Source organism: Manis pentadactyla, chromosome 9 (assembly GCF_030020395.1).
Source record: "Manis pentadactyla isolate mManPen7 chromosome 9, mManPen7.hap1, whole genome shotgun sequence".
In the NCBI taxonomy this organism is placed as follows: Eukaryota; Metazoa; Chordata; class Mammalia; order Pholidota; family Manidae; genus Manis; species Manis pentadactyla.
This window is the reverse complement of record NC_080027.1, coordinates 73266875-73411053: the sequence shown is the minus strand read 5'-3', so window position 1 is coordinate 73411053 and position 144179 is coordinate 73266875. Positions and strand designations below refer to the sequence as shown.

General features: G+C 37.5%; 3 protein-coding genes across 6 annotated transcripts in view; 1 reads left to right on the top strand and 2 right to left on the bottom strand.

Annotated features, from left to right (window-relative positions):
- The window catches only part of CSTF3 (cleavage stimulation factor subunit 3), an 80287-nt gene extending 23856 nt beyond the window's left edge, over window positions 1-56431 (top strand). For both annotated transcript variants that reach the window (XM_036891753.2, XM_036891752.2), the window contains 18 exons: window positions 19552-19584; window positions 20216-20313; window positions 21172-21238; window positions 21326-21360; window positions 21445-21571; window positions 24962-25039; window positions 25806-25968; window positions 28250-28359; window positions 28737-28853; window positions 29113-29187; window positions 30576-30719; window positions 31088-31190; window positions 50453-50522; window positions 51765-51960; window positions 54138-54291; window positions 55010-55104; window positions 55248-55308; window positions 55725-56431. In XM_036891753.2, coding sequence (XP_036747648.1) covers window positions 19552-19584; window positions 20216-20313; window positions 21172-21238; window positions 21326-21360; window positions 21445-21571; window positions 24962-25039; window positions 25806-25968; window positions 28250-28359; window positions 28737-28853; window positions 29113-29187; window positions 30576-30719; window positions 31088-31190; window positions 50453-50522; window positions 51765-51960; window positions 54138-54291; window positions 55010-55104; window positions 55248-55308; window positions 55725-55927 — 1929 coding nt within the window. In that variant the 3' untranslated portion in view covers window positions 55928-56431. The remainder of the gene's footprint in view (window positions 1-19551; window positions 19585-20215; window positions 20314-21171; window positions 21239-21325; window positions 21361-21444; window positions 21572-24961; window positions 25040-25805; window positions 25969-28249; window positions 28360-28736; window positions 28854-29112; window positions 29188-30575; window positions 30720-31087; window positions 31191-50452; window positions 50523-51764; window positions 51961-54137; window positions 54292-55009; window positions 55105-55247; window positions 55309-55724) is intronic.
- Window positions 56432-58948: 2517 nt separating this feature from the next.
- On the bottom strand, window positions 58949-114655 carry TCP11L1 (t-complex 11 like 1). Of its 3 annotated transcripts, XM_036891799.2 has the most exons (11): window positions 114380-114655; window positions 112120-112220; window positions 111015-111195; window positions 94778-94910; window positions 84291-84411; window positions 82710-82930; window positions 79538-79674; window positions 77328-77524; window positions 74047-74228; window positions 72825-72997; window positions 58949-62813 (listed from the first exon to the last, which is right to left on the bottom strand). In XM_036891799.2, the coding sequence occupies exons 3-11, from the start codon at window positions 111169-111171 to the stop codon at window positions 62611-62613; spliced, it is 1524 nt and encodes a 507-aa protein (XP_036747694.2). In that variant the 5' UTR covers window positions 111172-111195; window positions 112120-112220; window positions 114380-114655; the 3' UTR covers window positions 58949-62610. The 3 variants fall into 3 exon arrangements, with proteins under 3 accessions (XP_036747694.2, XP_036747695.2, XP_057363519.1); XM_036891800.2 differs by lacking the exon at window positions 112120-112220 and having other exon boundaries at window positions 114380-114654; XM_057507536.1 differs by lacking the exons at window positions 111015-111195; window positions 112120-112220 and having other exon boundaries at window positions 114380-114654.
- Window positions 114656-120560: 5905 nt separating this feature from the next.
- Window positions 120561-135178, bottom strand: DEPDC7 (DEP domain containing 7). The gene is made up of 9 exons (XM_036891871.2): window positions 135015-135178; window positions 127136-127526; window positions 125513-125640; window positions 124511-124700; window positions 122544-122755; window positions 121670-121812; window positions 121355-121480; window positions 121183-121261; window positions 120561-120882 (listed from the first exon to the last, which is right to left on the bottom strand). The coding sequence occupies exons 1-9, from the start codon at window positions 135085-135087 to the stop codon at window positions 120689-120691; spliced, it is 1536 nt and encodes a 511-aa protein (XP_036747766.1). The 5' UTR covers window positions 135088-135178; the 3' UTR covers window positions 120561-120688.
- Between the last annotated feature and the right edge of the window lie 9001 nt (window positions 135179-144179).

Sequence of the window (144179 nt, the reverse complement as noted above, 5' to 3'; positions counted from 1 at the left end):
CATAACTCTTCTTTGCTCAAGAGTTTCTTGCATTCTTATTTAGCTATTAGGATTTGGGGGTATAACTGAAAAAAATTAGTATGTGTAGCTACTTACAGCCATGTAAAATTGCTACAAATCTTAAAAGATGGCATGGTACAGTAACTTCCATGCAACCTCATCTTAATGGTTTATGTAAAATCTTACCCCTGAAATAATTCTTCGCTGTTCTGTGTAGTTTGACAGTTCATAGTTTAAACAATTTTTAGCCATGTGTAATTCGGTTTAATTCCAAATAGAGAAGAATTCTGCATGCAACAGTGGCAAGTAGTAATTATGCACTTTTAAGTTTATAAAGACAGATTCTTTACAGCTCCAAATGCTTATTTTCATCCAAAATAAATGTGAGAAGAATAAATGTACCTTCTATTTCCAGTTTAGCCATTAGGAGCTTTATTAGAAGTTTCTTAAATCAAGGCCAAAATTTACAGTATCTGTTCAGTAGACAGTTAACCTCCATACTTTTTATTCCATAAAAATGTAAAAGTCTTGCAAAGTAAGCTTTGTGATAGGACAGACTATTATGATTTTTTGGGTGGGGGTGGTCTTTAAAGTGTTTGGAATTATGAAGCAAAACTGAAAAAAGGAAAACGAAAGGTTGAAGTCAAGAATACCTAGCTCTCTTAAAAAAAGTTCTGTAAAGATTTTGACTAATTTTAATAGGAAAAGTCGTGTATTCACGGAAACTTTTGTAATTTGTTGTTTATCGAACAAATTTGAGAACTATTTTTTGAGCACATCTCCGACCTTACATCACTGAGTACTGAAATTTCATGTTGGTTCCTGATACTGCTCAATTGATGTTAAATAAACCGTATGACAAAATTCGTATCTCTTATAAGATGGTTTTGTGGTTCTGTTTCCTACAATTGAACTGCAGATTTATTCAGTGATGCTTATTCTAAGATACTTTTTGGATGGGAAGAAAAATATAAGCTGTAAAAGATTAGGAGGTTCTATGCAGATTAAAATAGGCAGAATTTTGTTAGGAAACGTTTTTAGCAAGTAATTTTATTTGTAAAGTCTAAAAGTCCCTTAAAACCAGGTGTTCAGCAGAATGAAGACTTACAGATGCCTGTTAATTTATTTGCCTGGGTTATATTCAGGGAAAATTGCCCAAAGTGTTATACTGTTTTTCAGTAGTAAATTATTCAATATATTATTAAAAAAAAGTCATCTGGTACATTTTCAGTCCCTATAACCTGCATATTTTTGTAGGTTTTTATGTGGCTATAAGCAAAAAAAGTACATGAAAATGTCTTTGTTTCAGGTTCTGGCCTTCATTTTTATGTATGGGGAGATGGGAGAGTTTGAAGTACCAACTGAGTAAACAACATGCTAGACACTTAGATGGTATGGACATCTCAGTGAACAAATTTACAGTTTGGTATAGGAGACTTACAATTTTGGGTGGTAAGTGCTTTCATAGAGAAAATACTGGGATAATATGTAAGGGTGAGTTAAGGAAATCCTCTGAAAGAACAAAACTTAAATATAGGCTTGAAATTAGCTCAGAATCCCTGGCAAAGAGGCTTTATTTGAGGAAATAAAACAAGTTGATAGTTACTAAGATGAATATTGCTGAACAAATTTTTGGGAAAATACACCTCCTAGTATTTGAAACAAATGACGTGTGACTTACATGGCAATTCTTAAAATTACAGAAACACAAGCTCGACAGTTAATGTAGAATTGGCAGCTAAGCTGTTAGGTAATTGAACTGAGGAAAAACAATATCTGAAATGATAATGGCTAGAATAATATGGTGAATGTAATTATGCTCTAGGAAAACCTTAAATGGAGATAACATAATTCTGGTCCCTTGTTTTAACTCAAATGCCTGCATAAGTTTAGAAGTTAACTGTGTGTAAGTTCCCATTTTGATTGTCAAAAATAGTGAATGTTAGAAGTTCTCTTGATTTTATTTTTGAGTCGTAAGACACTAATAGGATTAAGAAACTATGAGACCTTTTATTCCCTTTAATAATCTTCATATAGTTTCAAGGAAAAGTGATTAATTGATCAGACTTCATATTTTGGGAAGAAAAAAAGACTTTTCTAGGTAAGAAAATTATTTTTTTCTTGAGCAGTTGCTTCAAACAACTTGATTCCTAGAAAAATTTTCACTGAGTAAAATGTTTTTTTTATGAAATGTCCTAGGATACCACGTTGCCAATGTCTAATTCATCCAGTAGCATACTTTCTGGCTTGACTTTATAGTAAAGCTTTTGCTGATTTATTCTATGACAGGAACGGTTACACTGAAGGGGACAGATTAACAGCCAAGATTTTAAAATGCTACTTAGACTTTTATTGATTCTTTTGTCATAAATTGAAACTTAGTTTTGAATAAAACCCTGAAACAAATGTCCAATGTCTTTTGAATGTTTTTGGAATATATAGAGACTGGCTGAAATTAAAACAGCACAAGAACTGGTTTCCAAATATCTATTTGACAAAGTAGTTGGCAAATCTATTTCAGTCTTAAAACTTTACAAATTTCTGTAAAATCCAAAAATCAATTAGGGAGTACTATTTACTTATTACAATATGTTAATATGTAAAGGAAGTATTAAGGATTGTACTGATGGGATGATAATGTATACTTTTAGAAAGGTCGTGGTATTACATGAAATATAGTATTTTTATAGCAACAAGAGTAGAGGATTATGATCACTGAGCTGATTGGGTTTGGCTACTTTCTGTAATCTTCAAAAGCATTAGAATAACCAGGGTTCTATTCCAATTAGAAATTGGATGTAGTAAGAAAATTTCATATTATTAGTTAATATATGTGAAGACTAACATTTTTATGTTTAAGAAGCAGTTATTTCTTAGTCATAAATTCAGGTAGGTTTTGGTTAAATTTTTAATTAACACAAAATTTGTGTAAGGAGTAAACGGGGATACCAGCTAAATATAAACTTTTGTGCTTGATATCTGTATAGTAATTCACATAGTGAAGTCTCTTAAGTCACACTGGCTTGCTTAAACATTCTTGATAAATTCCCCACCTGAAGGCTTTTCTTTATTTTAGCTGTTTTATCTGCTTTCAAGATACTTATCCAGATAGCTGCCAGAGAAAATCCTTTGCTTTCTTCAAATCTTGGCAAAATTTTTATCAGTGAATTCTGTGGCCACCATATTTAAAATTTCCACCTCCATTCCCAACACTTGAGCACTCATTTTTTCCTCTGTCATTTCATCTGTAATACCCTGTCCTAATACATTGGACAATTTACTTAATACTTATAGTTTGTCTTTTGTACATTGATATGTTTCAGGAACCTAGAACAGTACTTGGCATATGGTGGTGCTCTAAATATTTGTTGAATGAAAACTCCACAGTGAGAAATAGAATTGAGCTTATATTTGAAAACTTGAATTTTGATTTCTAAGAATTATAGTGTGATACCAATTAATGTATTTTTCATAAAATTGTAAGTGGCCACTACCTTCCTTGTTGACATAGGTAAAATCTTTATTTATAAAGTTTCTAAAAATACAGAGTGTTCTTTTAAATTATCTAATAACCCCTGATATTTATCTTAGAATAAGTTTCATTGACATTTAGAATTGTATGATGTATGACATGAGAAAAGTACTTTTTTTTTTAAAGAAAAGTTGCTTGTGATTGTGATTTAAATGCTTTTGGATAAATCTTAAATATTGATTTAGAGGATAAATAATCTGGTTGCAGTAAAGTTTTAGGCTTATTGGAGTAAAATTTCTGAGACATTTGTATGCATATATATGAGATAAAAACTTGAGTTTTCACATTTTTCACAGGTTATTGTCAAATTGTAAAGTATAAACATCCTAACCCTTCTCCATCCCTTTTAACAATTTTGACTAAGGTATACGTGCAGTGCCAAAATCTGATTGATGATTAGAAATTGACATCAAGATACTTAAAATTATATAAGTTCCTGTTTTAATTTATCCATAAACTTTACATAAATGGCAATTTTAAAAACAAATATAAAAGATGAATTACTCTAGCTTTTGTGTTTTTTGAAAACTGTAGAATTCTGTATTATTATTTATCATTTTACTTTTTGTTGTAGCTTTCACCCAAACTTCACTTACTTATGCATAGCAAACATTAAAGGTAAACTCAACTGGCTGGATTCATAGTGTTTTAGAGAACTGAATCACACTTAATTTGGGAATTCTGTATTATAGGAAATATATTTGGTTAAATACTATAGCTTTTTTCAATCTGGAGTTTAGTGTTTCAATGAACATTAGCTTTTAAAGTTTTTGGTTGATTGTCAACAAATAGCTTGCATATACAGCTTTTTTTCCTAATGCTTTTGAAAGCCGAGGTGTCAGAACGTAATGAAGATTCATGTAATATGATGAGCTTGGTTACTCAGATCAGCTCTCACTGAAAGAAACTAAGGCTGCTGGACAGGATTTTAAAAACTTCTTTAAAGCATTGAAGAACTGACAGCATAGCAAGGAATTAGCAAGGAATTGGAAAACAAACACAAAAACCCAAAAAATTGGAACACTCGGAGATAAGCAAAGTACCTAAACTGTTGGCGCCTTGAAAGGCTTTGCCAAACAGAAACTGAGCTGCAGTTTTGAATGATTCTAGGAGCTCAGGCAGCAAAAGTCAAAGCCCAAGCCTGTCCAACAAGTTATTCTCCCTCTTTGAAGCTGTGTACAGGCAGTACTCAGGGTGATTGAACCAGAAATAAAACTATGTCACTTTCTTATCTTTAAGAGACTTAGGAAAGTTGCTGTGATCCTGAGCAGAGTGGAATGGGAAAGTCCTGGTACGTTACAATGAGTTGGCCTTTGCATGGATTTGTGGTCCAAATAAACACTTTAGTGGTTCAAAAAAAATTCAGAGCATGAATATGTAAGATGAACTCAGCCTGAAGTATGCATGTAGGTGCCTGATAAACTTACTCAAGCCTTCCCTGGAGGAATGTAGCTTCATCCTAAGCAACAAAATCTCAGATATTTTTCCAAAGAAAAGGAGTTGCTAAAAATAGCATTTAAGGAAATCACATACCAAAGAAATAGACCTCAAAAACCAGAAAGATCTAATTAGGTTAATAACATATTAGACAAGTGAAGAGAGAATTTGAGAATTGAAGAAATTTATATTGGAGCTTAAAGAAAGAAGAAAATATGAAAGATTAAAGAGCATGATGTATAGAGTGAATTTGTGTCTAGTTAAAGTTCCAAAAGAGGAGAGGTATTGGGCAGAAGCACAATTTGAAGAAGTACTAAGGATTTTCCAGAATTGATTAAAAAACTCAACAGATTTCAGGATGCTCAGTAAATCCCAAACAGGATTTAAAAATTATCCCACCTAGGACATAAGAATGAAATAGAGAACTGAAGGGAGAAAAAAAAAGCTGGATGCAAAAAGACAAATGACCTTCAAAGGAATAGCAGTTTGACAACTCCCAGCAACAACAGAAGCTAGAAGACGATGGAATTGCCTCTTCAGTTTGCTGAAACGAAGTAGCTGTCAGTTCTAAACCCAGGAAAGAAATCTTTAAGGGAATGAATAAAGACTTGAGCTAGGAAAGATTATTAATATTGTCAAGACACATGTATTTTTGGACATTTCCAATTATATAATTTTTGTGTGTGTGGTCTTTAAAGAATATTCATGTAGTTAATATCTATTAGGTTATTCTTAATACTTGTTCCTTAATAAGCTTTCTTTCCCAAAGTCATTCTGTTCTTACGAAAGTTGTAAATGAAAGGACTTCTATTAAAATTGTAATCAATGGTATACTTAAAGCTTTATTTCTTGAAGCAGAAAATGATTATGAATTTCATTTTTATGTTTATAAATTTGGTAAACCTTACTTGATTGCTTTAGTGCCAAAATTTTATGAAGTTTGTGACATCCAACAGTTTCTCAAAGAAAATGTTGACTTTCAAATTTTTACTTATGTATATCATTTCAATAATCTTATCATTAAATGTATAAATACTTTATAAAAAAAACACTTTAAATAATCTTGAATGACACCAGTGTCTTGTTCCAATAGTTATATACCTGTTTTTAGGTTTGACAATTGCCTGACTAAATGAGTTAGATTTTTATGGTAGTACTGCTGGATTTTACAAGTTTGTGTTAAGGTTAATTGCTGTCTTTTTAAAATGCTTAAATTCTAGCAGGTGTTTTGCAAGTTGCAAAAGTAATCCTTTGACTTAAAAATATTGTTAAATACTTTAACAATATTATATATCTAATTTCTGTGTGCATAATATCCTGTTTCTTTTGTATATTTTTAGAGTATGTTTTTTGGAATGTTTTGAGAATTGGTGGTGAAATACAGAAATGTGTTTAAACAGAAGCCAAAAAAAGGTTATATAAGACCAATAGGATTTAAAAATACATGTATTTTTAAAAATGTATATATGGTTCAAAAATCCATGATACAAAGGACCTACAGTGTGAATAGTCTTTTGTCCACCTATTCTTGAGCCACCCAGTTCTCCTCCCCAGTGGAAATGCTCAGCTTATTTTCTTCCCTCACCTCTGAACATGAATAATGACCTCTTATGCTCTAACACCTTGCTTTTTTTTTCTTAAACAAATTTTAGAGAGGCTGTTATTACAATTTTTTTGTAAGTATTTAGTATTCCAGTATCTTGTTTAGCCTGTATCCTGCTGAAGGATATTTAGGTTTTTCCAAACCCATCTTATTACAGTCATTACTGCATTGAATATCTCTATATATGTTATTTCCATTTGTGTGAATATATCTACAGATGAAATTTCTAGATGAAGAATTGCTACATCAAAGAGTAAGTGGGATTTTTTGAATTGTCTGTATCCAAATTGCCTTCCACAGACACTGTAACAATTTAAAATCCCATTGATAAAATCCTTAAAAGGCCCCACTTCCTTACATCCTCTTAATGCAATATACTATTACACCTTTTAATTTTCACCAGTATTGATAGATTAAAAGAACTATAATCTCAATGTGGTTTTGACTTGAATTTCTCTTACGAATGAGATTGAGCATGGTTTCATATGTTAAAGACTGTTTGGATTTCTTTTTCTGATACCTTTATGCCATTTTTTCTGTTTTGTTTTTTCTTATTGGCAAGAACACTAATTAAGGGAAACTTTAAACTTAAGCATGATTTGCTATTTAGAAGTTCAAGTAATTTTGATAAAACATTTGAATGTATGTTACCTTTATTGCTTTCATTTTAATGTCAGATAGGATAAATATCCTGAGATAAAAGAACAATACTTTTCTTTCAAATACATGTTTTGTGCTTAGATTTTCACTTAGCCAATCTATAATTTTCCATTTAAACCTTAACACTTACAAGTTATTTTTCTTGAGCTTTTTATATTCTTGCAACTCAGCATTGGACATGAGGATTTGGATATTTGTATGTTATGGTGATGGTTTTGAGTAGATTTTATAAGGGTGTGTTTGTTGTTGGTTGTGTATTTCCTTCCGTGAAGTTGATTCGACTATAAAACATGAAGAAAAATCTTGAATCACAGTACAGATTTTCTTGAGCTATTCAGTAAGGTCATTGAAAATAATAGGCATCAAAATCAGAAAAGATAAAGGCATCTTCAAGAATCAGATCCCTTTGAAGTGAGTTTTATGATAAAGATTATATTTGTATTGCTTAACATTAGTTTTAAGCTTGTTTTCCCAATGGTGAAGTAAACACTTAATAAAATGTGGTTTTCTAACGTGCACACCCTCTTATCCAACCATGTATCTCAACTGTAGCATTTTGAAAGGTATCTATAGGGTATTTTATGCCTTGTTTTGTGCATATGGTGAGATGATGAGGGAATGTGGGGAGGTGAACAGAATAATGGTCTTGTCCCCATCCTCCTGTCCTTCTTCAGGTTTAGGTAGTGATTGGGGAGAGGCTTTCTGGAGATTGGCTTCTTTGAGAAACTGAGCATTAGGAAGCAGTTTTTTTCCTATTACTTTTTTTTTTTTCTGGGTGGTTTAGAACATTGATTGTCTCATAGTTCTGGAGGCTAGAATTCCATGATCAAGGTATTGGAAGAACCATGCTCTCCCTGAAACCTGCAGGGAAATCCCACCTTGCTTCTTCCTAGTTTCTGGTAGTTGGCTCGCAGTCTGTGGTCCTTGTCTTGCAGCTGAATGACTCTATTCTCAGCTTTTATTGTCACACTGCCTTCTTCCTGTTTATTTTTTTTGAAATTTTTATTAAGGTATTATTGAGATACACTCTTCTGAAGATTTCACATGAAAAAACGTGGTTACTACATTTACTCAAGTCCCCACCCGTACCCCAGTGCAGTCACTGTCCATCAGTGTAGGAAGATGCCACAGAGTCACTATTTGCCTTCTCTGTGCTACACTGTTTTACCCGTGACCCCCCACAGCATGTGTACTAAACATAATGCCCTTCTCCCTCCCGACCTGCCCTCCCACACCCCTCCCCTTTGGTAACCATTAGTCCCTTGGAGTCTGTGAGTCTGCTGCTATTTTGTTCCTTCAGTTTTGCTTTGTTATACCCACAAATGAGGGAAATCTTTTGGCACTTGTCTTTCTCTGCCTGGCTTATTTCACTGAGCATAGTATCCTCCAGCTCCATCCATGTTGTTGCAAATGGTAGGATTTCTTTATTTCTTATGGCTGAATAGTATTCCATTGTGTATATGTACCACATCTTTATCCATTCATCTACTGATGGACACTTAGGTTGCTTCCATATCTTGGCTATTGTAAATAGTGCTGCAATAAAATAGGGGTGCATATGTCTTTTTGAGTCTGAGAAGTTGTATTCTTTAGTAAATTACAAGGAGTGGGATTTCCAGGTCAAATGGTATTTCTGATTTTAGTTTTTTGAGGAACCTCCATATTGCTTTCCACATGGTTGAATTAGCTTACATTCCCGCCAGCAGTGTAGGAGAATTCCCCTTTCTCCGCATCCTCACCAGCATTTGTTGTTCTTAGTCTTCGATGCTGGCCGTCCTTACTGATGTGATATCTCATTGTGGTTTTAATTTGCATTTCCCTGATTTTTCCTATTTTTACATGTCACAGCTTTTGATAATCTGACAGCTCCACTAATCTTATTACATAAATACTGGACAAAATTAGACCCATATATTAGAATCCACTAGAAAGAATGGTCATATGTTTATTAGATTCCAGGCCTTTCACCAGACTTAATTTATAGGCTCTAGTATCATCTTGACCCAGAGCTGCTTGCTCAGGGTTTTTCTCTTTCCATTTTCTCTACACTTCAGTGGCAGCACAGTGGGGACCTCTTTTTAGAGTAGGAATTTCAGTATAATATTTATTTCATTCTTGTCTACTATAACCTTAATACCAGTATTTCATATAGAATTTGAAGTTAATTCTTCTGGTGGTGTCTCTTTGGAAAATGTCATCTGATCTAAAGAGTAGTTAAATGGCATTGATAACAGTATTTTGTTTTAATCTGAGTAATGAACTGAAAGCTTTGTAGGATGGGGAAATGGATTTTTTCCACATTCATGAATTTGGTGGAGAAATACTGGAAGATCACGCAAGTTGCTCAAAAAGTAGAGAAGCATATGCCACAGAATTTGTATCCACTTCATTTTAGAAGCTTAATCTGGCTTCTGAAAAGTGGTTTTATGAAAAACTAGATGACATTACCATGATACTAGGTTTCTAGAATAAATGTTATACTTGATTCAGGGTATAAGTGTAGAATTAGATACAAAGAAATGAATAGAAAAATTTGTCATTTGATACCATTGAAAAATTAGGCAACCAAAATGGTATTCTGATAGGAATCTATCAAAATGGGAAGGAAACTATCTTGATTAGTGAAACTAGAATGATATACATAGAGAAGAGGTATGACTGACTGACTAAGGCTTTCGTCCAATGATAATTCAATTGTTAATTTCTTGAAAGTAGCCATTCTCAATTTGTATGCAGTGAGAAGTAATGAGAGATGAAAATTGTAGAGAGATTTAAGTAAATGGATTTTTACTCCAAGATTGCCCCATGCACACTTTAAAAAGTTGTGTTTGCAAATGGGAGATTAACTCAGTACATGAGATATTTTCAAAGGCAATATATAAAGTTCTTGTAGTAATCCTAGATAAATTCTATTGAATAATATTTTAAGTTTGCCTGGAAGGCTTTTCATTTTATTGAGAGAATAATTCATAAAAGCTGACTATTAAGATAGCAGGATAGAAAATACTAAATTAATGAAAGAAACTGATCCTGGACCTTTCAGGAAAGTGAGTCAACACATCTACTTGAGCACCACTCTGGCTGCACGGTACGGAACTGATAACCATTTTAAAAATCAGTGGCTTATAAACTTGGTTCTCTGACATTCATGGTAGCTTGAAAATCTCAAATAATTGTACACATTTCTTACTCTAGTTTTGATTTATTGCTGAAGATCTATGCCATGTATCAATTTTGAGAGTGATGGGGGAGGTGGCATAGTGGAACTAGAGTAGTAAAATCAATTAAGTAATGAAGATTGATTTATGACTTTTGCTATTTCAGACCAAATTACTCACTTTTCTCAAAAAGTAAAATATTCTGTTTTATTTCCAGTAATGTCCGGCATTGATAGTTTACTGGTAACTAAGAGTTTGGACATTTATATTAAGTAAAACAGGCTGAATCTATAGATACCAAGTGATTATTGTTGACAGATGCCCTGAAAATTGGGACAAAATCAAATCTATGTCAAAAATTTACCTTGTTTGACAGTCTTCTTTGAAATGACTTTTGCCTGATACCTAGCAATTATTTTAACTTTTTAGCTTCATAGGGCTAGCTGAGAATTTGAGAGCATTTATAAATTAATTTTAAATGGAGATTTTTATAGCAAGAGAAAAATTCCAATGAATTACTCAGAAGAATTTACTGCTTCAATTCAGCTATGATTGTCTTTGTCTTCTCTTAAAAAATAAGAAAGCTCTCTTTACTGCTGTGAAATTGCATTCTAGGATTGAAATGTGTTGTGGAAATACACAACTGAAACAAAAAGTATCTTAATTCTCCCAGTGGTAACAGATTTGGCTAACAATATTGTATTTCTCATTTCTGCTGTTTCTCTTGCATGATAGGTAGGTAGGTAGGTAGATAGATAGATATTAATAAGAGAAAGGGGCAGGGTGGGGAAGACAGGTAGATAGATAGGTAAACATACCAAATATGCATGTATTATCAAAATTCCACTTCTGAAGATAATATATAGTGAACATAATTTCATTCTCTATTACAGCTATACATCAGTGCTTTTAAAGTTTTTTGTAATATGCATAACCCATTCTGTCATTTATACAAAAGCATAATTTAGTTATTCTGCCTTTAATCATTTAGGGATCCAGGTTTTCTGTATTATAAGCACTCTTTAGTGAACATCATCATACACGTCTTGCTAAAGAGCAGTATAGTGTAGTGCCTAAGAGTATAGTTGTGCAATCTTAAGCAAATTAATAAACCTTCTTGTGCCTCAGTATTCTCAGTATGATAGTATAATAAAGTATAATATAGTATGGTATAATAAAGTAAATAATTACTTTAGTGTTCTAAGGATTGAATGAGTTAATACATAGAAATTCTTAGATGGATAACTTGAACTGCTGTGTTGCATACTTGAAACCAATATAAGATTATGTACATATCAACTACAAAAAAAATTCTTAGAGAAGTGCTTGCATAATTATTTAACAAATGCTATTAGTATGTGCAGTATTTTGTCATTGTTTTCAATTCTAAATGTAAATTTATAATAGATTAACAATAACTTAATTCTTAGAATTAAGAATTACATTTCTGTAATTCTTTTTACTAAAGATAGTAAATAACATTTACTGATGAAGGGGGAACATTTACTGATAAAGATCTACTAATCTTTTCTACATCTTATTCCTTTTGACCTGTGGCATACCCCATCGTCCAATAGCTCTTTCTTATAGTGTTGTCCTTTGACTTGTTAGAAATGATTTTATTTTTTTCTCTTAATTTCACGTATTCTTTAGGCTTCTCTTCCCTTTGTCTGCCTGGTAATGGATATGTTTGAGAAATTAGTATTGTCTGTATATTCTCTGAAACAGAGAAAACACTTAATTCCTTAGGTATTATATGCACTAGATACATATAAGAAACATTTTTTTAAACAAGTGATTCAAGTAAACATCTTTAATCACATTGTCTTATTTGAAAACCAATACCTTATCTCTTAACTTTAAGCAATTTTTACCTGACTTATATATGGTCATCTCATTAAACCTAATAAAAAAGTACCACAACTACCATACATTTTCCGTTTTTGTTCCCATGAAAAAAACTTGTATTGTTTCCCCTCTATATTACTGTTTTTCTCTCTGTTCCCTCTCCTGCAAGCCCAGGCCACTAATTTCCTACTGAAAGATGAAAGCAATAGCTTCTTGTCTATTTTTGAAGCTAGTGTCTACTTGCCTCATGCTGTGGCACTGCAAACCACTTCTCTTTCCCACCTTCCCCCGCCACCCCAGATGAGCCATAGTTTTTGTTATTGGGTGACAGTTCAGTTTTTTGTGTACCAGATTTAAATCCTGCTTAGCTTTTTAGGCACTATGTAATGGAACTCCACCACAATTAGCCAATCTATTTTTCTAATACATGTTTTTTCTTGTGTAAGTGTCTTTCTTCACTACAACACAGAAAACTTCAGAAACTCATGTTTTAAATGACTTACACAAATCTTTTTTCTAATTAATGGCCTGGATTCCACCTGCTCAGTCAACTTTCCTTGGTAATTCTAATTTTTATGGAACTCCCCTTCCTCTAAATTTTATAGGACATTGAACATAAAATACTTTAGTCCTGTGTTCTTTCCAACAATTTATGGATAGCTATTACTAGACATTAAGCTCTTTATTAGAAATCAGATTCATATTCTCATATCCACTTGGTAAATCTAAGCACACACTACAAATAGTTTTTAGTTGGTTCAGAAAAGTAGATTAGTTAACACCTAATTTAGTTAGTACAAAGAATCAAAGTAAATGTAAACTTAACGTATAACTGCAAATAGTTGTATTTTTGCTTAGCACATTTTAATTTTTATCATAGTGGAAATATAACAGTAGTCTGTACCTTTATTTAACAAATGTATTATTCCTGTAACACATTTGAAGTTTCTGGAAGAACTTAAAATTATGGGACATCAAGTCTAAATCTGTGTATATGTATATATATATATATAGTCATACATTTGTAACTACATTTAGTAGGAAAGTTATGAATTATAGAAGTAGTACACAATATTCTAGGAAAAAATAGGAAGTACAGATAAGCATTTAAAACTACCTAGTTTCTTTATCTAATTCCCTCACTGAAATATAACTCCCTGAGTTACAAAACTTAGTTTAATCCAGCACTGTACTTCCAGGGCTAGAAAGAGCCTGCCGCATAGGCACATCATTATTTTTTTTAATAAAAGTGAACTTATTTGCAGACACTCCTTTCCTGATATCTTTAAAACTGGCTCTGGGTGGTGGAAAGGATAGCTACTCCAACAACTTAAAAATCGGCTGATATTCTTAACATTCTTAAAGTTCCGTTCTTCAGTATTTCCCAAATTCTTTAAAACTACTTATACTCTGTAATCTTCCAAGACATATTTTTCAGTATATGAGAAATTGGGAAGTAGCAGAAAAATAGTGAAAAGACTAGTACATTAATAGAAGATGGGGTTTATATTTAGGATTCCATTTGCTCTCAGGTTTTAAAATTTGGGCTAAGCTTAAGCAGAATCCAGCAGCTTCTGCAGCTCTATAACCCAAAGTGATTGTCTTCAAACCCACAAAAGTGCATATGATGTTACACTTTAGAGTAGAAAATATGTAGGAAACAAATTAGGAATGTGAGTTTTGCAATTTATCACATTTATTGGAAGCAACTTGCATGTAAAATTACTTGAGATAAGCCCTAGCTGTGCCTCTGATGTGTTGTCCAGCAGTGTCAGAAAACAAATGCATTGACCTGTCCCAAATGGGTTATATGAAAATCTAAATATGTAGAGACTTTTTTCCTTTAGATTATTTCACTTGTTTACTTTCCTCTATAGAGTTATGTCAGTTGGGTTCCTTTGTCAAATGTGTTTTTGAACCATTTAAAATTAATTGTACAATTACTATTCTTATAATTGACAATTTAAAAAATAATATTAAAAATATTTTGATTTTGTGGGGTTTGCTTTTTTCCCCCAAGGTGTAAGAAAAAAAATTGAGGAAATCAGCCAAAATGCTGTTGACATGTGGAGGTTTATTTCTCCGATAAATAAAATGTTAGACCAATAATACCAATGTTTTATAAAATGTTCAGTGAAATACGAAAAACATTCATAACAGAGAAAGTTAATTTATTTTTCAACAGTTTATAGTGTGATTTCTATAGCTCTCCATAGAAAGATGTTGCAGTAAAAGGTATAGATAATCTGAACTGTTAATGGATGTTAACATAGCCTGTTAATTAACTAGACATTTTTTTCTTCTGGCAAGGTTTTTATTTTTCAAATTAAATAATCTCTTGTAAGTAATCACTAGTTCCAGTAATTGTCCAGAGGATAGTTTTAGTTCCAAAAGAAAATGTTGAGTTAATGCTTGTGGAAGTTAACAAAGCACTGGAAATAGGAAGTGTTCAAAAGTATCAGAAACAGATCTGTGTTTATTCAATATGTTATACTTGTTTCACTCTGCCCCAAATAACCACTCATTTGAATTTAAAGTTTAATCTTTATAGTATTCCAGTTATCTTCCCTCTTTATAAAACAAATAATTATTAGGAAGTTGACAACTTAAAATTTTTTATTCCTTTCCCTCCACAGCAACTTTTCATATCTTTGTAAGATTCATATGAATCATCAATAATAGTGCATTTGTATGACAAAGTTTTATTATAAACAGCATATTAAGATATAAGAAGGATAAATACTAAAAATTACCAAGTTTTTCTTATAATCATTTTTTAAATTACAAAAGTAATATAACCACATTTCTTATTAAAAAGCAAAAGTTCCTATTAAAAAATAAATCCACACTTTAACAGTCACCTCAAATGATTGCACATTAAAGTTTGAGAACCAAAGATTAAGATAATTTAAAAATTACATGACATTACTTTTATAGGTAAGATGAACAAGTTCTGGTAAGCTTTGCAAAATTACATGTATGTATAATGGGCTTTAAATAGGGGCACTTTCTATTGGTTAATGACAAAAATCTGAGAATCTGTGATGTCAAAATTCAAAGCAGTATCAATTTTATTTTAAAAAGTTAAGCCAATATTTGGTTATCAGGTAGATACAAATGTACATAAGTTTGCTAAATATATTTAAGAATATTTAAGTTATAGGTAAGATGTTTTCATATATATACTAGTGAATAATTCTTGAGCTAATAATCTTTAAGAGAAGAGAAATGGACTAGTAGTAGGATGACCAAAGGCAGGGTGTCACATGTTGTACTAGTTGCACCAATAATGGAATTTGAATGTGACCTGCAGCTTAACCTTTGCATTTCTCTCAAAATGGGGTCAATGATAGTAACATCGCTCTTTTTGACTATTTAGTTTACATACCCATGGTTAGAAAAGATATCACAAAGTTTATACTTCAGCTCTTATGTTTTTTGGTATGATTTATAAACACCTGGAATATCTAGATACTTTATTTTCTTTTCAATCCTTGGAAAACCTTTTGTAGCAGATGTTACCATTCCGTTTTATAAGTAGGAATATTAGATGCTGGGAGAGAGATTTAGTAGTTGATACCATGTGATCATGTTCTATTTATCACACTGCTTTTCCAAAGCAAGCTGTGTTTTTAAAAATTAAATGATGTTTAAGAATGAGATTATAGCAGCTTTTAATACTGCCAGTATAAGTTCTATAGAGGGGCTGTCAAAGAGTATTGGTTGAATTAATGAATGATAATCAATGGCCATGTATCAAGGCCAAGAGAGTCTTCCTATATTAGTTGAAAGTATCTTTCTCTATATGTATGTATTGAACTAATACTAAATGAAGCAGTAAATAATTGATGAATCCAAGATTGGACAAATTAGGATAAAGACAAAGTTTTTTTGGCCTATATTTTTTACACATGTGTAGACATAATTTTTAGTGAAATGCACAAATGAAATCATATATATGAAGTACAGTTTCTTCTCTCTGTTCCTCCCTGTACAAATAAAACTGTCCACCATGACATTAACAACTTTGTATGTATTCCATATTTTCTCCCTGCTCATAAAAATCATATACAAACTATACAAATATACAAATAAAATTTATTTTTGACTATCATTCTATAGAAATGGATTATATTATATACATTTAAAAAATCTTCCATTCAATAAAATCTTAAAGAAATTTCCCCAAATTACTGTTAGAACCCTGATTTGCTGTATATGGGTATATAGTCTTCCATGCATCATAATTTATTAAACCATTTCTCTGTTGGTGGACATTTGCTTTGTTAACTGTTTTTGCTGCTCTGAAGTTTGCAGTAAATAACTTTATACAAATAGCTTTATATCCTGGTGTTTTTATTTCTGTAGGGTAGATCCTTAGAATGAAATTTCTGGGTCAAAAGATGTTACTTTTTTATTTAAATAGCTCTTGCCAGTGGTTTTTCCATAAAGGCTGTAACAGTTCATATTTCCTTCAGCAATGTTATGAAATCCCTTTTCTTCATGCTTCAGTAGTGTTAATACCTTTTAAGCTTTTACAATTCTGATTGGTGTAAGTGACATCTTATTTTGTTTTCCCATTTTAAAATTGTACATGTTGTCATATTATTTTTAACTATTTGTATTCTCTTCTGTAAATTGTCTATTCATATTTGCCCATTTTCCCATTGAGTAGTTTTTGGTTTTCCTGGCCAGTTGTAAAAACTGTATGTATCTATCATCAGTATTTGGGAAACTGGTGACTTGAAATCATCTTACTTCACTCCCACTCTCAACTCAACATATTTACCTCTTTTGAGCCAAGCAGCTGGATGCAAGGAAACCTCAGGTTCTATGGCAGACTCAAAGAAGAAGGCTGCTGGAAAGCACAGGGCAAAGAGTAAGAAAGTGACCTATGGAAATACTTGGAATCCTTCACCTGACTTTCTGCCCCAGAGGAATGTTGGTATCATCTTGACTTCTAGGAATTAAAAAAGGAGCAGAATAGTCAGGCTGAGTCCTGCCTACTTTTGAGCAAAGATTTCTTTCCAGTTCTTTGTCAGAGGTCTACCAGCAGCCTATTTGCTGAAAACACAGCTGTCATGGTAGGGAAGGGATCTACTACAACTCCAAGACTGCCAACACTGACCTTCAGTGAACAGATAGAAAAAATAGCAAATAGCTGCATATGTAAAGATCCAGGATAAGAAAGGAATATGAACTAAAACTGTCAGGACAGGCAACCAACAAAACACCTGCTGGAGGAAAGCAACAACTTGAACAAAATTATAGGAGCACAGCAAGATTGAAAGCATAGCATTAAAAAAAAAACTCGGGCGTCAAAAACCATTTTTAATCAACTACGTCAATAGGTCAGATGGAGGAGAGCAGTAACATGGAGACAAATTAGTGGCTTGGAGAATCTAGTGGAAGAAATATTTTAAACTTAGAGCAAAAATTCAAAGAGTAAAAACAGATTTTGAAGATAAAACAGGGAGACCTAATATGCATAATAGGATCTCTAAGTGGAAAAGAACAGATGGGAGAGAGGCAATAACTTCAAAAATTCTTGAGCTGAAAAGGACCTGAGACTAGCTCCAAAGGGTTTTAGGCCAAATTTGTGGCAATAGTAACAAATTACAGCAACTACTCCCTCTTTCAGGCAGTGTTCTGATGGCTTCACATTTATTTAACTCATTGGGTCCTTAACGGCCCTACAAAACAGGTAGAATTATCCCCCTTATTCAGATGAGGGAAAAGGTTAAGTGGATAGAGAACCCAAAATGTCTGACTCCAGAGCCTTGAGTAAACTGCCTTGAAGAGCACAGACCCATATTTAGGCATATCCTGTTAAAATTTATGAACTCTGAGGATCAGGGGGAAATAGTACAAGTTCCATAGAGAAAAAGCAAGTTATCAACAGAAGAAAAAGACTGTCATCAAAAGTTCTCAGCTGTACACTATTTACAATAGCCAAGAAATGGAAGCAACCTAAGTGTCCATCAGTAGATGAATGGATAAAGAAGATGTGGTACATATACACAATGGAATATTATTCAGCCATAAGAAGAAAACAAATCCTACCATTTGCAACAACATGGATGGAGCTAGAGGGTATTATGCTCAGTGAAATAAACCAAGCGGAGAAAGACAAATACCAAATGATTTCACTCATCTGTGGAGTATAAGAACAAAGGAAAAACTGAAGGAACAAAACAGCAGCAGAATCACAGAACCCAAGAATGGACTAACAGTTATCAAAGGGAAAGAGACTGGGGAGGATGGGAGGGTAGGGAGGGATAAGGGCGGGGAAGAAAGGAGGTATTGTGATTAGCATGTATAATGTGGGGGGTGGGGGAAAGGGGAGGGCTGTGCAACACAGAGAAGACAAGTAGTTATTCTACAACATCTTACTATGCTGATGGGCAGTGACTGTAATGGGGTTTGTAGGGGAGAGCCTAGTAAACATAATGTTCTTCATGTAAAAAAAAAAAAAAGTTCTCAGCTGTAGGATCGTAAGCCAGAAAATGGGGGAAATTAAAGATTTCTTTAATCAAATTCATCTCAGGGTGAAACAGATTTGCTGATACATCACAATTAAGCAACTAATTCCACCTACCATCTGATGAAAACACTCAAAGAAAAGAAAGGGAAATGTAATAATACTTAACCTTGGTCTTTGCACATACTATTCCTCTTGCTTGGAATAACTTCCCTCTTCACCATGTAATACCTTTAACATCTTAACTTTTTCCAAGAAGTCTTCATATCTCTCCAAGTCTGGGTTTTTTGCTCATCCTAAATGATCCCATAGCACCCTGTCTTTTCCCCATCTTACTGTAAGTCCGTATAAGGACATGGGAAGACTGTACTGTGGTAGCCCTGGTGCCTAGCACAGTGCCTGAAAGATTGGAGGCGGACTTGAGTAATTAAAATTTATGTGCAGTCAAAATCAGCAAATCTTTTTTTGTTGCCCTATTCAGATTGTTCTAGTAGTAGCTATCAGGGAAAGAAAGCTTTAAGTAAAGTTTGTCTTCAATAGATACTTGTCCTAATCAAGTATGCCATGTATATATATATTTCCGTATTTGTCTTGTGACTAACACAATTTTACATTCACAAAATTCCAGTATAACTATGAAAATCTATCCATGTAGAATCAATTTACATAAGGCATACTTACAATGCATATTACCCATGTTGGGTTCAAACTTCTATTTGTTGTTTGTGAGAGCAGAAGCAGGAGGAAAGTTTGCCTGATTAGTTAAAAAACTCAGTGTTTTAATACTCTAAAAAGAGTGATATTAATCCTGTATTTTTCTGTTTCTCTTCAGATTAAAGCTAAAAATTATGACAAGGTTGAAAAGGTGAGTTCTCCTAAGCATACTTTGAATATTATGCTGAAGTTTAATTGAGGACTTACCATAGATAAGGCAAACAGTAAAATGTTAACAAAATTGTTGAGTCTAGGCAGTGATTATATAGGAGTTCTTTGTACTTGTTCAACTTTTTGTGTGCTTGAAAATGTTCATAATCAAAATTTTGAAAAAGAAAAAATTATACTGTACTGACCAAAATCATGAGAATGATTTTGATTAAACTGAAAATAGGAGTTGGTGGAGGGGTACCTGAGGGGCACAAAAATCTCAGTCATAATATAAGTTGGTCTTGGGGATAGAAGTACAGCATGGAGAATGTAGTCAGTGGTTCTGTAACATCTTCCTATGTTGACAGTAGTAACTGCACTTGTTGGGGTGAGGATTAAATGATATGGGTAACTGTTGAACCACTGTGTTGTATACTTGAAACCAGTATAATATTACATATTAACTATACTTCAATTAAAAAACACTTAAAAAATAAACTGAAAGCAAGATTTGTTATTTGACATTTATTTGTAAGATAAATTTATGAAAGCTAAATTTTTTTTAATGTTCCATTTCACCCATGTATATGTGAAATTAACTGGATTCTGATAATATTTTCTTGTATTTACAGCTATTTCAGAGATGCCTTATGAAGGTTTTGCACATTGATTTATGGAAGTGTTATCTTTCATATGTCCGAGAAACCAAGGGTAAACTACCAAGTTACAAGTAAGTTCAATCAGGATTTTAAGAATCCAGGTAATCTCCAGGGACACAGTCAATCCCACATAAATTCACACCTTCTCTTAATTCCAGGAAGAAAGAGACTTAAGAATTTGAGAAGTCATGGTTCTCTGAGAAGAAAAAGTGCTTCAAAGAAAGCCACTGACATTAGTCTTATTCTGGAAAATTGACTCATCTATGCCCTTCTTCTATATTGAAACACACTGTACATTTGCAACACCAAATCACTTTGTTCACAGGCTTGTTGTCAGAACTAATAACAAGCATTTTATTAGTTGTCAGCCATCATTCTTGTGAGGTTACAATGCATTGACCTACTTAAGTACTCCAAGGCATCTTTGGCTGTTCTATTGTTGTGTATGACCTCCCCATATGACTTATACCCACATATCCATTTTCAATGAATCTAAATGAAGGATCTTCTCAAATGCTACTTATATACTGAACAGGCCATTATTTCTGTAACTAGAATTCTGTATTTTCTTTTCCTCATTATCCTTTATTGTCTTACATTGAAGAGGAAGTTCTTTCTCCCTAAATTTTACTTCAGAGTTGTAGATCTTCAGATATAACTTGCCTCCTAATTAGAGAACTAGATATTTCCACATTTTAATGTGCTACATGGAAATTTGGCAGTTATATAGAGATAAGTGAAACATGGACCTTATCTTTGATAAGATCACAATGGAAACAAGGCATATAAATTTAATAACAAGCTAAACACAATGCAACTATATACTTGCAAAGATGTCTATATTTCTGTTTATACAAAAAAGATGTTTCAGTTGGATATTTTAATAATGTACAATTTTTTTTTAAACATATCCTTCACATTTATTTCAGAGAAAAAATGGCTCAAGCATATGACTTTGCACTGGATAAAATTGGAATGGAAATTATGTCTTATCAGGTAGAGTTAACATTTTTTAATATACAGTATATAACAAATTTGAAATAAATATCAAGAAAGATACCAATATTTTATTTTATTTCTTAGATTTGGGTGGATTACATCAATTTCTTAAAAGGCGTGTAAGTATTTTTAGTTTAGCTTGTTTTGTGTGAACAGTTGATTTAGTTGTAGTGTAATTGATGGCATTTCTTATCCAATACCAGAGAAGCTGTTGGATCTTATGCAGAAAATCAGAGAATAACAGCTGTCCGAAGAGTTTATCAGCGAGGTTGTGTTAATCCAATGATCAACATTGAACAGCTCTGGAGAGACTATAACAAGTATGAAGAGGTAAATAAGGCCAGACTAGTTTACTATTATAATCCAGCCATTTAAATCTGTATGCATTGTGGATCTGTGGTTTCTAGCCTTTCTAGTATCAGGTACCTGGATATCAGTGCTGCACATGTCTATTTTCATATTGATTGTAATACAAGAACGACTCCTAATGTTTTTGCAAGGTTTTGAGTCTCAGTACTTATTTACTTTTTAGAGAATACTCTGGGAGAATTATAATTCCTACAGAACCATTTTTATTGACTGCTAAACCATATCCACACAATCATAGTGCACACATAGCTCTTGATCTCTTATGAAATGGTACCTTTTTAGTTTTTTTTTTCTTATTAAGGTATTATTGATATACACTCACACTCTTATGAAGGTTTCACATGAAAAAACAATGTGGTTATTGCATTCACCCATATTATCATGTCAGCCTCCATATCCCACTGCAGTCACTGTCCATCAGTGTAGTAAGATGCCACAGAGTCACTATTTCCCTTCTCTGTGCTACACTGTCTTCCCCATGATCCCCCCCACACCATGTGTGCCAATCATAATACCCTTCAATCCCCCCTTCTCCCTCCCTGCCCACCTGCCCCCCCCAACCCTCCCTTTGGTAATCGCTAGTCCCTTCTTGGAGTCTGTGAGTCTGCTGCTGTTTTGTTCCTTCAGTTTTGCTTCGTTGTTATTCTCCACAAATGAGGGAAATCATTTGGTACTTGTCTTTCTCTGCCTGGCTTATTTCACTGAGCATAATATCCTCCAGCTCCATCCATGTTGTTGCAAATGGTAGAATTTGTTTCTTTCTTATGGCTGAATAGTATTCCATTGTGTATATGACCACATCTTTTTTATCCATTCATTTACTGATGGACAATTAGGTTGCTTCCATATTTTGGCTATTGTGAATAGTTTTGCAATAAACATAGGGGTGCATATGTCTTTTGAATCTGAGAAATTATATTCTTTGGGTTAATTCCTAGGAGTGGAATTCCCGAGTCAAATGGTATTTCTATTTTTAGTTTTTTGAGGAACCTCCTATTGCTTTCCACAATTGTTGAATTAGCTTACATTCCCACCAGCAGTGTAGGAGGGTTCCCCTTTCTCTGCATCCTCACCAACATTTGTTGTTCTTAGTCTTTTCGATACTGGCCATCCTAACTGGTGTGAAGTGATATCTCATTGTGGTTTTTATTTGCATTTCCCTGATAGTGATGTGGAGCATCTTTTCAATTGCATATTGGCCATCTGAATTTCTTCTTTGGAGAATTGTCTGTTCAAATCCTCCATCCATTTTTTAAATAGGGTTATTTGCTTTTTGGGTGGTGAGGCGTGTGAGTTCTTTATATATTTTGGATGTTAGCCCCTCCCCTTGTCGGATATGTCATTTACAAACATATTCTCCCATACTGTAGGATGCCTTTTTGTTCTGTTGATGGTGTCCTTTGCTATACAGAAGCTTTTTAGTTTGATGTAATGCAATGTGTTTATTTTTGCTTCTGTTTCTCTTGCTCAAGGAGATGTGTTCAAGAAGAAGTTGCTCATGTTTATATTCAGGAGATTTTTTGCCTATGTCGTCTTCTAAGAGTTTTATGGTTTCATGACTTAAATTCAGGTATTTGGTCCATTTCGAATTTACTTTTGTGTATGGAGATAGACAATAATCCAGTTTCATTCTCTTGCGTGTAGCTGTCCAGTTTGCCAGCACCAGTTGTTGAAGAGGCTGTCATTTCCCCATTGTATATCCATGGCTCCTTTATCGTATATTAATTGACCATATATGCTTGGGTTTATATCTGGGCTCTCTAGTCTGTTCCATTGGTCTATGGGTCTGTTCTTGTGCCAGTACCAAATTGTCTTGATTACTGTGGCTTTGTAGTAGAGCTTGAAGTTGGGGAGCATAATCCCCCCAGCTTTATTCTTCCTTCTCAGGATTGCTTTGGCTATTCGGGGTCTTTTGTGGTTCCATATGAATTTTAGGACTATTTGCTGTAGTTCACTGAAGGATGCTGTTGGTATTTCGACAGGAATTGCATTGAATCTGTAGATTGCTTTAGGCACAATGGCCATTTTGACAATATTAATTCTTCCTATCCATGGGCTTGGTATGTGTTTCCATTTATTGGTGTCTTCTCTAATTTCTCTCACAAGTGTCTTGTAGTTTTCAGGGTATAGGTCTCTGACTTCCTTGGTTAGGTTTATTCCTAGGTATTTTATTCTTTTTGTTGCAATTGTGAAACAGTACCTTTTTAGAATAGTTTTTCTAGTAGGAATATCATTTGCAATGTACCTCTTTCACATAGTTACAGTGATGTGATCATTGGCTTACATTTCTGAGATGTAGGGCTACAGTCCATGTTCTTTGTTCCATTGGCATATTTTTTTAACCAGTTGAGCTTATCAGCCTATATATGTAAACATACATGTCAAATAAGCTCTGTCATTAAAAGAAAGTTTCTAGTAGTATCCGCTGGGTTTTGAAGAACTACATAAGGTATGGAAACTATTCTTTCATAAGTATGAAAAGTGGTTGTCAAACTTCCTGGTGTTGGCATTTTAAAAATTATTGAAGACTACAAAGAACTTTTAGTTTTAATGTGGCTTTTATCTATCAATATTTATATATTAAGGTTAAAACTGAGAAAATTTCAAGATATTTATTTACTCATTTAAAGTTTACAATAATGAACTCCATATATTTTAACATAAATAGCATTAAAACAAACTATTTTTCAAAACAAGAAAAACTTTAGAAGAGCAGATGTTATTTATTTTTGCAAATCTCTTTGATATCTAACTTAACAGAAGACTAGATTTTCATATCTGCTTCCCAATTCAATCTGTTATGATATTGAATGTCATGTAATCTCTGAAAATCTGTATGTTTATGAAAGAGGCAAATAATGTCTTAGCATTGTATGAAATTTGTTTTGGTCTCATGGGCCCCTGAAAGAGTCTTGGGGACCAGGAATCCTTGGACTACTCTTTGAGAACGCTAGGTATGAGTGATAATGTTCATAGCTCCTTGCTACCTCTGTATTTATTTTAAACTTATGCAGAACTAGTTAGAAAAGTGCTTTCAGAGATAAAGTATGGCTATTTTCTCAGATGAATCTATATATCACTCTTAATTAGAACTTTATATGAAATAATTGACCCTTTTCAAATCATTTATCTTTAGAAATACCTAATATTTAGAAACATACTGTCAGCTCATAACAGACATTAACAGATCCTCCCTTGATCTCTGAAGCATAGAATGTAATTGAGCCTTTATTTTACTAACCAAAAACATTTAAAAAAATAATTTAAAGTACTTAGTAAGTGAATAAATTAACTGTATTGTGCTAATGTTAAAATATATTTAATTTTCAAATATGTTTCTTTTTTTCTTAGGGTATCAATATTCATTTAGCTAAAAAAATGATTGAAGATCGGAGCAGAGATTACATGAATGCTAGGCGTGTAGCAAAGGTATGGAATTCCAATAGGCCACTTATTTTTAATCATTTTTATGAGTATGTTTACACAAGAACTTTCCCTGTCTGTATCACTCTTGATTTTTCAATCATTAGCAATCTTAACTAGTAACAATTAATTGCATTGTCTGAGCAGATGATAAATGAAATGAAATACCTCTTTACAGTACAAAATAAAATAAATTGAGTTTGGAAATTATTTTTTTAAATACAGAAACAGGTCATAGAGACAAGGTTCTATCTAGAATTGATGAAGTGATTCCCATCCTTCCCTCCAATCTGCTTGTACATATTTGAGTACTATACTACTCTCTGGTCTAGGAACAGCTTTTAGGGATAGTTATGTCTTGTGTACATACCTTCCCATTCATTGAGACTGTTAGAAGTTAGGGAAAATAACTTAGTAATATAAACTACTGAAATTTAAAAAGACAGTTTCTCCAAAGATGGCCGTGATAGTGCCACCAGATCATCAGTCTTATTGGTCTGTCAAGGCCTCTGTCCTGGAGAGTGACCTCCTGGATCACGTGCAGAGAGGACCTAAGGGTGTTCTGTTTACCCATTCCTGGGAACCTGTTCTTGAATAGGAAATCGTCTGTTATCTTTCTTCCTGCTCTTAAGTAGTTTTTAGATTATATTAGCAAAGTGGTGTTTGGAAATAATGGCATTTTGAACACAGGTTAAAAAAAAAAATCAACTCCATTCCACATGTCTGAGTTGTTCCTAGGCTCACCACAGAATTCTGTATGCTTGTTGTCTAGGAGTATGAGACAGTAATGAAGGGTTTGGACCGCAACGCTCCATCAGTGCCTCCTCAGAATACTCCTCAGGAAGCTCAGCAGGTGGATATGTGGAAGAAGTACATACAGTGGGAAAAGAGCAACCCTCTTCGTACAGAAGATCAGACTCTTATAACAAAAAGAGGTAACAGCATTAACCCTCCTAGGACTCCAGTTAGATATGTTAAGCTCCTGAAATTATCCCATGGCTTACTGAGGCTGTTTTTTTTTTCTTTTAATTTTTTATTTTGGTATCATTAATCTAGAATTACAGAAAGAACATTATGTTTCCTAGGTTCCCCCCTTCACCAAGTCCCCCCCCCACACCCCTTCGCAGTCACTGTCCATCTGCGTAGTAAGATGCTGTAAAATCACTACTTGTCTTCTCTGTGTTGCGCAGCCCTCCCCGTGTCCCCCACACACTATACATGCTAATTGTAATGCCCCCTTTCTTTTTCCCCACCCTTATCCCTCCCTTCCCACCCATCCTTCCCAGTCCCTTTCCCTTTGGTAACTGTTAGTCCATTCTTGGGTTCTGTGATTCTGCTGCTGTTTTGTTCCTTCAGTTTTCCTTTGTTCTTATACTCCACATATGAGTGAAATCATTTGGTACTTGTCTTTCTCTGCCTGGCTTATTTCACTGAGCCTAATACCCTCTAGCTCCATCCATGTTGTTGTGAATGGTAGGATCTGTTTTTTTCTTATGGCTGAGTAATATTCCATTGTGTATATACTGAGGCTGTTTTTATCCCCTGCCCTTTTTTCTCTTATGTTCTTCAAATTTAGTAATTTCTATAGCTCTATCTCCATGTTCGGACCTTTGTTTTATCATGTGCAGTCTGCTGTTAAACCCATCTAGTAAATTCTTCATTTCAGATATACTTCTTGGTTCTATAAATTTCCTCTAGAAAATTTTGTATTTTCTTATAGTTTCCATTTCTCTCTTGAGAGTCCATATCCATTGCCATCTTTTTCTTTATGTCCTTGAACATATTTATAACAGTAGTGGTAAAGTCCTCACTTACTGATTCCCACATTTGGGCCATCATGGGGTCAGCTTCCTTTTCTCTTGTCTATGCATCACATGTTCCTATTTTGTCACAAGTCTTTTTGGACATTGTACCAAAGTACAGTGGTACAGTGTAATGACTGGATTCTGTTATCATCCTCTGAAGAATCTGAGTTTTATTTTAACAGGGAGTTAAATTACTGGTAGATCATTGGGACTTTGTGGAGGCTTGGTTTGACACTGTTTGGATGGGTCTGTTTTAGAGTTGCCCTTAATCTTGGTTAATCTTTTAGTCCTGAGACAGTCTTTACTCTTAAGGCATAATGGAAAGCTCAAGTGGTTTATCCAGACCCTCTAACTTGGTATGATTCAATTCCAAACGTGGTCTCCATTTCAGTGGGGAGCTGCTGAGATATCTTTTCAGTTCTTTCATCCTTCCGACTTTGTTTTCCGTTTGGGCTCTTTGTATTCTTTACTGTGTATGTATATTTTCGAGGTTAGCTAGAGATTTGAGGGCCTTTATGCTCAGATTTTCAGTTTCCACTGTCTGTGGCTCTCTCTTTTGGGTATATTCTCCCTTAGTTTCTAGCTGCTGCTCTTATACTCCAGAACTCTGTTAACTTACCTCAAGTCAGCAAGACTTAAGCATTTGACTGGAGTTCTAGCTATTCCATAACTGTATACACAGGGGTGTGCCCTTCAGGAGGAAATCCATGTTAAATATGGATCTCACCTAGTGTGGTTCCGATTTATTAAGAGCTGTTTTCTCTGGTTTCTGTTTCTTTTGGCCATTCACCAGACCTTTAAATTTGCTTTTTGTATTTTTTCAGCTTATGATTTTTATTTTCAGGTAAGTTAGTCTGATACAAACAACTCTACTACTGCCAGAACTAGAATTTGGTACTTTAAAAAAATTCCTCAATCTTTCTTTGCTTTCTCACCTATGGGCCTTTGCAAATATGGTTTCCATTACCTAAAACATTTTCATATCTACCTCTGTCCTTCCTATGCTCCACTTACTCTCATCTGCCCAGCTTCGCTCAGTTCTTCAGGTTTTGCTTTAGATGTCAGTCCTTAGTGAAGCCTTTCTTGAGGCGCTTATGTCAAGTCCTGCTTAATATCTATCTTCCCAATATACTGCAGACATCTTGAGTATAGGAAGTCTTATTTGCTGATGTATTCACGGTGACTTTCACATTCCCTGCACGTGGTTTGATGCTCAATAAATATTTAATAAATAATGAATTGTGGGGTTTGGATAGATGATGGTACCAGATATCACTAAAGCTTTTTATTTTTAATTATCTTTAATTATTGAGGGCCTTTTCTTAGCCTAATAATTTACCTGTAATGCTTATATTGACAGCTTTATAAGTAATACTTATTTTAATACAATGTTGTGAATGTCTTCCCTTAGTTATGTTTGCCTATGAACAGTGCCTACTTGTGCTGGGCCATCACCCTGATATTTGGTATGAAGCTGCCCAGTATCTTGAGCAGTCAAGTAAACTGCTAGCAGAGAAGGGGGTAAGTATTCCTTTTTCCATCCTTTTGGTGTTTTCATGGCCTTGATATAGCAATAATTTGCTAATTTTGGTAGTAAAGTGTAATTGTTGAAAATTTACACTAATTTCAGTATAGATTTTAGTGACATTCTTAGATGATTTTGACTACCTTAGTCAGAATTAAAATATAGTGGCTGATAATGTATTAAAGTGAGAAATCATTTAGAATACTTACTTGTATGATTCTTCTGTCTGTTCAAATAATGGAAGGAGTCTTTGGAATATTTTTAGGATCCAGAAACACATATGTGTCCATATGTATATACATGAGTGCATATTTGATTCTCTTTCAGCTATTTAAAATGGTTGAGAGTGAGCTTTCTTTTCCCCCTCTCCTAGGATATGAATAATGCCAAATTATTTAGTGATGAAGCTGCTAATATATATGAAAGGGCTATAAGCACTTTATTAAAGAAGAATATGCTTCTTTATTTTGCATATGCAGATTACGAAGAGGTAAGTAAGAATATTTAGAACTTTCTTATAATTGGAGCTTTTACTACAGCACAGAATTTTTTTTCTGGCTGCTTCTTTGCCAGCCAATTGCTTTTGGTAGAAAGAGATGATGTAAAATGAAGTTATTAGTCTTCAGCTCAATATATATTTATGCTCAAAGCAGGTACCATTGTGGGCTACAGTGTCTGGATTCCTCAGAGCTCAAATCCTGTTTGTTTATGAGTATATATTTATATCCACTTCTTCTGTATCACCTTAGAGTCGCATGAAGTATGAGAAGGTTCACAGTATATATAACAGACTTCTGGCAATTGAGGATATTGACCCCACCTTGGTGAGTAGCTACAAATCTATTTCCTCTGCTTTAACAACAATAATTTAATATACATATAATAAAATTCACTGTATTTTTGTATAGTTGTATGAATCTTGATCAATAACACTGAATCATGAGGCTACCATCACAATTAAGATACAGAACACTTTGGTCACTTCCCAAAAATTCCCATATGATCTCTTTGTCAACACTTCTCTCTTTCCCAGCTCCTGCCAATTACTGATCTGTTCTCTGCTTACATTTTTGTTGTTGTTGTTTAATGCAGCAATATGAAACGGCTATTGTGGGGCTTTCTCTAATGTTCATGGTTTGAAGCCATTTGTTTATGCCACAAAATTGTTGCTTAATAAATGTTTCTTTTTTAATAAATGGAGGCAGGAGAAACCACCATTCAGGGAAGGGATTGGACAGGAACAACACTTTATCCTGAATTCTGCTCTGTGATAGTGTTTTCAAAGCTCCAAGTTTCTGCAAAAGGACAATGGAACTCTTTCAGTGGGAGGGGAAGGGGACAGGCCAATGTGTGGGGCTCTATTGCCTCATATCAGCTATAGCTATTTTGTTTATACTGCTCTGATTGCTTGCATTTATTCATCATTTTGAAATTTATTTAGCAAACCACTCTATGATATGCACTATGCTAGATTCTAGCAGTATAATGACAAATTAGATAAAATTCCTTTCCTGAAGGAACTCATAGTTCATCCATCCATCCATCCATCTGTCAAAACTGGGCAAATCAACACGCTACTCATAGTCACCTTACTTATAGTCCAGAGATATTTTTGTTCATTGAACAAATATTGCATGCTCATCATGTATTGGACACTCTGTAGGTGCTGAGTATAAAATGGCTTATATATAGTTTATCAATAAAGTTGTATTTTATGGTCATTGGAAAATAAATTAGTGGAGTTTTAAAGCAATAAAGCAAGAAATATGAAGTTAAACAGGTATTGTTAAATATGCTTGTATTAGATGAAACCTTGAGGTTTCTAGTGAAGTGCCTTTTATTAGTTTCACTTTTTTTCCCTCCTTAAAATTTAATTTGCATATTCTGGAATTAGTGGTGATGTTGCACAACCAAGTGATACACTAAAAATCTTCAAATTATATACTTTTCAAGGGCAAATTTTGTGTGTAGTATGTGAATTATATCTCAATTTTTTAAAATTAACTTGTATGCATCTTTAATACCAGAAAAAATTTGCTTGTGGATTTAAATAGTGCAACATCTATAATCTTACTTTGTGGTTTATTGGGCATTCACAATTGCTTTATTATATAGGAAACATTAGTACACATTAAGGTGAGCCAGTGTTGGATGCTGCAGGGGTCACATTCTGCCTAAACTGTAAAGAAGAAATACTTTTCTTTTTGTACAGGTATATATCCAGTATATGAAATTTGCAAGGAGAGCAGAAGGTATCAAATCTGGGAGAATGATATTTAAAAAAGCTAGAGAAGATACCAGAACCCGCCACCATGTCTATGTTACTGCAGCACTCATGGAGTATTATTGTAGTAAGGTAAGTACTAAAATAAAATGTAAAGGTAAAATAATTTCCTTCATCTGAGATGCATTGATTGAAAGAAAAGTAGTTCTAGTTTCCATCATTAAGCTTTAATTGCTCTATATCATTAAGGAATTTTTAAGTATCTGTAAAATTACATGGAGCATCATCCAATCCCCATTGCCTGCTAATTTATGCCTTACTAAACTCCATGTTTCTGAATATAAAACCTCTTGAATAGCTTTAGCTCAGCAAATTCTGCTCAAAATGATTTAAGTTTCCATTTTAATTCCTAATGTATTGTGTCTGATTTAGATGTTATAGATTTAATATTCTTTTCAGTATCTTGTCTAACATTTCATATAAATCCTCCCTTCTTCTAGGACAAATCTGTTGCCTTTAAGATTTTTGAGCTTGGGCTAAAGAAATACGGAGATATTCCAGAATATGTCCTGGCTTATATTGACTATCTTTCTCACCTCAATGGTAAGTAATTCTAGATCTATAATGGTACTTAATATTAAACTGTATATGTCATTCTCTGAAATTATGTTGCTCTGAAATTATGTTTTATCCTTCTCCAATATGTTATAATTCTGCCATCACACTAGAATCAGGCACTTCATAGGCACTCAAGAAATATTTGTGGCCTCTCAACCATAAATTTATATTTATTGAATAATGGTAGATGACTTTGGATTCTGCAGAATGGTCTTCAATGCTTCATCAATAAAATCCCCATTGGTAACAGAGTAAAGTTACAAATTCAGAGTTGGGAGACACAGTGTTTATGCTCATTGCTGTTGACTGCTAGCAGATCATCTCTTGTTTGCTGGTAGGAGAGTGGGGGGACAGACAAAATAATCTCCAGACATCAAGATGCCCAAGTAATAAAGTAAAATGCTTTGAGGCTAGAGAGTTCTTCTTTGGGAAGAGATTTCAAAAACAAACATTATGTTGATTAGCATCCTTATTTTTATTTCCTTATTCTGTTGTAATAATAATGGCCATCCTTTATTGAGTTCCTACTTTATAGGCCCTGAGTAGGGGATTCATATATATATATCTCATTTAGCTAGTTTCTCAAAACCCAAGATATATACTTTCTTGGCTAAAAATGATCCAGTATAAAAATTTATTTCAGAAATATATGATTATGTGCTGTATAATTAGTTATAGAATTCGTTATCATAGGTATATATAAGTGGTTTTAATGATATTTCAGAAAAATATAGCATTCTGTATACGTAAATAATAGAAAATAACACCTGAATATGATTTTGAATTTCAGCTTAGTGATTCTATACTCTGGAAGAGGACTTAACTAAAAATGAGACAGTAGAGCATTTAACTAAAAAGAAATTTTCTTGTATGAAATTAATGTTCCTCACCAATTTATTTTGCTTGAATTTTTAGAATAGTTGCTAGTATGTATAATATTATTCAAAAAATGAGGATGATATCTCATGTCAGCATTATCTTCCCAAATTAGTGTCTTAGATAATTTGTTCATTTGTTCATTCATCCATTCGTCTAGCCATCATTTATTCAGTACCTTCTGGTTACTAGGGTCTGGAAGTACAAAGATGAATTAGACTCCATTGTTACCTAACCTTAGCATTCTTATGGGGGAATTAGATATGTAAACATAATTGATTCATCATTTGGTGCTTAATTGTAGCATGAGTTCAGGAGTTAGGTATGTAATCTTGTTTCAGATTTCTCATCTGCTGAATACTTTTCATTTTGTTGAGGATTGTTGAGAGGATTAAATGAGTTTTTGCATGTGTTTGACTTAGGTGGACTGTGGTAAGCATACTATAAATAGTAACTATGATGAAGGGCAATCATGAAAAAAATGTGCTAAATACTATAATAGAGCCTTGAGTAAAGTACTGTAGAAGTACAGAAAGGAGAGTGGAATAACTTCTAGAGCTGTGCTGTGCAGTTATGGTAGCCACTAGACTCCTAAGCATTCAGCACCTGAAATGTGGCCAGCCCAAATGAGAGATTTGTAAGTATAAAATCATACCAGATTTCAAAGAGTTATATGGAAAAAAAAATTTGCAACATCTTAATAAATTTTCATATTACATTAATTATATTGGGTTAAAGAAAATATATTAAAACTAATTTTACCTGTTTTTACTCTTCTGACAAAAAATTTAAATTACATAACTGGCTTGCATTATATTTTTATTAGACAGCACTGTTCTAAAGGGTGTCATAGAGGAGACATGAGATGGGTCTTAAAGGATGAGTAATAGTTTAGTCAAGTAAAGATACAGGAAAATGTATTATTCCACGTACAAAACACAGCAGGTAACCAGCAGAGGGAAAATTGTATAGAACAGTAAAAGGTGAGTCCAGAGCAAAACTTGGATGGAATAAAGCAAAAAGTATAAAGTGTAAGATTTACTTACCACTTTTTAAAGTGCAGTATGTTACATTTAACATGAAAGCCATGAATATGGTGCCATCTTCTTTGGCACCATCTTTGATACATGTAGTCTCTTGGTTTTATTTTGTGTATGGACATATAATAAAACTGAGACAAAAAAAAAAAATACTGAGACAATAAAAATGAATCACTGCTGGAGTTTTTAAAAATACATTATTGAGGTATAATTTATATATCATAAATGCACCCATTAAAAATGTACAATCAATGATGGTTAGTAATTTTACTGCTGGATTCTTAAATTTTAATAGCTCCCTTATAAGAGCTTAGCAAGAAGTGTCATATTCCCACCTACAGCTACAGAGGACCTTGCAAAATGTTTTTTTACTCAATTCTATACAAAATTTAAAGTAGTTATATAGAGAGTAGTCATGGTGCTGCAAATTAAGAAAATAAACTATGTAGGAGAGGCTCAAGATGGCGGAGTAGGAAGGCAAGATGGAGACCTCGTCCTACACACACACCATCGAAGCAACTATAGAAAATACAACTAAGCCTGAAAACGACCTGAAGACTGCAGAACAGACCACCCACACCTATGGAAGAAGAAAAGACCACACAGAAAAGGGTAAAGTGGCAAAGACAAAATCAAATGCAATGGGCCCTTGCCCCATCCCAACCCACAGGCAGGAGGAAGAAGAACAGAGTGCAGAGGGGTTAGGTGCCCAGGAACTCTGCACACCTGGCCCTGGAGATCTGCTCCAGGAACACAAGTCTACATTGCATTGGGTTCTGGTGATTAGCAGGACTGGACACCAGGGACAGTTGGAATGTTCTGGGAGGCTGGGACACCAGCTATCTATGGAGGACAGTTTTTGCATGTGTTTGACTTATGTGGACTTAAGTGGACTCTGCTGGTTCCACTGAGACCCAACATGGAGGGAGAGTTTGAAAGGCTTGCTGGCAGTGGTAGGTGAGACTAAGAGGTGAGGTTGGACAAAGCTATTCTGCAGGAGAAAGGGCAGGTGGATGATACCTCCCCAACCCAACATGTTGGGTACTCTTGGGAGTGCCAGATGCTCCATCGCCCTCACTGGTGGTTCAGCCCTGAGGCATTTTCTGCACACCAACAACACACCAACGCACTTTTCAAAGCAGCATTAGACTTTGCTGGCTGTCAGGCAGCGGGAGACTCTCCCAACTTTCATGGTCCTGTTTCAACCCAGCTAGAGAGGCTCCTGCAAGGAGACAGTTTCAAGAGCTCCTTCCTCACCATGGGAAGCCAAGCCCAGTGCCACACACCTGGCTACAGCTAGGGGGCACCCATCCCACTCACTTCAGCATCTGCGGTCCACTAGCTGCTTCCACGCACCAGCCTGGCCTCCCACCTACAACTCACTACTGCTGCCCGCTTCCTGCCCCCTCACAGGCCCTCCTACTGTGATAGTACATACACCCTTTCACTGCACGACTACTGTCTCTGGACATCCATGTACCCCCCAGCACATGACTCGAAGCAGCTACATACCTTGCTGCCACTGCTGGGTGCACCTTTCCACTGTGCAGCTCCTAGCCACTGCTGAGCACCCACTGACTTCACAACTGGGAGACTTGCTGAGCACCCACCGAACTCACAACTGGGAGATTTGCAACTACCTTGAGCCCGTGCACCCTGCCATTGTGCAACTCACTGTGAGACAGCCTCACCCATTCCATTAGCCCAGCAGCCATGCCATTGCTGCAGGGCAGGCTGAAGGTAGCCCTGCCCACAAATCTCAGCCAAAGTGCCACTGCTCTGGTCACAAAGGGCTGGCTGAGGCAAACTGCCAGCCTCAGCAGACTGAGATAAACCACTGCTGGAAAACAGAGAGAAAGGTAGCCGTGCCCACTGCCCATCAACTGGGCCTCCACAGCAAAGGAATACCAGGCATTGAAGAGGAAAGAGTCCTGAGATTCTGGGAATGGCTTTCTTCATAAAGCCGTTACTCTCTAGATCAGGAAGCATAGCAGATTCATGTAATCTAAAGGCAGAAACACAGAAACCCTAACAAAATGAGGCATAGGAATATGTTCCAAACAAAACTACAGGACAGGACACCATAAAGAGGGCTAAATGAAATGGAAATCACCAATCTTCTAGATGAAGATTTCAAAGTAACAGTCGTAAATATGCTTACTGATCTGTGGAAAAGTATTGAAATTCTCAGGGAGGACTTCAACAAAGAGACAGAACTGAAAAAAAGCCATTCAGAGCTCAAGAATACAGTAACTGAAGTGAAGCATACAGTGGAGGGGGTGAATTATGCTGCAAGTAGAGGAGATAACCAATGAGATAGAAATTAGAGAACAGGAAAACAATGAAGCTGAGGAACAGAGAGAAAGAAAAATCTCTAGAATCAAGAAGATTCTAAGAGAGCTATGTGACCAATTCAATCAAAACAATTCACATAATAGGGGTACTAGGAAAAGAGAGAGACAAAGGGATAAAAATTCTCTTTGAGGAAATGTTGAAAACTTACCCAACTTGGGGAAGGAAATAGACACTCAGTTCATGGAAGTACAGAGAGATCCTAACAAAAGGAACCCCAGGAAGATAACACCAAGATACATAATAATTAAAATAGTAAAGATTAGGGGTAAGGAGAGAGTATTGAAAGCAGCCAGAGAGAAAAAAAAGGTTCCCTTAAAGGGAAACCCCATCAGGCTATCAGCAGACTTCTCAGCAGAAACTTTACAGCCACAAGGGAGTGGCATGAAATACTTAATGTACTGAAACAGAAGGATCTTCAATCAAGAATCCTCTACCCAGCAAGATTATCATTCAAATTCAAAAGCATACCAAACATTTCCCAGCTAAACAAAGGCTCAAGGAGTTTATAACCACTAAGGCAGCATTGTAGGATATGTTAAAGGCACTGCTGTAGATGGAAATGTTCCTAAGGCTAAATAGTTTACACCAGTGAAAATAAACCCACAGGAAAGGTAGTAGACTAATTGCTTATCGTGCAAGTATGAAATTAGAACTAACTATATACAAAGTCTGTCAAGGAATACATAAAAAGTGCAGATTATGACATCTAATGTAAAGTGTGTAGAAGGAAAAAAGAAGTACTTTTAGATTGTGTTTGAAATAGAGCAATAATCAATTTAATGTAGACAATTTATATAGACAGGAAGCTATCCTTGAACCTATGGTAACCATAAACTTAAAACCTGTGATACACAAAAAATTTTAAAAGAGGAATCCAGTCACAACACTAAAGAAAACCATCAAATAACGAGTATAAGAGAGGAAGAACAGAAGAGAGAAGCTATAAGAACAATCAGAAAACAATAAAATGGCAATAAGTACATACCTATCAATAGTTACCTTAAATGTAAGTGGACTGAATACACTAATCAAAATCAGAGAGTGTCAGAATGGATGAAGAAACAAGATCCATCTATATGCTGCCTACAGGAGACTCACTTCAGACCTAAAAACATATACAGACTAAAAGTGAAGGGATGGGAAAAGATATTTCATGCAAACAATAGGGAGAAAAAAGCAGGAATAGCACTACTTAAACAAAATACATTGCAAAACAAAGTAATGAGACAAAGAAGGACATTACATAATGATAAAGGGGGTCAGTCCAACAAGAGTACATAACCATCGTAAATATCTATGCACTGAACATATGAGCACTTATATATGTAAAACAAATACTAACAGATTTCAAGGAGGAAATAGATTACACATTCATTGTAGGAGATTTGATTAAATTGATTATTGCTCTATTTCAATTCCACTCACATCAATAGATCAAGCGGACAGAAAATAAATAAGTAAACAGAAGCATTGAAAAATACATCAGATCACAAGGACTTAACACATAGCTACAGAGCACTCCACTCTAAAGCAGCAGGATACACATTTTTCTCAAGTGTACATGGAACATTCTCCAAATAGACCACATACTAGGACATAAGAAGAGCCTCAGTAAATTAAAAAACACTGAAATTGTATCAAGCAACTTCTCAAATCACAATGGTATGAAACTAGAAATAAATTACATACAGAAAACAAACAACCCTACAAACACATAGAAGCTAACCAAAATGCTTCTAAGTAATCAATGGATCAATGACCAAATTAAAACAAATTAAGCAATACATGGAGACAAATGAAACCAAAATAGTCCAATATTTGTGGGACAATAGTCCAATATTTGTGGGACACTGCAAAGGCCATTCTAAGAGGGAAGTGCCTAGCAATGCAGGCCTACCTCAAGAAACAAGAACAATCCCCAATAAAGTCTAAACTCACAATTAAAGAAACTAGAAAAAGAACAAAGGAAATCCAAAGTGAAATCAATAACATAGAGAGGAATAAAACAATAGGAATAATAAAACCAAGAGCTGATTCTTTGATAAAATAAACAAAATAGATAAACCCCCTAGCCAGATTTACCAAGAAAAAAGAATATACAAATCAACAAAATCAGAAACAAAGGAATAGTCAAAACAGATACCACAGAAATACAAAGAATTATTAGAGAATTCTATGAAAAATGATATGCCAAAAACTGGACAACCTATAAAAAATTCCTAGAAAATACAAATTCCTAGAAAAATATAACCTTCCAAGATTGACCTAGGATGAAACAAAATCTGAACAGACCAATCACAAACAATGAAATTGGTAATCAAAATCTTCAAAAAAAAAAAAAGAAAATTCCAAAACCTCATGGCTACACAGCTGAATTCTACCAAACATTTAAAGAAGAGCTAATGCCCATCCTTCTTAAAGTATTCCAAAAAGTAGAAGAGGATACAGTACTTCCACAGTCATTCTATGAGGCCAGCATCACTCTAATACCAAAACCAGACAAAGGCACTACAAAAAAAAAGATAATTATACACCAGAATCCCTGATGAACATATATGCAAAAATCCTCACGAGCAAATATTAGCAAACCGAATTCAAAAACACATCAAAAGGATCATCCATCATGACCAAGTGGGATTTGTTCCAGGGAGGCAGGGATGGTATAATATTTGTAATCAACATCATACACCACATTAACAAAAAGAAGGATAAAACCACATGATTATCTCAATAGACGCTAAGAAAGCATTTGACAAAATTCAACATACATTCATGATAAAAATTCTCAACAAAATGGGCAGAGAGGGTACATACCTCAACATAATATAGGCCATATATGACAAGGCCACAGCTAACATCATGCTTAATGGTGAAAAGCTGAAAGCTTTTCCTCTAAGATCAGGAACAAGACAAGGATGTCCACTCTAACCACTTTTATTCAGCACAGTACTGGAAGTCCCAACCATGGCAATCAGACAACACAAAGAGTTAAAGGCATCCAAACTGGTAAAGAAGAAGTTAAACTGTCACTACTTGCAGATGACATGATATTTAACATAGAAAATCCTAAAGACTCCACAAAAAAACTTTTAGAACTAATTACTGGTTTCACTAAAATTGCAGGATACAAAATTAATACACAGAAATATGTTGGGTTCCTGTATCTAACAACAAACTAGCAGAAAGAGAAATCAGGAAACCAGTTCCATTTACTTCCCGCTCACCGGCTGCTCGCTCCTGCCCCGCGCACTCCGACCGACTGCTCAGCCACCGCCGGCGTGTCGCTGCCCCACCAGACTCCTGGCGAGCTGCGAGGAGATCCTCCTCTTCTTTTCGGGCAATCTGTAGAAACAGTTGTGGAGATGGATTTTGTTCCCGTCCAAACGTGTACTTGTTCCAGCGGCCAGATATCACCAACGTGTGGATCAAAATCAATTCAGCAGTGCAGCGTTAGATGCATGAATGGGGGGACCTGTGCTGACGACCACTGCCAGGGCCAGAAGGGATATATTGGAACTTACTGTGGACAACTGGGATTTGCTGTGGATGTTGAAAGCTAAAAGCAACTGATAATAAAGAAAGCCTTAAAATCTTTAAGATATGGGAAAACTCTGAAGATCTCACCTGAGAATCAGGCTCATCTTTTGGCTCAGTGCAGAGCCCTTTCTCGAGCAACATTTTAGGAGTGCCAGTCTCTGCACTTTCTGTGTGGTGACTCCTGATTCTGCTAACAAATATAACCCAGTTTTGGGAAGGTTCCCCAGAGGCCTCCAGCTCCTTCCCTTTTCGATTTTCTCCATGTGTAGGATCAGGAATAACCTTTAATTGTTCACACAGGCACTCAGAAAACATCCCTTCATTGTGTCCAGAACATATTTCAGGACTGAACACAAACCATTGGGAGAGAAAATAAGTTAGCAGATGTAGTTTTAAAGAAAGGCCCATTGGTATACTCTTAGAGACTGTAGGGGAAGTGGTTGACTGCCTCTCTCCCAGTGCCTGCCCTGGGCAGAAAGGTCCACATCTGCGTCCTCAGGGTATTTCTTAACAGCCTCCACCTCAGCTAGCCATCCCCACCCTGAGGTGGGCTAAGCTCCCAGAAGGGGCAGTGACCCTCCCCAGGTGGCAGCGTGTGCCTGAGCCCAGGTGGCCTGACTCCTAGTCCTGAGCCCTTCTCACAGCCTCATGGCAGGCCCTGTGGAAGCAGTAATTTAAGGTCAGAGCAACAGCAGCTTTTTCAGCCAGTGTGGACATCCTCAGTGGATGGTGGATGCATAGGCAGGGGAAGACCTTAGCAGTAAGCAGAGCTGGGTTCACATGCCAGCTGTGACTCCCCAGCTGTGTAAGTGACCAGTTTTCCAAACCTCATTTTGCCCATCTGTTAAATGGAGATTGTAAGACTTGTCTCATAAGGGTTCTATGGGAATTAGACAAGTTTATATGCCCAAAGTGCTCAGCACATCCTAAAAATGGTCGTTCTTACTGGAATACTTTCTTTGATTGAATCCAGGAGGAATGTCTGTTTGCTAATTGAAGAGGAAGGAGGTTGGTGGTTACATGGCTGACCCTAAGATTCTTTTTTTTTTTTTTAATAGATAATTATTTTTTTATTGAAGGGTAGTTGACACACGGTATTACATTACATTAGTTTCAGGTGTACAACATAGTGATTCAACATTTATATACATGACAATTCTAGGTACCAGCTATCACAATACCAAGCTGTTACAATATCTTGACTATATTCATTACATCCCGGTTACTTATTATTTTACCATTGGAAGTGTATACTTTTTTTTTTTTTTTTTTGTGAGGGCATCTCTCATATTTATTGATCAAATGGTTGTTAACAACAATAAAATTCTGTATAGGGGAGTCAATGCTCAATGCACAATCATTAATCCACCCCAAGCCTAATTTTCGTCAATCTCCAATCTTCTGAGGCATAACAAGCAAGTTCTTACATGGAGAACAAATTCTTACATAGTGAATAAGTTCTTACATAGTGAACAGTACAAGGGCAGTCATCACAGAAACCTTCGGTTTTGCTCATGCATTATGAACTATAAACAGTCAGTTCAAATATGAATACTCATTTGATTTTTATACTTGATTTATATGTGGATACCACATTTCTCTCTTTATTATTATTATTTTTAATAAAATGCTGAAGTGATAGGTAGATACAAGATAAAGGTAGAAAACATAGTTTAGTGTTGTAAGAGAGCAAATGTAGACGATCAGGTGTGTGCCTGTAGAATATGTGTTAATCCAAGCTAGACCAGGGCAATAAAACATCCACGTATGCAGAAGATTTCTCTCAGAACAGGGGGGTGAGGTTCTAAGCCTCACCTCTGTTGATCCCCAATTTCTCACCTGATGACCCCCCTGCGACTGTGCCTGTCTTAGGTTGTTCCTCCCTTGAGGAATCTTACCCGTCTCTGGCTAACCAGTCATCTTCTGGGGCCATACAGGGAAATGTAAAGTTGGTAAGTGAGAGAGAAGCCTTATTGTTTGAAATGGTTAGCTTTTTATTTCTTTGCATATTTATGCCCTGTAGCTTCTATGCCCAGCATTTGTCTTGAGGTATCTTTACCACTTGGAAGAATTATGATACTTGGTAAATTTGATATGAGGCACAAATTCTATTTAAGGGTTGTAATTAGGAAGGAAGAAGAAAAGCTATAGAAGTAGCAGGTGGAAGAAAACATGAGAAGATTGATTATTTCTTTGACATATCTTCTTGTAGAGTAACTTCAGCATGAATAGGTTTTAAGCTACTACTTAAATTGCGCACACACATTAACATAATAGGAGTATAGTTACATAACCAAAGCATATCTGTAATTACCAGCCATCTCCAGTGAAACCAAGAAAACCAGTTAGGCACCTTAGGCATTTTTGAAAACTTATCTATGATATGGTGGATATTGTCCAACTGAACTTGAACAGTCTGAGAGAAATCAGACAAATTAAAACAACCCATTCCTGGGGAATGTTCACATCCCTTATGTTCTTTTAACAGTAAATAGTCTGTAGTTGTAAGATTTTGGAGCGCTACAATTTGCACTTCTCCAAATTCTTGTTTGAGTTCCAACAGTATAGATCCAGTCAAATTTGTTGTTTTACTGTATGCACAGGCCAGCTTAGATATCTCCTTCCTCATTCCCATGGCAAGTCCAGGAACTGGTGGGATGAGTGCATCTACAGCTGTAGCAGTGCGTGGATCTTTGTTGGGGTTTTTTGATGATCATCTTCTGGCATGAGTCTTCCAGAGAGTGCTGATGTTGGAAGTTCTTTTTCATATCGTATCTTAGTTCATTTTCGGGGTAGCCCAATTAGGCTTTGATCCTCTGTATAAACACAAACAGACCCTTTGCCTACACTTTTATATGCCCTTTATACTCTTGTGTAGAACTCATTGGAGGTTACCACACAGGAACTGCCCTTTTTTTTTTTTTTTTTGGTATCACTAATCTACACTTACACCTAAGATTATTTTAACACCAGGAATCCGCCATCCTGGCAAGGCCATACATCCAGTCTCTGAGGCAGTGACAAAGAGTGTGTTGGTTGTTGAAGAAAAGCAAAGACTGGCTTAGGTTTCATAACCCCACTTTTTCAGTTTCTCATTTGAGAAGAATGAGATTTTCCATTTAAGTTAAACAATTTCACATTTATGGCCAAAATAAAAATCTAATGATTCATGAAAATTATGTGGATTTTACATTGTGAAAGGGTACCCAAACACCTAATAAATTTGCTTTAATTAAAAAAAAAAAAAAGGAAAGAGAAATCAGGAAACCAGTTCCATTTTGCATCAAAAGAATAAAATACCTAGGAATAAATGTAACCAAGGAGGCAAAAGACCTATACTCTGAAAACTCTGAAACACTCATGAGAGAAATTAAAGAAAACACAAGTAAGTGAAAATCTATCCCATGCTCATGGGTAGGAAGAATTAATATTGTTAAAATGACCATCCTGCCCAAAGTAATTTATAGATTCATGCCATCCCTATCAAAATACCAACAGCATTTTTCAATGAACTAGAACAGATACTTCTAAAATTCATATAGAAAGCACAAGACCACAAATACCAAAGCAATACTGATGAAGAATAAAACTGGGAGTATTATGCTCCCTGACTTCAAGCTCTACTATAAAGCTATAATAATCAAAACAGTGTTACTGGCACAAGAACAGACTCATAGATCAATGGAACAGACTAGACAGCCCAGATTTAAACCCATGTATATATGGATTTAAATATATAATATATAATATATAATAAAGGAACCATGAATATACAGTGGGTAAAAGACAGACTCTTCAATAACTGGTGTTGGGAAAACTGGACAGCTACATGTAAGAGAATGAAACTGGATTACTAACTCCATACACAAAAGTAAACTTGAAATTGATCAAATACCTAAATGTAAGTCATGAAACCATAAAAGTCTTAGAAGAAAATGTAGTAAAAAATCTCTTGAACATAAATATGAGCAATTTTTTCCTGGACACATCTCAGGCAAGGGAAACAAAATAAAAAATGAGCATCTGGTGGAACAATGTCAAACTTAAAAGCTTCTGTAGAGCAAAGAACACTATAGCAGAACAAAAAGGCAGCCTACAGTATGGGACAATATATTTGTAAACAACTTACCTGATAAAGGGTTAACATCCAAAATATATAATGAGCTCATATGCCTCAACACCAAAAAAGAAAATAGCCCAATTAAAAAATGGGCAGAGGATCTGAACAAACATTTCTCCAAAGAAGAAATCAGATGGCCAACAGGCCAATGAAAATATGCTGTACATCATTAATCATCAAAGAAATGCAAATCAAAACCACAATGAGCTATTACCTCACACCAGTTAGAATGGCCATTATCCAAATGGCAAGAAATAACAAGTGTTGGTGAGGATGTGGAAAAAAAGGTACCTTCCTACACTGTTGGTAGGAATGTCAATTGGTGCAGACACTGTGGACAGCAGTATGGAGGTTCCTCAAAAAACTTAAAATAGAAATACCATATAACCCAGTAATTCCACCTCTAGGAATTTACCCAAAGAAAACAAAATCCCTGATTCAAAAAGATATATGTACCCCTATATTTATTTCTGCTTACTTACAATAGCCAAGATATGGAAGCAACCTAACTGTCTATCAATTGATGAATGGATAAAGATGTGGTACATATACACAATGGAATATTCAGCAATAAATGAAATTCTGCCATTTGCAACAACATGGATGGACCTAGAGGATATTCTCAGTGAAATAAGCCAGGCAGAGAAAAACAAATACCTCATGATCTCACTTACTTTTGTAATATAAATACAGAGCAAACAAAATGAACAAAATAGTGGTAGATTAATAGATGCTGAGAAGTGACTCGTGGTTACCATGGGGAAGAAGTTGGGGTTGGTGGGTGGGACGTTGAAGGGGATGAAGAGCATAAAAATTCTCAATTATAACATAGATTGGTCACGGGGACGGTAGTAAACATAGAGAATATAGCCAATGATTCTGTAACATCTTCCTATATTGACAGATAGTAGCTCTATTAGATACGGGGGAGGATTTAATAATATGGGTAACTGTAGAGCCAATCTTCTGAGTGGATGAAGATACTTCCATATCTTGGCTATTGTAAATAGTGCTGCAATAAACAGGGGTGCATATGTCTTTTGAATCTGAGAAATTATATTCTTTGGGTAAATTCCTAGGAGTGGAATCCCGGGTCAAATGCTATTTCTATTTTTAGTTTTTTGAGGAACCTCCATATTGCTTTCCACAATGGTTGAACTAGCTTACATTCCCACCAGAAGTGTAGGAGGGTTCCCCCTTCTCCACATCCTTGCCAGCATTTGTTGTCCTTCGTCTTTTCGATACTGGCCATCCTACCTAGTGTGACATGATATCTCATTGCGATTTTAATTGCATGTCTCTGATGATTAGCAATGTAGAGCATCTTTTCCTGTGCCTGTTAGCTGTCTGAACTTCTTTTTTGGAGAAGTTTCTGTTCATATCCTCCACCCATTTTTTAATAGGGCTATTTGCTTTTTGGGTGTTGAGGTGTGTGAGTTCTTTATATATTTTGCATGTTAACCCCTTGTCAGATATGTCATTTATAAATATATTCTCCCATACTGTAGGATCCCTTTTTGTTCTGTTGATGGTCTCCTTTGCTGTAGAGAAGCTTTTACATTTGATAGAGTCCAATGTGTTCATTTTTGCTTTTGTTTTCCTTGCTCAAGGAGATGCATTCAGAAAAAAGTTGCTCATGTTTATATTCAGGAGATTTTTGCCTATGTTATCTTCTAAGAGTTTTATGGTTTCATGACTTACATTCAGGTCTTTAATCCATTTCAGGTTTAGTTTTGTGTATGAGGATAGACAATAATCCAATTTCATTCTCTTGCATCTGGCTGTCCAGTTTTGCCAACACCAGTTGTTGAAGAGGCTGTCATTTCCCCATTGTATGTCCATGGCTCCTTTATCGCATATTAATTGACCATATATGCTTCGGTTTATATCTGGTCTTTCTAGCCTGTTCCATTGGTCTATGGGTCTGTTCTTGTGCCAGTACCAAATTGTTTTGATTACTGTGGCTTTGTAGTAGAGCTTGAAGTCAGGGAGCATAATCCCCCCAGCTTTATTTTTCCTTCTCAGGATTGCTTTGGCTATTTGGGGTCGTTTGTGGTTGCATATGAATTTTAGAATTATTTTCTCTAGTTCGTTGAGGAATGCTGTTGGTATTTTGATAGGGATTGCATTGAATCTGTAGACTGTTTTAGGCAGGATGGCCATTTTGACAATATTACTTCTTATCCATGAGCAGGGATGTGTGTCCATTTATTGGTATCTTCTTTAATTTCTCTCATGAGTGTCTTGTAGTTTTCAGTGTATAGGTCTTTCACTTCCTTGGTTAGGTTTATTCCTAGGCATTTTATTATTTTTGATGCAATTGTGAATGGAATTGTTTTCCTGATTTCTTTTTCTGTTAGTTCATTATTAAGAGTATAGGAGTGCAACAGACTTCTGTGTATTAATTTTGTATCCCGCAACTTTGCTCAATTCAGATATTAGTTGTAGTAGATTTGGAATGGATTCTTTAGGGGTTTTATGTACAATATCATGTCATCTGCAAACTGTGACAGTTTAAGACTTCTTTCTTACCAATATGGATGCCTTTTCTTTGTGTTGTCTGATTGCCATGGCTAGGACCTCCAGTACTATGTTCAATAAAAGTGGGGAGAGTGGGCATCCTTGTCTTGTACCTGATCTTACAGGAAAAGCTTTCAGCTTTTCACTGTTAAGTATTATATTGGCTGTGGTTTTGTCATATATGGCCTTTATTATGTTGAGGTACTTGCCCTCTGTACCCATTTTGTTGAGAGTTTTTATCATGAATGGGTGTTGAACTTTGTCAAATGCTTTTTCAGCATCTATAGATGATTATGTGACTTTTGTCCTTCTTTTTATTGATATAGTGGATTATGTTGAATTTTCAAATGTACCATCCTTGCATTTCTGGGATCAATCCCACTTGATCATGATGTATGATCCTCTTGATGTGTTTTTGAGTTCAGTTTGCTAATATTTGAATATTTTTGCATCTATGTTCATCAGGGATATTGGTCTGTAATTTTCTTTTTTTGTGGTGCCTTTGCCTGGTTTTGTAATTAGAATGAGTTTGGAAGTATTCCCTCCTCTTCTATTTTTTGGAAAACTTAAAGGAGAATGGGTATTATATCTTCTATAAATGTATGATAAAATTCATCAGTGGTCCAGGGATTTTGATCTTGGGTAGTTTTTTGATTACTGATTCAATGTCATTGCTGGTAACTGGTCTGTTCAGATTTTCTGTTTCTTCCTTGGTCTGTTTTGGAAGGTTGTATTTTTCTAGAAAGTCATCCCTTTCTTCTAGGTTATCCAGTTTGTTAGCACATAATTTTTCATAGTATTCTGTAGTAATTCTTTGTATTTCTGTGGTGTCCATAGTGATTTTTTTCCTTCTCGTTTATGAGTCTGTTTATGTGTGTAGACTCTCTTTTTTTCTTGATAAGTCTGGCTAGAGGTTTATCAATTTTGTTTATTTTCTCAAAGAACAAGCTCTTGGTTTCATTAATTTTTTTCTATTGTTTTATTCTTCTCAGACTTATTTATTTCTGCGCTGATCTTTATTATGTCCTTCCCTCTACTGACTTTGGGCCCCATTTGTTCTTCTTGTTCCATTTTCAGTAATTTTGAGTTTAGACTGTTCATTTGGGATTGTTCTTCCTCCCTTAGGTAGGCCTGGATTGCTATATACTTTCCTCTTAGAACTGCCTTTGCTGTGTCCCACAGGTTTTGGGCTATTGAGTTGTTGGTTTCATTTGTCTCTGTATATTCTTGATCTCTGTTCTAATTTGGTCATTGATCCAATTATTATTTAGGAGCATACTGTTAAGCTTCCATGTGTTTGTGAGCCTTTTTGGTTTTTTTGGTACAATTTATTTCTCGTTTCATACCTTTGTGATCTGAGAAGTTAGTTGGTACAGTTTCAATCTTTTTAAAAAATTTGCTGAGGCTCTTTTTGTGGCCTAGTATGTGGTCTATTCTGTTAAATGTTCCATGTGCACTTGAGAAGAATGTGTATCCTGCTGCTTTTGGGTGGAGTGTTCCATAGATGTCTGTTAGGTCCATCTGGTCTAATGTGTTGTTCAGTGCCTCCATCTCCTTACTATTTTCTATCTGGTTGATCTGTCCTTGTCCTTTGGAGTGAGTGAAGTGTTGATGTCTCCTAAAATGAATGCATTGCATTCTATTTCCCCCTTTAATTCTGTTAGTATTTGTTTCACATATGTAGGTGCTCCTGTGATGGGTGCATAGATATTTATAATGGTTATATCCTCTTGTTGGACTGACACCTTTGTCACTATGTAATGTCCTTGTCTCTTGTTACTTTCTTTGTTTAGAAGTCTATTTTGTTTGATGCTAGTACTGCAACACCTGCTTTTTTCTCCTATTTTTTGCATGAAATATCTTTTTCCATCCCTTCACTTTTAGTCTGTGTATGTCTTTGGGTTTAAAGTGAGTCTCTTGTAGGCAGCATGTATATTGGTCTTGCTTTTTTATCCTTTCCATAACTCTGTGTCTTTTGGTTGGTGCATTCAGTCCATTTATATTTAGGGTGATTATCAGTAGATATGTACTTATTGCCATTGCAGGCTTTGGATCTGTGGTTACCAAAGTTTCACGGGCAGTTTCTTTACTATCTAGCAATGTACCTTAACTCACTTATTATGCTATTATAAACACAGTCTGAAGATTCTTTTTTCTCTCCCTTCTTTTTCTTCCTCCTCCACTTTATATGTTAGGTTTCATATTCTGTATTCTTTGTGTATCCCTTGACTGACTTTGTGGGTAGCTGATTTAATTTTGCATTTGCTTAGTATGTAGTTGGTCTGCTTCCCTTGCTGTGGTTTTATTTTCTCTGGTGACAGCTATTTAGCCTTAGGCACACTTCCATCTAGAGTATTCCCTTTCAAATACACTGTAGAGATGGTTTGTGGGAGGTAAATTCTCTCAACTTTTGCTTATCTGGCAATTGTTTAATCCCTCCTTCAAATTTAAATGATAATCTTCTGGGTAAAGTATTCTTGGTTTGAGGCCCTTCTGTTTCATTGCATTGAATATATCATTCCACATCCTTCTGGCCTGTAAGGTTTCTGTTGAAAAGTCTGATGATAGCCTGATAGATTTTCCTTTGTAGGTGATCTTTTTTTCTCTCTCTGGCTGCTTTTAGTACTCTGTCCTTGTCCTTGATATTTGCTATTTTAATTATTATATGTCTTATTGTTGGGGAAGTTTTCAGCAATTATTTCTTCAAAGACACTTCCTATCCCTTTTTCTAACTCTTCTTCTTCTGGTACCCCTATAATACAAATATTGTTCCATTTGGATTGGTCACACAGTTCTCTTAATATTCTTTCATTCCTAGAGATCCTTTGTTCTCTCTCTGCCTGAGCTTCTCTGTATTCCTGTTCTCTAATTTCCATTTCATTTACTGTCTCCTCTACCTCATCTAATCTTTTAAATCCCTCCATTGTTTGTTTCATTTCAGTTCTCTCCCTCCTGAATCCATCCCTTAGCTCTTGAAGATTTTTCTGTAGCTCTATTAGCATGCTTATGACTATTATTTTGAAGTCTTTTCAGGAAGATTGGTGATTTCAGTCTCACCGAGCCCTCTTTCTGGTTTTTGAGGGAATTTGGATTGAACCAGGTTCTCCTGCCTTTTCATAGTCCTGAAGCGATGACAGTGGTCACAGGCGAGTGGTATGGGTGTCAGCTGGGAGGACAAAGTCCCTCCCTTCTTGCTGGTCGCAGTGCCTGTCTCCACTGTGTGGGCCCGTTAGCCATGTGCAGGGAGAACCTCTGCATTAAGCTGTGTAGTTGCTGTAGGCAGGGCTGGCCTTCGGCTTGTCTAGCAATGGCAGGGCCAGCAAGTGCATGCAGGTGCTAGCGGGGAGGAAGGAGCGGCAGGCTGCTTATCATGGTGAGGGGCCCTGAGGCTGCATTGCCACCCAGGGGGATAGGTGCCTGAAGTGCCTGAAGCTCCTGTAAGTTCCCAACCTGCTGGGCTGAGTGTGCCAGGATGATTTTTTTCCACCTGTTCCTTCTCCTAAACCCTTGCCCCTTTAGCCACCTTCTATTGAGAAGTCTTTTAAAGTGCCTGATTTTGTTTTGTCCCAGAGCATCCGGTTGTGGGAACCTGTTTACAGTCTTAGTCTCTGACTGGTTTTCAGCCCCTCTAATCTCCAGAGCACCGTGCAATGTGGGTTTGTACTCCCAGGGTAGATTTTTAGGGCTGGGTATTTAGCAGTCCTATGCTTCCACTCCCTCCCCATTCTGATTCTCTTCCTCCCACCTGTGAGCTGGGGTGGAGGGAATGCTTGTGTCCCACTGGGTTGTGGCTTTTTACTTTACCATTTTCCATGAGATATTGACTTCTTCCAGATGTAGACTGGTTGGTGTACAGTTACTTCTGGTCACTCTTTTAGGAATAGTTGTATTTGCTGTATTTTCAAAATATATGTGGTTTGGGGAGGAGATTTCTGCTACACTTCTCATGCCACTATCTTTTCTCCTCCCAACTATGTATAAATTTGAGCTTGCCCCAGGCGGAGAAAGACAAGTACCAAATGATTTCACTCATTTGTGGAGTATAACAACAAAGCAAAGCTGAAGGAACAAAACAGCCACAGACTCACAGACTCCGAGAAGCGATTAGTGGCTACCAAAGGGAGAGGGAGTGGGGAGGGTGGGTTGGGATGGAAGGAGAAGAGGATTAGGGGCATTATGATTAGTACACATAATGTAGGGGTATCACGGGGAAGGCAGTATAGCACAGAGAAGACAAGTAGTGACTCTATAGCATCTTACTATACTGATAGACAGTGACTGCAATGGGGTGGGGAGGGACTTGATAATATGGGTGAATATATTAACCACAATGTTGCTCATGTGAAACCTTCATAAGATTGTGTATCAATGATACCATAAGAAAAGAAAATTGAGCTTGCCATCCTTCACAATTTATTTTTAAAATACCAACAGTCTGACACTTTATAATCAGAAGATATGTAATTTTCATCATTTTTAAAAGGCAAATGAGATATCTGGTTCAGATATCACATTGTTACAAATTATTTGACTTTTCAACTGCAGTATATGCTATAGGAGGGCTCAACCACAGGTAAAAACACCTGGCTTCTAGTCACAACTCTATTACTCAACAACAGCAAGCCAGATCTATTCACTTAAGCTTTTCAAACTCAAGTTGTCTATAAAAGTTCACTGTGATAATAGTTACTTTCTACATAGGATTTTTGTGAGGATTAAATGAGATAGTGCATGTGCAAATACACTATTGAATTGTAAAACTGAACTTTTTAAATAATTAAAATCTTTTATTATCCCAGAGGACAATAATACTCGAGTTTTGTTTGAACGAGTATTAACATCTGGAAGCCTCCCTCCTGAGAAGTCCGGGTAAGCCACTGTGAAAACTTGGTCAGTTTCTACTGGCAGCTTTAATACTTGAATTGTGATCTATGGGATGAAAACCTGCTTGTTAAGTATAAGTTTCAGGAGAAATTTTTTTTCTCTCTTGAAGCTGGATTTACATATGGCCTGCCTTTAATACTTTCATACTTAAGAGTGTTTTAAATATTGCAGAACAAGACAAAACAAAATTCTGCATACTGATTAGAATTGTCTGGAGAAATGTCTTAGTTTGTTACTAAATATTTTAATATATATTTTTAGTTTACTACATGCCTGGATGTTGATATGAACAGATTAGAGTTCTGAAATTTTTACCTCCCTTACTCAAAAGCAAAGACTTCTGCATATTGAAAGTTTAACACATTATATTTCTGAGTTACGGTTTTGATTCTGTCAGTATTACAGAAGAACATGGTACAGTAGTAGTAGTAAGGCTGCGAGGTCTTAGATTTAAATTCTAGCTCTGCCAACTAGACCTTGGAAAAGATTTCATACCTTATCAATCCTTATTTTCTCACTGAGTAATAATAATGTCTACCAGGGTAGGAGTTTTGTGATAGTCCTATTCCTAGTATATAATAGGCACTCAATTACTGCAGAGGTGCTGAGTGACATTTAGATAGACTCTTAGTGAATTACATATTGGCTGCTAGAACAGTGCTGAGGTACAAATATGTCCCAAGTCTGTATTAATTGGAAAAAGAACAATCATGTTAGATTTCGAAATATATTTTTATTCATACCTGAGTGAAGAATATATTCTACATTATAATTCGTGCCATGAAGCAAAATGGCGAAGCCACATTATTTAAGGGAAATTGGACATCTATTTTAGGTTCCTTTTTCACCTCTTCTACCTGGAGTTTACCACAAATAAGGTCAATGTCTCTCTTACTGACCACAAATGATAGGATGGTATGCTAAATAAGTAAAAACTCAAAGAATGTCTTAAATACAGAATTATTTAGGGTAAAGTGTTATGGTGTCTATAATATACTTTTAAACACTGACGCAAAAACAAGATGAAGCAAATCTGGCAAAATATTAATGATTAAAAACTATGTAATATATAGGTGTTCATTATACTATCCTAATATTCTATAGTTTAGAATTCTTTATAATAAAAGAGCTTTTGATAATTTAAAAAAGGAAGGGAACTTAAAAGCTTTTTGTAAATGGACTCCCTGTCCCAAACCAGAAGTATTGACTATATTTATTGTCTTACAGAGAAATTTGGGCCCGGTTTCTAGCCTTTGAAAGTAATATTGGTGACCTAGCTAGTATACTCAAAGTGGAGAAAAGACGGTTTACAGCATTCAAAGAAGAGTATGAAGGCAAAGAAACAGCTTTATTGGTGGATAGATACAAGTTCATGGATTTATATCCTTGCTCTGCAAGTGAACTAAAAGCACTTGGTTATAAGGTATGTACTTAGGACCAAGATGTGTATAGTACCCCTACTTTTCCAATGTTTTATAATAGTTTATGAATAAAGTTGAAAGTAAATTTTGAAATACAAGTTCATCTAGCTTTAGAATACATTTGCAGAAAACAAGAAAAAAGATCAGGGATTTTCCTTGGGTTTATGAAATACTGAGTACCAAAAGTATCTAACAAAATTAAAATTAAAATAAGATTTAACATTTTCATTATTTCCCTGAAATTGTCAGTGCTTTATATCTTATGTCTGGTGGGCAGAAGGAAAACAAAAGAAAATCTGGATGTCATTTTAGGTATATTTTTTTCTAATAGTTCTTAAAACTGATGAATGTGTTTTGACAGATTTTAAATGAAATGTAGCTCCAGTTATGTATTTTCTAGGTGTAATGAAGAAATATTACAGCTTGTTAAACCCATAAAGTTCCTGGAGGGATTTGTATCTCAAAACATTACTCCTCTAGTGGGGCTCTTGAGGAAATGAGCTTATCAGTTACAGAGCTCCTTTACATAAACTAGAGAGTCATAAGGAAACTAATCTGGCACTTGAACCTATTCAAGCCAAGGGGAAAGATGAATGTTTATGCAGCCCCAGAAATAGCTCTTGCTGAGAAAACCATTATTCTATCACTTCTTCATCTTTCTGGGTCATGAGAGCAAATACCAAAATGGAAATCCCAGAGGGATGCTATAGCCATCAGAGACCTAGACTGCTTCCATTAAGCTAAGCAGCATTAAGACGATCCTGACCTGATCCACTGTTTCCTCACAGGCCAGTTTTGGCCTGGGTCTCACTAGTCTGGTGTCTGAACCAGATTAAAATGTTTGACAAAATACCCATAATTTAGCTTCAGACCTTTTCGTTAATGGAAGCCCCAAGTCTGCCAGTCCCAGATTCCTACAACTAAGGCGTGACTGCTCAGGGGTGATTAAGTTGTGCTTCTGGTTTAATTACTTTTTAATAAAAGGTCAAAGACATATTAAAACTACTATGTGGAACTATTAGAAAAAGCTGTTTCAACTTTGCCAAGATGAAAATGGAAATCAGTTAATGAAAATAAAGATTTTCAAGTATAATTAGTTCTTGAATATTGATTTTCCATCTTGTATTTCTGTTCCTACTTGTTTATTTGGTAAGGATTAATTTGCTTCTGTTTGTGTAACACATGTGAAAGGGAAAGAGAAAAAAGCAGTTCCCAGTGGGCCCACTGCCTTTGGATGTCACCGTCTGCATATGAACAAATTTAGAGAAAGTGAAGCAATGCTCTTATATCTTTTGATGGTGGCAAAAGGGGCTCTCTTGTCACCATCAAAAGACAGATCGCAGATCGGCCCCGTTGCCAGCAGCAGAGGAGCTTCCCTGGGGTAGTGCCTCCGCTGGCAGCTGGCTGCCCTGCGCCCTCTGATGTGTCTGGAGAGCTGTTCTCAGTCGCTAACACACTGCACAGCCGACTGCGGCTGGGCCTGCGCTCAGAGAGGCTGCGCTCCCAGTCTCCTACTTCTTAGCTGCATGACCTGGGAAATACCAGAACCGGTCTGAGCTTCATCCCTTCTACAAAATGGAGAGGTTACTATTTGCCTCATCACAAAGGGAATAAATGGCTAAAACTGACAAATAGTGGTTGTTCAAATGTTCCTTTTCCCCTGTAACAGTAGGCTGGGAATAATTTTTCATTAACAAAATCTTAGTAACCAGTGCAATTGATTTTTAAACTTTATTTTAGCTTTCAAGAATCAGTCACTTAACCCAGCTTCACTTATAGAAACTAATATAGATATTGTTCAATTCCAGTAGGAGATGTCAGAAACTTATCTAAAATTGCAAATTTTCTTGGAAATTACCCCACTCTCTGCCTGGTACCCAGTCTCAAGTATTTGCCCACAAAAGCTTGGATCTATCCTTCATATGTCCTACCTGGCAACATTCTGATTCTTAACTGGGGTTGGGGTAAGGTTATAAAACACCAACTCTTCAGAGCCTTTTGGCTTTCCTTACTGAGTATTTAACAATCTTACCATCACTGAGTTCCTGCTTACCCCTCTCCATTCTCTCTGTGGTTTTAACCCAATTACTCAGTGTTATCGTCAAGATTATAGAATTGCAGAGTTATATTCTGTAAGTCCCTTTTTCAGGTTTAGGATTCTTCTGTTCTGCATTTTCAGGATGTCTCCCGTGCTAAGCTAGCAGCTATAATTCCAGACCCAGTTGTAGCTCCTTCTATAGTGCCTGTTCTGAAAGATGAAGTGGATAGAAAACCAGAGTACCCCAAACCAGACACTCAGCAGATGATTCCATTTCAGCCACGACATTTAGCACGTAAGCCATGACTTTAGATCCAGTACTGAGACCTCAATTTGTTGATTTAAATCTAGAGGTGTGTCGGGGGAAGTAATGTGACCTTTCCGCTATAGGTTAATTATTAGACCAGGGGTCAGTCACAGTGACAAGGAAGTTGACTGTAATCTTGGAACCAAGATGAGTTAGGAATGTCTTTAACAATAAAAAGAAACCCCAGTGATGGGATTTCAGGAACCCATTTTGGCAGTGATACTTCATTTTCAGAAATGCTGCTGCGTCCAGATTACTTATACAACTGGAAGCTCATTTCAGTAATGCTATTTGGTATTATTTACACTTATTAATGGGTAGTAGCACCCAAGATCCTATTTGAACAAGGCCCTTATGGTTAAGTATGTTGTTAAAGAACTGACTTTTAACAGGATTGCTGAAAATAAATGCCTTGTGAGGCTTAGAAATGGTTTTTGACAAACTGACTTTAGTCCATCCCCTGGGTTTTCTTATGCAGTCACTTGTTTACTTTTCTGCCGCCTAGTGGCCAGTGGGGTGGAGACTACTCTCCGTGTGTCACCCACTTGAGTTTGGTCAAACATGTAAAAACTTTAAAAGCAATTAAAAATGTCCAGAACCAAGCAACATAGACGTAGAACATCTTTATGTACAATATATTTATTTTAGCTCTGACATACATAGAAATTCTTCCATCCCATTTGATTCCTACTTTCCTTTCTTACAGCTCCAGGCTTACATCCTGTCCCTGGCGGGGTATTCCCAGTACCACCCGCAGCAGTTGTGCTAATGAAACTTCTCCCTCCTCCTATCTGCTTCCAGGTTTGCTCACTTATTTTCATAATAGATAATCGCTGTGTGTGTGACAGTAGTTGCGTGCTGCTTCTTTTGCATCATGGGGAGTACAAAGTGGTGCTATTTTAACCTGTCAGTTTGGGGATTAAAATTTATTTGTGTCAAAATAGGGTCCTTTTGTTCAAGTGGATGAATTGATGGAAATTTTCCGAAGATGCAAGATACCTAATAGTAAGTGACGAAAGCTCCATTTTTAGGGTGGAATTCAGTTCTCTTAGGCAGGAGAGATTATTCTTTGCCACTGAGGTTTCTAAAACCTTGCAGAGAAGTACAGTGAAACCCAGGGTGATCTAAACCCTCTTTGGTACAAAGAGGTTTGCTCATATTCTAATTACACCAAGCAAAATGTCATAAAGGCTAATCTTTTCTAGTCATGGGAACATGCACTATTAGACTTGGCTTATGAAAATAATTTTGACAGCAGCTTTCACCTTTCCCTGTATTTCGTTCAGTAGTACTGTTGCATGCTTTGCTACTAGAAGCCTGTGAAATTAAGTATAATGTATCTGATGTAGTACATACACAGCCTTGCATGGTAGCATAATTTGAAACATCCACCTGCAATCCCTTCTGCTGTGTTGCTGTAGCCGTTGAGGAAGCCGTGAGGCTCATCACCGGCGGAGCCGCGGAGCTAGCTGTAGAAGGCAACGGCCCGGTGGAAAGTAACGCAGTGCTCACCAAGGCTGTCAAAAGGCCCAACGAGGATTCAGATGAGGATGAAGACAAGGGAGCTGTTGTCCCTCCTGTTCATGACATTTACCGAGCGCGGCAGCAGAAGCGCATTCGGTGAGGCAGGCTCAAAACCTGCCTCTGAAAGACTTATCCAGGATTCCCTTTTTGCCTAAGTCATATGTTTAAAAGAGACAATGCTTTGTTACAAGGTTCTTGGAAACAAAGTTGTATTGTCATTGGTGCCTCTATCATATGGTTCTTGGTAAAAAAAAACGAACCTGTGTGAATTTTAGAATATGGAACAGACCTGTGCTCTAAGCAAAATTAGGTTTTCAAAAATGTGACAACAGCACAAAATGGCAGAACCACATTTTGTTCCCTCTTCAAGGGTGTCTTGTATGTGCCACTTGAAGACTTGTGAGTTTTCAACAGTTTTATTTTAAAAACTGGATGGCTTATGATTGTAAAGCATTTTATCACATTTTCTGAAAACGTCGTTCTCGGTTTGCTTATGTAGAGTCCTGCCTTATTGTTTGTTTTTATTTATGGCAGAATGTATGGCATCTGTTTTGTAGTTTACAATTTTAGAACAATCCTTTAAAAAATAAAAGGATCTCAGAAATTATGCTTCCTGTTTCATTCAGATTTTACTTATGTTATTCAGCCAATACACTTTAAAATATTTAAATGTCAACAATACAAGGAAAAGTCATCTTGTATTTACTCTATGTACACTTCACTACATGTCCTTTCCTGGTCTTTTTTGGAACTCACTGAAAACATGAAGGATCCATTTTTAAGAGGCAAATTAAACATTTTGGAAATCCTCAAATATGAATGCCCTTTCCCCCCCAAATTAATAGGAGGCAGATTGAGATATTTTATCATTCATCTCTCTTAAAAGCAATGTATGGGAATTCCTTTAACTGCCATCTTGTTCTCACAATGCTCAAGAACATTTTTTCAAGAGCTAAACACAGCATTAAAGAAAACACAGCTAATTCACCATATCCTAATAACAAGGAGCAAAAGTTTATCATGTAAAGTCCAAAGAATTAGGTTTTGCTCTTTTTTAGTAATATTACGTCCTTCTGACAGAAAACTAGTTGAGTCTAAAGGTTATGATTCAGAACAAAAAGCTAAAAATCAGGAAGGAAAATAAGGGAGGGCAAGTATAATGGTTATAAAGAAGCTATTTTACATATTGGGTACACAATTTAGAATTTGAATTCAAAAATGAATATTAATTTTACATTTTAAAATCAGGATTAAATGTTTCTATAAAACTCCTACTTGTAATAGAAAAAAGGTTATATTGAACCATTTTCTTACATAAATTCTTATATTTACATAAGTTGATCAGGAGTGTGTCTCTTGTATATTCCTCTTATAGCTAAAATTGCCTCAGAACAGCTGGCTCTATCATATTTTATCCTCTTGAGTATCATTTTCAAGCTGGGTGGGTTTTTTTATATCATGGTTATCAACAAAACAATCTGAAAGGCACATAGTACCATATAAAGACTTTAAAATACAGTATGCTATGGAATCTTTCCTGAAGTGAAGCTATCTTTGGGTAGTGTTTTAAAGAAGATAGAAGTTGTTGTACATATCTGTAAGTCTGTAATAGTGCTCCCATAAATGACAAAGCCATGTGTATGTGCATAAAAATGTTTTTTAGCACTGCAGTAAAGAGAAAACACATACATCTTGGTGAAAAGTGCCATTAAACAATCTAAAGGCCATTATTTGTGTTACAATTTTCCTACTGCATTTATTTCTAATATTTCTTTTTAAAATTATCTGATTTTTAAACATAAAAATGAGTATTTCTTGTTAAATCATTTTCTAATATTCCGTTATAGATATTTGTGTGAATTTTTAGTTTTAAATATTGTTCTGAATATTTGGTATTTCCTTTCGTAAACTAGTTGAACAAGTAGCATGATGTTAGAAATCTGGACTTACTTCTGGAAATCTAATAGGCAGACTCTTAAGGTATAGCCAATCCTACAAATATCCAAGAGCTGTCATGTATCTGTTATTGCAGGACCCAGGGAAATTGCCAAAAGATAGTCATATTTTTCCTTTTATAAAAGCAATAACATTTTCTAGACAACTATAGAATGACAGTTCTAGAACAAAAAAACACTGGCCTTTAGCACAAAGTTTCAAACGAGGTTATATTTATGTTGCCACACATGGTAAAATAAAAGGTTATAGCTAGCTAGTAAATGTAAAACTGAACAACCAAATTGTACCACTGGAAAAGAATGAAAAAAGACATCACTTCTGTTAACATATTACCCTTGGTCAATAATTATGAATTTATTTGGTAATTTTATAACCCTCTATTGGCCTGTACTTAATATGTAAAACTAAGTCCATTTATATCATAGTAAAAAGTTTAATTACCATGTTCATAAATTTTGCTTTTTACATTTCAATTCTCAAAGTAAACATTATGTTGGTAGTTCTTCCTTGACTCTAACATTCAGCAAGTCAAGTTATATTTAATAAAAAATCATGTACCGTGTTACTGATGTAAGTAAAGTAAAATCTTAAATATTCAACAGAATTGTCAGCTCACCAAGCTTTGGGAATGAAAACAACTTAGCAGTTACCTAATTTTCTTCACTGTCTGAGCCCTGATTAAAGTTCTGCTTTGAGCATAAGGAAGACAGTAACTTAAAAAGCAGAGGTGATGTGAGTGAGGAAAAAAAAGCAACTTTCAGGTTGCTTTTACCAGGAGTTGCACTTAAAGGTTCTCAATGTTTAGTTCAAATAAACATAAAGATGGTGAAATCTGACTTGCAACTATCTCCAGACACATCTAGTTTCAAAATTAAATAAGTGACACTCCAACAACCAGGCTTACGCATTAGTTCTGGTTCTTAGATTCACAAGGCAATACAGTCACATATGATGGAAACCCACATAAGGCGAATTTTAAGTAAAATTCTGCCTGTTTAGGTCTCTGCTGCTTATTTTCTAGGATTCCAGTTATTTCTGAAAGTATAGAGCTTATTACACCTTACAGGTTTTCACCTTCCCCATTCCATGAAGCTGCTTTGAATACTATGAATAAAAAGGCCATCCATTAAAATACAAAATGCAATATAAGTACACAGTTGCAAACATCATTGTAGTTCTTTATTTAGATATGTCTTCAATGAGATAGTGCCATTAAATATGAATTTCACCACCCATCACCATCATTCATCCATTCATTTGTGCACTCATGCATTCATTTAGTTCAAATAACAGAGTTGGAGGTAGGGAGAAACCACTGGGGCCGAAGGAAATGTTGGGAGATAAGCAATTGCAGCTCTAGTCAGAAGAGATGATGAGAGAACAGTTTTGGGACAGAAGAAAAACCTTCCATATAGGTCTGTAAAACACATTTGACTGAAGGGAGGCTGGACAGCAAAAGTTGAATCTATCATCATAACAAACGTGCACCTACAGAGGGTTATATGCTCTCCTTTGTTGTTTATAAAGCAATTTATAGTCCCTTCCCATGTACAAAGCACTATATCCATTATCAAATTTAATCCTCACAAGAAGTGTGAGTTGGTAGTGTTCCCATTTTACAGATGAAAACAACTAAGGCCTGAGGGAGACTGGGCCAATATCATACAACCAGAAAAAGGCAACAGAAGAAAGGCTGTAGCCCAGATCTAAATCAGGAGCTCTGTGCACAATCCTTCTGCAGCCTCAAGTTATTCAAGTCAGGTTTAGCACAGAATATCAGAATCAGAAAGGAACTTAAAGGTCAAGTCCTTTCATTTCATAGGTGTTGGAAATAGGTCCTGATTTGTTCTGTACATGACAGAAATGAGATCAGAACTTTGGTTTCTTGAATGCTCTCAGTCTTTTCACTGTAACACCCTGCCTAAAGTGAAAAGAAATACAATTAAAAGAATATATATATATATATATATAAATCAGGCCATGCCAGAAGATCACTGGAAATTAAACAGTGAATAACTTATTCCCTCTGAAACTCAGCAGAAAAGTTCATGGCAGCAACACCTTTCTATTCCCAGGAATTTTAAGGCTTTGGGGAAACTAAAATAAGCACCTCCACAAAAACAAAACTGCTGAAGAATCCATGTAGAATTGTCAGCCAGTATGTGTACATTACATGCCTTATAATGTCAAACTTACTAATAACTTTTCTTCACAAAGAAATAGTTCTTATATACCTGTTTGCTACATTTAATCAGTAAAACATATCAGTGTGGTTCTTGCCTGAAATATATTTATAATTGGGTTATATGGTTACATAAACAATCACATTTTACAGCTGCTTTAAGAGTAATGACATTTTATAAAAATGCCTAGGCTGTGAATCCATGCACGCATCCACCCAACAGAGAGCTGACAGAGTAGCAGTTACTGCTGTCATTCATTCATTCATTCATTCAACTATCAAAGCTAACAGACTTGCTGCTACTGACCTTTCAAGGTATTCAATTCTATCCATGTGTAATGAAATTCTGCCAAATAAACTTAGCACTTTCATAAAAGAAACTTGTTTTCACAAACCTATTAGACAGGAAATCCTGTCAAATCCAATCAATATGCAGTACACAGAACCAATTCGATTCTACAGGATAATTTCTATGCCAAAGTATATTTTGTCTGGGAGGGAGAGCTGTAGTTGGGGAGTTATAAGTAGATGCTTAATAAACACTCCTGAGTGACTAAATGAACTAAATTAATTTTCCTGGCCCTTTGTGATAACCCTCTGAGATTCCAGGAAGAAAATCAGCTCATTTGTTTTTAAAGAGCAACAACAAAATGATTCAATATGAATATTGCGGTTCTGAACTTTGCCTCCTTCATTCTTGGCTTTTGCCACTTGCAGAACTCCATGAGCCGTCACTGAGGTAGTGGGGGGGCAGGGGGAGGGGCGGCCACAAGAGTCTGTGAAGCTCCCTGTTATATATGCAGCAAGATTTCAAACTGTCCAAACTTAACTGTCAATTTAGGGACCCATGAGGTGGAAAAAAAAAATCTTTCAAGAGTTAAGTCTTACAAAAGAAGGCAAAAAGAATGTATGCTGAGATTTAGGAAGAATGACTGCCAGAAGTGGTAATCCACCCTGTGTGTTTGGGGTAAAGCCCCTCTCCCTCATCCTTGGAGGGAAAAAATCCCTGAACTCTGCGGCTGAGGCAGGTGAGAGGGTGCTGCCCTAGGAGCTCTGGCTCCCCGTGTACTAATGACGTACAACCAATAAGCACAGCTGCCAGAGCGACCCGACCTCCAGAAACTATTCCAGAAGGGGCCTCACTGAATACATTACAAGAGATGTGGTTTTGTTCTTTAAAAGTTCTACTTACTAAACTTTTATTCCCTTCCAATGAAATGAGGGAAGATTTGTCCTTGAGTCTAAACTTTAATAATATGACTCTGACCACATAGTGCAGCATACATTTCTGACTGCAAGTAAAAAACACCATTAGAGAGAGCAGTTTGTAGCATGTATTTGGAGAAATCACATTCCCCCCCAATACAACCGGTCACTCCTTGGAAACCTGGTGTCACTAGACAGTCTGTGGGCTGAATGTTCCTCTGGCTGTCTCTAATCCCATCCCCACTCCAACCTAAGTCCCATCGGCTTTAATAAAGGAATTCCTTGCATTATTTCACCCCTTGCTGGCTGGTGGTTGAAGATCATTCCAAAAATTTCATGGCTCTGCTTCTAATGTAATGTCCCTGTCTAAAATACACACATGCATGTGCATGCATTTAATTTTTTTAACAGAACAGATCATCTGCGAGACCCAAGCTACCCTTCCAGTCACAGGATATTTCAGGAATTCTGGTCACTAAGGTGCCTCAAAAAACACTGCTTAAAAACCAGGTACTTTACTTATGTATTTATTTAAAAAACAACAAAACCAGGTACTTTATATGACTTCCTTATCCAATAAATAAGTGGGCTTACCCTACTTTATCTGAAAACACTTAAATCTAATTCTGGAATTCTAGTTCAACCAAAACATCTGTGGTATTGTATCAAAGTGGAATTTTTCAGCAAAAATTCCAGAATTCATCTTCTTTTATATTACACTAATATATATTTTTAAAAATATATGTATTTCCTCTTAGCTTTCAAGGCCTAGATGTCAATGGATTTCCTTTCTCTAGATCCCATAAGTAATAACTGTTATCATCCAATCTCAGGAGTAATTTTGTTTAAAAGAATAAGCTTATTTTTAAAATCAAGTAACTCTCCTCTAGAACAAAAGGTCTCTGGGGCTCTGGCTAGGCCAGGCAGGAAGAAAGCAATAAATAGAGGGGAAAAAGGCAGTAAAACTATATATAGCCCTTCCAAAAAATAGCTGGAGGGAGAGAAGTCGGGGGCTGTGACAGTGAATCCAGGCACAGTCATGGCTTAATTTCTTTTACTCTTAGGGGACTGTCAGATACTCCTGGGTATCTGAATGAAAAACTACCCAGATGACAGAAGAGAGGTCCCAGCCTCCTGGGAGAGACAGGCAGCTAAAATCATGATACAGTCAACCATTCAAAAGCTGAGTGCTACCTATGAAACACAAGATAACAAAAAGCTTTGATTTGTAAACTTTCACTCATAAATACAAACCCTCAAAATAGAATTCAGTACATTTTCAACAAGTCTTTTCAACAGTGATACATAATATTCTTCCTTTTGGAATCAGTGCTGTTAAATAGAAATGTACTAAACAGCCATTATCCAAAGGAACATTATAGTTGGGAACAGGTATTCTGAGTTGAGTGGGTAATACTGCTGCTGAGGGAACATACGTGTTAGGATCTGACAAGGATCTTACTGAGGATTTCATCATAGTAGGGACTGAAGACCATCTTGTTATAGTTGACCAGGCGAACGAATTTAATAGCAACTTCCTCCAGCTCATTTTGAACTGGACCCAATCCCCCAGGTACTGTGGGCAAAGGCTTCTGATGACCAGAGGCAAGGTAGGTTTCTAAGAAGACCAGGATGCGGGAACCTGTGATAGAAAAGAAAGCAGACGTTTCTTGTTCAGGGTGACTTTACAAACTTCTGATTATGCTTCAGTTTTTAGTTTAAACATCACCTTTTGGAAGGTCTTCCCTGACCACCCTCTGACCAGGTACCCATAGCACCTTGAACTTCTAAACATTTATCGCATTACTTCTTCCTCTTCCTTTACATGGTTAATTTCCTGAAGGTGAGAGACGTGTTTATCTTGTTCATCATTCTCGCCCAGCACCCAGCACAGGGCCTGGCATGAGATCTGGCCCCGAGCAAAACCTCACAATAAATTGGAAAGCAAGACTGAATGTGTAAATGAACAAAGGGAGACTAGAATGTTGACAGGTTCTGCTCTCAGAGGAACAAGACATACTGAAACCAACATTAGCCATTGTTGAAGATCACATAAAGCAGGAATTACAAGTTCAAAAAGGGAAAGAGAAAAAAGAAGATTCTCAGCCCTGTTGGTTTGTGATCTATCTTTTCCACATGAAAGCAGCTCATAAGCTTCCTTCTCTAATGCCTACAATGGAAGGCCATGCAGTCGTGAGCATCTGTGAGCCTGTCCCACCCTGAGGAATCATTTAGATGGATGCTTTTTAGCCCATTCCCATTACAATGCTTTTGTACTTTCCTCTGTATCCTCATCAGACAAAACAGATCTCCTGTATATCCTTAGCAGGTCACACTTCTTGAAGATTTTATTGTAAAAGCAATAGGGACATTTATATGGAACTGGATTTTTCAAACACATGCCCACCCCTGGTCCTGGGAACCCTCTCAAGTGCCAATGACTGACACCCTTGGGAATCTAATACCACACCGCCAGAGACTGTGGCCCGGCTGCGTCCTATCACCTCTGTTCCAAGGTTGACTTTGGCTGTTCCCAGAGTTGGAAGCCTCACCCAGAAGTGAAGATCCTCGTCTCATTCCTAAGTGAGGGCTGGCTTTTATCCCCATGTCTATACCTGGCTGTTACTAAACAACCATGATGGCAGGATAAGGAGCAGCTTGTTAGCCAGGGGTCTATTTATAGGTACTTTCCTGCATCTCTGCTGAGGTCTATAATATTAATCTCGATGATTCCAGGGCCCTGCAATACCTGCCAGAGGCTCCTCCCGAGTGACCCACAGATGGAACTGATGCCAATGCAGGGTTGGAAGGAAATATTTAATTTTCTAAAAACCACTCATCCACAAAACTCCTTTTTCAGAAAATATCACTTAACAATAAACAAAAAAGTCACTATTAGAAGCCATCCCGTGTCACTGGCCAAGACTTCTTCTCCAACCTGAAATCTGGTAACCACACATCACCCAGCTTTTTCCTGAAGCCTGATAATTTTTCACTATTTATGTTGAACACCTGGGTTAAAGACAAAGAAGGTGAGGAAAAAATTGTTAACACACACACAAACACACACACACAGCTCCCAGCTTTTTCCTGAAGCCTGATAATTTTTCAGTATTTATGTTGAACACCTGGGTTAAAGACAAAGAAGGTGAGGAAAAAATTATGTTAACACACACACAAACACACACACACACACACACACACACACACACACACCGAGGGAGCAAGTACAGTAAATAAACACACACACACACACACCCGAGGGAGCAAGTACAGTAAATACAACTAGACCTGATGAGGAAAAAATTATGTCACACACACACACACACACCCCCAAGGGAGCAACTACAGTGAATACAACTAGACCTGAAAACGACCTAAGGACTGCAGAATAGACTGCTTACATGTGAGGAAGAGAAGACCTCACAGAAAAGGATAAAGTGGCAGAGCTGTGGTAAAGCAGGACCTGAACCATTCCCTCATCCCAGCCCACAGGTGGGAGAAAGAGGAATGGAGCAGAGAGGAGGTAGGAGCCCAGGAACACTGCACACCTGGCCCTGGAGATCTGCTCTGGGAACACAAGTCCACACTGCATTGGGTTCTGGTGATTAGCAGAACTGGACACCAGGGACAGTTGGAATGTTCTGGGAGGCTGAGACACCAGCTGCCTATGGAAGACAGGTGTGCTTTGCTGGTCCCACTGAGACCCAACACAAGTGGCAGTTTGAAAGAGTTGCCAGCAGTGGGAGAGGTGCTATAGGGGTGAGAGCTGAACTGAGCTCTCTCCACAGGGGAAAGGGCAGGTGGAAAGCCCAGCCCTCCCTCAGTCCAACAGGAAGGGCACTCTCAGGAGCCCCTGACACTTCACCCACCTTGCCAGTGGCTCCATCCCAGTGCACCAACCTTCTCAGCCCAGCAGTGTCAGATACTGCTGCCTGGCAGGCTGAGGGAGGCTCTCCCAGCTTTCATGGCCCTCTCAACTGGGGAGGTGCCTGCAGGAGCCAGCCCTGAGTGCTCCTTCCTCCCAGCAGGTGGCCAAGCTTGGTGCTGCGCACCTTACTGCCACTAGGCAGCACCTGTGCAACTCACTGCCTCTGCACACCCTCCCACCATGGGGCTTCCTGCCTCACAACCGCATGCCCTGTGCCCTACCACTGTGCAACTTGCTGTGTGACTACCCCAATGACCCCATTGCCCTAGCAGCCCCACCCACAAGAATCCTAGCAGAGGTCACAGCTGATCACAAAAGGCCTGCTGAGGCAAACTGCCAGCCACAGGGGATGGCCAGCAGACAGACAGAAAAGCGGTCCCACAGACTGCCCACCAACAGCAACTGAGGCTCCACTGCAAAAGAGAACCAGGCACTGGAGAGAACAGTCCTGAGCTTTTGGGCACCACAGGATGCCTTCCTCATAAAGCCATTACTCTCCAGATCAGAAAGCATAGATCATCTAATACAAAGGAAGAAATACAGAAACCCTAACAAAATGAGGAGGCAGAGGAATAAGTTCCAAAAAAAACTACAGGACAAGACACCATAAAGAGGCCTAAATAAAATAGATATCACCAATCTTCCAGATAAAGATTTCAAAGTAACAGTCATAAATATGCTCACTGATCTGTGGAAAAGTATTGAAATTCTCAGGGAGGACTTCAACAAAGAGATACAAGAGATGAAAAAGAGCCACTCAGAGCTGAAGAATACAGTAACTGAAATGAAATATACAGTGGAGGGAATGAATAATAGATTGCTGTAAGTAGAGGAGACAATCAATGAGATGGAAATTAGAGAGCAGAAACACAAGAAGCTAAAGAACAGAGAGAAAAAAGGATCTCTAGGAATGAAAAAAATGGTAAGAGAGCTGTGTGACCAATCCAAATGAAACAATGATCACATATTAGGGGTATCAGAAGGAGAAGAGAGAGACAAAGGGATAGAAAGTCTCTTTGAGGAAGTAACTGTTGAAAACCTCCCCAGCCTGGGAAAGGAAATAGACACTCAGGTCATAGACCCACAGAGAGACCCTAACAAAAGGAACCCCAGGAAGACAACACTAAGACATATAATAATTAAAATGTCAAAGATTAAGGATAAGGAGTATTGAAAGAAGTCAGAGAGAAAAAGGATTACTTGTAAGGGAAACCCCATCAGTCTACCAGCAGATTTCTCAGCAGAAACTTTACAGGGCAAGAGGGAGTGGCATGAAATATTTAACGTACTGAAATAGAAGGACCTTCACCTAAGAATCTACTACCCAGGAAGATTATCATTCAAATTTGAAAAAGAGATTAAACATTTCCCAGATAAAAGGCTCAAGGAATTTATAACCATTAGTAAAAACATTAAGCCAGCATTACAGAATATTTTAAAGGGACTACTATAGATGGAAATGACCCTAAGGCTAAGTAATTTTCACTAGTGAAAATAAACCCACAGTAAAGATAGTAGACCAATTACTTACCAAGCAAGTATGAAATTAAAACAAAACAAAAACAACTATGCAAAAAAATCACTCAAGGAATACATAAAAAGTGCAGATTATAATGTCTAATACATAAATATAGAGGAGGAAGAAGAAAAAAAGAAGTACTTTAAGATTGTGTTTGAAATAGAGAAATCATAAACCTAATACAGACTGTTTATATAGTCAGGAAGCTATCCTTGAACCTTATGGTAACCACAAACCTAAAGCCTGTAATAAATACACAAAAATTTTAAAAAGAGGAATCCAATCACAACACTAAAGAAAACCATTAAATAACAAGAGAAGAGTATGAGAGAGGAAGAAAGGAACAGAGAGGAGCTATAACAACAACCAGAAAATAAAGTGTCAATAAGTACATGCTTATCAGTAATCACCTTAAATGAAAATAGACTGAATATACCAACCCAAAGACTCAGAGTGTCAGAATGGATGAAGAAACAAGACCCATCTATATGCTGCCTACAAGAGACTAATTTCAGACCCAAAGACATACACAGACTAAAAGTGAAGGGATGGAAAAAGATATTTCTTGCAAACAATAGGGAGAAAAAGCAGGAGTAGCAGTTCTTATATCAGACAAAACAGATTTCAAAACAAAGAAACAGGAGAAAAAGGACATTACATAATATCAGTCCAACAAGAGGATATAAGCATTATAAATATCTATGCACCCAACACCAGAGAACCTAAATATGTAAAACAATACTAAAAGAAGTAAAGCGGGAAACAGATTGCAACACATTAATTGTAGGAGACTTTAACACACCACTTACTTCAACAGATCAACAAGACAAGAAATAAATAAGGAAACAGAGACAATGAACAATACATTAGATCTACAGAACACTCCACCCAAAAGCAGCAGGTTACACACTTTTTTCAAGTGTACACGGGATATTCTCCAGAATAGATCACACACTAGGTCACAAAAAGCCTCAATAAATTCAAAAAGACTGAAACTGTATCAAGCAACTAATTATTCAGTCCAAATGGTATGAAAATAGAAGTAAATTACAACAAGAAAACAAAAAGGCCACAAATATATGGAGGCTAAACAACATTCTTCAAAATATCAATGGATCAATGAACAAATTAAAACAGAAATCAAGCATTACGTGGAGACAAATGAAAACAAAAATTCAACAGTACAAATCTGTGAGATGCTGCGAAAGCAGTTCTAAGTGGGAAGTACATAGGAATACAGGCCTACCTCAAGAAATAAGAATAATCCCAAATAAACAGTCTAAGCTCACAGGTAAAGAAACCAGAGAAAGAAGAACAAAGGAAACCTAAAGTTAGTAGAAGGAGGGATATAATAAAGATAAGAGCAGAAATAAATAATATAGAGAAGAATAAAACAATAGAAAAAAATCAATGAAACAAGAGCTGGTTCTTTGAGAAAACAAAATAAACCCCCAGCCAGACTTACCAAGAAAAACAAGAGCAAGTACACAAATAAACAAAATCAGAAACAAAGAAGGAATAGTCACAACAGATAACACAGAAATACAAAGAATTATTAGAGAATTCTATAAAAAATTATATGCCAACAGATTGGACAACCTAGAAGAAATGGACAAATTCCTAGAAAAATACAACTTTCAGAGACTGATGCAGGAAGAAACAGAAAATCTGAACAGACCAATTACTAGCAATGAAATTGAACCTGTAATAAAAAATTTCCCCAAAAACAAAGGTCCTGGTGATGGCTTCACAAATGATACATAAGAGCTAATACCCATCCTTAAAGCATTCCAAAAAGTAGAAGAGGAAGGAATACTGCCTAACTCATTCTATGAAGCCAGCATCACTTTAATACCAAAACCAGACAAAGACACCACACAAAAAGAAAATTACAGACCAATATCCCTGATGAACACAGATGCAAAAATCTTCAACAAAATATTAGGAAACCAAATTCAAAAATACATCAAAAAGATCATCTATCATGACCAAGTGAGATTTATTTCAGGGATGCAAGGGTGACATAGTATCTGTATATCAATATCATACACCACATTAACAAAAAGGATAAAGACTACATGATCATCTCAATAGATTCTGAGAAAGCATTTGACAAAATTCAACATTCACTCATGATAAAAACTCAACAAAATGGGTACACAGTGTACATATCTCAACATAATAAGGGCCATATATGATAAACCCACAGCTAACATCATACTCAATGGTGAAAAGCTAACAGCTTTTCCTCTAAGATCAGGAACAAGACAAGGATGTCCACTCTAACCACTTTTATTCAACATAGTACTGGAGGTCCTAGCCACAGCAATCAGACAACACAGAGAGATAAATGCATCCAATTTGGTAAGAAAGATGTTAAACTGTCACTATTTGCAGATAATAAGATTTACTTAGAAAACCCTAAAGACTCCACCAAAAAACTATTAGAGATAATCAATGGATTCAGCAAAGTTGCAAGAAACAAAATTAATGCACATAAATCTGTTATATTCCTATATACTAACAATGAACTTTATACTACATACTAACAAGCAGAAAGAAAAATGAAGAATCGAATTCCATTTACAATTGCATCAAAACGAACAAAATACCTAGGAATAAACCTAACCAAGGAGGTGAAAGACCTGTACTCTTACATGATACTCATGAGAGAAATTGAAGAAGATATAAATAAATGGAAATCTACCCCATGCTCATGGATGGGAAGAATATTGTCAAAATGCCCATCCTGCCCAAAGCAATTTACAAATTCACTGCAATCCTTGTCAAAATTCCAACAGCACTTTTCAATGAACTAGAATAGTTCTAAAAGTCACATGGAACTACAAAAGACCCCAAATAGTCAAAGCAATCCAGAGAAAGAAGAACAAAGCTGGGGGATTTAAACTCTCTGACTTTAAGCTATACTGCAAAGCTACAGTAATCAAACAGTGTGGTCCTGGCCTAAGAACAGACCCATAGAGGAAGACAGTGTAGCAGACAAGACAAAAAGGGACTCTGTGGCATCTTACTACACTGATGGTGAGTGATTGCAATGGAGTAAGGGGGGGACTCAATAATAAGGGTGAATGTAGTAACCACATTGTTTTTCTTGTGAAACTTTAGTAAGAGTGTATATCAATGATACCTTAATAAAAATAAATAAAGAAAGAAAGAACAGGCCCATAGATCAATGAAACAGAACAGAGCGCCCAGACATGAACCCACATATATATGGTCAATTAATCTACTATAAAGGAGCCATTAATACACCTTCGGGAAAAGACAGCCTCTTTATTAACTGGTGGTGTGAAAACTGGATAGCTACATGCAAGAGAATGAAACTGGATTACTGCCTAACTTCATACACAAAAGGGAACTTGAAATGGTCAAAGACCTGAAAATAAAACATGAAACCACAAAACTCTTGTAAGAAACATAGGCAAAAACATCTTGAATATAAGCATGAGCAATTTTTTCCTGGACATACCTCCTTGGGCAAGGGGAACAAAATAAAAAATGAGCAAGTGGGACTACATCAAAATAAAAAACTTTTGTATAGCAAAGGACACTATCAGCAGAACAAAAAGACAACCTATAGTATGGAAGAATATATTTGTAAACAATTCATCCGATGAGGGGCTAACACCCACAATATATAAAGAACTCATATGCCGCAACACCAAAAAACACAAATAACCCAATTAAAAAATGGGCAGAGAACCTGAACATAACGTTTCTCCAAAGAAGAAATCAGATGACCAACAGGCAAATGAAAAGATGCTTCACATCGCTAGTCATCAGATAAATGCAAATCAAAACTAGGATACGTCTCCTCACACCAGTCAGAATAACCACTATCCAAAAGACAAGAAATAACAAGTGTTGGTAGGATGTGGAGAAATGGGAATCCTTGTACACTGTTGGTGGGAATGTCAATTGTTACAACTGCTGTAGAACGCAATAAGGAGATTCCTCAAAAAAATAAAACCAGAAATACCATTTAACCAGCAATTCTACTTTTAGGAATTTACCTGAGGAAAACAAAATCCCAGACTCAAAAACATATATGCACCCCTATGTTTTTCACCACATCATTTACAATAGCCAAGATATGGAAGCAACCTAAGTGTCCTGTCCATCAGTAGATGAATGGATAAAGATGTGGTACATATACATAAAAATCATTTCTAGTCAACCATAAAAAAAGAAATCTTGCCATTTGCAGCAGCATGAATGGATCTAGAGGGTATTATGCTCAGTGAAATAAGTGAGGCAGAGAAAGTCAAATACCAGATGATTTAACCTATTTGTGGAATATAATTACAAAGCGAAACAGAAGGAACTAAACAGCAGTAGACTCACAGACACTGAGCAGTGACTGGTGGTTACCATGGGGGAGGTGCTGGGGTGGGTGAGTGTGGAGGTTGAGGTGGATAAAGGGGCACAAAACTTCTCAATCATAATATAAGTTGGTCACAGGGATGATAGTACAGCATAGAGGATATAGTCAGTGATTCTGTAACATCTTATGTTGACAGATAGTAACCACACTAATGGGGGTGAGGATTTAATAATATGGGTAAGTGTTGAATCACTGTGTTGTATATTTGAAACCAATATGAGATTGAATATCAAAGATACTTCAATAAAAAATTATGTGAAAGAAAAATGAGTTTTTAAAATTAGATAAACATTGTATTCCTTATCAATGAACAGAATTTTTCTTAATTCATACAATTCACAGTCACTGCTGTAATGATGAACATAATAGCTAGTAAAGCAATATTTTCAATAATTATAATAGTTTAAGAATAATTTAATTAATAATTTAATAATAACAACAATACGTTTTATTGAGTACTTAATATGTGCTGCCAGGTACTGTGGTGAACACCTGATATATGTTATCACCTGCCTTCCTCTCGGCAACCTTGTGAGGTTGCCGGTATTTATCCCCTTTTGTAGGGAGGAGAAAGCTCAGTGTCAAGGCACTTGGTTAAGCTCCATAGGAAGTATCTGTACAGAAAGCCTATGCCCCTAAACTAAACCAATGCTCCTCCTTTACTCTCACAGCTACCACACTCAGAACTATTCCAGCACATTGTTTGGGGGCTTCAGCACCAAGTGATTCTCTGGGACACCAGCTGGGGGTCCTATAATTTTACTCAATTTACCTGGAGATAGTGTCAGATCCCACAGGGCTCAGTCCCACAAGACTGCCCCCCCTCACTTCAGATGCCAATCCAAGTAGTTAGATCCCAGGTCACCCACAGCTTCTGTCCAACTTGGCTACAAAGCAGAGGTTCCCATGACCTCCTATCCCTTGAATTTTTGATTATTCTAATTATTTAATTAATTTTATTATTGCTAGAACCACTCACAGAACTCAGGGAAACACTTATGTTTACCGGCTTATTATATAATAAGGGATATGACAAAGGATATAAATGAACACTAGAAGAAGAGGTACATAGGGTGAGGTCTGGAAGAATCCTGAGGGAAAGGGTTCTGTCCCCAGGGAGTTGGGGTGCATCACCTGCCCAACACATGGATGTGTTCCCCAACCTGGAATCTCCAAACCCTGTACTTGATTTCTACAGAGGCTTCATCATTCAGGTACTTGCTCTATGGAGATGAAGAATAAAGCTGAAAATTCCAAGCTTCTCCCCATGGCCTGGTCTTTCTGGTGACCAGCCCCCATCCAAGTGTCCAGCAAAAGTCACTTCATTAGAACAAGACATCGCTCTCATCCAGGAAATCCCGAAGGATTTAGGAGCTCTGTCAAGACCAGGGTCAAAAACCAAGTATCAGAACAAAGATGCTCCTAGTGCTCTTATTACTTAGGAATCACAAGGGTTTAGGAGCCCACACCAGCAGCTGGGGGCAGAGACCCACAGGCATCACCTGCTATCACACACTGCTAGGGAAGGGTTTTGAACCAGGACCTGCAACCCCAAAGTCAAAGACCCAGAACAATGCTCTGTCCCTGTGGAGTTGAGGTGCACCCCCCCCCATGGGGGCTGCCTGGTCACTTGTCCAGGCCACTGGATCGTCCCCATTACACTGTTGTGATTAATCACTCTTTCCTCACTAATCGCCACTCACAATCCATCAAACCCTTCTAGTTTTCTTCCGAGTGGCCTGTCTGCCACCAGCCCATGTGAGGCACAGCCTTGCTACCTGTATTCCCCCAAACATACCCACAATCCTGCGGATGGTGTCATTGGGACTGGCCACAGCCTGGATCTGGCCCTTGAGCACCATCTCCTTGTCCGTGGTGAAGGGTGTGAGTCCACGCAGGGAAAGGCAGCAGCTCACCTCCACACAGACCTTCTCCCCAATGGTAGTCAGGGCATCCTTCAGATGGAAGGAGCTAGAAAAAGGAGGGAAAGGAGAAGCCAGGAAAGACAGGGCCTATGATCAAAGTGCACATCTACCCAGTTTGAGCAGCCCATGTCCTGGTAAGAGTCAAGATAAGCAATTCATGGGCAGACGTTTCCAAGGGAACACTTGTGACTCTCCCCTGCCCCTACCCTCTCAGGCTGCGTACACATGACTCAGGATTCTCTCTCTCTCTCTGCTAAAAAGGAGAGTGGGAAGGGGAGAGCTCAGACTACCAAACCAACAACTCAAAACCCAACTTCCTGCTAGCATCTGTGTGGTGAAACTAGCCTGGACCTGAGTCAGGACTATCTTAAATACCTCTGGAGCAATGTACAAGAAATCAGAATGTTGGTTTGTGTACATGCAACAGCAAAATTCCTCCAATTTGTAAGGATGAGAATGTTTGGGGACATTCCCCTTGCAGAATCCTCTGAACTGGACCTTGTCAGATACAGTGTTTATTTAGAACCATTCAAAAATATTCTATATGCTGCAAACCACAGAGCTCGTGAATCTTACTTCGGTGCAGGAGCCGTTACAGCAGCTAGCCTCACACAAGTGCGAATTAGCGCTGATCAAGAAAACCATCCATGTATACCCAGTACAAAATGTCCATGAGGAATGAGCAAAGGACAGGAAACTTTTATCCCATGCAACTTGGGAGGAATACAGCCTGTTTCTTATATGACCTTTCCCCAGGGCTGTGTTGTGAAATAAAAATAGAATAGAAATATCAGGATGTACTAAGCATGGTTAGGGTAAGTTGCACTTTGTGAAGTTTTTATTTCAGTTACATATGTCTAAATGTGTATTAGGTCACAACAGAAAATGAACTTCTTAGTATGGGTTCGGGTCACAAACATTTGAAAGTCACTATCGTAGAGCCTCGTGAACCCTAGGGTATGACCCTGAATAAATTCCACCCCATTCCTCTCAGCTCCTAGAGAGTGGCCCCCAATTCTGGCTTATGCTGGGAGAGACACATCCCAGGGTCACCTGCTGACCCCCATCCCTCCACTGAAGATCCGTGCCACTTACGGCAGATGCATATCTGTCAGCAGAATCTCCACAATCATCTTGAGTTTCTCAGCGAAGTCGGCCTGGCTGGAAATTCCAGGGGCTGCCATGCTGAACGTGACCAGCAACACAGCCCCCAGGATGGTCAGCTGCTCCAGCCGGAGCTGAAATTCTTGGAAGCGGGACTGGTCCATCAAAACTGTCTGCAATGAATACAATGGGAATCATCCCTGAGCGTAGATTCGGGCTGGCCAGCAGAGGGCAGTGGAGCCACAGCCCCACAAAAGCCTCCGAAGTTTCGCTCAGGACTTTTCTAGTCTTTCAGAGCCACAAGGGGTCAGGTGCGAATTATCCCTCCATCTCAGAGACCCTTCTTAGGCAGCAGCAGCACACGTATTAAGAACGTGAGGCCGACTGGGTGTGAACCAGACTCCAGCATTTAAGAGTGGCAGAGCCTCTCAGTGAAATAAGCCAGGTAGAGAAAAATATCATGATTTCACTTATTTGTGGAATACAAAAAACAAAGCGAAACAGAAGGAACAAAACAGCAGTAGACTCATAGACACTGAGAAGGGACTGAGAATAGACCACAGGGGAGGGAAGGTGAGGGTGATAAAGGGGCACAAAATTCTCAATCACAATGTAGGTTGGTCAAGGGGATAGTAGTACAACACAGAGGATAGAGCCAGGGATTCTGTAACATCTTTCTAAGTTGATAGATAGTAGCTATACTAGTGGGGGTGAGGATTTAATAATATGAGTAACTGTTGAACCACTGTGTTGTATACTTGAAAATAAAATAAGACCATGTATCAATAATAATAAAAAAAAAGAGTGGCATAGCCACATGCAAATTTCTTCAACTCTCTGAGCCCTACACAAAACAGGGATTCCTCCTTTATAGGACTGTTTTAAAAATGAAAAAAAGACCATGGGTATAAAGCGGCTGGCAGATCCAACACACAATAAATGGTTCTATCATTAGACAGGAAAGAGTAATGAGGTAGACAGCAGGGCTGACCATCTCACCCCAGTAATCGTTTTAAAACTGAAAACTCTCAAGCCCTGTGACCCCCACCACCACCCCCTGTCCTGTACAAGGCAGCCAGCCGCCTCTCCAGAGCACCAGAGGGAAGGAGGGGAGAAACTCCTTGCGGGCAGAACCTATGCTTATCCACCTGGGCATCCCGTCTGTCCCCGCAGAGGAGGTGCTCAAGAATCGGTAAGTGAATAAAGAAAGAGAAGCAGTACATAGAAAAGGCAGAGTGACAGAAACCACCCAGGCCGCCTAGAAAGCAATCCATGAGTGAATTTCTGTGACTGCTTTCCTCACGTTAAAGACACCCCGGCCCGACCAGGCCAAACGCCCCTGTGAGGGATGAGGAAAGAGCAGTAGGAAGGCTGTGGGGGTTATGACTTCTGATCTGAGTTTTTATAGGTGCATCAAATAAACTTTTAAGGACCAGTCTTGCTATAAGAAACTGCCACAACAAATCAAGACATTAACAATTTGGGGTCTTAGCCCAAAATTCTTCTGAGGAAGTATAAAAACCATCTTTGAAGATTCAGCTCCCCTATCTGAACAGAGATGCTTCAACAGACTTGTCATCAGCCTCTCTTTTTGCTTCACTTTGTTACACGGCAGAGTCCTCGCTTTCTGGCCTCCCACAGTAGGCAGCACTTGAGTTTAGGGTGCAAAAGATTTCCAAGGATCAATTCTGGGAGAAGACATCTGTCCTCAGCACCATCTTCCACACTTTTTTTTTTTAAAGAAATTCAGGATGAGAAATGCCCTCCAGGAAAAGACACACCACTACTCAGAAAGAAACTTCTCCCCACTCCGTAAATCAACACCTTCTTTAGAGCCTCTGCTGGCACAAAAAAAAGAACTCAGAGGCAAGAGCTGAAACCTTAGGCTTACAACATCTTGAAAGGAAAAATAAGGAGCTTAATGAGAAAGATACTTAGAGTGGCAGGATTTGAGGGTAAAGATAAGAAGCTGGAGTGCCCTCACAAAAGAGGGGCCAGTCTACACACCAAAGCAGCTCTTTGCAGACAGAACAGGGGAACCCCGTGTTAGTCATCTCCTTAAAGGGCTGCTGCAATTGGAAATGCTTACTGTGAAAAACACAGAAAGAAAAAAAAATATTGTTCCACATGGAAGGGGAAGAAGTTTAAATAAAACAGAAAAGCAACATCACTGTGATGGTTTCAATCAAGAGGAGTAAAAGCAGGAGAGCTCAGCAGCACAGACTGTAAACTCCATTCACTGCTGGTGGGATTGAAAAATGATGCAGCTGCTTTGGGACAGTTTGGTGGTTCGTCAAAATGTTAAACTTGGAGCCACCACATGACCCAGCAATTCTAATCCTAAATACATACCCAGGAGTACTGAAAACACACGTCCACACAAAAACCTGTACACAACCGTTTAGTGTAGCGTAATTCACAATAAGCCAAAAGTGGAAAGAACAGAAAGAACCAAATGTGCAACAATGGACAGATGAATATGTGGTATGGTCACTCAGTAAAACACTCTGCAGCCTGAAGAGGAAACGCTGAGCCACGCTGCAGACTGGATGAACCCTGAAGACACTCTACCAAGTGAAATAAGCCTGACACAAAGGACAGATGCTGTCATTCCACTCACATGAGGTCTTGAGAGTCAAATTCAGAGAGAGAGTGGAGTGGCGATTGCCAGAGGCGGGCGGGAGGGAGGAATGAGTTAGTGTTTAGAGGGTACAGAATTTCAATTTGTGAGGAAGAGAAGTTTTGGAGAGGGATGGTGGCGATGGCTACACAACGAAGTGAATGTGCTTACTACTACTGAACTGTACACTTAAAAATGGTAAATTTTATGTATTTTTTTTATTGTGGTAAAATATACAACTAAAAAAGAAAAGGAATGAAGTGCTGATACATGCCACAATGAATGAATATTATGCTTAGTGAAAGAAGTCAGACAAAAGGCCTCTACTGCATGATTCTATTTATATGAAATGTGCAGAACAGACAGATGCATGGATCCAGAGAGACAGAAGGTAGATCAGTAGTGACCAGGGGGTGGCATCAGGGAGGAAAGGGTGGCGACTGTTAATGGGTTTTGTGGTGATGAAAATGTTCTGAAATTAAATAGTTGTAATGGTTGTATTCCATTGTAAATATTCCAAAAACCACAGAATTGTACAATTTAAAAAGGGAAATTTTCTGGTACGTGTATTATATCATAACAAAACTATTACTGTTTAAAAGTTCAGCAGCACAAAAAGAAATGAGCAGTTCTACTGCTCTGGAGCACCTACTTCAGGGAAAGGTCTCCGGAGATGGTCCCATTTCAGAAGCTTCAGGTACGCATGATTCTGAACAGCAGCAGGACTCGGCACGGGACTGCCCGCACAGTCCGTGGCCTCTCCCCCAGCTGGCAGGGCATTTTTATACTTCTCTTTCATAAGGTCATCTGCTGCTTCTTCCAGCCACTGGGTGACGAAGTCCAGGGAATCTGTGAAAAACAAAGCTGCACAGATGGCTACCAGCACTCAGGAGGGAGGCCTCTCAGGCTCGGGGGAGACCACCCTGGAGGGGCGCCGCAGCACAGCGTATGGGCCTTGGAATCCAACAGAGCTCTGTTCAACTTACAGTACAGTAACACCAACTATCAACTGAGTGACCTGAGGAAGTCATAATCTCATCTGAATATCAGATTCCTAATTTAAAGAAATGTACATCATCACCTCACACATAGTTCTGAGGATTCGGCAAGACAGTTAAGATAAGCCACCTAGCCAGGCCTTTGCCACCTACCGATGTCCAACAAACCTTTGCTCTTCTCTCCTACCCTGACCGCTGCAGGAGCCATGGCTGGAAGCTCAGCTGCCTCCAGCACAGTGAGAGGCCAAGAACTAGTGCCCAGAGATGATGGGACAGGACGCTGGCTAGTTTCCCAGTGCAAGGTGTCCTCCACACTAAAGACCAAGCTTTTTCCTTCCCTACATCTTAGTCTCGTTTACTTTCGGCCTTGTAGGAGGTGACCCATCGCATGCTGGTGGTGTATTGTGCAGCTTCTGGAGCACTGTCAGGGCAACCTCAGTTATCTTTTCATCCACCATCATGCTCTCCCTACTTCTCTAAGCTCAGTATGGCCAGGGCCTCTGAGGGACATAAAACAAAGAAGCTGAAGTTCTTCTGTCCACATTATATGAGCAGTCAATCCCTCTGATGGGTCCTGGGGTCCTGGAACTAGCAGCCTTCCCAGTGGAGGCCACTTAAAGCCAAGTGGGCAGCCGAGGCCAAGGCAGGGCCCACTCTTTGCTGCTGCGAGAGGAAATGCTTCTGGGTCGTTAACATGCTGATTAGCCAAGCTCTTGGTTCTGAGCGTCACTGCCCCTTAGCCTCCTGCAGACAGCATTCTCTGTAGCCCACCAGCCTTGGAAACCTGGGCTTTAAGGCCGTAATCATGAGAACTGGATGCTGACTGGCTCAGGGACTGCTGCAAGGCTTCTCCTCCAGCAGTGTCTCCACTGGGCATGGCTGCCCACACCTGCCTCTCAGCTGATAAAACTGCAACCCTGAAGGTCTCCCGAGGGGTAGTGCAATGCTAGGTGAGAAAGGGGCTGTGTGGCCAATCAATTCTGTCAAAATCTCTCAAAACTGATTTCCACATCTGTGACATTGCCTACTTCAAAGGCTTCTGGTGTGAGGGCTGTATTTGATAATGCACATACACTGTTGGCACAAGCCGAGCATGTAGTAAACATCACCAATCTTTTAGCACTGCTATTTCTACTCTGCTCTTTTCTGACTCCTCCCAGCCGCCAGCACCATCCTGGACTCTGTCTAGGGCTGGGTGAACAACTACTCAGGGCACTGAATTAACCCTTCTGGTCATGCAACACATCCACCCAGACACTGCCATTTTCATCTTGTGACCAACAAAGTTAGAGGCTAAATAGAACTCATAATAAATGCGATCTGAAGGCTGCAGTTTACACAGAACATCAGTGGCCTGTGCAGAAACTCAAAAAAGCACCTAGAAATGCAACATGGTTTTGGTGTCTACGGTCATGTTTTTCTACAGTCATCTGAAAGATTCATAAAAATGAGTCTCTTTCTGGGTGTGAAATCAGAAATCTTTTATGCATATAGAACAGAAGCAAAGGAGATTTATTGATGTATCTCACAAGGAGAAAAGTGAACTAAACAGTCACAAGAACTCTGCCATGTTTTAAAATCAAGGCCAAGCACACAATTCACCTCAAACCGGTGTTTTCATTAAAAAACCTAGTTAACTCAGGACTTCTTCATTCTTTTAAATTTCTATTCTTATATCTACCGTATTTCTCTCACTTGTCAATTAAGTCTTTTCAAGTCCTAATGTCTTGTGTTTTTCCGTTTTCAAATTAGACTACTCTTACACTAAATATTAGTTTTGTTTTGAAAATATAATATGCAACAAGCCACAGCATTTAAAATGAAGAAAAAGACAATGAAAGAGTACCACAAACACTGAACATACTTGGTTGCTTCTCCAAGAGCCCTTGAAACTTCTTCCTTTCATATTCAACTGACTGCTGCATGAGATGTGGCCTAATGCTGCTGACAGCAAAGTTCGCCATGTCCACTTTCATTAGGTCCAACACAGAAAAAATTGCTCTGAAAGAAAAGAGATAAAAAGATTTTGAACTGGGCATTTGCAACATAAACATTGTTTCAAAGGAAGGGGTGAGTTGACTTGAGATAGGCTTTTCAAAATCTTAGCTTTCTAGCTAAGAGCAGCTAGAAGAATCATGAGAAACAAAAACAAATTTAGAAAACACAAAAACTTTAATGGTTTGAAAAGACTGCAAAATTTTTAACTGTTTCTATCCCCACCCTACCATCCCTTGCCCCCAGACAAATGGGGCTCCTTGCACTGCCCATCTACAGCAGAATGCATTTCCTGGTTCTGGCTCAGCCCTCAGTGTAGTCACAGGGGAAGGAAGGAGCCACAACTTGAGGTTAAGGGAAGAGAACTCATCACCCAGTGTCTTCTCTCACATAGGTTAATTCACTTCCTAGGAAAGAAAGAAAATTACCTCACTCATTTCTCCTTTCTTCTTACCCCAGTCACTCTTTGTATCAGGGTGTGTTTTATGATCAAGTTCTGGTAGTAAAAGGTACATTCACAGTCTGACTGTATCCAGTGGGCAGGCCTGACCCAGCGCCAAGGATGCCTTCCACCCTGCTTGTCACACTTACCATGACCACTCTCTCTAGAGGCAGGAGCTCCTACGTGACCTGTTTGCAGAAGGTGGTTAAGAACCCAAGCTACAGGTTTAGGTGTGGCCCTACACGTAAGCAGGAACAAGATCAAATGTCCTCCAAGTCCCTTGATGCCCCTTGGGATTGACTGAACATTATATGACACAATAAACTCACTTACATATAAGGTAATAATATGTGGGAAAGGATACATATTCTAAGGAACAGGGTCATGCTGTCCATCTCCCCAATACATGGGACACCCTACTTTCCTGGGGGACATTCTCCCCTCCATTGAGCATCCCCAACAGTTTCCAAAATCCACCTACAGAAAACAAGAGACTATTGGAAACTGCCAACTGGTGGCCACTGACTGGAGGTAACCCACAAACATGTTTTGTGTTCACAGTGTTTTTAAAAACCTGGATTTCCAGCTTCTCTCGAAAAATCTAAAGATCTGGCACGTGGACCAATGTTCCGTCATGGCCACAACTAGCTGGCACTAAGAGGCCATTGCTGCCTCCTTCTGATAGGGCATGTACTCCCACTTTCCCAGTCCCTTCTCTTTACTGAAGGATTAGAATTTAGGTTGAGTTTGCTACAAGCTATTTTCCCAGAATAATTCTTCCAAGGGATTTCTCATTTAACTTGGCTAGGTTATAAGCTCTTTTGACTATTTTATTTCCAATGTCTAGCACCATGTGTGTAGCACATGAGAGGTGCTTACTAAGAGCTTGTTGAATGAATGAACAAGTCAGTAACTATTTTCAGGAGGTCTTTTCAGTACTCTTTCTATACCCTGAGGTAACTTTGCAATGAAGGGCATTTTTGAATTTACTGAATATTGCTACCACAATGATAAAATGAAACTCGACTGAAAATGAAAGAACTTCTGGAAAGCAACTTGATAACATGCAATGAGAGTCTTATCCTCTGACACAGCAATCCCATTTTAAGAACCTATCTTCAGTAAAACTCTAAAATACAGAAAAAAGTTTTGTGTATAAAGATGTTCACTGTAGTGTTAAATAGTAAATAAGTATACATAATCTATCATAACAGAGAAATAATTAATTACATCTATGCAAATGAATGTTTTGCAACCATTGAAAATGCTTACAGGGAATTTTTCAAAAACAATATAAGCTATGAAAGGGCAATCAATGATCCTTGTGGTATTGGAACTGTTCAATATCTTGAATGTGATGGCAAATATGCAAACTTACACAAGTGTTAAAATGTATAAAAATCACATACACACACATACAAATGTTTTTAAGTAAAAGAGAAAATCTAAGCAAGATCAGTGGATTGTATTAATGTCAATATTCTGGTTGTGATACACTCCAGTTTTGTAAAATGTTACCATTGAGGAAAACTGGATAAAGTGTACTGTATTATTTCTTACACTTAGACAATGATCTCAATGACACTTTCAATGAGAAAATTAAGTGAAATGATTAGAGCATAATGTTAATTGAAAAAGTAAGGCTTGCAAAGGAAGTCAGACCAGGAGGCCTTCTTAAATTCAACTGAACATTCAGAGGTTTGGCATCATCTACTCACACACTTGCCTAGAGGGCAGCACCAAGAGTTACAGTATGAGCCACCCACAGACAACTCAGACACATGGTTTCAAATCCTCACATGCTGATGTGTTCTGTAATAATAGTATGGAATGGCTTCTTGGGTCTCCAGGAGCAGGCACGCCCAAATATAAGTTACCCACTAAAGAAGTCCAGAGTGTCATGTCCCATCCAGTATGTATAGTTCATTATCATTCCTTTCACTCCAGATGCAATTTAACAATCAGAGGTCATTTTCCCCACCAGCAGTGTTGCCAAGGAAGATTTTGATGCATAACACCTTTACCTGTTTACAGAAAAACAGATCTAAACAGTTACCAAAAGTCAAACTCTCAGGCAGCAGCATGTCAATCCTTTTCCCACATTAGCACTAAAACTGCAAAAACTTGATCACAAATCTATATATTTAAATAGAAACAGTTAAAAGACCAAAGGAAGTTACTGTGGACTACATGTTAATGGGATTATATTAATGTTAAATTTAATATCTCACCATATTTTGATTATGTAGAACATCAACATTCTGAGGAGATACTTGCTAAAATATTTAAAGGTGAAATGTCACAATGTTTGTCATTAACCCTGAGAAGGTTCAGGGGAAATAATATACACCCATGTGTACATTCTGACATATCATGTAAAAAGAAAGCAAACTGACAAAATGTTAAAAGCTTGTGAATCTACATAAAGGATATATGAGTGTTGATCATGCCATTTTCGCAACTGTTCTGCAGGTTTGGAATTTTTCAAAAAAAAAGTTGAGGGAAAGAAACTAAAAAGTATCTATACTTGAGGAGTCTAAATCTGAAAACAGGCTTTGTATTCTAGGTGGACTGAAGGTGATTAGCATGATTCCTGTACCTGAAAAGGGGCACTATTTCCTTAATGTCCTTTAGTTTCTTAACTTCCTCATCTCGAGCAGGTGCACAGAGTGTCCCCATCATGCCAGTAATGAATTCTGCCAGCTTGGAAATGTCTAGGGCCCCATTCTCTGCCTCCTGCTTTATCAGATCCAGATCCAAGACTTCTGTTATCTGGTTTCTCAGTCTAGTGTGACCAGGCAGCAAGAAAGATAAGAGAGTCTACAAGAGAGCACAGTCAAGTTTAATCAAAGTTTCTTAGTCAGACATCATTTTTTATTATATTAAGGGAATTTATAACTACTCAAATTAAGAGCTTATCAATTGTTTCTATAATGTTGCATATTATTTTAACCTCTTAGTCAACAAATCTACAGAAAAACATGTTTATAAATCATTTAGACTAGCTATTTAAGCTTCCTTTTAAACTCTGGGAAGCAATCAACTGGACAGAAGAGGAATAAACTGTTAAAAGTGAAAAAAGGAAAATACAATTAACAGAAGCCTGTGAGCTGACCATACACATCAATTTCCATAGACACCTGTCCTCTTTGATATTACCGCTAAAAGTGTTGCAAAAACACTCCAAACCTTCCATTTAATGTCTTCTCTATCCCACAGGCTGAATCACTTTTGGCCATTATAAATTGAATGTGTCCACACCTATTAAAAACTTTACATGTCACCTATATTTTGTAAAATAAGTTGTTTTCTTAAAGTACCTGTTTTTAAACTACGAACTTTTTCTTCGTTTACTGAAGTAATGCCTTCAGGTTATCATAGCTTCTTTGACATTAAAAAAAGGACATTAAGCCAAAAATTCTCTAAATGCACATCTTGGTAAGTATTTTAGCTTTTTGACCCTTTGGTCTCTTTCCTTTTTTTTTAAAATTAGGGTATCATTGATATACACTCTTATGAGGGTTTCACAAGAAAAATAATGTGGTTACAACATTCACCCTTATTACTGAGTCTCCCGCCATATCCCATTGCAGTGACAATCCATCAGTGTAGTAAGATGCCACAGAGCCCTACCTGTCTTCTCTGTGCTACACTGTCTTCCCCGTGACCCCATACACACCATGTGCACTAATCATGATACCCCACAATCCCCTTCTCTCTCCCTCCCCACCCGCCCTCCACTATCCCTCCCCTTTGGTAACCGGTAGTCCCTTCTTGGAGTCTGTGAGTCTGCTCCTATTTTTTTCCTTCAGTTTTGCTCTATTGTTATACTCCACAAATGATGGAAACCATTTGGTATTTGTCTTTCTCTACCTGACTTATTTCACTGAGCATAATACCCTTTAGCTCCAACCAAGTTGTTGCAAATGGTAGGATTGGTTTCTTTCTCATGGCTGAATAGTATTCCATTGTGTATATGTACCACATATTCTTTATCCATTCATCAACTGATGGACACTTAGGTTGCTTCCATATTTGGCTACTGTAAATAATGCTGCAATAAACATAGGGGTGCCTATGTCTTTTGATCCTTCCATTTCTTTAGTCTTCTGAAAAGTAACAGAGAGGTTGAATACTCCTAACACACCAGAAAAATACCACAGTTTGCTCTTTGCCTCACCTCTTTGATCTCTCCAACAAGCTTGATGGCATGGTCATATGTTGGGGGGTCTTCACTTAGCTGGACACTCAAACAATCCCAAAAAGCTTTATGTACAATCTCCTTTACTCTCTTTTCTAAGCTGAAGGCAAATGAAAAAAAAAAGAGGCAAAAACAGAATATTTGAGCCACAAATCACCTTTGTCCTTTCTTGGGTATCATTAATCTACAATTACATGAGGAACATTATGTTTACTAGACTCCCCCCATCACCAAGTACCCCCCACAAGCCCCATTATAGTCCCTGTCCATCAGCGTAGTAAGATGCTGTAGAATCACTACTTGTCTTCTCTGCGTTGTACAGCCCTCCCTGTGACCGCCCCGCACATTATACATGCTAATCATAATGTCCCCTTTCTTCCTGCTCCCCCTTATCCCTCTCTTTCCACCCATCCTCCCCAGTCCCTTTCTCTTTGGTAACTGTTGGTCCATTCTTGGGTTCTGTGATTCTGCTGCTGTTTTGTTCCTTCAGTTTTTTCTTTTTTCTTATACTCCACATATGAGTGAAATGATTTGGTATTTGTCTTTCTCTGTCTGGCTAATTTCACTGAGCATAATACCCTCTAACTCCATCCATGTTGTTGCAAATGGTAGGATTTTCTTCTTATGGCTGAATAATACCCTATTGTGTATACCCTATTGTGTATATGTACCACATCTTCTTCATTCATTCATCTACTAATGGACACTTAAGTTGCTTCCATTTCTTGGCTATGTAAATAGTGCTGCGATAAACATAGGGGTGCATCTGTCTTTTTCAAACTGGGCTGCTGCATTCTTAGGGTAAATTACTTAGAGTGGAATTCCTGGGTCAAATGCTATTTCTATTTTGAGCTTTCTGAGGAGCAGCCATACTGCTTTCCACAGTGGTTGAACTAGTTTACATTCCCACCAGCAGGGTAGGAGGGTACCCGTTTCTCCACAACCTCGCCAACATTTGTTGTTGTTTGTCTTTTGGATGGTAGCCATCCTTACTGATGTGAGGTGATATCTCATTATGGATTTAATTTGAATTTCTCTGATGACTAGTGATATGGAGCATCTTTTCATGTGCCTGTTGGCCATCTGAATTTCTTCTTTGGAGAAGTGTCTGTTCAGCTCCTCTGCCCATTTTTGAATTGGATTTTTTGCTTTTTGTTTGTTGAGGTGTGTGAGCTCTTTATGTATTTTGGATGTCAACCCTTTATCGGATCTGTCATTTATAAATATATTCTCCCATACTGTAGATGCCTTTATGTTCTCTTGGTGGTGCCCTTTGCTGTACAGAAGCTTTTCAGCTTGATATAGTCTCACTTGTTCATTGTCGCTTTTTTTTCCCCTTGCCTGGGGAGATATGTTCATGAAGAAGTTGCTCATGTTTATGTCTAAGAGATTTTTGCCTATGTTTTCCTCCAAGAGTTTTATGGTTTCATGACTTACATTCAGGTCTTTGATCCATTTCGAGTTTACTTTTGTGTATGGGGTTAGACAGTGATCCAGTTTCATTCTCTTACATGTAGCTGTCCAGTTTTCCCAACATCAGCTGTTGAAGAAGCTGTCATTTCCCCATTGTATGTCCATGGCTCCTTTATCATATATTAATTGACCATATATGTTTGGGTTAATGTCTGGAGTCTCTATTCTGTTCCACTGGTCTGTGGCTCTGTTTTTGTGCCAGTGCCAAATTGTCTCGATTACTGTTGCTTTGTAGTACAGCTGGATGTTGGGAAGCGAGATGGCCCCTGCTTTATTCTTCTTTCTCAGGATTGTTTTGGCTATTTGGGGTCTTTTGTGGTTCCATATGAATTTTAAGGCTATTTGTTCCAGTTCGCTGAAGAATGCTGTTGGTATTTTGATAGGGATTGCATTGAATCTGTAGATTGCTTTAGGCAGGATGGCCATTTTAACAATATAATTCTTCCTACCCAAGTGCATGGGATGAATTTCCATTTGTTAGTGTGCTCTTTAATTTCTCTCGAGTGTCTTGTAGTTTTCAGGGTATAGGTCTTTCACTTCCTTGGTTAAGTTTATTCCTAGGTATTCTATTCTTTTTGACGCAATTGTGAATGGAATTGTTTTCCTGATTTTTCTTTCTGTTAATTCATCGTTAGTGTATAGAAAAGCAACAAATTTCTGGGCATTAATTTTGTATCCTGCAACTTTGCTGAATTCAGATATTAGCTGTCGTAGTTTTGGAATGGAGTCTTTATGGTTTTTTATGTACAATATCATGTCATCTGCAAATAGTGACAGTTTGACTTCCTCTTTACCAATCTGGATGCCTTGTATTTCTTTGTTTTGCTGATTGCTGTGGCTAGGACCTCCAGTACTATATTGAATAACTGTGGGGAGAGTGGGCATCTCTGTCTTTTTCCCGATCTTAGCGGAAAAGTTTTCAGGTTCTCGCTGTTAAGTATGATGTTGGCTGTGGGTTTGTCATATATGGCCTTTATTATGTCGAGGTACTTGCCCTGTATACCCATTTTGTTGAGAGTTTTTATCATGAATGGATGTTGAATTTTGTCGAATGCTTTTTCAGCATCTATGGAAATGATCATGTGGTTTCTGTTCATCTTTTAGTTGATGTGGTGGATGATGTTGATGGACTTTCAAATGTACCATTCTTGCATCTCTGGGATGAATCCCACTTGATCATGGTGTATGATCCTCTTGATGTATTTTTGAATTCGGTTTGCTAATATTTTGTTGAGCATTTTTGCATCTATGTTCATCAGGAATATTGGTTTTTAATTTCCTTTTTTGGTGGGGTCTTTGCCTGGTTTTAGTATTGGAGGGATGCTGTCTTCATAGAATGAGTTTGGGAGTATTCCCTCCTCTTCTATTTTTTGGAAAACTTTAAGGAGAATGGGTATTATGTCTTGTCAACATGTCTGATAAAAGTCAGCAGTGAATCCATCTGGTCCAGGGATTTTGTTCTTAGGTACTTTTTTGATTACCTCTTCAATTTCTTTGCTGGTAATTGGTCTGTTTATATTTTCTGTTTCTTCCTTGGTCAGTCTTGGAAGGTTGTATTTTTCTAGGAAGTTGTCCGTTTCTTCTAGGTTTTGCAGCTTGTTAGCATATAGATTCTCATAGTATTCTCTAATAATTTTTTGTATTTCTTAATTGTATTCAGTCCGTCATGATTTTTGCTTTCTCATTTCTGATTCTGTTGATGTGTGTAGATTCTCTTTTTCTCTTAATAAGTCTGGCTAGGGGCTTATCTATTCTGTTTATTTTTTCAAAGAACCAGCTCTTGGGGTGATTTTTTTCTATTGTTTTATTCTCATTTTTATTTATTTCTTCTCTGATCTTGATTATGTCCCTCTTTCTGCTGACTTTGGGCCTCATTTGTTCTTCTTTTTCCAGTTTCAATAATTGTGAGATTAGACTATTCTTTGGGGATTGTTCTTCCTTCTTTAAATATGCCTGGATTGTTTTATACTTTCCTTTTAGAACTGCCTTCGCTGTGTCCCACAGAAGTTGGGGCTTTATGCTGTCAGTGTCATTTGTCCCCATATATTGCTAGATCTCTGTTTTAATTTGGTTATTGACCCATTGTTTATTTAGAAGCATGTTGTTAAGCCTCCATGTGTTTGTGAGCCTTTTTGTTTTCTTCATACAATTTATTTCTAGTTTCATGCCTTTGTGGTCTGAGAAGTTGGTTGGTAGAATTTCAATCTTTTTGAATTTACTTAGGCTCTTTTTGTGGCCAAGTATGTAATCTATTCTGGAGAATGTTCTGTGTGCACTTGAGAAGAATGTGTATCCTGCTGCTTTTGGGTGTAGGGTTCTGTAGATGTCTGCTAAGTCCATCTGTTCTAGTGTGTTGTTCAGTGCCTCTGTGTCCTTACTTATTTTCTGTCTGGTGGATCTGTCCTTTGGAGTAAGTATTGTGACTGAATTCTCCTAGAACAAATGCACTGCATTCTATATCCTCCTTTAATTCTGTTAGTATTTGTTTCACATATGTTGGTGCTCCTGTATTGGGTGCATATATATTTATAATGGTTATATCCTCGTCGGACTCATTATGTATCATTATGTAATATTCTTCTTTATCTCTTGTTACTTTCTTTGTTTTGAAGTCTATTTTGTCTGATACCAGTACTGCTACACCTGCTTTTTTCCCCCTATTGTTTGCATGAAATATCTTTTTCCATCCCTTGACTTTTAGTCTGTGTATTTCTTTGGGTTTGAGGTAAGTCTCTTGTAAGCAGCATACAGATGGGTCTCCCTTTTTTATCCATTCTGTTACTCTGTGTCTTTTGATTGATGCATTCAGTCCATTTACATTTAGCATGATTACTGAAGATATGTACTTATTGCCATTGCAGGCTTTACATTTGTGGTTACCAAAGGTTCAAGGTTAGCTTCCTTACTATCTAACAGTCTAACTTAACTCGCTTATTAAGGTATTGTAAGCAGTCTGATGATTCTTTCCCTCCCTTATTTCTCCTCCTCCAATCTTTACATGTTAGGTGTTTTATTCTGTGTTCTTTTGTGTTTCCTTTGACTCCTTTTGTGAGTTGCTGATTTTATTTTTTTGCCTTTAGTATTTGGTTTATCTGCTTTCTTTGCCGTGATTTTGTTTTCTCTGGTGACATCTATTTAGCTGTAGGAGTGCTTCTACCTAGAGCAGTCTCTATAAAATACCCTGTAGAGGTGGTTTGTGGGAGACAAATTCCCTTAACTTTTGCTTGTCTTGGAATTGTTTAATCCCTCCTTCATATTTTAATGATAATCATGCTGGATACAGTAATCTTGGTTCAAGGCCCTTCTGTTTCATTGCATTAAATATATCATGCCATTCTCTTCTTGCCTGTATGGTTTCTGTTGAGATATCTGACAATTGCCTGATGGGTTTTCCTTTGTAGGTGACCTTTTTTCTCTCTCTGGCGGCCTTTAATACTCTGTCCTTGTCCTTGATCTATGCCATTTTAATTATTATGTGTCTTGGTCTTGTCCTCCTTCAGTCCCTTGTATCGGGAGTTCTGTGGGCTTCCATGGTCTGAGAGTCTATTTCCTTCCCCAGTTTGGGGAAGTTTTCAGCAATTATTTCTTCAAATACACTTTCTATCCCTTTTTCTCTGTCTTCTTCTTCTGGTACCCCTATAATGTGAATATTGTTCTGTTTGGATTGATCACACAGTTCTCTTAATATTCTTTCATTCCTGGAAATACTTTCATCTCTCTCTGCCTCAACTTCTCTGTGTTCCTGTTCTCTGATTTCTATTCCGTTAACGGCCTCTTGCACCTCATCCAGTCTGCTCTTAAGTCCTTCCAGAGATTATTGTATTTATGTATTCTCCCTCTGTACTTACTCCTTTAGGTCTTGCATACTTCTCTGCAGATCCATCAGCATGGTTACGACCTTTATTTTGAATTCTATTTCAGGAAGATTGGTTAAATCTATCTCCTCAGATCCTCTCTCAGGGGTTGTCTGGGTACTTCTGGACTGGACCAAATTCTTCTGCCTTTTCATGGCGATAGAGGTAGCTGTAGGCAGGTAGCACATGTGTTAGCTGGGAGAACAAAGTCCTTTCCTATTTGCTGGTTGCCTTGCCCTTCTCCATTGCCTGTGTCAGTTACCTGCACTCCTGGAGCCACCTCCGGATTAATCCCCTAAGCTGCCTTGGGCGGGGTCACCATCAGGGTAGCCCAGAGCCCTGCAGGGAGTGCCAGGCACGCCAGGTGTGCTCTCCTGTGAGAGCAGTGTCCCTTTGCGCCTAGCCCCCATTTCTTCTGCCTGTGCCAGGCAGCTAAGCACTGGTGGCAGCCTTTGGGTCTGGCAAGGGCTGCTGCACACTGGGAGGAGATTCTGGGCTGCTGCTGGGGATGCAGCTGCTCCTTGGTTGCTCAGCTGCTGCTGCTGCGGGCACACACAACTGCTCTGGGGCCGCTCGGCCACCGCCGCTGCTGGCTTGCATGGCCACTCCCCACCGCAGGCATGCATGGCCGCTCTCTGGGCTGCTGTGTCGGGGGCTGCGCTGGCCGGGGGAACGACTGGCAGGCTGCTTATTGCTGTGAGGAGCTTCAGAGCTGTGCTGCTACCGAGGAGGTTAGGGTGCCTGTAGTTCCCCGGGATTCCCAGTTGCTGGACTGAGTGTGCCAGGACGATTGCATCTAGCTGTGAGGCCCCTGTCCCTTTAAGACTTTCAAAAAGCACTCGCTTTTCTTTGTTCCAGGAGAGCCGGTTGTGGGGATCCGCTTGCAGATTTTGCTTTTCCGTTTCTCTAATATCCAGCACACTGTGCAATGTGTGTCTGTGCTCCCAGTGAGGATTACTAGAGCTGGTTGTTTAGCAGTCCTGGGATTTCACCCCCTCCCCCCTCCAATTCTTTTCCTCCCTCCAGGGAGTTTGGATGGGGGGAGTGCTTGGGTCCCGCCAGGCCACGGCTTGTATCTTACCCCCTTCGTGAGATGCTGAGTTCTTGCAGGTGTAGATGTAGCCTGGCTGTTTTACTGAATCCACTGATCTCTCTTTTAGGAATAGTTGTATTTGTTGTATTTTCAAAAATATATATGGTTTTTGGAGGAGATTTCCGCTGCTCTACTCACGTGGCCATCTTGGCTCCTCCTCTCAAATCAGTTTTAAAAACACAAACTATGGGTCTAGGGTAAGAAATTTTAAAAATAACTTGAAGAAAAGATTTCCCATACATACTTAAATTAATTACATTCCATATTTTTAGTGATTTCACTAAGTACTTCATTGGAAAGAATGACTTTCAACTAATCTGACAGATGACAGTAGTCCAATTAATAACATATAACAGTGCCATGTGATAAAAGAATACTGAAGATTTCAGAGCTGTTAATTTTAGTTCCCTGACACCAGTAAGTTTCCTAAAACATTTATGATTAACAAGTTTAAGTTAACAATTTGGCATGTGCACAGGTTGAAGGACTTTATTTCCTAAAACTACCCTATTTGTATGTAATATATGAGAATAATTGCTTAAAGATACCATACAATAAAAACTAGCATATAATATCTCATTAAAAGTCTTTGTATCATGACAGCAAAACAATTCTTCATTATCAATGTAAAAAAGTACTATTTTTGCAGAACATATAAGAAATGTCTATTAAATCAGATTTAGAAGCCCCATGTAAGAGAGAAAATAGCTTGCCAACACAGCAGCCATTCCTCCTCCTTTGTGAAAAGAATCTCAGTATTTTTCATTGCACTTTGATAATTATAATGGGCAGTGATTCTTTTTTCCTATGGACAATATTTAAAAGATGCACTAGTTAATAGAGATTTGTTTTTGTTTGGATTTTTTTTCTTTCTTTTTTCAATTACTGAACTACAGTTGATATATATTATTATATTGGTTTCAGGTATATAACACAGTGGTTCAACAGTTACACACATCAATAAAGCCTCACCCCCAACTAGTGCAGTTACTATCTATCAACATAGAAAGATGTTACAGAACTATGGGCTATATTCTCCATGCAGCATTACCATCCCTATGACCAATTTATGACTGATATGTTTGTTCCCCTTTATGCCCCACACCCTGTTCACCCACCTACCCTTACCTCTCTCCCATGGTAACCACCAGTCACTTCTCAGTGTCTCTGAGTCTACTGCTGTGTTGTTCATTATGTTTTGTTTTAAATTCCAAATATAAATGAAATCATATGGTATTTGTCTTTCTCCATCTGGTTTATTTCACTGAGCATAATACCTCTAGGTCCATGAATATTGTTCTTAATGACCAGATTTCATTTGTTTTTATGGCTAATATTCCATTGTGTATATGTACCACACCTTCTTTATACATTCATCTATTGATGGACACTTACGTTGCTTCCATATCTTGGCTACTGCAAATAATGCAGTAATAACATTGGGGTACATATGTCTTTTTGAATCAGAGATTTTGTTTTCTTTGGGTAAATTCCTAGAAGCACAGTTGCTGGGTCGTATGGTATTTTCTATTTTTATTTTTTTGTGGGACCTCCATACTGCTTTCCACACTGGCTGCACCAATTTATACCACCAACAGTGTTAGAAGGGTTCCCCTTTCTCCACATCCTCTCCAACACTTGTTATTTCTTGTCTTTTGGATAGCAGCCATTCTCACTGTGGTTTTGATTTGCATTTCTCTGATGATTAGTGATGTGAACATCTTTTCATGTGCCTGTTAGCCATCTGTATTTCTTCTTTGGAGATATGTCTGCTCAGGTCTCCCACCCATTTCTTAATTGGGTTATTTGTTTTCCAGGTGTTGAAGCATATGAGTTCTTTATGTATTTTAGATGTTAACCCCTTATCAGATAAATAATTTATGAATACATTCTCCCGTACCGTAGGTTGCCTTCTTGTTCTGTTGATGGTGTCCTTTGCTCTACAGAAGTTTTTTAGTTTGATGTAGTCCCACTTGCTCATTTTTTATTTTGTTTCCCTTGCCCAAGGAAATGCGTCCAGAAAAAAATGCTCATGCTATGTTCAAGAGATTTTTGCCTCTGTTTTCTTCTAAGAGTTTTATGGTTTCATGTTTTACATTTTAAGTTTACTTTTGTGTATGGAGTTAGATAGTAATCCAGTTTCATTCTCTTGCATGTAGCTGTCCAGTTTTCCCAAGAACAGTTATTGAAGAAGCTGTCTTTTCCCCATTGTATATTCATGGCTCCTTTATCATGTACTAATTGAGCATATATGCATGGGTTTATATCTGGGCTCTCTATTCTGTTCCACTGATCTATGGGTCTTTAATTTTTTTTTATTAAGTTATCACTGACATACAATCTTATGAAGGTTTCACATGAGCAACATTGTGATTACAGCATTCACCCTATAGGTCTGTTCTTGTGCCAGTACCATACTATTTTGATTCCTATAGCTTTGTAGCACAGCTTGAAGTCAGGATGTGTAATCCCCCCAGCTTTGTTCTTCTTTCTCAGGATTCCTTTGGCTATTCAGGATCTTTTTTTGCCCCATATGAATTTTAGAACTGTGTTCCAGTTCATTGAAAAATGCTGTTGGTATTTTGATAGGGATTGCATTGAATCTGTAAATTGCTTTGGACAGGATAGCCATTTTGACAATATTAATTCTTCCTGTCAAATGACCATGGGATAGATTTCCATTTATTTGTGTCTTCTTTAATTTCTCTCATGAGTGTCTTATAGTTTTCAGAGTATAGGTCTTTCACCTCCTTAGTTAGGTTTATTCCTAGGTATTTTATTATTTCTGATGTAATTATAAATGGAGTTATTTTCCTGATTTCTCTTTCTGCTAGCTCATCATTAGTATATAAGAATGCAACAGATTTCTGTGTATGAATTCACTGCATCTGCAAATTGTGACAGTTTAACTTCTTCTTTACCAAACTGGATGACTTTATCTCTTTGTGTTGTCTGACTGCCATGGCTAGGACATGGTATTTGGTATTACGTTGAATAAAAGTGGGGAGAGTGGGCATCCTTGTCTTGTTCCAGATCTTAGAGGAAAAGCTTTTGTCTGTTCACCATTATGATGTTAACTGTGGATTTGTTGTATATGGCCTCTATTATGTTGAGGTACATTCCCTCTGTACCCATTTGTTGAGAGTTTTTATCATGAATGGATTTTGAATTTTGTCAAATGCTTTTCCAGTCTCTATTGAGATGATCATGTGGTTTTCATCCTTCTTTCTGTTAATGTGGTGTATGACACTGATTGATTTATGAATATTGTACCATCCTTGCATCCCTGTAATAAATCCCAGTTGGTCATGATGGATGATCCTTTTGATGTAATTTTGAATTCAGTTTGCTATACTTTGTTCAGGATTTTTGCATCTATGTTCCTCAGGGATATTGGTCTATAATTTTCTTTTTTTTTTGTAGTGTCTTTGTCTGGTTTTGGTATTAGTTGATACTGGTCTCAGTGAATTACTTTGGAAGTATTCCTCCTACTTTTTGGAGTACTTTAAGAAGGATGTGTATTAGCTCCTCTTTAAATGTTTGGTAGAATTCAGCCGTGAAGCCATCTGGTGCTGTACTTTTATTTGAGAGGCTTTTTAAAATTACCAACAATTAATGGAGTTTTAGATTCAATAGATATGCTCCAGGTGCTACATATATAGAGACTAATGTACAGTACTTGCCTTTATAGACTTTACAATATGGTGAAGAACATAAGTAAACAAATAAGTACAGTGCAATGTGGTTGTCATAAGAAATGAAACAATTCAATGAAAACACAAGATGTGGCAGCTAAGTCCTGTGGAGTAGTAGAAGCTGACATAACAGATTTCTGGGAGACATTTCCAGACCTTTTATTTACATTTTGAAGGATCAGTGGTCCTGAGATCTACTTTTAAAATTTCATAATTCTTAGTATAGGAATATTTTTTAGCAACAATATACAAAAGAATATTTGAATATGTTGGCATCAAGTAAAGAAAACATTTCCAGAAATGGAAAATACCAGTGTTCTATTAAACAAGATAACTCAGTAACTATCTTACCTGTCTTGCGGTAACTCAACTGGTTTAATCCGGAAGTCTCCATTTACTACAATTTCATGGGCTAGAGCCATATTAGTGACTCCTTTTGCTGTCTCTAGAAGTTCTTCTACTGTCACAAATCGAGGAGGACTAGCTGTAACAAAAAATCCAGTATAAGAGATTTGCTTCTCTAGCTTATAAATTCTATTAAAGTAAGGAGTAGGTAGTGGCCCTGGTATCAGCTAATAATTTCAGTTATGCCTCTATTTATGAAAATACTCTAGTAATAACAAACAAAAATAGAATTTCACCCATTTCATATTCATTTTTTTTAACCTAGAATCCTAAATGCAGAAATCATTTACAATCATCAAAACATCTGGTTTCTTACAACTGATCAATGGAAAATGAGTACAGGCATAACTTATTTTATTGAACTCTGCTTTACTGCACTTTGTAAATATTGTATTTTTAACAAAATAAAGGTTTGTGGCAATCCTATGCCAAAAAGCCTATCATGGTGCCAAAAGCACCATTTTTTCCAACCGCATTTGCTAACTTTATGTCTCTGTCGCATTCTGGAAATTCTTGCAGTATTTCAAACCTTATTATGTTTGTTATGGTGATATGTGATCAGTGATCCTTGATGTTAGTAATTATTGTGGGGTGCCAGGAACTGTTCCCATCTTAGACAACAAACAACTGATCAATGTGTGTGTTCTGACTGCCCCACTGACCAGCCATTCCCCCACTGCTCCCTCTCCTTGGGCCTCCCTGAGACACACAATATTGAAATTAGGCCAGTTAATAACCCTACAATGGCCTTCAAATGTTCAAGTTAAAGGAAGAGTCACATGTCTGTCATTTTAAATCAAAAGCTAGAAATTATTAAGCTTAGTGAGTAAGGCATGTCAAAAGCCAAGATAGGCTGAAATCTAGGCCTCTTGTGCCAAACAGAAATTAAAAGTGCTACTCCAGTGAACGTATGAATGATTAAAAAAAAAAAAGTTTTAGTAGTCTGGATAAATTACACCAACCAAGCATCCTCTTAGGCCAAAGCTAACTCTCTTCAATTCTATGAAGCCTGAGAGAGGTAAGAAAGCTGCAAAAGAAAAGTTGGAAGGTAGCAGAGGTTGGTTCATGAGGTTTAAGGAAAGAAGCCATCTCCATAACACAAAAGGGTAAGGTGAAGCAGCAAGTGCTGTTGTAGAAGCTGCAGCAAGTTATCTAGAAGATCTCGCTAAAATTATTAATGAAGGTGGCTACACTACACAACAGATTTTCAATGTAGATGAAACAGCCTTATTTTGGAAGATGTCACCTAGGACTTTTTGCAGCTAGCGAGAAGGCAATGCCTGGCTTTAAAGCTTCAAAGGACAGGCTGACTCTCTTCTTAGGGGCTAATGCAGCTGGTGTCCTTAAGTTGAAGCCAATGCTCATTCAACTTTCTGAAAATCCTAAGGCCATTAAAACTTATGTTAAATCTACTCTGCCTGTCCTCAATAAAAGCGGAACAAGGAAGCCAGATTAACAGCAAATCTGTTTCTGGCATGGTTTACTGAATATTTTAGGTCCGCTGTTGAGCTTTACTGCTCAGAAAAAGATTCCTTTCAAAATATTATTGCTCATTAACAATGCACCCAGTCACCTAAGAGCTCTGTTGGGAGATGTCCAAAGAGATTAATGTTGTTTACACACCTGCCAGAACAACATACATCCTGCAGCCCATGGATCAAGGAGTAATTTCAACTTTCAGGTCTTATTATTTAAGAAAGACATTTTGTAAGGCTATAGCTGCCATAGATAGTGTTTCCACTGATGGATCTGGGTAAAGGAAATTAGAAACCTTTTGGAAAGGATTCACCACTCTAAATGCTATTCAGAACATTCATGATTCATGGGAAAAGGTCAAACTATCAACATTAAGAGTTTGGAAGAAGTTGACTCCAACCCTCATGGATGACTTTGAGGGGTTCAAGACTTTAGGGGAGGACATAACTGTGGTGGAAATAGCAAGAGAACTAGAATTACAAGTGGAGTGTGAAGATGTGATGGAATTGCTCCAATCTCATGAAAAAATTTGAACAGATAAGGAGTTACTTCTGAGGGATGAGCAAAGAAAGTGAGTTCTTGAGATGGAATCTACTCCAGGTGAAGATGCTGTGAAGATTATTGAAATGACAAAGGATTTAGAATATTACATACACTTAGTTGATATAGTAGTGGCAGGGTTTGAGAGGAATGACTCCACTTTTGAAAGAAGTCCTACTGTAAGTAGAATGCTATCAAACGGCATTGCATGCTAGAGAAATCCTTTGTGAAAGGAAGAGTTAATCAATGCGGCAAACTTCATCACTGTCTTAACAAATTGCCACAGCCACCCCAGCCTTCAGCAGCCTCCACCCCAATCGGTCAGCAGCCCTCAACATGAGGCAAGCCCCTTCATCAGCAAAAAGATCACAACTCGCAGAAAGTTCAGATGATGGTTTTTTAGTAATAAATTCTTTCTTAATTAAGGTATACACTGTTTTTTTTTTAGATGGAATGCTATTGCACACTTAATAGACTACAGTATAGTGTAAACATAATTTCTATACACATGGAAACCAAAAAATTCATTTGACTTGCTTTAATGTGATATTTTCTTTATTACAGTGGTCTGGATCTGAACCCATAATATCTCCAAAGTATGCCTGTACAGTAAACGGAGACTTAGGAGAACTTTTTAAAGTTACAAGACTACCAATTTCCCAGGAAGCCAAGGGCTTATTTTCTAATCCCTTTGCCTCCTGCCTATCCTAAATGCGAAAAAAAAATAGGAGACACAAGATTTAAGATTTCCTCTTTTGCTCCCATTAGCAGTATACATTTTGCTCCACCACTAACCCTGTGTCATGAATGAATTTCTCCAAATTAAAATTGCGTGGAGTACTTCAGGGCCAGCTGCCATTTAAACACCATTAAAACACTAACTCTGTACAGGATACTAAGAATATGAGTATTCTGAAGCTGATGAATGAAAAAAACTCAGAGGGTATGTGACACAAGAATTTTGCAGAACTGTATCAAAACCTTGAGTTATTTCTAAGTTCTCCCTTTCCATTGTCCTGATATCAAGACCTGTAAATTTTACTGCTAAATTAACTGCTGCAATACCCTCATAATCAATTGCTGTACTATTTTCTTTTGATAAAGCTTGAAATTTACCTTCCAGGGTTTGAGCCAAGGAACAAAGGGTAATTCTTATTTTCAAAAAGTCAGTGGTTAAATTTATGCCTTTTTTGTGTGTATCAATTATACCTCAATAAAGCTGCTTTTAAAAACAGTCTATGATATAAAAGTCAAAGGAGGAAAAAGATACTTCATGCAAACAATAGGGAGAAAAAAGCAGGTATTGCAGTACTTGTAACAGACAAAATAGACTTCAAAACAAAGAAAGTAACGAGAGATAAAGAAGGATATTACATAATGATACATAATGAGTCCAACAAGAGGATATAACCATTATAAATATATATGCACCCAATACAGAAGCACCAACACATGCGAAACAAATACTAAAAGAATTAAAGTAGGAAATAGAATGCAATGCATTCATTCTAGGAGACTGCAACACACCAATCATTATAAAGGACAGATCCACCAGACAGAAAATAAGTAAGGACACAGAGGCACTGAACAACACACTAGAACAGATGGACTTAACAGACATCTACAGAACTCTACACCCAAAAGTAGCAAGACACACATTCTTCTCAAGTGCACATGGAACATTTTCCAGAATAGACCACATACTAGGCCACAAAAGGAGCTTCAGTAAATTAAAAAAGATTGAAATTCTACCAACCAACTTCTCACACCACAAAAGCATAAAACTAGAAATAAATTGTATAAAGAAAACAAAAAGGCTCACAAACACATGGAGGCTTAACAACATGCTCCTAAATAATCAATGGATCAATGAACAAATTAAAACACAGATCAAGGAATATAGGGAGACAAATGACAATGACAATATAAAGCCCCAACTTCTGTGGGACACAGCGAAGGCAGTTCTAAGAGGAAAGTATAAAACAATCCAGGCCTATTTAAAGAAGGAAGAACAATCCCAAATGAATAGCCTAACATCACAATTATTGGAACTGGAAAAAGAACAAATGAGGCCCAAAGTCAGCAGAAGGAGGGACATAATCAAGATCAGAGAAGAAATAAATAAAATTGAGAATAAAACAATAGAAAAAAATCAATGAAACCAAGAGCTGGTTCTTTGAAAAAAATAAACAGAATAGATAAGCCACTAGCCAGACTTATTAAGAGAAAAAGAGAATCTACACACATCAACAGAATCAGAAATGAGAAAGGAAAAATCACAGCAGACCCAACAGAAATACAAAAAATTATTAGAGAATACTATGAAAATCTATATGCTAACAAGTTGCAAAACCTAGAAGAAATGGACTTCCTAGAAAAATACAACCTCCCAAGATGGACCAAGAATGAAACAGAAAATCTAAACAGACCAATTACCAGCAAAGAAATTGAATCGGTAATAAAAAAACCCAAGAACAAAACCCCTGGACCAGATGGATTCATCGCTGAATTTTATGAGACATACAGAGAAGCCATAATACCCATTCTTCTTAAAGTTTTCCAAAAAATAGAAGAGGAGGGAATACTTCCAAACTCATTCTATTAAGCCAGCATCACTCCAATACCAAAACCAGGCAAAGACCCCACCAAAAAAGAAAATTACAGACGATGATTGAACATAGATGCAAAAATACTCAAAAAATATTAGCAAACCGAAATAAAAAATACATCAAGAGGATCATACACCGTGATCAAGTGGGATTCATCTCAGGGATGCAAGGATGGTACAACATTCAAAAATCCATCAACATAATCCACCACATCAACAAAAAGAAGGTCAGAAACCACATGATCATTTCCATAGATGCTGAAAAAGCATTCGACAAAACTCAACATCCATTCATGATAAAAACTCTCAACAAAATGGGTATACAGGGCAAGTACCTCAACATAATAAAGGTCATATACGACAAACCCACAGCCAACATCATACATAACAGCGAGAACCTGAAAGCTTTTCCTCTAAGATAGGGAACAAGACAGGGATGCCCACTCTCCCCATTGTTATTCAATATAGTACTGGAGTTCCTAGCCATGGCAATCAGCAAAACAAAGAAATACAAGGCATCCAGACTGGTGAAGAGGAAGTCAAACTGTCACTATTTGCAGATGACATGATATTGTATATAAAAAACCGTAAAGACTCCATTCCAAAACTACAACAGCTAATATCTGAATTCAGCAAAGTTGCAGGATACAAAATTAATACACAGAAATCTGTTGCCTTCCTTTACACTAACAATGAACTAACAGAAAGAGAAATCAGGAAAACAATTCCATTCACAATTGCATCAAAAAGAATAAAATACCTAGGAATAAACCTAATCAAGCAGCAAAAGACCTATACCCTGAAAAGTACAAGACACTCTTAAGAGAAATTAAAGGGGACACTAATGAGTGGAAACTCATTCCATTCTCTTGGTTAGGAAGAATTACTATTGTCAAAATGGCCAACCTGCCTAAAGCAATCTACAGATTCAATGCAATGCCTAACAAAATACCACCAACATTCTTCAACAAACTTGAACAAATAGTTTTAAAATTCATATGGAACCACAAAAGACCCCAAATAGCCAAAGCAATCCTGAGAAGGAAGAATAAAGCAGGGGGCACCTCGCTTCCAAACTTCAAGCTCTACTACAAAGCCACAGTAATCAAGACAATTAGGTACTGGCACAAGAACAGAGCCACAGACCAGTGGAACAGAATAGAGACTCCAGATATTAACCCAAACATATACAGTCAATTACTATATGATAAAGGAGCCATGGACATACAATGGGGAAATGACAGTCTCTTCAACAGATGGTGCTGGCAAAACTGGACAGCTACATGTAAGAGAATGAAACTGGATCACTGTCTAACCCCATACACAAAAGTAAATTTGAAATGGATCAAAGACCTGAATGTACGTCATGAAACCATAAAACTCTTAGAAAAAAACATAGGCAAAAATCTCTTGAACATAAACATGAGCAACTTCTTCATGAACATATCTCCCTGGGCAAGGGAAACAAAAGCAAAAATGAACAAGTGGGACTATATCAAGCTGAAAAGCTTCTGTACAGCAAAGGATACCACCAATAGAACAAAAAGGCATCCTACAGCATGGGAGAATATATTCATAAATTAAAGATCCGATCAAGGGTTGACATCCAAAATATATAAAGAGCTCATGCACCTCAACAAACAAAAAGCAAATAATCCAATTAAAAAATGGGTAGAGGAGCTGAATAGACAGTTCTCCAAAGAAGAAATTCAGATAGCCAACAGACCATGAAAAGATGCTCCACATTGCTAGTCATCAGAGAAATGCAAATTAAAACCACAATGAGGTATCACCTCACACCAGTAAGGATCGCCACCATCCAAAAGACAAACAACAAATGTTGGCGAGGTTGTGGAGAAAGGGGAACCCTCCTGCACTGCCAGTGGGAATGTAAATTAGTTCAACCATTATGGAAAGCAGTATGGAGGTTCCTCAAAAAGCTCAAAATAGAAATACCATTTGACCCAGGAATTCCACTTCTAGGAATTTACCCTAAGAATACAGCAGCCTAGTTTGAAAAAGACAGATGCACCCCTATGTTTATTGCAGCACTATTTACAATAACCAAGAAATGAAAGCAACCTAAGTGTCCATCAGTAGATGAATGGATAAAGAAGATGTGATACATATACGCAATGGAATATTATTCAGCCATAAGGAGAAAACAAATCTACCAGTTGCAACATGAATGGAGCTAGAGGGTATTATGCTCTGTGAAATAAGCCAGATGGATAAAGACAAGTACCAAGTGATTTCACTCATATGTGGAGTATAAAAACAAAGAAAAAACTGAAAGAACATAACAGCAGCAGAATCACACAACCCAAGAATGGACTAACAGTTACCAAAGGGAAAGGGACTGGCGAGGATGGGTGGGAAGGGAGGGATAACAGGGGTTGGGGGAAGAAAGGGAGTATTATGATTAGCATGTATAATGTGGAGGGTGGCTACTACAGCACACCCCCCACATTATACATGCTGTGCAGCACAGAGAAGACAAGTGGTGATTCTACAGCATCTTGCTGTGCTGATGGACAGTGACTGTAATGGGGTTTGTGGGGGGGACTTGGTAATGGGGGGAGTCTAGTAAACATAATGCTCTTCTTGTAATTGTAAATTAATGATACCAAAATAAAAATAATAAATAATTAATTAATTAATTAAAAACAAAAAAGTCTATGATATCAGTTCTTTAGCTCATATCCACATCAGGGAGTGGAGAGGCTGTGAAAAGAGACTGCTGGTCACCCACAGGGTTTCCTGATTTTGCAGGTATGGGGTGGTGCCAGAGAATCTGCATTTCTCACAAATCTCCAGCTGATACTGATGGTCCCAGAACAGTACTTTGAAAAGCACTGACCTTCAAGATGACTACATTAATTAACAGGATGGTGATAAGATCTGAGCTTAAGATGAGACAATGATGTCACTTGTTTGCACAGGATTTAATGTGTATAAAGATCTTCCTAGGTTAGTGGACTTATTTTTTTCTTCCTCTTTTACTATTTTCTCTTGCTCACCAAAAAAAGGAACCAAATCTAAGAGCTGGTCATATCCTGTCTGGTAAAAATCTTTATTTGGTCACATAAAGGCAAGTAAGAAAACTCAACAAAATTCTCAGCATTTCCAGAGAATATTAAATAAATAAATAAATAAATAATTTGCTTTATGGACATTGGTAAACTATAATAATAAAGCAAAGCCCAGATGGAAATTCTCATCATGATGTCTATTTCTGCCAAACTGATCTATTGATAAAATGCAATCCTAGTCAAAATCCCAGGATGCTTTTTTGTTGGAATTGTCAAATTAATTTGAAAATTTATATGGAAAAGCACTAGAAAAGCCAAAACTCTTTTGAAAAAGAATAAAGTTGAAGGACTTAGTCTAACTGATTTCAAGACTTACTATCAAGCTATAGTAATCAAGACATTGTGTTTTTGGCATGAGATATATTGGTCAATTGAACAGAACAAAGGATCTAGAAATAGACTGATACAAATGTGGTCAATAAGATTAACCTTTTTATCAAATGGCACTGAAACAATCAGATATCTATATGTAAAAGAATGACTTTCAATCCTTACCTCACATGATAAATAAAAACTAACTCAAAATGGAGCACAGACCAAATATAAGAGCGAAAACTACAGAATTTCTAAGAGAAAACATAGTTGAAATCTTATCTTGGGTTAGGCAAAATTTCTGTATGGGATACAAAAAGCCCAAAATGTAAGAAAAAACTGATAAATTGATCTTTGTCAAAATTTAAAACTTTTGTCCTGTGAAAACTATTAAGAAAACGAAAAGGCACGCCATAGATAGGAGAAAATATCTGCAAAACACATATCTGATTATAGGACTTGAATTCAGAATACATAAAGAACTCTTACAACTCAATAATAGAAGACAACTAATAAAAAATGGGCAGAAGACGTGAACAGACTCCGGTAGGAATACAAATGGCCAGTAAGTACATGAAAAGATGCTTAACATCACTAATTATCAGTGTGGAAAATAGAAAATATATATATTGATCTCTGATCCCAGTTCCTGGCACAAAGCTCCTAAAGCCCTTATAATTTCCTAAGTGATAAGAATACAAGCAACATTTCTTGTTCTAATATTTGGTCTTTGATCCCATCCCTGAAACAGGACTCCTAAAGCCCCTGTAAATTCCTAAGTGATAAGAGCACTAGGAGCATCTCTGTTCTACTGAGGCAACTCCGAGCGGGCTCCTGGCTGACTCCCAGATGAGGGCTGGGCACCAGAAAGGCCAAGCCACAGGTAGAAGCTTGGGACCCTCTTCAGTCTCATTCCCCTCCTACAGAGAGGGGAGAGGGGCTGAAAGTAAGTTAATAATTGATTAATAATCGTCTACATGAGGAATCCTCCATAAAGTCCCAATCACAGGAGGTTCAGATTGCTTCCAAGTTGGCACCATATCCACACCAGGATAATACACCAACGCCACAGGGACAGAAGCGCCTGTGCTTGGGACCCTCCCAGACCTTGTCCTATGTACCTCTTCATCTGGCTGTTCATCTTTATCCTTTAACATATCCTTTAATAAATTAGTAAATGTGTTTCCCTAAACAAATTAATCAAACCCAAAAAGGGGGTTTTGGGGATCTCTGATCCATAGCTGGTTGGTCAGAGAAGCACAGGGCTTGTGACTGGCATCTGAAGTGCAATGGGGCAGTCTTGTAGGACTGAGCCTTAACCTCTGAGAGCTGATGTTATCTCCAGGTAAACAGTGTCAGAATTTAGTTGGATTGTAGGATATCTAGCTTGCATCACAGAGGCAATTCTCTGTTGTCTCTGCTGGGAAGAAAAGAACACATATTTCATGCCCAGAATTGAAATGTTCTCTGTGATTAGTAAGGGAGACACATGAGAGAAAAACACCGGAGGAAGGACTGGATTTTCCCCACCATGTGTAAAACTGTAGGTTTTTTCTTTTATAATCAGAGAAATGCAAATTAAAACCATCCTGAGATACCACTACACACCTACTAGAATGGCCAAAATTAAAGGGACTGATCATACCAAGTACTGGCATAGTTGCAGAACATCTCGAATGCCCATACATAGTGGTAAGAATATAAAATGGTAGTCACTTTGGAAAACGGTCTTTTGGTTTCTTAGAAAATAAAACGTGCACTTACCACAAGATCCAGCAATCCCACTCCTAGTTCTTTACCCAAGAAAAATGAAAATACATGGCCATGTGAATACTTGTATTAAAATGTTTATAGCAGCTTTATTCAAATGTCCAAATGTTTATAAACTGCATAATGGATAAACAAATTGTAGTATTACTATGTAACAGATTATTACTCAGCAATAAAAAAAAACCCAAACTACTGATATGTACAAATACTGATGAATCTTAAGAGCATTATCCCATTTGAGTCAAATATAGAAGACTATGTATATATACACAGTATGATTTCATTTATATGAAATTATAAAAAGGGTAAAATTATAGTGACAGAAAGCAGATCAGTGGTTGCCGAGGGCTGGGGATAGGGGAAAATGATTCACTATCAAGGACACAAGAGAATTTGGGGAGGGGATGGAAATGTTTTCTAGCAGCTCATGATTGTGAAGGTAGTGACACAACTTTAAATGTATTTGTCAAAATTACAAATTACACACCTAAAATTGGTGTATTATAAACCATACTTCAATAGCTGATTAAAAATTATAAGGTACTTAGGGATTATATATATGTGTGTGTGTATATATATATATATATATACACACACACATACACATATATACTTATATATGTATATAAACACATATACATATATACTATATATACACATATATATACACACACATATGTACACACACTAATTATAATATTTCTTTAAGCTAGTATTTTCTGTTGCCACTTATCAGAAAATGGGACCTCCACTGTGGCATATTAATATCAGGCATCAGGAATTATTAGCTCTACTGAGTTCTTATCTCTTAAAAATTCAGAAATTGTCACAAGGGCTTCTGAGTTTTGTTTTAACCTTGGTTTTACAAAAATATTCAAATGTATGATCATCTTAAATTTACAAAACTAAGGTATCACAATCCCAGATTTTATACTATACTACAAGGATATATTAATCCAAACAGTGTGTACTGGTACACAAATAGACACATAAACCAATGGAATAGAAGAGAGCCTAGAAATAAAGCCACACTTACATGGTCATTTAATTTACAACAAAGAAAACAAGAACATACAATGTGGAAAAAGTTTCTCCAATAAATGGTGCTGTGAAAACTCAAAAGAATAAAAGTGGACAATTTCCTTATATTTTGTACACAAAAATAAACTTAAAATGGATTAAATACCTAAATGTAGGATCTGACACCATAAAACTCCTAACTAAAAGAAACATAGGCAGTAATCTATTAGACATTGGCCTTAGCAATATTCTTCTGGATCTGTCTACTCAGGCAAATGAAACAGAAGTGAAAATAAACAAGTGGGACTTCAGACTAAAAAGCTTTTACACAGCAAAGACAACAATCAACAAAACAAAAAGGCAACTATTGAATGAGAAGATATTTGCAAATAATATATTCAATATGGGATTAATATCTGAGATATATAAAGAACTTATACAACTTAATACAAAAAAAAAGTCCAATTAAAAAATGGGCAGAAGCAGGTGGAGAGAAACAAGTACCAAATGAGTTCACTCATTTGTGGAGTATAACAACCTAGGAAAACTGAAGGAACTCAGCAGACTCACAGATTCCAAGAAGGGACAAGTGGTTACCAAAGGGAAGGGTTGGGGAGGGTTGGTGGGGAGGGAGAAGGGAATTGAGGGGCACTGTAATTAGCAATCACAATTTAGGTAGGTCACAGGGAAAGCAATATAGCATGGAGAAGACTTGTAATGACTCTATAGCATCTTACTATCCTGATGGACAGTGATTGCAATGGGGTGAAGGGGTACTTGATAATATGGTTAAATGGTGAAACCACGATATTGCTCATGTGAAACCTTCATAAGATTTTATATCAATGATACCTCAATTAAAAAAAAAAAAAGGGCATTAGACCTGAATAGACATTTTTCCAAACAGGACATACAGATGGCCAACAGACACATGAAGAGATGTTCAACATCATTAATCATTAGAGAAATACATATCAAAACCACAATGAAATCACCCCACACCAATCAGAATGGCTACTATTCAAAAGACAAGAAATAACATGTGTTGGTGAGGATGTGGAGAAAATGGAACCCTCCTACACTGCTGGTGAGAACATCAATTGGTGCAGCCACTGTGGAAAGCAATATGGAGGTTCCTCAAAAAAATAAGAACAGAACTTCCATACAACCCAGTAACTTCACTTCTGGGTATTTAACCAAAGAAAATAAAAACACTAATTTGAAAAGATACATGCACTCCTATGTTTATTTCAGCATTATTTACAATAAACAAGATATGCAAGCAACCTAAGTGTCCATCAACAGATGAATGGATAAAGAAGATGTGGTATACATAAACAATGGAATATTACTCAGCCATAAAAAAGAATGAACTCTGGCCATTCACAACGTGGATGGACTTAGAGGGTATTACACTATGTGAAATAAGTTAGGCAGAGAAAAACAAATACTATATGATTTTACTTATATGTGGAATCTAAAAAGCAAAACAAACAAACTAGCCAAAAAAACAGAAATAGACTCATGAATATAGAGAATAACGAGTGGTTGCTAGAGGGGAGGTGGATGAGGGGATGGATGAAATAGGTGAAGGGGATAAAGAAGTATAAACTGCCAATTATAAAATAAATAAATCCTGGGGATGAAAAGTATGGCATAGGGAATATAGTCAATAACATTTTAATATCTCTGTATGGTGACAGATGGCAACTACAATTATTGCAGTGAGCATTTCATAATGTATGTAGTTGCTGCGCCACTATGTTCTATACCTGAAACTAATGTTGTATGTTAACATACTTAAATACAAAAAACAGATTATGAAAGTAAAAGAAACACACTAACTTCTCACAGTAAATTTACAATTTTTCAACAATTTTAAGACTCTGGGTGATGATAATAGACATTGTATATGCTGCCTCGTCATACGGGCAGAGCAAATCAGGAAGAAATTCAGCTCCCTCTAAACTTTGTTATTGTGACCTTGAACAAGTCACTGTAGGTAAAATTGTAATATTTCCAGAACATCTCGCCTAGCTTTAGTGCATCTACATATCAACAGGCATTCCTAGGGAGTGGAGAGAAGTAGTTCATCTCCAGATCAGTGGGTAATTACCTGGGCAACTGAGGGCTTTTCTGAACCTGAGAAGTTATAGGGAGGTCTTCCTTGCTTCTGCCCAAGCAGGTGAAACAGCCCAGACCGCAGTTTGTAAGCAATAAACCGGTTTAAAATTTTATTTCTCCCTTTGACTGATTTCGGTTTTAGAGGTATTTTGCCCTGGGATTTCCTCTCCCTGGAGTTACAGTCACTGAAACACAGTATGCACTCAATAAGTACTGACTGATTAAATACAGAGACACCATAATTCAAAGATTAGTCATGAGCTTTGGAAATGTAAGAAATCAGAGTCATCCATTTATCTAAGGATGACTGGGATCTACTCATTAAACTCACAAGGACCTGAAATAAAACAACATGCTAAATGGGAAATATTAACTAGAATAACAATTGATTTTTTCATCTGAATACAGCATCTTTTACTGTTCAACAAGGTGATTAAATACAGAAGGTGCTTTGTGAGATTATATGAAGTAGAGGATTTCAGAGGAAACATTAACAGTTGACCAATCCTTACTCTAAATGATCTCTAAGTTTAAAGAACACACCATCTTTTAGAATCAAATCACCACCTCCCATTCTCAAAAGCCAGCCATCTTTCCTTTTTTCAATATTATATACTAGTTACTAAAGGTTCCATGCCATAGTCCTACATTGGGGGTGTGTGTGAGGGTTTTTCCGACAAATCACCAAGCAACTGGGGGTCCTACAATTCAACTCAATTCTGACACCATTTGCTTGGAGATAGAGTCATATCACAGGTTAAGGGCTCAGTTCCATCAGACTGCTTCCTTCTCCCCTACTTCAGACCTAGTTGCAAATCCAGGTTGTCCCTCTGCTTCTGATCAATCAGCTATACATGGCAGATTCCAACAACCCCCTCCTGGGTTCAATTAATTTGCTAGAATGGCTCACAGATTACTAATTACTGGTTTATTATAAAAGGATATAATTCAGGAACAGCTGAATGGAAGAGATGCATAGGGAGGTGTCTGGAAGGAGCATGGAGCTTCTATGCCACTCTCCTAGCACCTCCATGTGTTCACCAACCCAGCAGCTCTCTGAACCCCATCCTTTTGGGTTTTTATGGAGGTTCTATTACATAGGCTTGACTGATTAAATCATTGGCAGTTGTCAACTCATTCAATCTCAAGCCCCTCTCACTGACCCGGAGGCTGTAGGGTGGGACTCAAAGTTCCAACCCTCTGAACACAAGGTTGGGTCCTCTGGCAACCAGCCCCGACCCTTAGGTTACCTAGGTGCTCTCCTAAAGTCACCTCATTGTCATATCAAAAGACAGCTTCAGCTTTCACACTTAATGAAATTCCAAAGGAGCTCTGAGCCAGAAAAAGGACCAACACCAAATACACATTTCTTATTATAAATCACAACATCACAGTTACCAATAGCAATTCTAACCTTAAAATATTACTCTGTATTATAATTTGTAAGACTAAAGGTTATCTTTTTGCTATTTACATTTTAATTTGTAGAATTTCAGAAGTGACTTTAGAGTTACTTTAAACCCAGCAACTGTATTTATACTGTTTGGGGGAGATGTCTGCAGACAGTTAATTTCATATTCTGTAAATTTTTATTTACACTCTACAGGAGCAGTGATGACTCCTGACCTGGTCACCAGCTTATGGTGTCTTAGCTTTACCAATGGGGCCCATAGCCCTGTATCTATCTACTTATTACTAATAAGGAGAAAAGGCAAGGAATCCAGATGAAATATTTTAGGGCATTGATTCAAATCTTATTTTGGTACAGACCATTATGAGAATTAAATGAAAGCTTCCATAACTTTCTTCCTAGAAAAAAGTACATACACACAATTATTGACATACTTTTTTGGCCATTCCTGGATCCTCTAACACTTGATCAAGTCCCAGGACAAGTATTCTTGCCTTAAGGACATAACTACAAATTTGGATAACATAGTCTAGTGTAGGCTTGACATTAACTTGGAGTCATGCCATCAGACTGACAGTATGCCAAACGCAAGGCCATCAATCAAAGAATGACTGCAGATTTAAACTGAATGTCCTTTTTAAGAGAAACTGTGGGTAATAAAACGATTTAATTATATATGTCCACATTGCAGCAATTAGTACCGATATCTTTAAATGCAAAAGATATATTAGTTAGCAGTATTACCAACTAATGTTTATCGAGCATTTATTATGTGCCAAGCACTGTTCTAAGTGCTTCACATGAATTCATTTAATCTTTACAACTACCCTAAGATGTAAGTGTATTCTCCTCATTTTAAAAATGGGAAAATAGAAGCTTTCTAACCCTACATACTGGAAACAAGACCTAAAACATGCATGATAAACAGTTATTAACAGCAAGTTTCCCTGAACACAATTTGACTTAGTAGTGTATCTATCAAAATCTATGTGATAATAAACCACAGTAAAATGTGTTCCACAAATGTTTGCTATAAGAATACTATGTTAACTAATAAATTACTTGGGAAGGTCTTTGATCATTTTAGAAGAAACACACCTTAAACCCCCAAATGTCTGTATTTCCTTCAAATACGAAGAACTACTGATCATCCACACTTTCAAGAGATAACATCAACATTGACATTCTTAGACTATGACACTCCCTCTTAAAACTTTCATTTTTGGACTCACTTCAAAAAGTTTAAGCATTCTTAATAAAAGACATGAGTTGGGGCAACTGCTGGGAATTTGTGCAGAAACTGCCACCCTTTCATCTATTAGACCTGCTCTCTGCCAGGGATCTGAAATGACTTCACCACACACATTCAGCAGATGAATCCCCTCCACCTCATGGGAACTAAGTCCCCAGGCGGTGAAGTTAGGGTGTGGTGACCTCACTCACATTCAAAAACTTTTTTTTTAACCTGCACAAGCACAGTCTTGGCTGGAACCTGCCTCAGACTTTTCAAACACTCTTAATTAAAGCTACAATTTGCACTCCACCCTTCTATTTCTCAAAGCACTTTAGCGAAATTGGAATGTCACTGAGACTGGAGGAAGACAGTAACATTCTGGACATTATTCTAAAATTTTAACTTCTCAAGCAATTGAAAATCCTGAAGTGACTAGGCTGGTATGTGAGAAACTGTCGCTATTCTTAAATATTAATTATTGGCAATGTTATCGTGGTATTAGAATCTAGCTCAGGGCCACATGTACAAGGAAGCCTATTAAATATCATCTGAAGACAATTATAATATTGCTTCTAACCAAAGTCAAACTTGCTTACAGTGAGGTCTTTGTACTCTTTGGGGGCTAGGAGAGCCCGACTTTCTTTCCTTCTGTAAAGCTTCATCAGAACCTTCCACAGCATCTCCAAGGCCTTGCTCAGAATCATTTGATTTTCCTGCTTTGTTTATATTGGACTTGTCAAGGTTTTCAGACATTCTCAATTAAGTTTATTCACTTTCCTAGGAAAGAAAAAAAAAAATGAACCAAAATGTTCTAGCTTGGTCACTAGGCAGCAGTGTACCTCTGGGCAAATCATTTATTCTCTTTGGGTTTCAGTGTTCTCATTGTAAAATAAATGGGCTTGCTAAGATCTTAACCAGCTATAATATTCTACTTCACTGAGTAAACAGATACCTGTAAGATGACACTTGTAACTTATCAAATTTATGGGCCTGTGCCTCAGATAGAGAGTAACTAGTCTGAATAATTTTGTCCCACTCCTGAGTACCATGTTACAAGAACACAGGCCTTAAACTGTTGGAAGATAACACTATAAACTTCCTGTTTCTATTTTAATCAAACTGATTCAATTCTTCAATTCTTTACTTTCATTCCTGAGAGCCGATAAGAAAACTCTTTGGAAATAATACTTTTACTCAAGCTTTCAAATGAAGACCCTGTGCTGAGGAGTTGGTTTCCTGATCCTATTTTGTAGATAAGATACCTGAGGATGACAGCTAGGTCGAACCTTATGAGGCATTGAAGAAGAGTATGTGGAGCAAATATTTTTATTAATTCCTTGCCAGTCAGCTGAAAAAAATGGTGAGTAAAATAGGAAGTTACAAAAAACCATAATATATGTGGTTTGGTGGGGTTTTAATATTTTTAGTTGCTGATTAGAATAGGATTTACACTTAAAGCATTGGTTTGGGCCAGTTAAAAAAGGCCTGAAAAGGTAGCCTCTTATTCACTGTCAAAGTTTTTGTCAAGTTTTTTTGCTCCCCAGTTTTTTTCATAGAGTTCTCTATTCCTAAAGTATTTCTAATTAAAGGAGAAGACACATGTTTCTGCATTAACAATACTGCAAATAATTAGCATTTGCACTATTAGCACTTAAAGATCACAAAACATATTCAAAGCACTAATTAGACTTCATTACACACCTGAAAGATAATCCAGGGATCAAAAGAAACGTTGACTGCTTCCAGAGGTTTGGGAGACTCACTTCTGCACACTGAACAGAAGACTCACTTGACACAATTATCTGAAATTTCAGGTACCTCCATTAAATAGAATAAAGCTACTGGAACTGACATTTTCAGTCTTGTATTATTAATATGAAGGTTGCTTTAATGTAGTTCTCCTCTACCTTCCAACATCCCACTCCAGACACCCATCTTTTCTCTGTCCTAAATCCTATTAGGCTCTGGAAATGCTCCAAGATCCAAAAGATAATATTACTAGCATATTCTATGAGAAAGCACAAACAAAAACACTTCTAATTTTACCATTTTCACATGTTGAGAATGAGCTCAGAAAGTAAGTCATTCTATGCAGTGAGGAGGAAAGGTAGGATTTCCAGGTCTCTAACACTCAGCTTTAGTAAACTAACCCCATCCTTTTAAAATTAACCTCAAGCCCCACCTCCTCCCAGGTGTCCTGTTAGCACCTTTCTCTGAACTTCTGTAGGGCTGGTTACAGGACATCAGGCATTCATCATTGTCTTAAACACAGATCAAAATATCTTATTTAAATAGGAACAGGAATATGAAAATGCATGGTCTAGGGAGGACACAGACATATTTACAAGGAAACATAATGAAATTTAACCCTAATTGGCATTATGAAATCACAAAGGGAATATAACAGAGGGAGGAACTAATTCAGCCTGCAAGGACGTTGGGATAACCTTCCCAGGAAAAGGTGACATTTGAGCTGGTCTTTTTGGAAAGAGGGTTGACTCAGTTAAAAAATGTTTGGAGGGGCAGAGAAGGTAAAAAGGGGGGCAAGTTTCAGGAGGAGAAAGACAAGTACCAAATGATTTCCCTCATTTGTGGAATATAACAACAGAACAAAACTGAAGGAACAAAATAGCAGCAGACTCACAGACTCCAAGAAGGGACTAGCGGTTACCAAAGGGGAGGGGTGAGGAAGGAGGGGTGGGAAGGGAGGGAGAAGGGGATTGAGAAGTATTATGATTGGAACACATGGTGTAAGGGGGGGAGGGGTCACAGGGAAGACAGTGTACAACAGAGAAGGCAAATAGTGACTCTGGCATCTTACTACACTGATGGACAGTGACTGCAATGGGGTATGGGGGGGGCGACTCGATAATATGGATGAATGTAGTAACCACACTGTTTTTCTTGTGAAAACTTCCTAAGAGTGTATATCAATAATACCTTAATAAAAAAGGAAAGACAAGGGGGGCAAGTTCTCTGAAAAAGCACAAGCAAAGGCACACAAAAGATAAAACAAGTGGCAGGTGATAAAATGGGAAGATGGGTTGAGGCCAGATTATAAAATTGCTAGTTTCTACTTTAAAAAAATTTTCATCTAGATTTTCAACTTCTTAAGGTCCAAGACTAACCATATTTCCTACACATGCTCCATATCTATAAGTATATCCCCCAAACAGGTACCCAGTATTTGTTGATAGCTGTGTCATCTCTGTGATGTCTGTTTGGGGGCGTTGGTCTCAGACACAGACCTTGGTTCCAATTCTGCCTCTTTACTAGCTGTGTAACTTCAGTTTCCTCATGTGTAAAATGCAGCTACCTACCTCATCGGTTGGGGGAGAATTAAATGACAGAGACTGTGTAAAAGCAGCTGGCACACAACCGGCTTTCCACAAATGGTACTTATAATTACAGGGCTATAGGATGCAGCAGAGAACAATTTAATTGCTTACAGTGATCTCATTCACTCAACAGTCACCAACTCGTGCTCTGCCTAAAAAGGGAGCCATGGGTTAGGAGGATCCTCGCAGGTGCCGTGAAGACAGTTTATCTGAGCCACACGCTGGGCCCAAACTGGACACAGGAGACTCCCCAGCAGAAAAGGTCTTTCAGCCAAAGAAAGGCGCTCCATCCACCGCCACCGGCAATGACTTCCTCCGGCGCTCATGACACTCACTCTCAGGGTCCAGATTCCGTCGTAAACAACTGTTTGGGCCGGCGAGGGAGTGGCGGGGCCGGGAGCAGGCTATGAAAGCGGGGTGCAGCTAGAGCACGGCCTCGAGGGATGGGACAAAGGCCGTCCTATGCCTCCACCCGCCCGCGGTCCCTGCCGCTTCCTCGCCTCCATCCGACACGACTGGGACACAGCCTGACGGGGAAAGGCGAAGGAATGCCTGTGATTGCGACCTCGCGCCTCCCGTGCGAGCCCGGCAGGGCTGTTAGCCTCGGCGCCCGCTGCCCTCACCTGCCGTGGAGTCGGCGTTTTCCCTCCTGCAGCTCTGGCCAGGAATGAGGCGCGGGCCGGCGCCGCGGGGGAGGCGGCGAGCGACGCGCTGCGGGCAGGGGCTCCTCAGCCTCTGCCCCTCAGAGGCCGCATCCCTCTCCGCGTTGCGGGCGGACCTCCCCGCCCGGCTCGGGTGGGTAGCGGCCAACGTGGCCGCTCCTCGGCGTCGGGAAAGGGGAGGCAGCTTTTAGCCAGGAGGCGTGCACCCACGCAGGGCGGCGCCATGTTCCCGTACGGAAAGGCCGGACGCGCGGCCCCGTGCCAGCCGAGGGGCGCAGTAGGCGATGGCTAGAGCCGGGAGGCGCTGTTTCTGCCCAGAGATGCCGTAGGCTCTCGGGCCTGCCCATGAGGGCTCAATGGGCGGTGACTGGGAGCCGGGAGGAGCGCGCCCTACGCTGGGCTGGGCTGCGCCATGTTTCCGTACGAAAAGGCGGGCACGTAGGCCGGGGTGGGGAGCGGGCGCGGATGCCAAATCTGGCACGTAAAGGAAAAAGAGAGGCTGCTGATCCGCAACCGCTGCAAAGCCTTTCCCGCCCGGGTCTTCAAATTTAAATACTGTTTTGTAGCTGCACCTGTTTTGTAGGTGTAGCTTATCCCCTCCCTTCATTTTGCTGTTTAAAAAAGTGCCCACCAAGCCTCATTTTAGCACAGACTCAGTTTGGTTTGAGGGGGGTCACCTTTTTTATCTAACTGACTTACACTTTGTCTATATAGAAAGACCAAAATTTTAGCTCTGAAAGAGGGAAGCCGTGGGGGCAAATGGTTTCCATGAGGGTTCAGCTTGGTTTACTCAGTGCATTTTATTTGTGTTCCAAAAAAGAAAAATAGGTTAAGACAAGCCCGTTTTGGAGCATTACCTCCCTTCGTCCCAGGCAGTAGAGGCTGTGACTGCCTTGGCTCTGGACTACTACTTGCTTCTCTAAGAAAACCATGCTTTTCTCAGCCTATAGCAGTAAAATAGTGTCTTGCTTGAGGGCTTCAGCCCCCAGCAAGTTCACTATGGATTCAGTGAAGCCAAGAAATGACAACTGAATGTTCTTGGGGTAAAAGGGTTTATACCCAGCTTTATTCTCATGGCGATAGGTCAAGGGCTAGAATCACTTCCAGATCCAGCAGTCGACAGGTCCATAATCCACATCCATCTCAGCCTTCGCCCAGAGCACTGGGCAGAGCTCTTTACGTAGTGACTCAGCCAATAATAGCTTATTGCCTATAGGTGTGTAAACATTATCCTAGCAGTAGGCCAATTACATCATCAAGTAATTTAGGGTCAGGTGAGGATCCTAGCCATAGGCAGTTCATTTTCCCCACTGATAGCAAACTACAGTAATAGAAATAGTTTTTGTGCCTTATATTCAAAAGTAAAAGGTATGTGTGTGACTCATTTAACTGTTCATTTGCAAAAATGCTTTTAAGACTGAGGATAAATCATGTATCCCTGGGAGGGAGGGGTCCCCCGTTCAGGGCGAGTTGCCTATGAATCTGTTCAGACTGATGGATGACAACAGGTGAGAGTTTGGGGAAGGGTTTTATTTCTCACAGCTCAGTCTTCCTGTCCTGTGGTGTTCTCTGCCTCCCACTTGCTCAGCTCCACTCGTCAACACCTAAGTCCTTCCTCTCCTGCCCCCTGGCAAGCCAGCTCCATCTGTCCCTCCAGCCACAGCATGCACTCCCCAGCCTGCCCCTTCTAGGAGGAACTCCATAGGTGGGTTCCTGGTAACTGGTGGGCACCAGACCAATTATGCACCAGGAACAGAGGGAAGGAGAGAATGGCCACCACTCTCCACTCCTTACCCCAGATGGACTGGAGGCTCTGCTGTGGTAAACAGTCATTGGTATGCAAATAGGCCAAGGCCAGGAGGGAAATTCTGGGTGAAACCTTCCAGTTAACCCACAATGCCTTAAACGAAATGAAGGCAATAAGCAAGTCCCCTACCTGTAGCCCTTAAAAATTGTTAAATAACTAGATCAAAACAAGATGGAATGAAACTGGATTATTGTCTAACTCCATACACAAAAGTATGGATCAAAGTATGGATGCTCAAAATGGATCAAAGACCTGAATGTAAGTCATGAAACCATAAAGCTCTTAGAAGAAAACATAGGCAAAAATCTTTTGAATATAAATATAAGCAACTTTTTCCTGAACACATTTCCTCGGGCAAGGAAAACAAAATAAAAAATGAACAAGTGGGACTACATCAAACTAAAAACCTCTGTACAGCAAAGGACACCATCAGCAGAACAAAAAGGCATCCTACAGTATGGAAGAATATTATCTGTCAATGATTTATCTGATAAGGGGTTAACATCCAAAATACATAAAGAATTCATATGCTTCAACATCAAAAAAACAAATAACCTTATTTAAACAATGGGTGGAGGACCTGAACAGACATTTCTCCAAATTAGAAATACAGATAGCCAATAGGCACATGAAAAGATGCTCCACATTGTTAATCATCAGGGAAATGCAAATTAAAACCACAATGAAATGTCACCTCACACCAGTTAGGATGGCCAACATCCAAAAGACAAGGAACAACAAATGCTGGTGAGGATGCAGAGAAAGAGGAACCCTCCTACACTGTTGGTGGGAATGTAAATTGGTACAACCATTGTGGAAAGCAGTATGGAGGTTCCTCAAAAAACTAAAAACAGAAATACCATTTAACCCAGTAATTCCACTCCTAGGAATTTACCCAAAGAAAACAAGATCCCTGATTTGAAAAGACATGCACCCCTATGTTTATCACTGCACTATTTACAATAGCTGAGATATGGAAGCTATTCCATATCAGTAGATGAATGGATAAAGGTGTGGTACATATACACAATGGAGTATTATTCAGCCATAAAAAGAAGTCTTCCCATTTGCAATAACATGGACGGATCTAGAGGGTATTATGCTCAGTGAAATAAGCCAGGCAGAGAAAGACAAATACCAAATGGCTTCACTCATTTGTTGAGTGTAAAAACAAAACAAAACAAAACTGAAGAAACAAAATAGCAGTGGACTCACAGATTCCAAGAAGGGACTAGTGGTTACCAAAAGGGAGGGTTTGGGGCGGAGGGGAGGGAGAAGGGGATTAAGGGGCACAATAATTCACAATCACAATATAGGTAGGTCACAGGGACAGTAGTACAGCATGGAGAATACAATTAATGACTCTATAACATCTTACTACGTTGCTAGATGGTGACTGCAATGGAGGGGGTTAGGACTTGATAATACAGGTGAATGTTGAACCACTATATTGTATATTTGAAACCATCAGATTGTATGTCAATGACACTTTAATTTTAAAAAAGGATGTAATTAGTGCTTTCAAAAACTACTAAATAGATCACATGTGGGCAGTTATTCCTAAAGTAGTGAAGACTGAGTATAATACAAACCACCCTCAAAGCATTCACTAACTAGCACATTATTTTCCCTTACATACACACACATACCAAGACCTCAGATGAGGATTCACTTTAGGAAAAAAAAAGATTCTCAACTAACTGGAACTAAGATTCACCAGGAAAACATTCAGTTCACACTTTTGAGTCCAAACTAATCTTTTGAGTCCAAACTAATGTACCACAGAATCTCTAGATTAGTGGTTTTCTAATCTCTAGATTAATATGCCATATAACTACACCTTAGAATCTCCTGGCAGTGGTGGAGGGAGGTCAGCATTCAAAAACTATCATCTAAAACTCTGGGGGTGATGCCAGGTAAAAGCTAGGTTTCCCAAGTGATTCTATGTACCAGGCTGCAACTACCTCCCTAGCAAGATCTATTGGCCACCTTCATGACCCTAGTGAGAGCCCCTATCTTCCCTGAAGGATTAATATAAACAATTTCCACTTGTGGGGAAGACACTGTTACAATACCAAAACCACTGATTTGACTTGGAATGGCTTACTTGTAATCTTGATATACAATATATTTTCAATTGTTTCCTGTAAATACTGAAAACATATTGACACCTTTCAGTAAGATTTTTGGCTGCAAGGAGTGGAAACTCTAATGACCTCAAAATAAGGGGAATTCACTGCAAGAAAAAATTCACTGCTGGCAGAGCTAGAGGTCAGTACTGCCCTATCTCCCCAAGACACACAGGCACTCTCAATTCTTCTCTGCTTCTTACTACAGTCTACTTCACTCCTCTCTCTGGACTAGACTTTTTTTTTTAGTTGTTGCCCCCTCATAATTTATATTTTTCTATATAGAATTTGACTAGCCAAGCTTATTTTTGCACAAAGTTAGTCTCATTCGCCTATAGATAGGCTATCCTTGGACCAGTTCTTAGCCCTACTCACCTAGGGTGGTGGTGAAGCTCATGGTCACATAAGCATTGGGTGTATAAGTGGGGATGGGGCCCCAAAGAGACGATCATAGATTAGTGAATGAGGTCACACACAAAGGACAGGGCTGCTGATACAGGAAGATTGTCCAAGACATTCAGGGTAGCACCCGACCTGCAATTTAAAACTTTGCCAATGCTTGCAGTAAACATGACCAATTTTTCTCAAAACTTGATTCTGTTCTTCTTATGAAGTTTGAGGTACACTGTGGTTTTACTAGAGTTTCCATGAAATTATTCTAAGCTGCTGCTTCTAAGTCCATGAATATAACTAGGCAGTTAGTTCAGTCTTCTCCCCTGAGAGATGTTTTGGTTGCCAAATAATCATGCTATTTGATTATGTGCAAAATAAAGGTTTCAAATCAGAAAGTACACAGTTGCTCTGCCAACAATGGTCTCACCACACTTTCAGCAGTTTCTTTCTGAGAACTTCCTCACACTTAAATCATCAACTCTCTTCTCTCTTTCACCTTACTGTAACGAAAGCTGCCTTCCCTTCTAGGCTATGCCGCAGGGGCGGGGTGAACAGCCCTGACAAAAGTTACCCCCTGCTTTAGTAGGTGAATTGGTATCAGAGGTATTATAGATATGAATCCTCAACTTTCTCCCATTTAAAGACTAATCAATATCAGTTATCTTAGAAAACAAAAGATCACTGACATGCTAGCATATTGATACATGTTTTCCCTATCTAATTAACAGTCAAGTTTAAATAGATAAAATTCAGTTTCATTTTAATCCTTTGGTTTTATTATTGTAAAGATAAACAACTTCAAGCTGTATTGTAATTGTATTATACAGCTTATCTATTTACCAACTACATCTTGACAGCACAGCAGTTCCAAAATGATCATTAACTTGGATAAAAAGTTGTATAAGACTAGCTCTAATGACCAATTTACAAGAAATACAGGAACAAAGGAACATGATAAGGAAAGTATATTTTGCAATCAGCAAAATCCAGACTCTGGGAAACTGAAGAACAACTAACCAGGATTATTCAACAGAGACAGAGAAAGAAAAGGAGGAGAAAGAGAAGGGAAAGAGGGATAGAGAGAAAAACCTATAGATTAAAAAAGACTTAAAAAGCACATTAACCAATTGCAGTTTATGACCTTACTTGAATATCTGTTTGAATAAACTGTCAAAATCATTAGATTAGAAAATTTGAACACTTATTGCATATTTGATGACATTAAGGTATTGTGGTTTGTGTGCGCATACTGATGATACTGTGGTTATGTCTTTAATGTAAACATTTTAGCCATACATAATAAGATTTTATAGGTGAAGGGATATGATGTCTGTAATGTACTGGGGAGGGAGCAAGGAACGGGTGGAAGTGTAGATTAAACAAGACTAGTCGTGAGTTGACAACTGTTGCAACTGGATGATGAGTACGTGGGAATTCATTTTTCTGTGTTCTGCCATTTTTTTACACGTTTGAAATTCTCCACAAGTATTAAGAGATGTTAAAGCATTAGGACATTTTGATTTCTCACTTGCTTGTACCTTATGATGGTTAGCAACTTCATATGATCATAGCTGAAGTTTCTACCTTATATGTTTAAGGAGTTCCTTTCAAGGTACAAACCACACTTCTATTAACTTGTAATTACAAACCTCTTTACTATTTAATACTTTCTTATGTAAACACTATAATGTCATATTTAAATTCCTATGACAGTCTCTACAATATTGTGCACAATTATAAATCAACTCACCTACGAGGGGTCAATACTTAGCAGCAATACACAACCTAATACTCAGTTTCAGACATGAAAGATTACACAAAAAGTTTTATTAATTACAGTTTCATAGTTACAAGAACATCCAAGATTGCAAATGCGATTAGATCTTTAGGATACATAATTTATTGTTTAAAATACACAAGTTATATACAGACATTAAAAACTCAGTCTCCAAAATACTCAGTAAAGATGCTTGGGTGACACTTATAAAACTGACCTAGTAACTTCTTCTTCTCTTTGGCAGACAGTTTTGAATCCTTATCAATAGTTTTTAGTAAAGTCAATAGTTCATCCTTGGTTGTCTCCCGTGTATGGTCAGAATAATCACTTTGATCAATTCTCTGGCAATAAATATATCCTTAAAGTTTAAAAGTAAAAAGCTCAGTTAATGACTCTATTCTCAGACATAACTAGAAAAATCAAGCAGTATTTTTATATTTACAACTGTATTCCCTATTTTGTAAAATGCACTGACGATACTAAGCTCTGCTGATTTTCTAACCCTGGTCAAGTTGTTTTTTGACATAAGGAGATACTTTACTAAGTCTGGATAATAGGAGACTGTTTAGCATTTAGTTGAAATTTAAGTACAATTACTTATAGCAAAACACTTTCAAATAAACACTAGTAATTTATCTTTGGAAGATCCTCAGATTACCTGTGTCTCCATTTGGATCTCTTCCCTTCTGAATGGCCATGAGCTTAACACTGACAATTTTATGTAGAGTTCCAGGAATCTTAAAGAAAAGAAGGGACATGGGACATTATTCAAATGCAATTTAATCATAATCTATTACATAAGCTCAACTTAAGCATTTGCAGAGTTTTACCTTAAAAACATCTTTTTGATGATCCATTAAAAAGAGTACCAGAAGATCAGTTTTGCCTTTGGATAAATTCTTATTGTCAACAATAGCTTTTGAGAATATCCTTTTTACAACCATTCTGTTTTCACTCTATAAAAATAAAATAAACACACCCAATGGTATACATTTAAAAGAATAAGTTTACTACAAAAGGCAATATTAAATATTAAGAGTTATCTATTTCAGCGTACTTGATGCTGATGATGGAATGATCTGACACATGGGTCCTATAAGTACTAAGGATACTCAACACAATTAACATTTAGACAAGAGACTTACTTCTTTCTGTAATTTAAATTCAGAAGGATGTGCTGCAATAGCCATGAAATACAACAGTCTTCTAAATTCTTCTCTATTTTGGGGTTCCAAGAGCTTTAGAAAGAGCTGAGTGGCTTCTAAGGCTATTTCTGTCTTCCCATTCACTTTAGCCAAAAGAAAAAACTTCTTTTAATTTTGACTAAATATGACTATATTAAAGGGAAAAAAATTCAAGTTAAAGCTTACTCAAAACTATTTTCAAAAGCAAAACAAAACAAAAAGACTAGAAACTGCAATGAATGACCAGTACCATCAAGGAAGCCTAGACTCAACTTGGCAACTAAAACCCTGAGTCCTTGTCATATAATAATCTTAGGATGTTAAATCTACCTCTTGGCTTTGGAAGTTACCAGCCTATGTTTTTTATTAATTCAATACATTTTGAGGGTACACTATGTGTATGGTACTGATGTATCCGACTCTGAGAAAAATAGAAAGGATCCTATGAAACCCCCAATTTGTTTTCAACAAACCAAGAGGAAGTCTGGCCTCCTGGCAGAGGAATACACCAGAGTATCTGCCATTCTGAAGAGACTGAGGCAGAATGGTGATGGTGCTAGTATGCTTTTAGAGAATTGCTACTCTATGCTTTTTTTAAGCTTCGTTTGAATGAGAGCAGCATTCTCCCAGGGCAACCAGAAGTTCCTGAATAACTTTAGAGCTTGTTAAAGCCTCTTTCCAAAAGAGCCCTAGAGGTCTTGGAATAAACATACTTTTCATGAATTAATCCAAGTGCACTCCCAGCTTTAAGTAGCACCACTCTGGTTAATTTTGAGGACATTTTTTTCTTTTCCTCCAAATGACAAATTCTAGTATCCAGTAAGATATTACCTACCTAAGAGTTCTGCAATTCCATTATGAACATCAGATAAGTGATTTAACAGAGGTTCCCTACTACTGTAATATCTGCCAATGGCATCAAACAGAAGTTCTTTCACTAAATCTATTCTATTTGGTTGCTCAGGAAAGTTTCTGCTGATGTCTATCACCATTTGGTCTGGAAGGTATTCCAAACAGTCAATTGCTGCAGAGAGCCACTCATCTTCCCTATGGTAGGAAGAAAAGAATTATTTTAAAAAGCAAAGAATAACACAAATAACACAGTACCTAATTTACTAGCTATTTCAAGTTTGACACAGGATGAATTTCTACACACTTAAAGATATGTGTAATTCTTTTTAATATATAGCTCAGTCATGTGTCAGAAATAAAAAGTTCAACTTAAAACAGGTCTTTTTCCTTTTTAAGCAAAAACTGAAGCTATCCACTATAATACAGAGTTGAAAGAACATTAAAATTCAAAACTCTACTCTTCAAATCTGCAGTGGAGGCCCAGAGATTCTGTGACTTGCTCAGGTTCCCAGGCAGTACTAGAACACAGATCTGTCTCCTAGACCAGACCAGTATTTTTCAAATACAGTATTGCTTACTTCAGAGCTTTGAGTATGCTCTATAATCTTTCACTTTAACAAGGAGAGAATACAGGAAGATAAGTTTGGGTTTCAAAATAAGTATTAATTATCTTTTCTAACAAAATGTCAGCTGGGTAACTTCAGAAAATTGCTGCATTTCAAGAAATGAAATGACTTAATATTCAATTTGTTAATATACATAATTTAAAAAATCACGTGCTCTACTACAGAGCCATCAATCACGTGCTCTTAATATTCAATTTGTTAATATACATAGTTTAAAAAATCACGTGCTCTACTACAGAGCCATCAATCACGTGCTCTACTACAATGGACGTAGGATAACTATTTCTGCCACCATCCACCCAGGTGAATTATCTTGGCTGAGGTCATGTCACCTCTCTGGGCATCAGCTTCATCAAGGTTATAGTAAGATGCAGCTAGATGATCTTTAAGGTTACCTCTAGCATAATTTCTCCTTCTGTATTTAAAATTTAAGGTAATTATAGTATGTTTTCACATTTTACTTTATATTGTAGAAATTTAAATTCTTATAGAATAAACTTCCTATTATATTTGCAAAATTCCAGAACTAGTATGTTGGGATTAACTTTTTTCATAAGGTTTTAAGCTACATTCTGACACTCAGTTGTTTATTAATAGCTCATTGGAATGCAGAACTGGTAGAGTACTGGAAATGTAAGTTGTATTCCTTTCAAACGTCTCCATCTCCCTAACTGTACTGGAATACTTTCGGCTAAGGCAAAATAATTAAAAATTAAGTAAGCTAGAAAATACAAGCTTTTAACCTTTAACAATTTTAACTTAGAATTTCAAAGATATAAGAAATATAAAACACTTCCTTAAGGAAAAAAAATCATAATTCCCATAATGCAAACTTACGCCTTCCAACCTCAAGGTTTTATTCAGGAGAATGGCAATCAGAGATGAAAGCAGGAAATCACTTTCATTATATTTCTTCAGTGAAACTAACTTTAAAAATACATATTTAACAGGCATTCTAGTGAGATATAAAAGCATATGTAGTCAAAGGATTCTAAGAATTTGCCAAATCTGTTTCGTTTCAGATGCCTTTGAAGACCAGACAACCCTAAGAGACTAGACAGCTCTACATTTTAACCAAGATGGAGCATAATCATTTTCTTCACTTGATGTGCAAGTAAGCTATATGTGAAACAAAAATGAATATGAAAAATAATGAAATTTAAATCTCTTTTCCTAATTTTAACCAAGGTAATTTTGTTTATTTCTCAAATACTGACAAGGCATATCTCATCCTATGGACAGAAGAATGAAAAAGATTATCTTAAAACCATTATCATAATCTTCTTAGAAACACACTCAAATTATTATATGTATTTCCACATACTGAGAGTCACTATAAGCCTTGAGAATTCCTCGATCCAGATAGTTACTGTTGTTGACCAAATCAGACTGCCTCTTAGGCTGAGGAACTCTGGGTACAACCTCTTGCTGTTTGAGTAAGGAGTCAAGAAGTGGAAGGTCTACAAGTTGTAATAGACGCCCAATTGTTTCTTCTTGCCATACTTCATTAATAACTACACAGGAAAAATCACAAGGTGAAAAGTAACAATTATTAGTTACCAAACCCTCACCACAATATTTATCTAGGTAGGTCAAAGCTAATAAGTTTGTGGCAAAAAAAGAAAAAGAGAGAGAGAGAGAAAGAAAGAGTCAATTTTATGAAGTAGTCCCTTACAACAAAGTAAAACAATTCAAGATTTGTTTAAAGTGTAGGAGAATAGACTTTGGACAACAGGAATTCTTTTCATTTTTGTACTGTAGAAAGCAATAGGCAGAGATAAGAGATCAAGTCATATAACATGTTAATAAGGACTCTGGAAGAAAGAATGATTCATTCAATCTAAAAACTGGTTTGAAACTATTGGCTGCAGATTACTCCACTCAGGGTTTCCACAACTGGGATGGGGGAGGGAAGGTGGAAATCAGTCTTGAAATTACATTCCATTGCCACAGACAAGGAAGAACTTAAGAATTCTGTTAATGTTTTAATGTAATTTTGAAATTTTTATTTAACTCAGTAAAATCTAAAGGAAAGAAATATCTGAGAGTATATTTTAAATAAATAAAAATCTGCATGCAAAACATTTCAGATTTGAACCTCTGCCAGCTGATAGGACAAAAGTCAGTGTTCAAGAATTGCAACACTGATCTATTTGTTAAAGATAATAGACCTCTGTTAAAACTTAACATAAACAGCTTTAATACACAGTGCTCTTTCTTTGTGCTTTGAATATTTAAATTCTAATAAAAGTTAAGATTGAAAAATTCTAAGTAACTACATTTGAGGTTAGTCTTCTGTCTCTCACCCATATCACCTTTAGCTTACCTTGTGGAGACAAGGTTGCAGAGATATTTACATGAGGGGAGTTCGCAGGCTTTAAACTCAGATTTTCCCACAGATCTTCTAAACTTGCTGATTTGATATCAGATGACTTAAATAATGCATCTGCATACCTAAAATGAATTTATTTCATAATGTTTATTAGTAAGCCTACAGAAACATTTTAATATTTGAAGGACGACAGTTTCTAGAAAGTCTGTATTTCAGAACAAAAGCAAAACAAATGCAAATTATAGAAGTAGAAAAAAAAATCCCACTTTCTTTCTCAGACCTAAATATACATAAACTTGAATAAATTCTCCTTTGAACATTTAGATTTAAGTAATTTAATAACTAAAATTTTAGTTTCCAATTTTAAAACATAAACTTCATTACGCTTACTGTTTTTATGTGTTATCTGTATTTCTGGGGCATTCTCTTGTGCACAGGTCTCATCATTTTCCAAACATAGATCTACAACCCATTATCCACAGTTCTGAAACCCAAGAAGGTTTGAAAATTCTAGTTTATTCATAGTGACAAAACCTGTCCTGAACCTATCAAAGCCTTTATTTATCCCATTAGTATGAATATTTTGTTTACTGCAGAAATACTAATGTGTTTGCTTATGAGATAGTTGTTCTGGGTTCCTCTAAGAATGCTAATATACAGTATATGAAAATTACCCTTCTAAAATTTCCAAAGTTCCAAATCCTGAACACATCTGGTCCCAAAGGTTTCAGATAAAGAGAGTGGACCTGCATTTGGGAAATAATGATTGTGCCCTACCTTCTCCTCCTATTTCCTTCCTGTACATAGAGGTGAATTTTATGTTTTAAGTATAGAGTCAAAAAACATTTGAAAGTCAATACAGTAAAATTTTGTATCTGAATTATAAGAGCTTCAATTACACAGTCACCACTACACAGCTCAGTTGAGGGAAGTAAAAGGGGAAAGTTGTTTTATTTCATGACAAATAACTAAGAAAATTATGTCCTTATCATCTACATCCATTTCAAACACTGGGTTCTGTCCCCTGCGCTCCATTTAAGTGACTCTTCCACCACCACTGCTACCTCACCCTTATCTGTAGACTGAAATAGTGCAATGATACCTAACTTGCTCTCTCCATTAGGCTGTCCATACAGCTGCCAGGATAACCTTTCTAAAATACAATCTCATATTCCTTAAAACCTTTCTGTGGCCTCCCCAACATCTGTGTGATCAACTGGAAACTCTTTAAAACGCATATGAAACCCTCTGTATTCTGACTCTCACATGCCCTTCACACTTCACATCTGCCATTTTCTTGATTCTAGTGTTACCCTACCTGCGGGCCTTCACCCTTTATGTCCTCATACCACTTTGTGTATAAACTCACTAACATTTTTACAGTCTGTAATCTGAAGGACAAAATCAGAATTTGTTGTTTCTACTAAACATAAAATATGAACAAACAAGAATTCTAGGAGATACCAAATAAAAGTTCACTGTACTTTATCAAATTTACCTACAGACCCAGATTTTAGCCTAATTTAGTGTTTCAAAGATAATATAAAGCTAGTCAGCATCACATTAAAAAGTAGACAAATCTTGTCAATATCCCTACAAAAATCAAAATATACTAACCTGGAAGGTGAATATATGTTGTTCTCTTTGCCAAATTGACTGTCTTGGTTTGCAATCGTTGTGAATCTATAAAGGCTGCAACTACTGTCTTCAAATGTAGGTTTTTTGTCTTTTCCAAAGACTTTGGTTGGAACTGCTTCAAATACTTTGTAGTCCATAAGTGCTTGACATACTCTTACCACTTTGGCCCGAGGAATATCTACATCACCAAAATATTTATTCTGAATTAGGTGAGAAAAAATGACATCCACAGCTTCCGAACCAACAAAGCAGTCATTGTGTCTTTTTAAACGGTGCCTTCGTTTTTTCACTTCCACTTGTGTTTGAAGAGTGTTTATAATGCTGCTCCATACATATGTGGCTCCAAATGGTTTCTGGGCCACACTGAACCCTGGAATGGGAAAGATTAGAGAGTAATCTTGTTCATTTGTAATAAGGTCTAAATAATCCTTAAGCAAAAAGTGGCAATTTCCAAAGTTATTAATAAGGAACAATTATGAGGAATAATTATTGTTATTGGAATATTATCAGTAGTGATTCATTAAAAAATTTAGTGCTTATTATACACTGAACACTGTTCTATATGTGAGGATACAATACTGAGCAAAATTAAGTCCCTCCTCTCATGAACTTAAACTTTGTGGAAAGAAACAGACAATATAAATGTGTTAGGTTAATGTTATTTAAGAAGAAAAATAAAGCTGGGTAAGGAACAGAACACTATTTTACATGGGATGTCAGAAAAGACCTCTCTAACAAGGGGACATCTGAGCAGAAGCATGAGTAAAACCAGGAAGTAAGCTATGCAGTATCTGAGGAAAGAGCAGAGAGACAGAAGGAGCAAAGGCCCTGAGAAGGGAGTGCAACGGGCTAGGATAGCAGTAAGGAGGCAGGCTGGCCTAAGTGGGCAATGAAGGGAAAGAACAGTAGGAAGTGAGATCAGAGAGGAGTAGCGATAGGGCTTGGGACAGGGGTGGATGCAAATCAAGTAGGACCTTGTGGCAGTTACTAATTATGTGCAACAAACTCAGTAGAGTTCCTTACATAGTACCTCACATAGATGATCTAATCTTCATAGCAAGCCTGTGAGGTAGATATTATCTCTACTTGAGAGATGGAAAACAGATTCACAGAGGTTAAGTGTAACTTCCAGACATTACACTGTAAAAGATGGTACTAGGATTTGGCTCATGGTCCAAATGATTTTATTTATCATATGGATAGATAGAGTTATAGATATACACACACACTTGGTTATTGGAGTAAACTAATATTTGTAAAGCTTCCTAGTCCACAGACTTACGAGTTAAGTACTTTATAAGCAGGGTAAACTTAACAGTTTGGTACCTGCCCAATAGGAGCTTACAACCTACGGCACAGATAGGAAAAGCACAGAAAGAAAAGAGGTTTAGGCCAAAAAGAAAAAAAAGATTTATCTCTTTCAAAGATTTATCATATTTTTCCTCATTGTAATCAATTGATATTTGGCAAAACTACAAAGAAGAAAAGGAAAAACAATTAAAAAGAAAATGGTCCTGAAATTAGTAAGCTGATAGAACTATGTCCAGCTAATCATCAAGCTGGTGGCTGGTTGGTTTGCCCTCTCTCTTCATGTAAACAGAGAGTATGCCTTTTTGTGTGTTACACTTTTCAATGATCCTCTGAATTTTTAAACCCCCATTTTTGTTAAGTGCATTACTTCCTTTAATTTTAGGATATTTTGACAGAGAAGTTGAAAACTTACTGTTTCCCTTAAAGTAGTCTAAAAAGGACAACAATATGCATGAGCACAGTAGTAAGGAGTAAGGGGAATTATATGAAACTGCTGCTGGAAATTGATTTCCTGCCTTATAGAATGTGTAAGATGAAACCAAAGAAAAGTTCCTGAAGGAGATTAAAACTCTATTTTAAAACTGCACTAGAGTGGGGGACCTTGGGAATCCCTTTTTTGCATGCAACAAATATGAGTGTAGTGAACAATCACACTGTATTCACTTATAGTGTAATTTGGTAGCGACTAGAAATTTTAACATCTTTATCATGAAAGTTTACCACAAAAAATCCTTTTACCATCTTTACCACACACTCATAAAACCCTTCACTGTTTGTTTATTTCCAATATAAAAAGTAGATGGGTAAGTCACTACCTACCCATTGTTAGATTAAAACAATCAGCACGATTTTTTCTAATTATCACAATTACATCTAAAATTCAAGATACTTCATAACCCAGTACTAAACAAAGAACGAAGTAAGTGATGGCCAGTCTTCCAAATATCATGTGAGTAGTTTTAAGAACTGAATTTGGAGACTCAACTAGATAAATCAAGCTGGAACTAGATTTACTACTGGTACAGTATTTAGTCTCTACCAAATACAGCCAGAATCAGGCATTTCATGGAATCTCAAAATATGTCCAGGTCATTTCTGGTATCCAGAACTCAAGAGGAGCTGTGCTATTTCTAGCCACAATGACTAAATAAATGGCGTGTTAACAGTTAATACTCAATTTCCTAATACCAGAGCTGAGATTTAAATGCTCTTAAGTCTTTTTCAAATCTTCATATATTACCACCATTTGAGTACTTACAATATGACAAGCTCTGCCTTCTCTCATTTAATCCTGATACACTTCTCTGAAATACTTATTAATAACCCTATTTTGAGGAAATTGAGGCCCAGTGAATTAAACTTGTCCTCAGTGTCACAGGTGGTAAATATACATTAGCTTTCTCAAGTATTTAAATATAAATATATCAAAAATAAGTTACCAGACAGTTTTAGCATTAACTTTTTGTTGAAGACTTGAATTAAGGGAAAGAGCTTTAAGGGAGCTAATTAGATTGGAAGAAGCAAAACAACTTTAACATTTGTGAACCCTTGACCAAGCTATTTAAAAACACTTAGTTATTCTGCTAAAGTAGGATATCATACATTTTATACTATACACTAAACACAGTACACAGGGGTGAGACAGGAAAGGAAAATTCAAACTTGTAGAGATCAGAGTGCCTTTAGAGTACCAAAGAAACAGACTTCTGGGCTAGTGATAATAATAATGATGAAACATATACCATACCAATTGACCTACAAGTAGATTAGTATACAAATCCTAAAAGATAAGGCTGAGTCACTCAATTTGAACTCAGTAAGACAACTGAAGGGGATGAGAGGTAGGGGGTCACAGCCTCAGTGACACAGAAAAGGCTATTATCTTCACAGGAGAATTACGAAGTAAAGAATAAATTTCCCCATATTAACTTACTGCTTAAATATAGAAAATCAGGAAGTTTCACAGGTTGGATAACACAGTATAAAAGATTAAAGAACAGGTTAGAGCAGGGGAGTAGACACCTGTGAGCCACACATTTCAAGAGTCCTCCAGGCACAATGCAACTCAGCCCTTTCAGGTCCCCTCTGTTCTCACTGACCATTAATTCCCAACCATTGCATCCTGGGATATTTCCCCTCCAGCATCACCACCCACAGACCCAAACGAGCTCATGTTCATACAGATACCTCAATACATAACATACCTGGGACTTGACAAGTAAATGTGCCAAAACCCACACCAGGATAACCTGTTTTTTAATGCTGACTTCACCAGTTGAACACATCTGGTTTAAACTTATTTATCAGCTACAAGCTCAAATGAACATTGGTATAGCAGACCATGGCCCAGTAAGTGAATTATTATGATTTCTAAACAGGATTCAAGAGACCAGAAGTATACAATGAATGCTTTATTAAGTCTAGCAATCATTAGTTAAGCTTCAGCTTATCCTCAAACCTCATTTGCATATGAGCTGGACAATTCATTAAAATTATCACTATCTACATCTTGATGCTTCCGTATTTACATTTGGTCAAGTGTGTTCAACAAGCATTATAACTAAAGGATCAAAGAATTGAGAGACCAACTGCGAGAACCCTACATAAGAGAATTAACCTCTATAGTTTGCTTTCTTCATTTACCAATACAAGAGTTGAACACTATGTTTAGGGTTGGTTTCAGGTCTAAACTGATTATAGGTGTTACACAGATTGACATTATACCTCTTTCCATTTAGATATGAACACTAAATAAAATATGGTAAGAAATGAAGCAACAAATTTGGCCCTATTAGATAAAAAGCTTCTTGGAAGGTGGCCTAACAAGAGGTTCAGAAATTGTTTTAAATTAGATCTAGTAACACTACACAAGCTCTTAAGTCACTATATAAATATAGGCTAGTTAAGTTTCTTTTTTCAAGCAGTCTTATCTTTATTTGCCTAAAAATAGCTATTTTTCAAAAGCCAAGACCTGCCTTTTGCATGTACTTGAAATCTAACAAAAAAAGTTGACCAACAATAAAAGTTAAACTTCTAATATTAAACTCTGATACATATATATATATGTAATACTACTAATAGTCATCACTTCTAAACATGCACACTAATCATTATTATAATAATTCACTAAAAATCAAGTCATAAGACAGACATGTCAAAAAATTATTTACTCAAAAGTTACAAGGAAATAATCAGCAACAACGATGATCTATGCAGTCAGCATCAACTGTGGTCCTGCTATGAAAACCTATTAAAGGGCGAGAACAATTCGATCATCACTTCATATAGTAAGATTATTGCCAACTACTGAAGAATTATAAAGAGGAGTTCTTATGACTGAGTTTATTCCCCACTGGATATCTGGCAAAGACTGGAGACATTTCCGGTTGCCACAAGCTGGGGAAGCATCTAGTGGGTAGAAGGGCTAGTGGTGCTGCTAAATAACCTGCGGTGTGCAGGCAGACCCCAAAACACAAACTGTGCCAGAGCTCAGAAGCCCCGAGTTAGCTGAATGCCAGTGAGACATGGGGACTTGTATTAACGCAGCAGGCACAGTGACAGGCTCTGTGGGTGCACAGAGTGAGATGAACAGTTGGGTTCCATCATTTATTAATGATGCAATCTCAGGCAAACTGCCTAATTTTTCTATTGCAAAAAAAAAGTTAATTCCACTTCTCTCAGTTACTTAGAGGATCATGAGACAATATATGTGAAGTGCCTCGCAGTACCAGCAATTAACAGATGGACAACTAAAAACAAGGGGGGAAACTGTCATAATCTAGACAAGTCTAAGGGGACGTGGACTCAATGTAATGTAATCTCTTGGGTAGGATCCTGGAACAGAAAAAGGACATTAGGCAACAACTAAGGTTATCTGAGTATAGTATAGAGTTTGGTTAACAATAATGTATCAACACTGGTTCATTAATTGTGACAAATGTATTATGTTTACATAAGAAGTTAATAAGGTAAACTGAGTGAAGGACATATGTAAATTCTATGTACTAACTTAATTACTTATTTGTAAATCTAAAATAATATTTTTAAAAGTTTATTTAAAAAGTAAAAAGAAAAGGGAATGTCTCTTTCTTCCTCTTCCTTCCTCTGAAGGAAGAAGAGCCAGCCCCCACCCTTCATTTACCTATTCATACTACCTTGATGACATGCCGAGTTCTGGAGTATTCAATCAAATAAAGACTAGATAAGAAGATGTGACACATAACAAGATTTAATTCTTCTTCAGAAAATAACAAATATATAAATCCTAAATCATTTAGGACTTAAAGAGAATTTTAAGAATCTTTTTTTTCCAAGAGAAGTTTTAAAACATTATCCACAGAATTGTCAAGACAAAGGAAAAAGGACTACATTTATTGGCCATTAACCAGAGCCTCCTGAAAACAGATGAATGTAGAGAACTTTGTTTTGTGATAAGAGTGGGAAAACCCTGCCATACACCAAGGCCAACATCGCAACACAGTTATGCATATTGGTTTGGGCAGTTCTGAAGTTTGTTTTCCTGTTATGCTGAAACAAAGACTGCTTCTGAAAAGAAGGCTTGCGGGCAGGTAAAGTATATAAAATACATCTGTACTAGTAAGAACGATTTAAAAAATAAGTTAAGAGAACTATCAACAAGAGTGGCACTGGTCCCTGCTTTAATTCATACAGATTAATGAGCTAGCATATGGGAAGTACTTTGAGCTCCTTGGAAAAGTGGTATCAGGTGAATTCAAAGAATTAGGTTACAGTCGAAAGGGATAACAGGATAATATACCACTTTCTTGTTTGTCTATACTAAAAGACAAATATCTTTTAAGTGCTTGCTGTAGGTTAGCATATACACTTTTATTCCTTCAACATCAATCAGGTGCCAGGTTCCAGGCCCTTTAAGATATGGAAGAGTTACTGACCAGGTAGAGAAACAAAGCACAAAGCTGCTCGCCAGAGCACACAAAGGGAATGGCAAGGAACCAAGAACTGAAGGCTCTTATTACCGTGCTCTCCAGAACTGTGACCAGGCAACCAAAGGGTGGAAGACGGATTAACAAATGCGAACAGGTAGGAGGTTTCCAACTGCAGCAAGTACACAAATGAGAAAAGGCAGCGGTCCCTTCTTTGCCCATTGACCCTGGTATACAGAGGACAGCAGTCTTTCCTTGGCTTTAAATCCACAAACCAACACTTCCTTGGGTTTAATCCCTTTGGGAGCCATTTATTAATTTTGAAATACTCTTACACCAACTAAGAACCAGTTCACAAATGTCCAAAGCTCAAAACTGGTGCTTCAACTGTTAGAAGACAGGGTGCCACGCTTTTAAACATGTAAAATATGGGGATTTCTTTTCACTCAGGAAGTGAGCCTAAAGATTTCTCAAGATTGTTTCCAGTATTTGATTTTAAATCCCCAATCATGAAGTATTTCCCTTCACTCTTCTTCACAATTTAAAAAAAGAAATTCTGAATGTAACCATCATGTGCTTATCTGAATCCTTTATTAAATTGGAAAGTAAGGTTAATATTGTGATCCTTCTCTGAAAAGTACAAATGAAAAGGAGTTCTCTATCACAATTGATTAGCATTTTGAAGAATAAAAGGAGCATTACTAAGTCAAATGCAAGACTAGGGCCACTAAGATGCACCCATTTGCCCCAAGTCAACTCACTGACCACTGTCACCTTGAGGAAGGAGTCACAGTTTCACTGGTTGGCATTTTACAAATGAAGGGCTTTTGTCAGATAGGGAACTAATCCCTGTAACACGCCACACTGCAGCTACAGAAAGGGGGGAAAGTTGTAACATCTAAAAGGAGAAGAAAAGCCAAGTGTTATCTCCATCTTAACTATTTATTGAGCTGTAAAGACACTAAAATCAGAATTTAGAACTGATCATCCAATCTGTTTGGACATGTAAAGAAACCAAGAAACCAAGGAAACTCTCCCCAAATATATGATTAAGCTAGAGGCGGAATTCATCAACGTTTTTCCTACTGTCAAGCAACAATTTTTTTAAAGTCCAAAGCTTCTGCTCACTAAAATACTGCTTATCCAGAAAGTGCAAGTAATAAATACTTTTTATGCCAAGTTCCTGCCAGTTGAACTTAAAAACCTCATCACTCCCAGAAGAGTGTGGAGAACCAAGTGGGCATGCGAGGCACTTGGCGCCTGGCCATACAGTGGAGTCAAGGTCTGTGCCTGGGGCAGGGGGTAAAGAGCTGCACCATTCCAGGTGGGCTTGTCACCGGGAACGATGTGGAAATACCTGCAGGCTTCGTGAGAGAGCCTGGCACGCTGCGGACGCACGGACGAGCGCGCGCGGCTGACTTAGTAGAAGCTGCTGTGAGGGCGGCGGGGTTGGCCGGCTAAGCCCACCAACGCAAGAGGGGCCCGGTCCGCCGGCCGCCGGCCCGAGAGGCCACAGCGGTGCGGAGCGCGCGGAGGCCGCGGCGGACCCGGCCAGCCCGGGCGGGGTTCCCGCCCCGCGCGAGAAGGGCAGGACCCCCCGGCCCGCTCCCGGCTCCCCACGGTCCCCTATCAGCAGCACCTACCGGGAGGCCTCTGCGCCGGGCTGTGGAGAGCCGACCGGTTCAGCGCCTCCGCCTTCTCCCGCACCGTGGCCATGGCCGCAGCCGCCCGAACGCCGGCTCCTAACACTGCTGCAGCGCGAAGTGGGCGCCCGCGCCGGGCCGCCAGTTAACCGGCCCGGGACGGGGCGGGGCTCCTGCCAAGACCCGCCCGCCGGTGTCACGTGGTCTCCCGGGCGCAGGATAGCCTGCGGCCCCTCCGGCGAGGGAAAGGTGCGGCCCGGACCCTCACGCGCGGTGCGGGCGGGTCCCGGCGCGAGCCGCGGCCAGGTGCGACGTGCTTAAGTGACCCGGTCCTGCGAGTCCGCGCCGCCTGCCTTCCCGCCCCCCACAGCCTGCATCCCACCCGGCTCGGCATCGCCCAGGCTCAGGCAGGGTCCTACCAGCTGGCTGCGAGCCGCGTCTCGCCGAAGATTAACTGCCCTGCGCAGCGTCCTCACCTGCGAAGAGGGTGTAGTATTAGTACCCACTTCTCGGAGTTTCTTCAGTGATTACGCAAACTAATTCACATTCAGAATTTTAGTAACTGGGTCAGGAACGTAAGTGCTTAAAATTATGGTGATAAATGCATTGGGTTTTCCACTCATCCCTCCCTGTAAAGAACAAAACTCTATCTAGCCCAGGAGAGCAATGTCTAGAGGTCACAGTCAGGAAGGCAATTAGCTGGCTGGCCTTCGGGTTGGCAGCCAAGAATATTGGTGCCGCCTCCAGGATAACTCTGGATCAGGTGGAAAGGGAAGGAGTTTGCTATGGAAAAGGAGGGAAGGCAAGGAAGGAAGTAGAGGGCGGTCTATTTATGGGAAATAGAAACCTAGGAATCCCGGGGCCTGTGCTGGGGTACCTCTGAAAAGGTGAGTGATCTTAAGAGACCGATAATTCAATTGCTAGGCACTTTCCCTCCCCACCTCCCCACAAATTTAGGAATTTTGCAACCTTTGGTACATGTAATGAATGTCTTAGAAAGAAGATTCCTGTCTGGTTAGGTTATACATAAATCTACGCGGGAGTTCATTGTTTAGCCCACCAGAAGATTATCAGAAGAAACTCCTACATGTGGTTGTTTCAGATAACACATACTAAGAACACACACATGTAGTTGTTTCAAATAATACATTCTAAGAAGCTGTGACCCTAAGGACCCGAGGTTAGTGGGCAAGACATGGGCAATTGCGGTTCTTAAGATTTAAACAGGTTGCCAAAGGGTCAGTCTTTTATGTGCTCTCCCCCTGGTGGTAGTAAAACCCTGCCTCACTTCAGTTCAAGGAATTTCCTTTGTGATTTCTCGACTGGTCACTGTTCACAGAGATAAGGTACAACTAGGACCAGTTTCAGACACCTAATAGTTAACTTTAGTCTGTCCCATGCTGCAGAACAGAATGAACACACATGTCCATTCTCCCTATTTGGGAGAAAAAAAGTTCATTCTCTTTCTGAAAAGGAATCTTGACAAACACTAATACGGGGTCTTTTGAAAAAGGCAGGTGACCTTAGTGACATAATTTATATAACATTTAAAATAATCTTTTCCAGGTAGTGTGCTGTATTTGTCTGTCTCACCCAAAAAGCTGTATTTTCTCTTCTCTGCCTAATCACATTCTATGCACCCTGGAGGTCTAAATCATATCCCACCATCTTCACTGGACAGAATTTTCCAGATTATCCTGATTATTCCTTCTTTGACCATCAATGGCACTTAAGTATATTACTGTTAAGCTCCCATTCCCCCATTCCCTTTGTATAGATACTACCTAATTATTTCAACACACACATCTCAATTGCCTAACAAAACTGGAAAATCATTCAGGGCAGGGAGCACATTTTAACCTTTCAGATTTCATTCAGTATGTGGTCATGGGCACATAGTCAATGTCTTGATTATCCTCATCATATACAGAGCCTTAAAAAAAATGCCAGCTTTATACTTTCTAAAGTTTAGTGTTTAGTTAGCTTAGTTAAAAAAAACTATTAAAAAACTCATTAAAAATTCCTCTCATATCTTGCAAGTATCACAATTAGTTTATGACATGAAAGGAAAGGAAATTTCTTCCATCCCTTTCTGATCCAATACAGTGCTGTACTGTATGCAGCCTTTTTTTTCTTTTTTCCTGTACTGTAAAATTGCCAGCAGCACACACCCAGATTGTAATTTTTGCAACTACTTTTCATATGCACAGTGCTTTAAAATCACTTTCAATGAATATTTCTCAAGCAGTGTGTCAAGTCAGTATTATGTTTAACATATGGGGAAATTTCATTTGATCCAACCTTGTTTAGGCCAGTCAAGAGGCAGGAAACGGAACAGAAAGCTGATGATTCACTAGTCTGTTTCGGTACAATCCTAAATCCACAAAAAACAAACAAAAAAACAAAAAAACAACCCACGACCAACACTTAAGGTTTCATAGTGAAGTAAACCATGATAAGGAAACTGTTTTGTTATTTCGTTATTAAGGTGGCAATTTAGTGCCATCTTTTCACAATTAAAACATAGAAAGGGTAATTTTTAAATTTCCACCTCAAATGTTGGCTAAATCAAATTTCAGGTTCATATTTTTAACCAAGGTTCACCCTACCAAAAATTGATGTAGTTGACTACCTGTGTTTAGGAAATTTATCCTTCTCAATATTCATTCCCATTTTTGGTACCAACAGTAGGAGAAATAAGGAAGAGAGCACTGAAAGTAGAAGGGAATTAAACCCTGCTTTCTGGAAAGGACCTGATACATAATTCATAAATCTGTGGTGAACTGAAGTTAATAAACTATCTTTCCCAAGGTCCTTTCCATTTCAATCTTAATTTTTATTTGAGTACAGCAAGACTGTCCTCCATTAAATAAATTTGGAGCAACAGGACATTACTGGATGGACATATTTACGAGACAAAGGAAGATTTTATATGAGACAGCTTTGAAGCTGAGCTTTGAAAATGATAATTGGATATTACAGGAGAAAAAAGTTTTTAATTTCTTTATTTATTTAGACTATTACAATGTCTTAAAAGCTTAAAGATTAAATATGCAAAATACTGAAAATATCCTCTTCTATACCTTAAACAGATTTTTCTCAGCAGCAGTTTGCATTGTTTGGTACAGATTAATGTCAGGTCAAATAAGTTCATTTCAACAGTTGTGAATAAATCTGCTCATCACTCAGAAAAAAAAAAAATTAGATCTGCATCCTTATAATAGCCTTTAGAGGAAACCAAAGGTCCTGGATCTATGAAGACTCTTTAAATATAATCTAAAAATCACATTCTAAAAAAAATTTCTACTGATAATGGTTCCTGCAGATTCCTGTCCCTGACTCCACTTTTTGATTTTTTGCTTCTGGTATGGTGTCGCTGAGAATCTCCATCATTTCTTTTTTAATGTGATGAAATACACAAATCATCATTTTTAACATGCACCACTGGTAATTATAATGCAGACTGTCAGAGAAACTAAATTTGAGAAATATTCTTCTAACACCTCATAAAGTTTCCTTTTACTTGATATGACACTTTTCACTGAATTTAAGTTCCAAGACAGTAGGTATTTTTGTCTTTTCACTGCTGTATCCTCAGTGCTTAGTTCCAAACCTGATTGGTAGTTGGTTCTGAACAATTTTTGTGAATACCTGAAAAAATAAAATATTTCAAATGCAGTGTCAAGCAAAAAAACCAAAAACATTCCAAATATACAATTTTCCTGTTTACATTTACATGATGATATATCTTAAGTATTTTTTTAAAAGCATATAATTCTTAATATAAAATTTTATACAATTTTATTTGGATATTAAATCATAGAAGACTGAGGAATAAATTACAATTAATAATTTACCTTCTTGTGCCTTCAAATACAGGACTTTTCAGGTTTTCTTGTAGTTGAAGGCTATGGGTTGTGTGAAAAAAATGAGAATAAATCACGTTTACCATAAGTATTCTGTGGAAATATTTCAGTTATTCTCAGCTCATCCCCTTTGTTCTTTATATAAACCACAAATTAACAATGACCCTTCTCACGGAGTAGTGAAATACATTAAATGGTTGTTTTACTCTTCTGTCCTATACAAGTTTCAATTAATTAAAACCTAATATATGTCATGACCAATATTTAGAACCTAAAAGATCTGTAGTAAAGTTGCGTGAATATTTTGGGCTGGTAAACTAATAGAGATAAACTCTGACTATTGTTGTTATCATTTTATTGAGGTTCCCAGAATTTGGCTTAAATCAACTATTTCCTCTATTACAAATGCAGTTTCTTCTTTTCCCCAAAAAATGGATATAACTTTATTTTTCTTCTGAAGTAATATGTGCAAAGTCTAAAAAAATTACCACTTAATGTTTAAAGCTTCCGAAATCTTCAGATTCACAAGCATTTAATTTCTCTAATTAAAAAAAACTCAAATACCTAGGAACAAACCTAACCAAGGAAGTGAAAGACCTATACCATGAAAACTACAAGACACTCTTTTTCTTTTGGGTATCATGAATCTACAATTACATGAGGAACATTATGTTTACTAGACTCTCCCCATCACCAAGTCCCCCCGACAAACCGCATTACAGTCACTGTCCATCAGCGTAGTAGGATGCTATAGAGTCACTACTTGTCTTCTCTGTGTTGCACAGCCCTCCCTGTGCCCCTCCTCATTATACATGCTAATCGTAATCCCCCTTTCTTCCCCCTCCCCCCAAACCCTCCATTTCTACCCATCCTCCCCCAGTCCCTTTCCCTTTGGTAACTGTTAGTCCATTCTTGGGTTCTGTGTTTCTGCTGCTGTTTCATTCCTTCAGTTTTTTCTTTGTTCTTATACTCCACATATGACTTAAATCATTTGGTACTTGTCTTTCTCCACATGGCTTATTGCACTGAGCATAATACCCTCCAGCTCCATCCATACTGTTGCAAATGATAGGATTTGTTTTCTACTTATGGCTTAATAATATTCCATTGTGTATATGTACCACATCTTTATTCATTCATCTACTGATGGACACTTAGGTTGCTTCCATTTCTTGGATATTGTAAATAGTGCTACGATAAACATAGGGGTTTATCTGTCTTTTTCAAAGTGGGCTGCTGCATTCTTAGGGTAAATTCCTAGAAGTGGAATTTCTGGGTCAAACGGTATTTCTATTTTGAGCTTTTTGAGGAACCTCCATACTGCTTTCCACAATGGCTAAACAAATTTACATTCCCACCAGCAGTGTAGGAGGATTCCCCTTTCTCCACAACCTCACCAACATTTGTTGTTGTTTGTCTTTTGGATGGTGGCCATCCTTACTGGTGTGAGGTGATGTCTCATTGTGGTTTTAATTTGCATTTCTATGATGATTAGTGATATTTAGCATCTTTTCATGTGCCTGTTGGCCACCTGAATTTCTTCTTTAGAACAAGATACTCTTAAGAGAAATTAAAGAGGAAACTAACAAATGGAAACTCATCCCATGCTCTTGACTGGAAAGAATTAATATTGTTAAAATGGCCATCCTATCTAAAGCAATCTACAGATTCAATGCAATTCCTATCAAAATACTAACAGCATTCTTCAACGAACTGGAATAAATAGTTTTACAATTCACATGGAACCACAAAAGAACCCGAATAGCCAAAGCAATCCTGAGAAGGAAGAATAAAGGGGGATCTTGCTTACCAACTTCAAGCTCTACTACAAAGCCACAGTAATCAAGAGAATTTAGTACTGGCACAAGAACAGATCCACAGACCAGTGGAATAGAATAGAGAGTCCAATCTCATGCTTTTAAAACTATTTGATGACATCTCTACTTTAAACATTTTGTTAAAACTTCAACTTCATTTATCCTGCTACCAACTCTATATATCTCCACGTGGATGTCCGGTAGGCATCCTAAATTTAACATGTAAAAAGAAAACCTCCTGATCTTCCCCATCTAAATCTGCTCCACATAAACCTTGTTTGGCTCAATTAATGGCAACTCCAACTCTCTAGTACCTCAGTCAAAAATCTTAGAGTCATTCCTTATTTCTCTTTCTTTCACACCCTACACTCAATTAATGAGAAAATCTGTTGGCTCTATTTTCAGATTATATCCCAAGTCTGACCATTACCACTACCTCCATTCCTATTACTCTGGCCTACATCACTATAGTCTCTTAACCTTGATTACTACAGTAGCTTCCTAATTGATCTTGCTTTTCTCTTTGCCTCCACCATTTTCAATCTCTTCTAACAAAGCAGCTAAAGTAGTCCTTAAACCATGTAAAATTATGCCACAGGTTAAACCCCTGCAAAGGCTACCCACATCCACCCTTCCAGCAATCCATTCCAGTCACCCGTTTCCACATATTCCCATCAGGCACATTCCTATCTTAGAGCCTCTTTACAGCTGTTCACTCTGCCTACAGTGCTCTTATCTGACATAAACATGGCTACTCTCTCCTATTCTTCAGGCTTTGGTTTGATTATCATCTGCTCAGTGAAGACTTCCTTCACCATCCTTAAACACTGTAGTCATGACTTCATCTTGCACAGCTATCCCTCAGCACTCCAGGTCCTCCTTATCCTGGTCTTTTTACCCTTTCCAAATTCCTTATCCCCTTTTAATACATATACTGAGTTAAAAAAATCTGTTGTCATTTCCTCCTCTCCCCCTGTATAATCTACATGTGGGTAAGATCTCTAACATATCCCAAACCCCTAGAATGTTGCGTGGCACACAGAAGGCAGTTCAGTGAATAATTAGTAAGTTAAGGAAGAAAAACTAGACTCTTTCCTCCTTGCTATTAGGTTTTGTTATTTACATTGAGGAATTGCTCCATATGCTCCATTTTGAGTATTTTTCCAGCATTTTTTTCATTCTTGAGAGACAGAAGTCTATTCAAGTTTAATTAAATGCAGGGGAAAGACATTCTCCTTGGATTGCCACATTATACACGGTAATGTTTTTGAGTACCTTCTTTGCAGTCTTAAAGAGGGAGAGCTCATTGGTGTAAATTTACATGACTAAGTCTATACTCTAACGTCCATAAGTTTCTTTTTATTTTTTATTTTCGTATCATTAATCTACAATTACATGAGGAACATTATGTTTACTAGAATCTCCCCATCACCTAGTCCCCCCCACATACCCCATTACAGTCACTGTCCATCAGTGTAGTAAGATGCTGTAGAGTCACTACTTGTCTTCTCTGTTGAAAAGCCTGTCCCGTGCCCCCCCTGACATTATACATGCTAATTTTAATACCCCCTTTCTTTCCCCCCAACCCTTGTCCCTCCCTTTCCACCCATTCTCCCCAGTCCCTTTCCCTTTGGTAACTGTTAGTCCATTCTTGGGTTCTGAGTCTTCTGCTGTTTTGCTCTTTCAGTTTTTTCTTTGTTCTTATACACCACATATGAGTGAAATCATTTGGTATTTCTCTTTCTCCGCATGGCTTATTTCACTGAGCATAATACCCTCTAGCTCCATCCATGTTGTTGCAGATGGTAGGATTTGTTTTCTTCTTATGGCTTAATAATATTCTATTGTGTATATGTACCACATCTTCTTTATCCATTCATCTACTGATGGACACTTAGGTTGCTTCCATTTCTTGGCTATTGTAAATAGTGCTGTGATAAACATAGGGGTGCATCTGTCTTTTTCAAACTGGGCTGCTGTATTCTTAGGATAAATTCCTAGGAGTGGAATTCTTGGGTCAAATGGTGTTTCTATTTTTAGTTTTTGAGGAACCTCCATACTGCTTTCCACAGTGGTTGAACTAGTTTACATTCCCACCAGCAGTGTAGGAGGGTTCCCCTTTCACCACAACCTCACCAACAATTCGTTGTTGTTTGTCTTTTGGATGGTAGCGATCCTTACTGGTGTGAGGTGATATCTCATTGTGGTTTTAATTTGAATTTCTCTGATGACTAGTGATGTGGAGCATCTTCTCATGTGTCTGTTGGCCATCTGAATTTCTTCTTTGGAGAACTGTCTGTTCAGCTCCTCTGACCATTTTTTAATTGGATTGTTTTCTTTTTGTTTGTTGAGGAGTGTGAGCTCTTTATATATTTTGGATGATAACCCTTTATCGGACCTGTCATTTATGAATATGTTCTCCAATACTGTAGGATGCCTTATTGTTCTATTGGCGGTGACCTTTGCTGTACAGAAGCTTTTCAGCTTGATATAGTTCCACTTGTTCATTGTTGCTTTTTTTCCCCTTACCCGGGGAGATATGTTCATGAAGAAGTCACTCATGTTTATGTCCAAGAGATTTTTGCCTATGTTTTCCTCCAAGAGTTTTATGGTTTCATGACTTACATTCAGGTCTTTGATCCATTTTGAATTTACTTTTGTGCATGGTGTTAGACAATGATCCAGTTTCATTCTTGTACATGTAGCTGTCCAGTTTTGCCAACACCAGCTGTTGAAGAGGTTGTCATTTCCCCATTGTATGTCAATGGCTCCTTTATCATATATTAATTGTCTATATATGTTTGGGTTAATATCTAGACTCTCTATTCTGTTCCACTGGTCTGTGGATCTGTTCTTTTGCCAGTACCAAATTGTCTTAATTACTGTGGCTTTGTAGTAGAGCTTGAAGTTGGGAAGCAACATCTTCACTGCTTTATTCTTCCTTCTCAGGATTGCTTTGGCTATTTGGGGTCTTTTGTGGTTCCATATGAATTTTAAAACTATTTGTTCCAGTTCATTGAAGAATGCTGTTGGTATTTTGATAGGCATTGCATTGAATCTGTAGATTGCTTTAGGCAGGATGGCCATTCTGACAATATTAGCTCTTCCTAGCCAAGAGCATGGGATGAGTTTCCATTTGTTAGTGTCCTCTTTAATTCCTCTTAACAGTGTCTTGTCGTTTTCATGGTACAGGGCTTTCACTTCCTTGGTTAGGTTTATTCCTAGGTATTTTTTTTTATGCAATTGTGAATGGAATTATTTTCCTGATTTATCTTTCTGCTAGTGTATTGTTAGTGTAAAGGAATGCAACAGATTTCTGTGTATTAAATTTGTATCCTGCAACTGCTGTATTCAGATATTAGTTCTAGTAGTTTTAGTGTGGAGTCTTCAGGGTTTTTTATGTACAATATCATGTCATGTGCAAATAGTGACAGTTTGACTTCTTCTTTACCAATCTGGATGCCTTGTATTTGTTTGTTTTG

Excerpts from the sequence above, each read along its gene's own strand:
- TCP11L1 (XM_036891799.2), bottom strand. The coding sequence starts at position 111,171 with ATGTCTGAAAACCTTGACAAGTCCAATATAAACAAAGCAGGAAAATCA. Across the intron at positions 84,412-94,777 it reads GTTGAGTTACCGCAAGACAG|CTTAGAAAAGAGAGTAAAGG; the intron begins GTAAGATAGTTA and ends ATTTGCCTTCAG. Across the intron at positions 72,998-74,046 it reads CTGACAGATATGCATCTGCC|CTCCTTCCATCTGAAGGATG; the intron begins GTAAGTGGCACG and ends TCCTTTTTCTAG.
- DEPDC7 (XM_036891871.2), bottom strand. The coding sequence starts at position 135,087 with ATGGCCACGGTGCGGGAGAAGGCGGAGGCGCTGAACCGGTCGGCTCTC. Across the intron at positions 127,527-135,014 it reads CCCGGCGCAGAGGCCTCCCG|GGTTCAGTGTGGCCCAGAAA; the intron begins GTAGGTGCTGCT and ends TTCCCATTCCAG. Across the intron at positions 122,756-124,510 it reads AAGGCTTATAGTGACTCTCA|GGAAGATGAGTGGCTCTCTG; the intron begins GTATGTGGAAAT and ends TTCCTACCATAG.